The sequence below is a fragment of the Amblyomma maculatum genome, chromosome 6, assembly GCF_055883805.1.
Source record: "Amblyomma maculatum isolate TAMU_Amacu chromosome 6, ASM5588380v1, whole genome shotgun sequence".
Taxonomy (NCBI): domain Eukaryota; kingdom Metazoa; phylum Arthropoda; class Arachnida; order Ixodida; family Ixodidae; genus Amblyomma; species Amblyomma maculatum.
The window spans coordinates 42143670-42258807 of record NC_139349.1 but is presented as its reverse complement, the minus strand read 5'-3'; the positions used below and the strand labels follow the sequence as shown (position 1 = coordinate 42258807).

General features: G+C 44.3%; 1 protein-coding gene across 1 annotated transcript; it reads right to left on the bottom strand.

Annotated features, from left to right (window-relative positions):
* Nucleotides 1-19296: 19296 nt before the first annotated feature.
* LOC146185615 (RYamide neuropeptides-like) lies at nucleotides 19297-109793 on the bottom strand. The gene is made up of 4 exons (XM_084606521.1): nucleotides 109646-109793; nucleotides 68295-68460; nucleotides 38297-38387; nucleotides 19297-19645 (listed from the first exon to the last, which is right to left on the bottom strand). Exons 2-4 carry the CDS (start codon nucleotides 68428-68430, stop codon nucleotides 19606-19608), a joined length of 267 nt encoding a protein of 88 aa, XP_084462647.1. The 5' UTR covers nucleotides 68431-68460; nucleotides 109646-109793; the 3' UTR covers nucleotides 19297-19605.
* Between the last annotated feature and the right edge of the window lie 5345 nt (nucleotides 109794-115138).

Here is a 115138-nt window from a genome sequence, read left to right as displayed (position 1 = left end):
GGATGAGCACAGCACCAACGCCCACGCCACTAGCGTCGGTGTGAACCTCGATGGGGGCAGAAGGACAGAAGTGACGTAGGATAAGTCCTGATGTCAGAAGGAATTTGAGGTGGCGGAAGGCAGAGTCGCAGTCAGTAGTCCAATTGAACGGTGCATCTTTGTGCAAAAGGCACGTGAGCGGGTATGCGATGTCAGCGAATCTGGGCACAAAACGACGAAAATAGGAGCATAGTCCTAAAAAGCTCCGCAGCTGCTTCACTGATTTCGGTGCTGTAAAGCTGGTTACAGCCGCAATCTTTTGAGGATCCGGCCGAACACCATCCTTATCGACCAAGTAACCAAGAACAATTGTTTGGCGTTCGCCAGAGTGGCACTTCTTAGAGTTGAGGACGAGGCCTGCTCTCTCAATGCAATCGAGAACGATGGCGAGGCGGCTATTGTGTTCTTGAAAGGTCTTGGCGAAGATCACAACGTCGTCCAAATAGCACAAACAAATTTTCCACTTGAGTCCACGCAGAATGGTGTCCATGAATCGTTCGAACGTGGCAGGCGCATTGCACAATCCAAAGGGCATTACGTTGAACTCATAGAGACCATTGGGGGTCACAAATGCCGTCTTTTCTTTGTCACTTGGGTTCATCGGTATCTGCCAGTACCCCGATCTCAAGTCTACGGAGGAGAAGTATGGCGCCGAATGAAGACAGTCGATTGCATCGTCAATACGTGGAAGTGGATATACATCTTTTTTGGTAACGGCGTTAAGGCGACGATAGTCCACACAGAAACGTCATGTGTTGTCTTTCTTTTTAACGAGAATAACTGGAGCCGCCCAAGGACTTGAAGATTCCTGGATAACGCCACGTTGGAGCATGTCATGAACTTGATCGTCAATAAGCTGACGTTCGGCCGGAGACACACGATAGGGCTTCTGTCTGATCGGGCGAGAAATTCCAGTATCAATCGAATGATGGATGCGAGAATTTGGAATCGGTGGCTGATGATCTCTGGCGAAGTCGAAAACCGAAACATGCTTGGAGAGCAGGTCTGTCAAAATTCGGCGCTCCTGTGCTCCCAACGCTGTGTTTATCATTGCCTGGATTCGAGACTGCAAAATGAGATGCTTTCTATTCAGGAGCATGGTTACTTAGTGCCGCCACGTAATTCGACACACCTTCCTCGTAATGAGCGAGCCTTATGCCACGAGGCAAGACGGCTGGCTCGTCTGAATAGTTTACAGTCCACAGCAAGGTGTGGCCTCTGGTGACTGAAACTATGCAACGAGGCACCAAGACACTCTTCTTTGCGCAGGCCAGCGTTGTAGGTTCCACTGCGGCGTCGAAATTCTCGCTCAGATTCGTAGATGAGATAACTTGAATGAATTCTCCGGACCTCGCAGGTACAACTGTATCTTCAGACACAGAAAACGCTCCTAAATCGAGCGACGAGGTTTCTACAAGGGCCGACATCAACGCAGCATTAAGCGAGATCTGTCTACTACTGCAGTCTAACGTTGCACCACACTGTTGCAAAAAGTCTATACCTAGAATTACTTCATGCGTGGAACGAGGCAACACTGTGAATTCGGTTCGGAACGCTTGGCCACCAATCACAACTTTCGCATAGCACACACCCAAAGGCACCAATGATTCACCGCCAACACCACGGAATACCACAGCTTGATTCACGCTAAACATCACTTTATGTCCTAATCGATTCTTGAATGCTAAACTCATAACAGAGACTGTTGCGCCAGTGTCAATTAGTGCCATGGTGGGGATGCCGTCAATGGATACTTCGAGTTTGTTCTTTAATATAAACACAGGCAGAGGTATTGGGAACGTTGATTTTCCGGCGACCTCACCCCCATCGGCCGCGTCTTCTAGTTTCCCGAAGGGGAAGAACGGCGCCGAGGAGACGGAGATTGTCGCTGTCTTTGGGTTGGCGGCGTCAAGCTGCGGTTCGAAGCAGGCGATCCGTTTCGCATCTGTGCCGTGCGGTATGTATCCAGAGTCTGTGTCGGATGAAATTCAGTGTCGAAATGATTAGAAACGTTGGGCAGCGGTCTATGATCTTGTGGTAGTAGGCCCCGCCGACGGCAATACCGGGAGATGTGTCCAGTCATGCCACAGCTATAACACACGGGTTGCTGGCGCCACCGGTCCGAGTAAATGCGGGCGGAAACTGGTTCTGGTTGGCGGTAGTAATCGGGACGGTATTGCGGACGAACCACCTGGCGTGTGTAGGTGGTTCTTCGGCCCATCCGTGGCTGAGAAGTGCTTAAATAGTTCTGTTGTCTGCCCCCGCCAAAGCGTGATGCATTTAAAGCCGGAATCCAGGAAGTTGATGGGGTCGAGGGTTCTGCTTGCAGCGCGCAACCGTCATACTGGTGTTCGTCCCGGCACGCAGAGTCTTTGTCACGCAACAATTCTTCCCGCACAATCCGGCGTATCAGATCAGCCATGGACTCCGGAGCACTGACATCAACGCTCGCAACAGATGTGCCGTTGGCCAGTCGCCCAAATTTAGGAGTGATACGGCGCAACTTCAAGGTTTCGAAAGTGCGGCAGTGCCTGATGAAGTCAGCTGTAGAGTTCAAATTGTTTTTGCTGATAAGAAAATTATAGACATCTACAGCGATGCCTGTAAGCAAGTGCCCCACTTTATCTTCCTCGGACATCCGAGGGTTTACCACATTGCACAGTTTCACAATATCCTCGATATATGCGGTGCATGTCTCACCAGGTACCTGGGCCCGCTGCATCAACGTTTGTTCTGCGCGTTTCTTCTTCGCGGATCCGTCGCCAAAGCAGTCCTTTATCTCTTCTGTGAAACAATCCCAGCTGGTAAGCGAGTCTTCATGATTATCAAACCAAACTAGGGCAGTGCCTTCCAAGAAGAACACTACGTTCGCTAGTTTAACGGTCGCGTCCCAACGATTGTACCTGCTCACCCGCTCGTAGTTGGTTAGCCACTCGTCGACGTCCTCGTCAGGTTTTCCACCAAATGTGCGCGGCTCGCGGTAGTGCTGCCAGTTGCTCACCGCAGGTGTTGTTCGGTCAGCGTCGCCGTCTTGAGCCATGTTAGATGGTAGGGGTGGCAAACCGGCGAGCCGGCGGCTTCGTCGAAGACAACGGGGATCCGTGTTGATCTACCCCGCACCTCCACCACAACTGTTACGTACTCAGTACGTAACGGGGGTGTTTATTGGTAGTCTTAAGCGCTGCGAGTCACGCAAGGAGCACCAGCACACACCACTGTGTCTTCCGTTTCTTCGTCTTCTCTCTAGCCTCTTCTTCCTTTCCTGACGCCCCGAAGCACGTGACAATATATATTGTGAAGAGGAAGAAGTGCACAATGAACATGCCAGTCAGTGGCATCATGATCGCTGCGCGTGCTGGATCTGACTGTGTTCGCTGCCGCTGTATTCACCGCTGATCTGCTCAGTCCTGCTGATCAAGTCCTGTTGATCTGCTGAATAAACCCCCCATTCTTACATTTGGTGGAGCTGCCGGTCAAGATCTATCCTCTCGCCCTGGAACTCCGCAGCCGTACATTACCACCTCCTGCGATGCCTGAGGACGTCAACCACCAAGCCGTACAAGTTGGCTCGGCCATCATCTGTCCCGGCTCCCTCCGCCAGCGAGACCCCGCCATCTTCAGCGGCACTGACGACCACGATGTCGAGGACTGGCTCACATCCTATGAACGAGTGAGCGTTTACAACAAATGGGACGCGGAAACAAAGTTAAGCAACGTCATTTTCTATCTCACCGGCGTAGCAAACCTATGGTTTCGAAACCATGAAGCGGACATTCCATCATGGTCCGCGTTTAAAGCCAGCTTCTCTGAAGTTTTCGGCCGACCAGCTGTGAGGAAACTCCGCGCTGAACAGCGCTTGCGTACGCGGTCTCAGCAAGTTGGCGAAAATTTCACGAGCTATATCGAGGACGTCGTCGACTTGTGCAAGCGCGTTAACCCACACATATCAGAGGCCGAGAAGATCAAGCACATTCTGCAAGGCATCGATGACGATGCCTTTCAGATGCTGTCGGCTCGTCATATCCGCACCGTCGCGGAAGTGGTCACACTATGTCAAAGTTATGATGAACTGCGGAAACAAAGGGCCATAGCTCGCGCGAACACCATGCACTCTGAGTCCCTTGCTGACCTGACAGATGCAGGCGAACATTCTGCGCTCCTGCCACAAATTAAGACCTTCATTCGGGAAGAAGTTGCTCGACAGCTCTCCCTTATATCCTGCCATCAAGAACCTTCCTCACACCTAGCTCCCAGTTTGCGCCACATTATTCAAGAACAGGTAGCTGAATCTCTTCCTCCAGCCCCTCAACCCATGCCTGTTACAGCGCCGTTAACATATGCGGCTGTTGCGGCCCGACCGCCACCTACATATGCTCCACCACCACCAGCCTACGTTCAGCCGCCTCCTGCGCCTGCGCGAGAACCTGCGCAGTTTATGCGACCGGCTCCAAGACCACGTAATCCCTGGCGCACGACGGATAACCGGCCAATTTGTTATACTTGCGGGCTTGCTGGACACATTTCTCGTTATTGCCGCAACCGTCTCCCGGTGTCGGCACCACTTACTCATGGTTCTGCATACTGGTCTCCGACGCCTCAGTATTCCGCGCCTACTGAGCCTCCAGCCCGCCCTCAGTTCTCCCCAGACCACTCAGCCATGTCCGACCGCCGTTCACAGTCGCCGCGACGCCGCTCTATCTCTCCGATCGACAGAACGCTTCACATGAGGAAAACTAGAGGCCGCAGTTCCTGAGGCGAGAACTGCGACCCAGTCGAACTTCCAAAGTCCTCATCTGTCGCCGAAAAACCTAATTGAAGTTTTCGCCGAGGGTGTTGCTGTCATGGCCCTAATTGACACTGGTGCTGCGATTTCGGTAATGGACGCAAAACTATGTCGCACTTTAAAGAAAGTGAAGACGCCAATTGCGGGACTTTCGTTGCGAACGGCCAGCGCTCAGCATATCAAGCCTTTAGCAGCGTGCACCGCTCGAGTAGTCATCCAGAATTCCCTTTATACGATTGAGTTCGTCGTGCTGCCAAGTTGCTCGCACGCTGTAATTTTAGGCTGGGATTTCCTGTCGCGTCATGCTGCTATTATCGATTGTGCTCGAGCTGAAGTGGGGTTCTCGACTCTGCCCGATGCCTTACCAGACGCTGATCAATCAAATATATAAATTTCGAATAGCAAATTTTTATCCCATGCAAAAAAAAAAAAAAAATAAAAGCATCTTTCAAAGTTGATATACAGCTTTTACATCTGGAGAAAGGGGGCAGTAATTGAAGGAGTTTGTAGAAAATGAGCGGTGGCGATGAGTGGCTTTACAGCGTCTACGAGAGGTTAGGAAATGAGGTTTTGAAGCTGTGCAGGGCACACCACGCAAATTTTAATCTGAACTTCACTAATATTTGATTTCAGTATACACTATTTTGTGCATTGCTTGTCAGATAGAGCATATATGATAATTATGCTGTTGATCTCATTGTTTATATGTTTAATTCAGGGTCAGGTAAACTCAAGGAAGCGCACGTCCGTGTAAGAAGCCTCGCATCAATGGATTCCGCTTCTCGATGATAGTTACTTGTTGCAGATGTCAATAGCCAGTAATAATAGGCGACCTTTCACAAAGTATAGTTTACTGCAACGTCTTGACAATCTGTTTAGAGTGTTTCAGGCTAGGTTCATGAATGGGTAAATATTCTGTACAGTCTATGAATATATGACATCGTCTATTTAATAACTTGCGTGCCACCCCTTTTCTTCTTGTCAAATTATGGGCTCGGTTTATTTTGCTGCAGACTGTGCCGCTATGAAATCTACCTCTCATAGCCTGAGTCGTTTGGGACGTTAAACCCAACCAAACCAAACCAAACCAATTCTTGGTCTTCAGTGCGCAATTACCTTGTGCAGATGCTCTATGCGAAAAGTCAGTGGTGGACCTGTCGCTAACTGGTTATGCAAAGGTGCCTACCAGGAGCCTATAATCTAGGGCCCGCCTAAGACGATACGTTCTTCTAGCCTATACCCGTCTTCTCGCTTATCGGCGTTATACAGCGAATCCTTGTGCTGGTCAGCCCCTGTGCAGAGCCCCGAATCTATGGCTCGCACCCCCTGCCTACAGCCTCCACCCTCTGCTGTCTCTGGCACCTGTTGAGCCTCGAAAGAGCCGTCACACTCAGCCAAACCACCTTCTGCAAACCTGCACTGTCCTTCCCTAGCTGTGTCTTGCCACGTGCTCACGTGACCCTTGAATTAAAAATTTATTGCTTCGATCCTTTGGTTCCCTTTTTTACATGTCTGCTGGTCGCTCATATGTAAAAGGTTACACATGAAACCCCTTGCTGTGGAAGGACAAGCGCTGTAAGTCCGAATTTTTGGCCTGTCTGCATTGTGTATTGAACTACTGCAGTCTTGCTTAAAGACTGGCTTGTTACGGCCGAAAACGAACTGTAGTGTATATAGCAATAGCTGTCAAGCGGCAAACCTCCGTGAGACTCCCATCGCATGCGAGAATAATTTTTCCCCTGACCTTGCAATTGAATACCTTTTCAAAATTATAATGGGAGTGCATAAGGGATCAATTCTAGTCCGGGATGGAAAAATGGCTGACAATAGGTCTTGGAGCCAACATGGGCCTTTTTTGAAAAATTGCATAGTCACTGGACGTAGATGGCTGGACATAGGGATTGCCACGGCGCGAACATGACCCATTATTGATAGAATGAATAACCATGCGTTCAATCAGGTGAGAGCGACGGGATGTATTGATAATTATACTGGCGGGTCATAGGTGAACTATTGGCATATATGTTGGAAAAAGTTTTGGATTGTCCAAATGCCAATGAAGGACCTATATTCATGCCAACTTTTATCACTAAAACGCCATTGTAGGACCATTGATTTTGTGCTACATGGGAACACACACTTCTAATCACACGTTCAAAGGCTCGCGAAGTGGGCCGGCTTTTTTAACGCGAGTTGCTTCTATGCTTAGACTCGAGCTAAACTTTCGTAACTGCATGCTTGGCTCTCTCACAAAATATGATTTATTGAAACGTAGCAGCTGGCTAACGTTGTACAGATATACATTTAGTTTTCATTGGTTCTGGAAGGAACGCAACTACGCGTGAAGTTGTGTGAAGTGTGGCTAGTCGTGGGCATTTCTTTACTGTAGTATACTTAGTAATGCAAGGCATGCCCACAAAATAATACCCCTCATTTATTTTCTCGAACACTTTAAAATTCAGATACACAGTACAGCTTCTTAGTTATTGCACATATAATAATTTTCGAAGCAGTTGGTCCTGCGCTGGCTGGAGTGGTAAAATGGCGACCAACTGTCTCAGACTGGCTTTCGTCCCAACGCACAATCCGCACACTCCTGGCAGTGACCGTCCCCAAGGCCTGTGATCACGTAAGCCGTTCAGGCCTCTGTGCTCTAGAATGGCTAGAGGGCCCCGCTTTGCGTGTTCCTTTTTAAACGATTGTTCCTTCGATGTACACATCGTCAAGGAACGGATTGCGAACTGCGGTTTAAACTAAACAGGGGTGTTCTACAAGGCTCCGTTAATGGCCCCAGTAGTATTCAAATGCCTCATAATTCTCAGAAGCCGCAGATGGCTATCCGCGGTTGCCCGCAGACGATGTGACAGCTTTCTCGGTATTGTAGTCACAAACTAATGTTAGCCGCCTGGAGGCAGTCCTTGAGGCTGGTCCAACCAAGAATATCACTGAAATGTCCCTTTAGCTTCACACCCACCACGAAGGCAACGTTGGATAACTTTTTGGGAACTTGCCCGGGACTTCGGGATTCGTGCAAGCGATATCTGCGTGGTAATGGCTAGCTCCGGAGTCGTTCCCAAGACACACACCTGTTGCTACACGGACCCAAGCATCAAGCCCTGCTTGAACCCTTAGTGAAAACAGCCTGTACCGAAGAACAAAACTGGTCTATAAAAATGCTACAGGAATGTAAAACCTAGACACAAACATTTTTATTCGTTATTGCTGGAGCCTTTGAAATTTGCGAACCGCGCGTGCACGCCTGGGACGCTCATCCCCACTTCAAAACGGAAAAACATTAACTAGCGTGAGTGTAAAAACGAGCTCGTATGCGCATATATTTGGCTTCATGTAAGTCTTTTTATTTTTTTTTTTTACGGTAAGTTTCATGGAGGCAGTAAATACGCAACTGTTCGGAAAATTGCTACTTGAAGGACTCAGCTATTTATTTATTTATTTATTTATTTATTTATTTATTTATTTATTTATTTATTTATTTATTTATTTCCTCAAAGGTCTCGGTTGAGACATATATGCTGCACTATTCGTATCGTGCAGGGCTGGAAGCGGTAAACAAACTGAATCTCGTCAGGCTCCGAAGCGAGAAATTCGAGAGCTCTCGATTCTTCTTCTACATCCCACCAAGCGTCCGGCACGGTGAAAAGCATGCGAAAAGCATGCACACACGAGTCACTGTGTATGACGCGGATTCGTCACTTTTTCTTCACCCGGAGCTCACAGATAGAGAAGCTAGGTTGGGTGGTCTTCGCGACGCAAAGCCTGTCGGTAATCCAAGATGCGCGAGCGAAGAAAACCCAGCGCCGGCTTTAGGGACCGGATTAAGGAGCAATCTTGGCTGAGAAGCGGATTATGGGGGCGCAGCCTTTTCTGGGCAGAAAGCTTGGCGCTACGCGCAATGCGCGGACGCTCCGCTCTACGCTGCCGCAGCCACCGACCCTGAGACAGGATGTGGACACATCGCGTTTGAAAGAAAAGCTTCGCTGTTTTCGAACGTTTGCTTCATCCTGCTTGTCGTCACAAATAGATGACTGCGCGGAAACGTTTGCGTCCATGGAACACGTAGAGGTAGCGTTGTAGCACGTAATACATGTACTGCGCAAGCGTGTGTCGATAACAGGCGCCAGCGGATGGAGACAGACGGACACTCAAGCTTCGCTTTGTCACTTGTAGATTTCCTAGGTTACCGGTAAAAAAAAAAAAAGAAATAAAAACGAAAATTGATTTTTAGCAAGTCATAAGGTCAGTAATTGTCTCATCTCATGGTCGATGTCTGAGCTACGTGAGAGAGGAAGGCGGGAGTGGATGAAAAAGAGAAATAGATACAGTAGTGGAGTGATCTAGATTAATTCGACCACATGGGGGTCTTTAATGCGCGCTGACACCGCATAGCACACGGATGCATTTTGGGTTTCGCCACTGACGGATAGGTTACCGAGAATGAAAAATACTTTCATCGCGTCTCTAGAGTGTATAGCTCCCAGTCTTCCCTAAGAAATCTAGTTTGAACCCAGCGTGAGCCCATTAAGAAAAAAAAATCGAACTTGTGTCAAGGTGGGCGAGTATAAATCCAACATCTTTTGCATTACCAGTTAAAAATAAAGAAAACGAAAATGGTCCGACACGAAAAATGGTACAAAAGTAAACTCAGTGTCTCTACTTCCCCTTGTCTTGTAGCTCTGGTTTTACAGCGAGTCGTATGGAACCCTAACATGCTTGCTCATTGTTTTCACGCCCGCTGTTATCGCTCAGTTGGAGCTGCATCATACGTGACGCACGTGACATGGCTTCCTTCGCCTTCAAGTGCACACTTGTCAAGACGTGACGCGAGTCTCGCAACCTCATAGCGCAAAAAGCTCCTTCACGGTCTCTTTTTATCTCTGTTATCATTGTTACAACAACGCCTGGCCGCTAGCCGTTAACAAAGCTCAGATAAAGTACAGACAATGCGACGCCGTGATCTAGACATTGTTTGCTGTAGTGCGTGTGTGTGTGTCCGTGTACACGTCATGGAGAAAGCGTGCGCTGTGTCACGATCGAGGAAGGGTCGACTGCGCTTATCAGAATGTAATACGCGGAAGAAATAAAAGTTATCGCACTCTGTTACGTCATAACAACATTCTTCCCTCTCGTGCACAGCCCGTGTCGGTGACTCAGATGGGGAAAAACTCGGTTTCTCTTTCTCTTAAACGCATCTCGGAGCACGCGATGCCAGCGTCCGTAGAGGTTCATATGCTGACATGTACGTGAGATATCGTAGGTCCAGGCGCCGCTTTATACGTTTGATCGTCCTACAGCAAATCGCTATGACAGACGCAGCAGTGCAAAGCTATGTGAATTTCGAAATCCCAAGTTATTTAGCGAGAAGTGACGCCTTAAAGTACGCTACGCTACGCAGGGCCACGTTTGACCTTGAACAGCCGCGAAGTAAAAGAAGAAGAAGAAGAAGAAGAACGCTCAGTCAGCTCCACATTCGGTTCAGCAGCATTGAACCCTTCTCATTTATATGTGGGCTGGTAGCTTACGCTCTCGCGTCATACTCTTAAAGGATGAGCTTAAATGTCTCCAATAATGTAGCACATTACACTGATAGGGCGTGAATAATTTAGCGGGCAAAGAAGCTTCCCCTGTTGCTATCGCAATTCAACTATAGTTAACCAGAGTTAAACCATAACAATTTTTTAATTCGATTCGTTTGAAGGCTAGAGAAGGTGATCTATTATTTCACAATTCGTTTTAATAGCGCTCGTCCTTGTCTATTTTTGTTCTTCTTTCATTCTGTTATAGCGCTTTAAAGATCCTATACTTGCACCAATCAGCCTGGTCCCTCATCCTTCTGAATTATTAGAAAAATTTTAATATTCCCACAGCTCTTGTAGGGCACAGGCGGAGACGACCTCTATGCAGCCGTCTGCCAAACCCGAGAGCAGGCTTTATATTCTAATCTCCTTGAGCTGTTCCCAAGCTCAAGCACTGTGTAACGCGGCTGTGGATGATGAAGTCGAACGGCGCTCGTGGGAATGGAGTTGGGATGCGGTGTACCGTCGGGGACACAGGCAGCGCATGCGGCGGCTTCGCGACGTTATAGAGGCGATCATTTGATCGAGGCGATGGCGGAGTTGGTCGATAGGGGCATGCGTCCTTTCGGAGTGAGGCGATACTGGGGCCAGAAACGCAAGGGTGGCGGTAGACCTGACAATGCCAACCTGTAGTCTGGAACTTTCGACCTCCATGAATTTGTTGGTCAACAAGACTGTTTTTCAGAGGTCCATGGGGGCAGCGTCCATATCACCTGCTGACTGCCACCTTCCAAATAGGCTTCAGAATGACTCCACTCAGTATCCGAGAAAACGCCACCGTGGCCGCTCAGCACGGCGCAAAGAACTTAGTCGTATATTAATTGTCACAGAACCTTACACCCAGAGCGGATTTTTAAAGAAGAATGTGAGGGAGAAATTATTAAAAAAGAGGTTGAGGGGAAAAATAACACAAGGCCTGGCTTCATGGGCTTTCCGCTCATAACCTTTTTCATGAACGCTTAGAACTGCCGCATTGAGTGATGTGGCAGCGACAGCTTCAGCGCGAAGCATTCTTTTTGTTAACTTTCTCAAAGTCCAAATAAAAAGGGAGCATTACGCATGAACTTATCCTTATCTTTATAAATGAACACTCGTCACCTCCAAGCAAGTAAACGAAAAGGTAATGAACAGGTTTATTATATTCGCTTTTCCTCCCTCTTGAGAAAAAAGTCGTCGCGTGGGATTATTTCCAAACGGTTTGTCGTTTCGGAGGCTGTTTTTCTGGCTGAATTTGAAGGAGGCCGAGCAAAAGGTCCAGTATGTTTATAGTAAAGGGGAGTTCTTAGGGCACCACGTTATCTGGAATGCGTGCTAAACATAGCTTCCAGTAAAGGGTGGTTATCTTTTGTTTACTCGTCGCCATGGCGGGAGGACATCGGACCTCTCATATATGGAGCACTGCTTTCTAGCCAGAGCTTGAAGCTCTTATGCGCAACTCAGCTGTCGAAATATACATCGCTAATGCTGCGCGTATTTATTTGAGAACCAACGTCCACGAGCTTACACAATCAGTTTGCTGGGTCTCGACGCCGCCAACGGAGCACTTCTCGCTTTTCTCCCCCTGGAGCTGCTAGCTAGAATCAACACATCCGTCGGATCCAAATTCTTCGCTACCTTAAGAAAACACTCTTAACTTCAAAGCAGCACTAGTTTGCCGACGCTTTCGTAGAAACTCGCTCAAATAATGAAGCTGTTACAGCTATAAACACTATACGCGTGCATACGTGCGTGCGTGCAGGCGGGCGGGCGCGTGCCTGCACGTAAATAACCGCTGATCCAGCCTCATTTGTACCGTCATGCGCACAGTGTGATTTCTTCTGGAAGTGCTGTAGAGTTGTTTATTTATGGGCGAACGTTTGGTTCATCACGTGTACCCTCCATTTCCTCTAGCTTGCTTCTGGCAGACTCACTTTGCATGATCAAATTCTTCGGCGAAAGTTAACAAAAAAAAAAAAATGAAACTGGAACTGCTGGACCACAATTCTGTATACTAAAGTGAGTTTATTGTTCGCGTTGTATTTTGGAGGAGCGGCATTCAATCCCCGGTATATCTGGGTACCGGCCGGTCTTTCAATGGGTATATGACCTGCTTTGGACTGTTGCTCAGATATTCTTTTGTGAAATCCTTGCAAAAAATGAGTCTCTTAGCCCACCTAATCCAGAGCAGACACGTCAGCCAAAACGCTTTTTTTTTGTCAGCTGTCCCTGTGCCATTAAAATGACACCCTCATTTACTTCATCACCATCAGACTGACTACACCCACTCCAGGACAAAGGTGTCTTCCATAAACCTCCAATCAACTCGGTCTTGTGCCATTTGACGCCACTTGATCGCCACAAAATTCTTAATTTCATCCGCCGAACGAACTTTCCGCGGCCCCTTCTGCGCGTTTGGGTTCTCCTGGAATCTACTCATTACCCTTAGCGACCATCGATTATCCTCTCTTCGCATTGCATGGCCTGCACATGCCCATGTATTCCTAATTTCGAGTTGATTGTCATTAACACGAGTAATCTTTTTAACGCGCTCTTTAAGCTTCATGTTTCTTAATATTACACCTACCATTTTCTTTTGCAAAGCTCTCTACATTATGCTCAATTTAAGTTGAAGCATTTTAGTTAGCCTATGCTCTTCTGCGGCTAAGGCGGGCGCTGTTAAGATGCCACTGTTATAGTACACTTTTCTGAATAATGGTAAACTGCCATTCAAGAGCAGAAAGTCCCCACCAAACGCGCTCCACCCCAATTGTTCTTTTACATGAGTGTCACTCTCGTGGTATGGATTATGAGCTTGAAAATGAAATAGCGCTTGAAAATGCGAGTAGCCCCCCGGCAAGGACATGCCCCCCAATATGCCAGGAAAAAGAAGCAAGATATAAAAAGATAAGCGAAGCAGCATCGTGTGATAGAACAACCATTTACTGCCGAGGCCTGCTTTACGAAGTACTACATTTAAAGCGATGTTAGGAGTGTCGCGCAGCGTGTGTCATAGGCTTGTTCACGTCGGATCTCTCGCTTGTACAAGATCGACACAGCAACGCGCTCTTATTGTTTCGTTGTATTCACAGCTAGTTGGGTCGTGAGTATAATGAATAATTCTCTCTCACTTCACAGATAAAAAAAACATTACGGCTCTTTCGACATGCTGCTAACCAGAGGTGGGCATTTGACCTCAAAAAGTGCAACCTCACCTCAACCTCAATAAAAATTTCCTGACCTCACTCGACCTCAACTTCACGCTTTGAGGTTGAGGTTTGACCAGGTGACCTCACCTCAATTTTTCTGATGCCACCACCGCCCTCACTCAACCTCACCTCAAACTCAAACTGTGAGTTTGAGGTCGGTCGCTCGACCTCAAAAAAAAAAAAAAAAAGAAAGGTTTTTCACTTGAGAGCACTAACTATAAAACGTCATGGCGCAAGTCCTGTGCGGTGACACGCCAGAATGACGACATAAGTTTTAAACAACATTGAATATGATGAGGCTTACTTGTAAAGTAAAAAAATTGAAATGAACATTTGCCAGCGGGGCTACTGATTCATGACCTAATAACGGCAGTATAATTGGTCAGTTTCAACTCTTCAAATTTTATTTTTATTTGTTTTAATATGGTGACTTTTGACCTGATTCCCGCTGTAATGCTTGTGTGTCATTGGCGCTGCTGGATGCGAGCCCCCGAAGGTCTGCAGTGAAACGTCGCACATATCTGTGACCGTCAAATAGTGTTTCCTCATGACAAGCAAGTCATAATTTCTTGGTGAAGACATTTTCCTGCGATTTGAAATCGAATCGGATGACAAAATCACAAGCAATCTAATGTTTCTTCAGTGTTACGTCTCTGTTACAAAAACAAAAAGTAGATCGACCACTTACGTATATATGGAAGTTGTAGTACCATAACATTCTTTTATCAAATTGACTTCTGACGTGGGACTTGCACAAGAGGCGGACGGAACAAAATGTTGCCATATGCAGAGACGCTTAGTTACGAAAAGGTTAAGCGTGCTTGACTTTTGACATTGCGCTACTTTCGATAATCCTGACGAGTTGGTTGTGCTGTATAGAACAAACGCCGTGACAAATTATTGGAAAGATTACCCTCCCTTCTACTTATAATTAACGGTGAATTTGCAGCCCAAAACATTCCTTTTATCATTGATGTAAGTTAAAGAAATAATACGTTGGATTAGGGATAATTCGCACATTACCTTGAGATGCCGAGAGAAGCTCAAAAGCTGGTTTCCTTGTCCACAGAGTTTCTTGTCGCAGTGAATGCATTCCAAGTTTACAGTGCTTTTCGTTTCTTTTGCGTGGCTATTGTAACGGAAATGGCCTTCGATGTCTTTGTCAATTCGACAACTGCGCGCGCACACATCATCGTCGGTATATTTAGATTTTTTTCGCTATATCTGCCATAACCACACCTGCCATAACCGCAACCATGTCATGCACACTCGACGACAAACGCAACAATGCGATAGACCTCGAAGAAGAAGGGCAGACCTCAGCTGGAAAGGGCGGAAACTTCCGTCATAAATTACAGCAAGTCGCCGACCACGGCATGGCTGCGTGTCTTCGCTTGAAAAAGACGCCCACGGTAAATGGCGAAGAACACAGCATGTTGTTTAGATGCTGCCTTTTTTTTTTTTTGCCCATTTCGGGCGGCTCACCGACGCCGTTTGGGGGCGACTTCCAATCAGACGTTCCAGGAACGATTGGTGTCGATGAGAACGTGGGGCTGAGACACCAGCTTCCACTCGCGACGAGAGTGAGTGAAAAACGTTTATAGAACCACGCCCACTGGGAGAATGAAGCGCGAACACTTAACCCATGCTACGGGAGTTGTTTCGTTTTTCTTCGACTGCACAATATTCGTCGAGAGGAAGACTAGCGGGTGGTGAGCAGGGTGGCAACGCGTCTACACGGAGGAAGAGCAGAGTTTGAACACTGACTAGCGTGTCCCTCCTGCGAAACGATGAGATGCCTGCATGGTTGACAAGCGACAGAGGTCCGCGCAGCCGCCGCGGTGTTCCGAGAAGCGAGAAGGGCCTGTCTTTATATTTCTTTAGACCAACAGGAATACTCCAGTCGGAGGTATAGCGCACAACCAAAAGCTAAAAAAGGAAAAAAAAAAAAAAAAAAGAATGTTGCGAGAGGAAGAAGCAGAATCTGAGAATTGTATCTTCTGGTTTTTTTGTCTTTTTTTTTCTTAGGCGAAAGGGGGGGGGGGGGGTGACGATTGGCCGTACCGCAGAAAAGCGGCCAGTTGTGAGTAAACGCGGGTGCACAAACGCGAGAGGGGACACTGGTAAGTGATAAGTAAGAAAATAAGAAGTGAGGAAAAATAGGGGTGGTGCAAGTGTACTGAAAAGCTAAAGAGAAGAGGAGACGCAGATCTTCACTCGCGCATTCACACGCTTCAGCACCGCGCACACATCTCGCTCTCTCGCCCACACTGCCACTGTCTTTGTAACTCTCGGCCCCGTTGACAGAGACGCACTTAAAAATACCTAAAACTCACAAACTCCCAGAGGCGCGCGTATGTGCAGTGGCTTACTTTCCAAGAAATGCCGAGGGGTTCCCGGGTTCGCGCTTTGTCCGCTAGTTGAGATCAGACCGGAGATCAGGCGGAGCCGAAAGAGCAGAAGCCAGCTTACGAACAAAAGCCGCGCCCGCCACTTTGGCTGCAAGCTGTAAAACGGAGGGGAGGCCCTCAATAAACAAACATGTAAATGAAAAAGGCACAAGCTCACGTAGGGTATGAGAAAGGAATGACTGCAAGCAGTCGTCAGTCACCTGTCTGTTCTTCAATGATTCTTAGAGAAGGGCATATTAAATTTATCATTTTATGTAAGGGTTAATTTAATGTCTAGTGACTAATAATAATAATAATAATAATAATAATAATAATAATAATAATAATAATAATAATAATAATAATAATAATAATAATAATAATAATAAAAGAGTGGATTGCTCTGATACAACTACGATCTATCGTCCTATTGCTTTCTTTCGTGTTAACTCGTGCCATATACAATAGCAAAAGCAGATTTTATTTACTAAAATACAGTCTTCGTGGGGTGACTTCTCCTCAAGCCATTTATCTCTCGTCTCTTCTGCATCCTTGTTCTTTCCATATGCCTCTCTAAAACCTCCTCTCTCGTGCCATCCTCCCCAAGCAATTCTTTGGTTGCTGGATCTTGCGCTTCCCTCTTTTCTACTATTCTAGCTATTTTTTTTCGAGAAGCCGACACACCCACGTAGGTCTGGAAACCCTTCGAGTTTGCGCAGACTTTCTTTACTTCCCAAACTCGCTCGGAATGGTGGCGGGATCTTGTTCCACCTTCTTTCGAGTTTGCAGCTGTCGTCCGACCCCACTCGTTTGCCGCGCTGAACTTTACGCCCCCCCCCCCCCCCCCCCCCTCTCCTTTTTTTTTTCGTGTCGAACGCAAACGCACAGACGCAAACTGTTCGTTATGTGCGCGTTGGTAGCCAAAAGAGTGTACACGACAGGCATTATGAAAGGTGTATTGCCGGCTATTTATCGCTGTCGGAAACAATAATTTCGACCTCACAAGCCGACCTCACTAAGTTACGACCTCACTCAACCTCGAACTCACGCATGAGGTTGAGGTCTCATTTGCTGACCTCACTCAAAATTATTTCAGGTGTTGCCGACCTCACCTCAACCTCACCTCACTTCGTGAGGTTGAGGTCATTTTGAGGTTGAGGTTGACCTCATGAGGTCGAAACCTCATGAGGTTGCCCACCTCTGCTGCTAACTCTTATTCGGCGATTTCTGCATATGGCGTCTACGCGCGGCGATGTATTCGTGATTGGTTCTTGTTGTCTACGCTGTCACGTCAGAACAGAGTTAAGGTTATTGAAGGTCAGCTTTGCAAGGGACGTGCAGTAATGTAAAACCCTGTGCATTAGAGCCGAATTCAAAAGACAAACACAGGCGCGGATCTCAGAGGCCACGGTCTTTGTTTGGGCGAACCAGCGCCCTCCTCGGGAGCGAAAGGTCGACCGCAACGCCTCTTGTTCCTCCGTTTAAAGTGTGACGTTGTTCGCTATGCAGCACATGCTTAGAATGTTTGTCAGACAAATAGGTAAACAAAATCTGAGTGGCCGCTGCAACCATCACTCCATCGCTGGTTATCGGACCGTTCGATCAGCTGGGACATCTTCTCACGCTCTTACAACTTAGTGGTAACAGTTGGGATTGTTTACCTTTCACTTAACGACATGTTATCTAATAACGTCCGAAGCGATGAGGCGTAGATCGCAGCACTTTAGATCCAAGCAACTTGTTATTTTCGTATTTGGACTGCACCCCAGAAGCTCGCGACTTTTTCTCACCTTTCGAAGCCTTGTTTGTGGACGCACTCACGCAAATGGCAAGACCCCATGCCATCATGGCACGCTGAAAATAAACGTGGCCACTCCTGCTGTTCTTTCTTCTGGGAGAGACAGAATGAACAGTTGGCAGCAATGTGTATGGGTCGACTTTATTTAGTACAGAATAGCATCAAGGTTGGCCGGCATCTTTCCGGCACAAGGATACAACGATGCATCGACGTTTTGACACGAGAAGTCACTTCTTTGGGGATTGTCTCAGAGGCTTTACGCCCGTTTTGGAGGAAGGATGGAAAGAACTGTGGCACACTGGGACAGTGTAGGTTATTCTTACACTGCTTCTTAAGAGATTTAGTTGCAGATCAGAAAGAGCGGGCGCCTCCACGTTTGACGAAAGTACGAAGTCGCGTGGAAACTAATTTTCGCGAACTCTTTAGTCACCAAGAAAGCTAGTAAAACATGCAGGCATGCGCAATATTTTCTAGAGAGCTGTGGCATGTGATATCATAAAACACAATCAACGGACTGGTGTTGGGAGCGGCATATTTTTAGACTAACTGGATCAACCGCAAGATATTTCGACATCACTTCTCAGTCTCCAATATTGCACTTCCAATTTTGTTCTGGGTAAATATGGCCTTTACAGTCGGAAATTACCTTTTTATGGGGACATGGAACATGGGCGCTTCCTTGTCATATATTGTTAAGGCCATGATGATAACGTAAATTTCAAATTGGTAACGAAGTTATTAATCAGAAGCTGTGTTTGTTAACTGTCGGCGTGTAGCCCGTGGCATGGACGAGGGGGAAATTTTCCAACTAATTTGTTTTCACAAAGGTACGTGCACGTGGTCACTGCAGTTGAACAGCATTTGAAAGTACAATTGAGCTCCATCAAAGAGACGTATGGCCTTGACTTACAGACTCACCATCGCTCAAACGCTTGTCACTGGTTGTCGACATTGCAAGGTTTCCTAGGAATGCACCTTTTAAACTTCTTCCTGATCGTTTCATATTGCCATGGCGCTGCCATACTTCATGAAGTGGTTGGAATCAAGCTAAAACTATCCGCCAGAACGACGATAAGACATGCTGATAATTGCAGTTCTTGAAGCGCGCATTTTAGAAGAGAATTGCAAAGCGCACTCGTGATGAACGATCAACGCGTCCTGATACCATACGAAACATCTTTCCTAAGCCAGGCAGCGATATTTTCAGCACTATGCCACATTCGTATTATTCAGCTCACAAAGGTCTTAAAGTCTTCTCGAGGTGCACCGCTGCTCAACGAGACCTGTCCTGCGCTCCTGCAATGCTCCTCCTTTCGGAGCGTGTTTCATTGAATTCAAGAGGCTGATGTGATATAAAAATAATAAATAAATAAAGCGTCAAACGTGAATGCGCTCGCTTATTGCACTGTTGATGTTAAATGAAAAGGAGAATATTAAGGGCTCTTAAGGAATATTTTCTTCTTAATTCTTAAGGAATGTTTTGAGGGTTAAACCCTACATGCTTTAAGATAACGGTTTGTTTTGTTATTGTTACAGCTCCTACAGGAACCGATTAATCGCAGTTAGCAGTAATCGAGGACCGTGCTTTTTATCAACTCAGGCATGAAAGAACTTGTATCGTTCCTTAAAGCAGGTATTATTGTACAGAACGTCGCCATTTAGTAGGCTCTTTATGTTAAAGCAGCCGGGGAGTAGCCGGAGGTTTGAATACGAAGTTATTCCTTTCCTTCAGTCGTCGTACGTTCTCACAGCAGTAGCAAGATTGTGGAGAAGGTGGTTGTCGCCGCCGTAGTTGGGGGTCGACCGACGGTCGGCTTCATTCAAAAGACGTGTCCTTGTAGTCCTCGGATGCTTTCCTGAAGGAAAAAAAAAGGACCACGTGATCAGCAAAAATTCACGCTACAACCGATAATCTAATGCGACAGCGATGTGAAAGCAGTTGGATTTAGTCTCGATGACCGCTTTTACATTTTTACCGCGACAAATGATTTTAATCCGAGTCGGTCGCTTCACAGACGCAACAGATCGCCCCTGGAGGGTGATGTGCGGGTGCAGGTGGCTATTGGGAAGGGAGAGGAGTTTTTTATCGCGTCTTTGAATTCGAGTTTGCCGCTGCTGTGTCGCTGGGTTGGGGACGGCGCTTTTGGAGGGCGGAGGTTGGTTGGGGTGCTAAGTGCCCTAGGTAGCCTTTGCTCTCTCAACTAGGAGGTGTCGTGGAGAAGTGGGTGATACTTCTGGAGGATTAGAGACTTCGTTTTTTGAAGCTACATACAGATGGAAGCCGAAATTTTCGTATTGTGGCACTAGCAGTGCTTTCGAAGTAAGTCAACAGCAGTGATAACGTACACGGCATTAGAGAGTGCCAGCTCATTACAACGAACACGCCATGCTATGCTGAAGGCCTTTTAGTACCAACAAAACGCACCATTGCTCGTGCCTAAGTAGCACATAATAAAAGCGGTTCGCATGTAAAATTAACTTTTGTTACTTTAGCATGTTTCCGGTGTTTTAGGGCGCAGCTCTTAGGCACCCTCCCCGGATTGCACGTCGTATTTGGTGCAGTTTTTGGTGTAGCCAGCCACCTACCAGTTGCGGCAGATAGTAGCAGAGCGAAACGCCACCTGCTAGGTGGCGTTTCGCATCATTTCGCCGCATTTTGGGGGAAGTGATAGAGGGGGCGGTTGGGATGAAACTAGTGTCTTAGTGGCTTTGGCTGTATGGAACAAAGGATTTCGTAGCCGGAATGGGGCAGCATGGGAAGAACACAGAGGGTTGCTACCACGAGACGAGGAGGTATGACGAAAGCTGAGAAATGCGCAGCGTGAGAGTGGTGTTACGAGGAGAAATCGAAGTGAGAGTACTGTGGACGCTCAAGGTTATGGCGGAAGCAACGGAATGCACCACACAGGAGGGTGATAATGAAAGGCGGAGGAGGTGGATGCGGCTGGAGGGTGCAGAGGGCAGCGCCGGAAGAAGGTAAGGCGGGAAGAGGGCCCATGCTCAGTTAGCGCCGGCTGAAACGTTACGTTAATGCGAGAGAGTAAACTCTTCTATTCAGGGGAAAGCCCGACGTGGTTGTTGTAGTCAGCGTTATGAACGAAAAATCGCGGATATGCCGCTGACATGCGGGAAGTTGGCTGGCCACATGGATTGTAGGCTTAAAGATGGCATAGGCTGCTATCCGAAATGACAGTTGCCAACTTTTGAGGTAAGATAAGCTGCAAGGTGGAAAGATGAAACGAGAACCAAACCCACAGGAGATCCAGAGTCAGATTTGCAGCCCTTTGGCCATTCAGGAGTGTTCGGATGGCTTGGTTAAAGTGGCGCTTTATATCTACGTCGAATGGTATTTTAGATAATAAGGTTGTTTTCGAAAGCAAGGTAATGCGAATGTATGAAATAATAAAGGCACGAATAAAGATATAAATGGTTAAGTGAGTAGTAAAGCGCATGTACACGAACGAAGATGCGCAAGGGGAGCCTCAGATGGAAGTCATTAACACTGTCTCGTCATATCCTTAAATGTTCCCTAAGGTTTAATGAGATAGCGTTAGAAGCGCAGTAAACAAGAAGGTTGTCCGATGCCTGGTGTAAGTGACTGTGTGAAGCATTTATCTGCCAAAATCTGTACATCTACGTGCGTAAGCTGGTGTTAGAGAGAGGCTACCTGCGTCAGTTGGCAGGCAACAGGTGGGGAGATGTTCATCCTCCTCTACACTTGCAAGGGAGAGGTCGAAGACTCAGATATAATTTAGCGAAAATGAGTAAACAAGCGATTACGAATAACAATGCAATTAGCATAGAATTAAACCCGTAATAGAATGGAATTGGAATGGAATGAGAACAGGGACAGAATCAGAATTAGATCTCGAATATTTTTGCGAGTGCAGGACGATAAAAGACAATATGAAGGACAAGACGTTTCAAAGAAATCCAGCCTGGGTTTGCTTCACGTATAGGGTGAATATTGACAGACAGTCTTTATTAAAAAAAAAAAGTCTCAGGAAACGGAAAGAGTACTAAAATTATAAATCATATTGAAGCATGACGGCTGTCAACTTCTAGACAAAATACGAAAACTTGCAGGAGCAATCAAAGTGTTATCCGACAGTGTGAACAATAAATACACTAGAAGAACAAGAACTAAAGGCAGACGATGCGAAAGCTAAGCTATAGACAGGGTGATGGAAACAAGTAGAACAGTCGAGGTATTTAATATTCTTGCAAGCAGAAGGCATGATAATGAGAGAAGTAATGAGAGTTTGACAAAAATGGTTAACGCGCTTGTTTAGGTCAAATCAGTAGCAAAAGCGAGCGGCTTTCAGTTTGTGCGGCTCAGGCGGGTTAAGGGTTTGGTCAGAAAATAACCTGGAGCTAATTTTTTTCAAGTGGAGCCCGATAGTGGACTCGAATGTTAATGCGAGGAATTTTTCTGTCCTTTTTTTATCGATTAACGATAGCATATGTTCGCGACGCATTAAAGGACAGCAGAAACCAAGTGTCTGATATGAGTGTTATTCAGATCAATACAAGAAGCGTGAATAAATATTGTAACTAGCTCTGTTCATATTAATCACAGGTAACTGTGACTTCTAATTTTAGTGCTGCGTGATACCAACCTGTAGCTTTCCATATAATATGGCACTACGCCTTGCACGGCTGTATATACATTTGTAGGAGGAAACGCTAGCACGGCGGAGTCGTATAGTGCTAGGTTTGTACACAGGTCGGCAGTCATGGGGTTGAATCTATATTCTGTTGAAGCTGTCGTGGTACTGAATGGTACCAATGCGGCTAAATACAAGATAGGTGCCACTTGAGGTCCTCCCGACAACAGTGGAGGATGTTTTGCATGATACTTGTGAATGGTTAAAGCCAACAGAGAAAACAACAAATTGTCGGCGGCATGTTTGAGAAATTCTCAAGAGATGAATGACTAGGAACTAATTTCCCACACACACCTACAGACCATATTGCCCTCTAAACGAAGAGACAATTAGTTTTTGGAGCAATCAACAAAGAGTAACCGACCACATTTATAACTTTAGCCTGCTTATAAGCAGGTTCCTATCTACTTATAAGCAGATGTCCTATTATAATAGGACATTTTCAATTGAAAATACATGCAACTTCTAACGCACATAAACAATATGATCGTGGACTGTAAAATTAAAAATATTACTGAAATGCACTGATCTACCATGGCTATACGAATATATGAGATATTAGCAGCTGTCGAATATTTGTCCTAAATCTTCTGAATAATGTCATAAGGGGAAAAAATGAAAACAACAAATGATTGATCAGAAAATATGACAAATCAGCAGTCAAAAAGTGGATATTCAATGTTTTCCAAAGCACCAGTGACAAAAAGTTTAGTCTTTCTCCTTGTAACAGAGCTGCGGAATACATTCCTGATGATGTTCTCTCCCCATGAACTGAAATATCGTTGGCTACATATAAAGTTTCCAATTTACGAATTATGTTTCAAACTTACAGCTAAAAATTGGGAACGTATAGAAAACAAATTCTAGGGGGCAGTTTGGACTACTATTCTGCGATGAGGCGAAAGCCGCTGTTGCGTGGGTTGTCCGAAGCTCTTCACTACGCACCTTTCCCCTTTTTTTGCACTTCCACTTTCCTCCTTTTTCTTACGGCTCGGTTAAGGTGTCCGCGGAGAATTGTGATAGATACTGCATCTTTTCTTTTCTGTAAATCAATTTGAAACGCCGCTGATGCTTGCTGTACTGCGTCTGCTTCTGCACCCTGTGTGGTGCGAAGTTCGAGGCCGCTTTTCGATGGAGGCGAAAAGCAAGGCGCCCGTGTGCTGTGCTATGTCAGTGCCCGTTAAAGAACCCCAGGTGGTCGAAATTTCCAGAGTCCTCCACTACGGCGCCTCTCATAGCCTGAGTCGCTTTGGGACGTTAAACCTCACAAACAAACGAACGAACGAACGAACGAACGAACGAACGAACGAACGAACGAACAAACAAACAAACAAACAAACAAACAAACAAACAAACAAACAAACAAACAAACAAACAAACAAACAAACAAACAAACAAACAAACAAACAAACAAACAAACAAACAAACAAACAAACAAACAAACAAACAAACAAACAAGCAAGCAAGCAAACAAACAAACAAACAAACAAACAAGCAAGCAAACAAACAAACAAACAAACAAACCACTTCTTTCCAATGAACCATGTCCTGTGCTAACTGTGACGCCCTTACTCCCGCAGTCTTCCTTATCTCGTCCACACCACATATACATGCCTCATGCTTCGCTTGCTCTTCCTTGAAATTCAGTGCATTGCCGTTAATGATCCTTCGTCAGATTGTTGTCGCCTTACATGTTCCGCCCATGCCCATCTCCTGTTCTTGACTTCGGCTAGAATATCATTAACTCGAGTTTGATTCATTCCGCCATCTCCCTGTTTCTTCAACATACACCGACCATTTTCCATTCCATACGTGGCTGCTCTGTCATCAATTTATGTTAAACTCCTTTCGTTAGCCTCCATGCTTCTACCCAGGTAGCGAGTGTCGGCTAGATACATTTCACACAATAAATCGGTTCCTGGTAACGTCCTCGGCCAACTACCACCTGTGCCTGAGCCATGGCCGTTATTTTCTGCTCACAATACCGACAACGTCAGATTTTCCACAAAACAGATACCATTACTACCGCGTTAATATTCGACTACTTCAACTATCATATTCATGTTGGCAATGGTATTCCCCCCATTATCATTTAGAGCGCAAATCTAGTTTTGGTGCGCGACTAATTTTCTCTTGATCACTTTTGTGCTGCCCCTCTTCATATATAGCGCCTGATAAGATGTTTCCGTATTATATATCCTTTGTTTTATTTATAATACATTTATTTAATAGCGAAAAGTACGATATGCAAATGATGCATGTGCCTTATGAATGCAGACATTAGAATGCAAGAATTCGATTAGTGCTGATGCGTCGAAGAGACGGCGGAGCTCAGGTTTCGATCTTCTGATGCGTCGAGCATATTACTGTGAAACCTTCAAAACTGTATTTGTTGTTTTTTAACAGCCGTCGGCATGCGGCCTTATCACTGTGATTCTGGCACGCGTATCAATTCTGTATCCCGTGTTTGTTCATGCTCGTTGTCGCGATACGACGCGTTATCATTTTATTTGTCGCGAACGATGCGCCGAGATCTGTCTCGAAGATTCCGATCACTTGCGTATGTTTCTACAATGTTCGAGGTTGTACTAGTAGCAGTTTGCGACGTTATCTAGATTGTTCTGAGCAGCCTTTAAATTGAGCGTTGACGAGTGTGACGGGCATTCTTTGTTCGAAGATCGACGAGCACGTTTGTTGCTATCGCCGCCGCCGAGTTGCTTAGTTCTTTTGTGGGCGCAAGTCAGCCCAATAAAGAGTTTCTTCAGTGCAACCACCGATTCTTCATTTGTGTCATCGACCCTGGTCACCACCACGTGACATCTGGTGGAGGTGCTGCCCTTGATCCTTCAAGCGAAGACCTCAGCCTTGTTCCTGTCGCCCTGGAAGACCAGCCTACAGGTCACCGAGCCAGCCGCCGACTCCAAGGCCTACAACTCGAACATGGTCTGCTGCCTGACCCCGTTCGACTCCGGAAGGCATCAACTTTAGAAATGGCCCAGTCAACAGCACCAGTCGTCTTCGTGCAGCCCTAGGAGCCCCCCATCTTCTAAGGATTGCCCAGTGAAGATGCGGAAGACTTAATGGACCTTTTCGACCGTGTGGCAGAATTCAACGGCTGGAACGACAACGCGAAACTCAGGCAAGTCTATTTTGTTCTTCAAGGATATGCCCGAGTTTGGTTCAAAAATCATGAGGCAGCTATGAAGGGTTTGGAGATTTTCAAGGAAGTGTTTTTGACTGCCTTTTCAAGTGTCGTCCGAAAGGAAAGAGCCCAGGCTCTCTTTCAGTCAAGACTTCAACTCCCTAACGAGCCTGTCCTGGTGTACGTTGAGGAGACGAAGCGCCTCTTTCGCCGCGCCGACCCTAACATGACCGAAGGTGAGAGAGTCAAATTTTTAATGCGAGGCGTTAAAGAATCGCTTTTTGCGAGTCTTGCCCGAAATCTGCCAAAAACCGTGGCGGAATTTGAAATGAAAGCGTCTGCCATCGAGAAGACGTTGGGCACCTGGATGCGTCACTACGAGCGACCACTTCAACCGGACTGCTCAAGCCGCTACCCCAGCGCATCTGCAAGCTTTGAGCATATTACCTTATGCGCTTATGCATTAACCGCATATCTACTGCATCAGGCTTCAAGATGCGGATGTCTTATTTTTTCTTTATCAAGGCGGTCCCTTGGACGTCGGCAATATTGACCTCAATCACTTACTCAAGCTGTGTACTATAGCGCTGTACGCGTGGTAAGAGGAAGATGAGGACATCTGTTACTGCAGCGCCGTACGATCGAAGGAATTTTCCAGTGAGCGCCGCATCGCAGGTAAGTAAAACGGAAACATTACTTCCCTAATTAGTTTCTTTCGAATGACGTAACTAAAAATTAGCTGACAGTCATAAGGCAATGTATAAATTAGGCCTACCTTTATTCGGACAGAAGCAATGCGGTTAAGAGCCAAAATAGAAACCTGGGCGAGTTGGTATGTATACATTCTAAAACAGCGCAAAAGAACAGGGACGAGAGAACAAAAGCAGCGCTCGTGTTGTACGTTTTGTTCTCTCGTCCCTGTTCTTTTGCGCTGTTTTAGAATGAAAGCGGTTAAGAGGTTGCCGACAGTGTTCAATTTTTATTTGTACGGTTCTCGAGGGAGTACTTGTATGAAGTGAAGAAGAAAAAGCGTTATAACAATTTGTGTGATGTGGTCTTTCCAGTCCCTTTGTACAGGTCCTTGTACGGTGGAAGACCCGGAGGTAATGTACTAAAGAGGGTTAAAAGAATGAGAGTACAGCCTGCAGCAAAGACCTTCTTTAAGCTGCACACAGGAACTTTGCAGGTTAAAACATTTTTAGAGGAACATGAATTTTTACCCCCGTAGGGTTTGCATTGTCTCATCTGTAAACTGCCTGAAACCATAGACCACGTATCTTATGCCTAATGGCATAAGATATCTGCCCACAGAAAACGAGGGTGGAGCCCCTTTTGACCAGATCCTGCTGATGGGCCTCCATTTTATATGGCGGTCAAGAATGGCTGGTTAATACTGCGACCCCGACACACGGCCTGCGCGCATGTATTTTCGGGAGTGTGCACAGATATTTTTGGAGCAAATAAAAATGCAGTCATGCACACCAGAATGGGTTTCACGGCTGGTAATTTTGACAATATTTATAGAATTTTAATGTAACAAAGGCAACCCAAAATGTCGGTATGCGGCATGTGAATGCTTTCCAGTATGTTCTTTTGAATTTGTCGAGAACTGGCAATAAGGAAAAAAAAAGTTCTGTGACGGAGTGATAGCGTGCTCGCCTCGTACTGGGAAGAAACCGTGTTCGACTCCATGGATTTCCGTAAATCTTTTATTGTTTCTTTACTTTCTTCTGATTTTCGCGTTACGACCACTACACCGACACCAGCTTTCCTGCGACACGGGGCCCTTAATGGTCTCGCGTTAGAAGAGAAGGCGCACTAGTATTAGGATAGAGAAAGTATTTGGGGAAGCTCAGCTCGAGGACAACACTTCCTGATTTTATAGTAATTACCACTGTTTGGCTTGGCAACACAACGTGCGGAATGTAATAAAGTGAAAAAAGAAAGCTGGACACGGCGTCACAGGGTAGATTAAGCCTGTTCGCTCTAAAGAAGGAAATAATGGGGGGGGGGGGGTTCATAGTACACGAACGTAGCACAAAATGCTGGCTGCAGAGAGAGGGGGCAATTTGGAGGAAAAACGAACGCAGAACGTCCTATAACGTGATTGCGTAAAGCATGACCTACGAATGCGAGCCAGAAACAGTTTTTTTTTCTTTATTGTGGGAAACGTGCAGTGCCGGACGATAGCGAACTACACATCACGACTGCCAGCCTCGCCAACGCTCCGGATGTGTTCTGATAAAAACAAACAAACAAACGAAAATAAAAAAGAGCTTGCGGGGACAGACGCTGGCCGTCGCAAAACGCGAACTAGCTCGCACGTTTGCGTTCGCAGCCCAGACACCCTTGCCGTTCTCGTGACAGAGCAGCCACTTTTCGTGCCTTACACGCGGGAGAGTCTGTCGCAGCGGGCTCTGCTTTCGCGGCATGGCTGCTCTCAGCGAAGTTGCCGGCTAACGAGAGCACAATTAGCACGCGGTACTAGCGCCTGGTGTCTGCGGGCTTGGCTACCAGAGACGCGCTGCTTTCACGCGCACCATTAGCGGAGCCTGGGCCCACTGTGTAACTGCCCACGAAGCACTACGCCGTACTCGGTACAGTATAGTCACAGTTTCGGCTCGAGGTTGATGTGGGTGGGGGCACTTGCTAAAGCCCATTAACCGTACCAATGTTGCTTTCGCATTGACTTTGCCGCTTTAACAAGTGATAATTTGAACTTATAATCGAGTAACATACAACGTTGCCTTTTTCCAGAAAATGATACAAGGTGGAGCAGCTCAGTGCTGATTCCGCGATGGTTTTTCGATCTCGCATACCCGAAGGTAGTACGAATTCCACAGACTTTGGTTGATGCTGGATAATCGAATAGAGCTTTGCGCTATCTCTAAACTGACATCCTCTGCAGAAGCTGTAATAAAGTGCAAATAGTTTGTGCTGGCTTGTATTGAATGATGGTCGTGTGGGGAGGAAATGGGTCGCATAAAATGAGTACTGCGGTGTGTTGAATGATCGCCTGCATTCCACTGACAAATCATAAGCGTTGCTAAGCTCTTCGCTGCCATCGATTCGGTACAAGCGGTTCTGGTTCTTTTGGCTACTATATACCAGATGGTACAATGACTGCCGCTGGAAAAGGCTAAACTGACATCACCCCAAAAACATATATTGCATGAACAGCTGAAATTCGACCACATGTCCTTAAGAGGCGAAAGTAGCATACTTAGGCTTCCCGGCCAGCGCAAGATTGTGCTGCAGCGGATAAGTTGGATGACATTCTACTACGCTTGACGAGATCGCTATTACGAAAATGTTGCATTTGGACTCTTTGTCTCGCTGTTATGAAGAAAAAAAGAAAATGCTTGAAGAACAGGAAGCTGAGTCGCTGCAATGTCGGTAGACTTACATTTCTAAATCTTTGCTGGACGTGGGAGCAAAATCTCGTTTGATACTAGGAGGCCACTGCCTTCCAAAGCTCAGGAAGGTCACTAACGAAAAAAAAAAAAAAACTACATAATCTGACAAAATAAACCCCGTTGTCTGTGCGTGCATTAGTTGCAAAATTTTGCCTCCCCTTTACGCTCTACAGGCCACTCTAAGCATTGCCGCACTGCCTGGTGCTGTCCTGAATTCTTGTTCCCGAATCCCTCTTCCCAAGTTCCTGTTCTCGAATTCCTGTTTCAAAATTTCTGTTCCTGAATTCTAATTATTAGCATAAATGGAATTGTCCATATACTTTATGTCCATCGTTCTTTGTTCTTCTTTTAAAACAGGGCTGGTTATGTCATTAGTGCAGCTCTTGTTGGTATGTTTAACTACAGCTTCGGATTAGATGTGCTTCTCAGCGAAAAAAGCCCTTCAATGAGAGAAAACCATATTATACAGAATAAAAATGAACCTTAAGTAATAAAATGCTGTCTAGCTGACTATGCAAATGTGCTAGGAATGCTTATATGAGGCGAAAAGTACCAGCAGACGTCATCATTATATTAGTGGCTGAAAGGATTTCGTATACCCCTTGTGGTGCTCATGGCTTCATATAGCGTGTAAAATTTCATCGATGACAGTGATAGACGCTTATGGTGCTGTGAGAAGAACGACATAGCCTGGTTAAAATGATGTTTTAAAACAAAAATATGCATTTGGCTGTTATTTTCCACACGCCACAAGAGCACACGCAAAGAGAGTTATTCCGATCGAATCTAGACGCACTGAACTCAGCAGCTCTTTCGAATGTGTGATAAGTTTGTCCAACTCAACCTGCGAAGACCATGAAAAAACTTACCGCGCTGTCTTACACGCACTGCATTCGTATCCCGTTCCCTAGCTGCCGTCATACAGGATTATGTGATGATAACGGGAAAACACGAGCACCTCTATGTTGAGCAGTGATAGAAGGCTCTTTTTCAGATGTTTTTGCCTTGGTCGTACTGCACATTGATACGTGTTGGCTAGGATGCAGACAGCCCCACCGATGGGCCCTTAACAATCGTGGTAACGAGCGTATACCTAATGGGATTATACTGCCATGTGGCATATCGGACCGATACTCTACTTTGACAACAGCTAGCCTGACAAACGAAAACAAGCATCGTCTTTATTTCTCTGTCGCTATTATGGAGCTATCACCTCGCTTTTGACTTTTGACAGGGGGAGGTGGGGGGGGGGGGGGGGGGGGGGGGACGGGGATTGTTGCGTGGAAGAAAGCTGCAACTAATGACGTGAGTTCGAAAATTAAATTTTTGGGAATTAAAATTTAAGCTCTGCCTTTAATCGTACGACGCAACAGCGTTACAGGCTCACTTGTGCGGCTTTCTTTTGGGATCCTAAATCGCGATCATGTTCGTTGCTATTCGCCTAATCATGTGCGCCTCTCAATAGCATACAGAGCTACGATGCTATGTGAAAGGTCACCCGACATATTTATAAAGCCCAGCCGTACGCATGAGCCTACGTATCCTATGCGTAGTGTAGCTAACGAGTGCCCCGAAGGTATATTCCCATCTAAATTTTGATCCGAGTTGGCTGCGTGGTCTCGTAACTCCACAGAACAAGACGTCCAGTTAGTGCTTTGTCATGTCACCTGCCAGCTTCTACCAGCCAAAGCATGCTTGTAAGTTTTTGCTCAGAATGACGATGCTAGATTTTCTGAAGAATAAAGCCTTTAACGCCACCTCATTAAAAAAAGAATGCACATTTAGTCCACGATATAGCTTCTCGCTGATGAGGGTTAGAAACACACAACTGCTCAGATGAAAAAAAAAAAAAAACAATTTTCCAGCATCGTTGATCCAAATATTTTGAAAATCAGCAGCGTAGGGCTCATTGCTTCGGTGCATTTTATCGTCTTCTTCATCATCCACGCATGCGCGCAAAGCGGGAAAGAAACAAGATGCCACATTCTCGTCTATTCTACGCCAAAGGTAATTACAGCAATGGCATAGCGTGAACCGATAAAGGGCAGCAGCGGGCCCATGCCCTTACTAAAGGTGGCAGCAGGGGGTGGGTGCTCCTCAATCATCATAAGCGTCTGTATACGGCTGCCATCGGCATTCTTTGGTGCTGAAGCCGCTGGGCGTGCCGCCTTTCAGCCAACAGAGTCCCACGTGGGTGAGTCCTGCCAGTTATGGTCGTTCCCGTTCGCGAGGCCGCACAACAGCGTTATCTTCGATACACGCGCGCTGCGCATGGGAAGTAGAAAACACAAAGATTCTTTCTTGCCGTCTTCCCGGATGCGATTCCGCCAGGCATAGACTAATCAACAAAGAAAGAATGTTGGTACATGTCTGCATTTCTTTCTGCACGTCGACTGCTCGCATTTGATTATCGGTTGTGTGCTTGTGTTTTGTTCCGTCGGTTACGCGTTGTTACTTTCAGTACGAACAAGTGCTTGTCAACTTAACGGCGGGCGAGAAAGCTATATACGTACATTACATTAGCGGCAGCAGTTCAAAACTAGCACACAGGCAGCGAGCTGCAGCCAGGCGTAGCACTGTGGGTAAGACGCATACATAAGTTAACAAGTTAAAAGAATGGTGTTCAATGCTACAGCAAACATCGCATGCTATAGTCGCTAGCGTGGTCGGTGTGCAGAAAATCCTTATATACAGCACTCATGCTCCTGTTTTTGTAACACAGTAGGTGCAGAAAAATTTGTACGAAGCTGCTGCTGTTGTAAAACATTGTGTTCCACGTGTGCTCTTCTCCTGACCTATTTCAGAACAAGAAATAATGGCGGCTTTCTATTGACTTTCTGCATGCAACGTTATTCGTTATGAAATAAAAGCTGGCATAAGCGACTGAAAGGGGAGGGTTGTCATCGCATACCCAGCCCATAGATGCAAATTCGCTACAGGCGCTTATGCCTACCACCTACCTCAAGGTACCCTTCTTTATACTGAACTCCTCGCGATTTGGGGAGTCTTGGCAGGAGTGCCTTGCACAGGAACTGATTCAATGCGTATTCTCACTGATTCCTATGAAGCCTACAAGGAAATCGCTACTCCCGGTTAGCAAGATGCAATTGCTACGGCCATACAGCGCCTCCTTAAACGCCACCAACACGCGACTAGAACTGTCGTTATTCAGTGGACACCAGGCCACTCGGACGAATCACGGGCAATGCGGCGGCACACGTCGGGGCTGCCTTGGCAGGTGGGATGTCCACATTTACTTCCCCACCCCCCTTGCTCCATACATACTCGATCTTGGGCGGGCAACACAGCCCTTCTTTTGCCCTTATGCGCTATACACGGACCAGTCTTCGTATCCTCAGTCAGCATCGCATGCAGTTGGCCACACCGGACCCACCTTTTACGCGAAAAACCAATCTCACCCGAAGTCAAGAAGTCTTCTTGAATAAGCTCATCGCCCATGCGGCTTACTCGTCACGTATTATGGCCTGCTGGTGTCAGTATACAGAGGAAAGCATTACGTGCCCCCACTGTACGACTCTAACGCGCGGTGGCATATCTCATCTTCTCTGGGATTGCCCTGCTTTTTCTACTGGACGCTCCGAGATTGAACCCTACCGCCTGAACTACCGTCTCCTTCTAGGAACTGACGCTAACACACAAATGATATTTGCCAAGTATGGCTCCCTTAGTGGCCTGGTCAGAGCAATGTGATTTGAGTGACGACTTGTGCAAACAATGAAGATTCAGTCTACTGCCCTTTACCCCCATCCATGGCCATAAACCTTCCCCTTCAATAAAGGACGTTCAAATCAAAATAAAAGCTCCGATAAGCCACGTGAAAAAAAAAAAAAGAACCAACGTGAATTCACTCAAACACCTTCATCGTTGCGTGATGAGCCCTGAATGTTCACGTAGGCTACTACGTGCGCTTGAGAAGCAATGTGTAAGAAACAAAGTATGAGCTGCTGTTGCAACTCAGAACAAGTTCACAATTAATGGTATGACAGTATGTTGAACACATTTCTCGCTTTTTTCTTTTCTAGTGGTTACGGGAAACCCAAACGTAGTTTTGTGAATCAGCACCATGTGACTGTGTCAGCAAAAATGCGTGCACCCAAAAGACATATCGTGAAAACAAACGAGTCTTGTACTTTTTACTCTTTACAACCCTTTGTTATTTATTTTCAAATGTTTCGCGCCTCATCTGAAATGCACTGAGATTCTCATGGACGTTTCAACAGCTGCATTTTTGTTGAAACCAGACTCTGAAACCACTACCGACAGTTGTGACTCACTGACTATGGAGATTAGCTGCTGAGCCGAAGGATGCTGAATAGAATCTCGGCTGCGGCGACCGTATTTCGAAGAAGACGAAACGCATACAACACCCGAGTGCCGCGAATGTCAGCGCTCGTTTGCCATTGCTGCTGCTTTTTTCAGGGAATATTGAGGCACACCCTGGGCCAAAGGGCTTAAGTTTTAGTGCAGAGAGGCAGCACAGCAAGGAACAAATTCCTATGAAGTTCGTTTACTATTTTTGCGCTAAAAACCAAGGATGGCAATTCACCAACTAGCCTGTAACAAAAAGAAAGAAAGAAAGGAAGAAAGGAAGGTCCTGGGCTAAAGATTTACGATGTTTTGGCACTTCTGCGAGGATGCCATAGTGAAACCACAGCTGCCCTAGTGGCCATTAAAGAACACGTAATAAGCATAAAAGCCCGAACCAACAACAATGAACCAAGCATCGGGAGGTCAGGGGGGTCGAAGCCAGCGCCACCGGTTGCTATAAAAGCGGGTACTCGCCGTCGACACCTCGGGATTCATGGCCACATGGTTAATTTGTTATCGTGTTGCTGCTTTCTTTGAGCCCTCTTCCTCCCCTCTCCTTCTCTTCTATAATGCCCAGTTCCGGGCGTTTAGGTTAAAAATATAAAAGGACCCGATGTGGTCCGAAATAATTCTGAACCTTACATTGCGACGCCTCTCCCAGCGCGTGTATTTTGGACCGATAAATCCTCCACGCTATACCGTACCATACCCTAAAATATCGTAGCGTAGCGTGCCGTACCCAGCGTGATTCAGCACATCGGTCACTGTACCGCTAGTACACTGTCCCTGTTCCTCGAGTCTATGGCCGACCGTGTTGTATTTCTCGCTATCCATCGCCTCGAACCGTCTTCCGGGGCCAGTTTACCTATACCACCTCTCCTTATGTGAACCCAGACGAAGTCAAGTCCACTTGCCAGAAAGTTTGCTCGACCTGCGAACTGAGCCCCCCCTCCATACCCTTATTCAGTGCTTCTTCACACCGTGTAGCCATCTTCTTCCTCTCGTTCTACTTGAAACCTCTCTTCTTAAAGAGGACAGGCGTATTCCCTTTTATTCAGTCTGCCTTCTGACAACTGGGGTTTCACAAGCGAACTCCATCGCCGGACGTTTTTGCGATAAAACAATTGTGTAGGTGATCATGAGATGTGATGTGACAAATCTGCGTTAGAAGCAGCGGCCATGTTCCTGATCTGCAGAGGTGTCTTAATCCATTCTGTGTTGCGCCATACAAGGGACTGTCCTTGGGGTCAGTGTATGTTGAATCGGACTGTTTTATTTTATATTCGCAATAAACTCGCGCCGTGTTTGTCGATGGAAGCAACTACGGGTACCTCGCCCAGGGAGCGCAGGCACTCAGGGAGCTGGTGGAGGAGCTGGATCTGGTAGATGTCTGGAGGGGGATTCGCGCGGACAGTCAAGGGTGACTTGAACCTGGAGGCGCCTTCAGAGCAGGCTAAACCGTTTCTACGTCTCTCCGACATTAGTTTACAGCAAGCATTCTATGTTGTCCTTCACTTTTGCGTTCAGCGGCCACAATTGTACCACCCTCCGCTTCGCTGCTCGAACTCTGGTCACCCGCAGGAAGGGTGCTTGGCACCTCAACTCGTTACATCTAGATGACCAAGGAGTTGTTAAGGAATTCTTTGATATCCTTCGAAATTCTCTTAATTCCGATCTAAACGTAGACGGCACTGGAAGTGCGTGACTGTTTTAAGGCGGCAAAAGTGAGGCGGGAGAGCGAGGAGCGCAAAGAGATTTCTATTCTCTCTAACGTTAAACTCCCGCTCTTCAAGCCTCTCTCTGCCGACTGGGGAGTCACTGAAGCACTGGTCTCGCAACGCATCCGGTTCTGGAAGCTGCTGGAACGCAGCTGGCATAGTCTCCGCGTTATGGCGCGCGCTGATCAGTGGGATAGAGAACACTGGTGTAGCAGGTACCTCCTCCGACGCCTCTTAGCGGGCGTCGGAGACTTTTCTCACTGATTTGGAAGACCTAATTACGGGCTCCATCACAAACACGCCGGACGCTGGTTTAGAAACAATACGGCAGTTAAATTCAAGCCTTCATTAGGCTCGTCCTCCGGCAATAACTTCAGTTCCATTCGAGAATCCCCCAAAGCGGGTTTACTTCTTAGATGCCCTATTACATGAGGTCGAATTCCAGGCGGCAGTTAATACATTCAATTGGAATTATAGTCCAGGCTCGTACAGCCTGGTTGCTTAGGTCTACGTCATGCTTTTGGGGCTACTCCGTAACCCTTTCACAGCTTTTTGACGGGCGTCTAGGCTAGGGCACGCTTTCACACACTCAAAGGGAAGCACTCATCACTCTCCTTTTCAAGCATGAGTCGAGGTGACCTGCGAGCTTGGCGTCCCATAGCGCTCCTGAACGTCGACTCCATATTTATTCCAAGTTCTGGAGGAAGCTGGTATAGGCTATGATTTCCAGCGCATGGTCAGATCGCTATATTCCAGGCCAGTTGCCTCAGTCAACGTGTCAGGTCGTGCTTCACAGGCCTTAAAGGTGGGCCGTAGAGTCCGGCAGGGGTGTCCCCTATTCCCTTCCTCTTATGTGCTCGCACTCGAGCCTCTTTGGCAGCAGCTTTCCCGGCATAGTAAGATTGGCCGATTCCCTGTTGCCAGCAGGCGGCCAGCTCCTATTTTTGCCTATGCAGACGACCTGATAATAGTCTTTCTGGATGAGACATCGATCTTTTCCGTTCTGGACATCACGGGGTCTACGTAGGGTCAGTGGGGCTAAGGTCAAAAGGTCTAATAGTGCCATCTTGTACTTTAGGTGCGCACCATCCAGTCCACAGCCTGCTTACGGTCTCCATTTGAAGCCTGAAATCCGCCTCCTAGGTTTCTATTTCAACTCGGTAAGTTTGTCAGGGAAAAGTTGGTCCATGGCTCAAGAAAAGATCGAAACTAGGTCATGGGATTACAAGAAGCTCTGATTGGAACGAATGCTGTTTTCTTTTTTTTTTTTGTGGGATGAGGTTCCGAGCAAGGTCAGAGGGCCTGTGGTGAAACTTTTTAGGAATAGGGGAGGCCTCGGCATCCACGACCGGGCCATCAGCCTTGCACCTCAGGTGGGCCAAAATAGCAATGAGCTCGGACATGCTTTTTACTCGCAGTCTGACTTCGTATTTTCTGAGCACTCGACTCCGCCTCTTCACCCAGAGCACGTACTTTAATTGCATGCCACGGTCGGGGTCTCCGTCGCCATTTTATGAACAGGCAGCCAGCTGGCTTCCTCCCTGAGGCATAGGTGGACATTAATGCCGGTGCGGTCCCTCTCCTACATTGTCATCCATCGTGATCCTCTTTCTCTCACGGCACTTTCGGGTGCCAAGTACAAACGGTAGCAAGTGCGAGTGAATTATAAGCCCTCTTTTCTAGAAGGCGTACAGGAATAAACAAGAAAAAACGATGTCGCTGTGTAGAGTTTGAAAACGGACGTATTGGAGGAAGGGTGGTAGAGGTTCTACAAATGCTTGTGGAGATGAAGAATTTTGAGAAAACAGGTGGACGACAAAACTGGGTGATCAGGTAGTTAGCACGTTACGATTTTTATTTAACATGCTGCTTCACACAAAATAACCTACAATGTTTTGCAGTTACTGTCACTTAGTGTTTAATTTGAGTCCATTCGTGGTTCTCAAGTAGCAAATAAATTTTGACTATGTGGTAAATTAGACAAGAGAACGGCGCAATATGACCTATAGTACGGAAGCAGTCTCGGACGGAGCCCTGGGCGCTTAAGATGTGCTCGCTAGTCGGGCGCATTCGGCGACTTTTTTTTTGAAAATTCTTTCATGTGAGTGCTTAAGTGCACCAAGAAAGCTCTTTGCTCGTATGTTCTGTCTGCGTTGCTGGCGCCTAGAGTTTTCCGCAGTAATCTGCAGCGGCTCTTGTACGTGTATAGATCACAAACATCCATTTTACAGAGTAACAAATATTTTTACGACGAAACTGGCAACAGCGTCTGGATGTAAACATTCGGGCCACGAACCAAACCCCGCCGTTTCGTGAACCGATCCTTATTTACTCTAGTCCGCAGCGTCGCTTCAACGCGGCTTCTATTCGTAAAAACCTCCGATTGGTTGCACATTTAGGTTTTGCACTTATCCCCCTCCCATTGCGTTTGCCAGTTGGATTTTTTCATAGCTCTTTACCTCAGTATAGCGTGTGGTTCTGGTGAGTCGAGGGTTTTGAACGGTGGAGGCGGGTGGAAGGATGCTTTCTGAAAGTGAAAGTGAAGGTGACAAGTGGGGGGCACAAGCCTTCTAGAGGGTGAATGTGGATGATTGGTGTATTTGGTGGTCTTAAATGGGGATGTTTGTGCAGGGCGAAAGAGAGTGAGTGGGTGGAGCTCTGAAGCATGAAGGTGGGAAGAGAGTGGAGGTGGTTGATTCGTGGCTAGGTGAAGGCTTCCATGTTGGAGGTGCATTTTGCCGTGGGAGCTTCTGGAGGGTGGGGCTTTGTACACACATGCACGCTAACACACGCAATGCATGAACGGCTCTCTTTTGAAGGAAGGAAATACTTGAGAAAGGATGTTTTCCCAGTCCTTCCGCACTCAGAGATCATGTTCTTTCTTTTTTTGCGGCAAACAATTTATACAGCAAAAGAAAAGTGACTGCCAGGTCAATAACCGTCTCCTGTTTTCAAAGACGTACCGCAGATAGACCAGCTTGGCTTAATGTCCCTGGCCAAAGGTACAGGTTACCTTGGCCTAAGATTAATCTTGCGTCGGAATAAATGTTTATCTCTTTTTTGACCTCCTTAAAAAGCCACGGCAGACTAAATCTGAGAGGCACGGAAGTGTGTCCTGCATAGGGTCACGTTTTGCATAAACGTCCGCAGGCGTGGTCTAATCTCGCATTGTGGCACGTTGGCTGTCTGCCTACGTTATTGATGTGAAACAGGAGAAGGAAAATTGGCGCCTCACCTGGAACACCTGTAGATGTCTGCGAACCCCGTGTAGGCGCAGGATATGCTTGAGTCACCGAAGAAGTTCACTGTCAGGTCTCTGGACACGCCTGAGTCAGACAAGATAAGGCGAGAGAGAGGGGGTCGGGAAGAAGCAGGGAATAAAATATTTATTGAAAAGAGGCGCACTCCTGGGAGGCTTTACAGCGGAATTCCTTGTCACTGAAAATACTCTGTGGCCGATATTTTTGTTTGCTCCCATAAAGACAACAAGTTCTGTCGCTCTGTGACTAAATCGGAAACTAGGCAGTATTAAAAAGAAAACACAAAACAGACCAACAAAAGCGACCAGCTGTGCTCTCTAGTTTTGGTTAGACTATATAGGCGACAGTTACCTCAAGTCCTATGTTATATTTATTATCTATTCAACAGACCGTACGTGAAGAACGCAGCTCACTTCCTAAATGTATTGTTGTAGAGTGCCATTTTTCTAAACTTCGATGTCTCAGTATTTGCTGCATTCGGCTCAATACAGGAGAACTGAGGAAATCCTATGGTCGCCTTATTAAACACGCGCAGTTGAAAATTATCAGGGGATCCTTGATCTTCAGCATTTGGGCCGAAGATCGTGGTGGCAGCAAAATATATTTTGTAAAGAAGTTTAGCGATAGCTAGCGCCCTGTTCTACTCTCTGACATTTCAAGGTTGTTTGGAATAGGCCAAATATTTTTTCAAAAATGCCGTATTCAATGACCACATATGTATACCTAAACCTTGGATCAATGAAAAAATCTACTCTTTTAACTACTTTCATGTTTTTCAAGTTTATCGTTGCATCAGAAATTATAAATAGACTGCAGCCCGTTATGGTGATGGTGCTCCCGTCACTACCAGTTTTTTAAAAAAAAATTTTTCTTCACCGTGGTCTCAAAATGCACGACGAATACTCTTGGACTGAAACTAACCTAACAGGCGTAAACAATAAGCATCCTCGTCGGCCTATGCTATTTAAAACGGTCTCTTGACGTTGACGCATTACAACAGATTGTGGCACCTCATGACTACAGTTTGATCCAAGACTTTCATCATATCTTTTACGCTGAAGACATACACCGATGCTTTTTTTTTTGCGCTGTATACAATCATGCGATTACTATGGTGTCCGCTTTCCGCGAATCAGGCATTCACATAGGTGCTAGAAGGCGTTTCCCGCCTCACATTCTGGAGGACAAAAGCAGAAGTGCACGCGTGCTTGGGATAGTGACCCCTGTATACAGAATCCTACGTGGTACAGTATGCCATACTGTCCTGTACAGGATCCATGTTCTGCCGATAAGTGAGCACGCTTAAGCTGTATGCAACCCACTCCGCCGCGCTTCTTCTAGGGCCGTCGAAAATGAACAGAAACCGTTTGTAAGGAGTACGTGGGTTGTGCATTCTGCTCATCTGCTCCACCTGAGGCGATTATTTCTATACAGGATCATCCCACGCAATCTGAGATTAACCGACACCGAGAATAGGTGTAATCTCATGACTTTGGTTTTCTATACGGGGACACTTTGGCTGCACGCAGCTAACATTTGTGGTCAAGATTCGAATCTTGACCACAAATGTTAGGTATGTTGTATGTTGCAGCAACACGAAAACCTTACTTGATATTTGATGCAAATTTCTTTCTTTTCTTCCTTTTTTTTTGTATGGTGCTGGCTGTGGCTGTATCAATGCGGTATATCGCATAGCTTTTTATATGGAGTCTGTTCTTCTGAGGCATTATAACGGCCCTGCTGTTGTGCATTTTTTGATGCTATCTAATCACCTTTCCTCCTTGTTCTGTTATGTTCTGCAGCTCTAAATCTCTGAATGAATGAAAGGCTAGTATAGACGGTGAGTGTTCTGGCCTAAATCTGTAATTATTTGAAGATGAGTAAAGAAGGACAGGAGGAGAAATGGCTTTTAGACAGATCATTTCACGTTTCTTTCATGCTTTGTGTATTATGCCTCCGTCAAAGTCTGCTCATTGAAAATGAAAAGTCCTTTGTTATGGACAGATAAAAGGTAGTGCCTTATGACAAAAAGTTGTGTAAGCATTCTCGATACACAACCTCTGAGCACGTCAGAGAGAGAAAGCGAATTATGACACTGCACGCGTAGGACGTACACGGGGCGATGGGATGGGGTAACTTTGTACTTTCGTCGTTTGCAGGCTACTATAGGAGCACTATGTAGCGCATCAAAATTCTAATACGAACGTCATGTCATGTCGTGTCATATAACTCAGCTGGCGTTATTTCCCGCTTTCACGAGTGCTTGAATGCCTCCATTTGGCTAGGTTCATCGTATGGAGCACTTAACGAGTGCACCCTTGTTTCTCGCGTGGGTCACTACCATTCAACTATTCCACTAACGCGTACTGCCTGTGTGCGTTGCATTATCCTCCCTTGTTGCTTCGCGCTGACAAAGGCTCGTGGTCGTGGTATTATATGCCACGCTATTTCGGCTGATACACGACCTCGAAAAGGTACAATAGACTGAGTGCTCAAAAAGTGGCCGAGGAACTCCACCCCTGACGAGGCCGCATTAGGATACTGAACAGATTGAAACGCAGTGAAAGGCGAGAGAAACAAAACCTTTTGCTGAGACACTGATTGGAAAGTTTTTAATACCAACCTTCTACTGTCCGTAATGCACTGCAATATTGACGGCTACCATGCCGTGGTGTCTCAGTGCTTAGGACGCTAGACTGATCCAGAGGTGGCGGGTTCGATCCCGACTGCGGCGGTAGCGGTTCGATGGAGGCGAAATTCAAGGCGCCCGTGTGCTGTGTGATGTCAATGCACGAAGCCGAGGTGCCCTCCCTTACAATGTCTCCCATAGCCAATGCCACTTTGAGACATTGAACACCAACTGTCAGCTTGACTGCAATGATGTCTTCACACTAGAGTGTCGAAGGGGAACCGTAACAAACTCGAAAACAACACTAGAAACAGTACTTTTTCCCGTAATGGGAACCGATCTGAGCTCACATACTTTACACATTTTGGGACCCAACTCTGAGTCCAAGCAGTCGAGGAAACCGTTCCAAAAATGATTCCGAGCACGTGAGCCCTACTTTTGCTGTGCCACAGCACAATTTTCTTTTTTTTTTTTCCTTCTTTACATAGCAGTTTGTGCCCGAGGACATTCGTCGATGTATTACAAATACTTATAAAAAAAGGAAGGCGTGAGATGAAAAAAAAAAAAAAGAAGAATCAACTTCAGTTATATGACTATCATGATCAGTTCATGAATCTATATTCTAAAACTCGCACGTCAATGAATAAATATGAGATGCTACCCAAGGAGAAATTGTGGAAGTAATCTTTTACAAAGCCACGGATTTTCCTCGGAGAGTAAGGCCAAATGAGTGCTGTTGTAAAGTGGCTGTAGCTTGGAAGTCATGACCTAGGCGGCAGCTCTTAATTATGCAAATTTTAAGGTGTTAATTGAGAGGTTCCAGACCCTGAGTCGTTTTGGAAAACACTACTGTTCCCAAGGACGCGGGATCGAATCCCGGCCTCGGCGGCAGCTTTTCGATGGAGGCGAAAAGCAAGGCGCCCGTGTGCTGTGCGATGTCAGTGCACATTAAAGAACCCCAGGTGGTCGAAATTTCCGGAGTCCTCCACTACGGCGTCTCTCATAGCCTTAGTTGCTTTGGGACGTTAAACCCCACAAACCAACCAACCAACCAACCAATATGACATGCTTGGAACGAGATACCGTCTACGTATATACTTTTACCACGTAAAAAAAAAAAAAAAAGCCTGCGAGATGCAAAAAATGTGGCGTAATAATGTTGTTCGCTGATAGTGTCCAGATTGAAACGTCCTTACGCCTCCGCAAGCGGTGTCTGGGAACGCCCTTTCACCCTTATTGACGTATACAGCATAGCAAATGAAGTTCAGGGGTGAGGGTCATACGAATGGGGAGGGGTAGCGCGACATTAGCAGGCCAGATCGGCGTCACATTCTCAATGGCGCCCTGTGCGACCGCACTGGTCGCCCGCAGGTTCCGGCAAAAACGTTCCCGGAAAAAATGTGCCTATTTGCGAAGTATGAAAAATGGTCCCCGAACGAGGACTGTAGTCTTTGCGCTGTAGGACGTGAACTGTGTTTCCCCGTGGCGAGCTGCAATGATGAATGATGTATGCTACAGCGCTTCCACCTGTCGCCTGGGAAATTACCGAACATAGTACTGATGCAGGCGTTCATACAAAAAAAGCGCCTTGTCCTCGCTTTGTTTGCGGGGGAAAGGCCAGCTGGCCACCAGCTTTACCGGACCAGAATTTTGGAGAGATGCTTTAGGGTGTCTATGGTGCACGACCGAATAAGCCTCGTCCTGCTCTCCCCAATACAGTATCTCCATCACCACCGGAACGGCAGCGAGGATTCTACGCCATCATCAAAGGAACGGTTGAACCTCGCCATGAGAAGGTTTGGAAGAGGGTAATATTACCAAGCTAGTCAGACCTGTCTTAATGATGGCTTAACGAGCTGCGGAGCTCGGGGCCACGCAACATATAAAGAGCAAGATGGCTGTTTCATCATGCTTTTCCGCTGTGTTTGTAAACATCTCGGGCGCCCAGAGGACACATGTTCCAAATGATGATTATATTTACCTCAAAACCAAGAAAGAATGGTAAATAGTGTGTACTTTTTTTTCCATTTGAGTTCCGGTAGAAATGATTATTAGGGCCAATTTTTGCCACGGGGCCGTTTTTTCCTAATTGACACTTCTTCAGGAGCCGTTTTTTCGGGGGCAGTTTCTACCGGGGACCTTTTTTCCGGGGATGTTTTTACCTGCACCCGGCCGCCCACCCCTAAGGCCGGCACTGCTCTCCGCATGTGCCGCTCGCATGGTTTGACACCAATGGGGATCCCAGTGGTGTTATTATTTCGTCGGTTATTTCGTCGTTGACGACGAATTAACAAAATAAGCCTGAAAAAAGCGCGAGAACATGTTATACCGTTCAGTCGATAGGAGGGTCCAACGTCGAGGGAATGTATAGGGCAGGAGGCGGTTGACACTCTTCAATGGTGGTCGTTGCTGTTAGTTGCTTGAAAGGCTTCGGGCGTACTTCACTTGCTTCGTTGCTGAAGGCGTGGCAGAACGCAGCATTACGTGAATGTTCATGAGATATTATTTCATTTATAGTGTATGGAAGCATGACTCGGTGTATTATGACAGGCTGGCTAGATCCAAAGAACTCATAGTGAGTGCTCCGCAGGCCAGCACGCAGTCAGGTGGCATATCGATTGTCACGAAGGAGATTGTCACTAGGGCGGGTATTGACAGCCTACGGTGTGAATTTGACGGGGAGGGTTGCATATAACAAACTCCGTTGTAATACTTTATCATAGTGCAGTCTTCACCAGAAAGCTCCGTTTTCTGCACCTTAGCCCACTCGACCGTCTGAGCAGCCCCCCGTGCCAGGTGCTCTAAACGGTAGGCTTTCGCTTTATGTTTTCTGAGTCTTCGCCACCTTCGACTTTTATGAGCTAGCTTCCCGACGTGAATGTTTGCTGAAGTTAGCAAAGTGGGAACCAACGCTATAGCGAGTGAAAAGCGAGAGCAGCCAGGGACGCTGACCGTGCTGCTAAACGCATATTTGAAAAACAAAACTTTTAGAAGAAGCGGCACCCAAAGCACCAAAGATGGCGGAGCAAGCCGGGAGTGCCGCTGTTTAGGCAAAAAATTACGTGGAAGCTCCGGATGTCGTGAGAACAGCCAGAGCGCGAAGCTCAGTTTCTCGAACCGAAGCGGGCAGAAAAAGGTTGTGTTTGCAGGCCAAGGATAACACACGTGAACGGATTCTAGGGTTTATGAGGCGCTGTACACACGCTACGTCATTAAACACACAAGATAAACAAGCAGCACCGCGCACAAACAAACAAGGACCAGAAGGGTACACAACAAGTCCCGACTGGAGACTCATTTTATGCAGAAGAAGACGCATAGTTTACAGTCTCAAACCATAATATCGAAGACTAAAGGGTGTTGAAAAATCTGCCTTCGTTTTGATACGGTGGGATTGATGGATGACCTAAACAATCATTTCCTTCCTACCGGTCTTATAAACAATGCCCCGACAAGCTCACGTGCCCCGTGATGTTCTCATAGAAAACCACGGTTAAAAAAGGAGTTGGCTAGATAGATAGACAGATAGAAATGAGGATGGAAGGCAGGGATGCTAACCAGAAAGGCCTCCGGTTGGCTACCCAAAACTGGGGAAAAGGAATAATGGGATTAAAGCGTACGTGATAAATCGAAGGGCCCAGAGAGGTTGCGATCCTGAGCTAGAATCCCGTTCAAGGACGAATTTTCGTTTAACTTCATTGTTTCTGCGAAAGCTCTATGTATATGTGTGTGTATATATATATATATATATATATATATATATATATATATATATATATATATATATATACATAGAGCTTTCGCTATGTATATATATGTATATATATATATATATATATATATATATATATATATATATACACATAGCGAAAGCTCATATATATATATATATATATATATATATATATATATATATTGTAGCTGTATGGGTGCATTTGTGTGAAAGAATGTAATTGCTCACTTGTTGCTGTATAATGCGCAAATTATGATTTCATCACTTTGGTATCACCTGAATGATGATGCGTATATAATCTGTTGTTGAGTATCCTTTAAAAAAAAATTCGCATGTTAAAAGGAAGGGGACCTGGAATCAAGGAAGATTGTGTTGATCGGTCAGTAATGTAAGTCATTAACGGCAACATTCTAAATGCTATAGTTTAAGTTCTTGTTCTTACGGTGCGCTTGAGAACAAGAAGTGCTTCATATAAAGTGTGGCTGTTGATGTCTATATGTCGGCACCGTCCCTCTTTCTAATATGATTACAAATCCCTCTGTGTATTTGTGGTGTCTTGTCGAGAACACGGATGCATTTTAAACCTTTCGAAATTCCTCTTTTTTTTTTCTATTTTGCGGTGTATCACCCTACAGTTAAATATTTATCATTGTTTAGCAAAGTATGTTAAATAGCATTAATAATATACGTGCTTTATTGGGAGTCAATAGAGCCCATTTGAAACGGTTTAGACCGGAAAAGAATTTTACTCCGGAGTCAAACCCAGAGCCGAACCCGAAAAGTGTGAACAGAACCGAATAAAAAAAAATAGCTTCCGTGTACTGCTTTGTACTTGATTTAAATAATATAATTGGTTCACAGGAAATGAAAGTCGCAGTATCTGCCACATATGTTCTGTGGACACCTGAACCGCACCGTAAAGGAAGGGAGGAAGGTGGGAGTGAAAGCGGAAAGATAAAGGGGATCGTAGTGGAGGGCTCGGGAGTAATTTCGACCACCTGGAGATCTTTAACGTGCACTGACATCGCACAGCACACGGACGCCACTTCGTTTCGATTCGTTTCGATGGAAGCGAAACGAAGTGGCGTCCGTGTGCTGTGCGATGTCAGTGCACGTTTCCATGACAATTTTTTGTGTGAACTATTTTGTTTTTAGCTTCCCACATGGAAACCACTCAGAAACTGAAATGTACTCCACTTGCCTGTCTGGACACAAGACACAAATACAGACAACATAATTTGCTGAAGCGCGCGGTGAACTCTGCCCACGATAATTTGCTACAAAGGTGTTCTGGCGCAAATAAAGCTAGATCTGCGTAAGCTTCAAGCCAACCGAAAGGCGCGGAAACTGAAAATACCCCTTGTCTCCTCCATCTGTCAAACTTGGTTCCATGTGGTAAGTTCTATGAAAGTCCTTGTGAGACCTTCCGAAGCATTCAGTCATCTCGTTTAACGTCGTCTGCTTAAAACTGGTTCGTGGGGCTAGTTGGTGATACATATTGTCAAATTGAAAAGCACGAAACGGAGCGTAAGAAACACTAAAGGAAGGCGCTCTTCTCATCAACTTTTATACCTGCGTTCCCTATGCTCCATCTGCAATTTATAAGTATGAAATAAAACCTTAACTCAGACTGCTTGTTAATCGCCTTTGAGAACCTTTTTAGGCCTCCCGCGTGATACGTCTTCATGCTTTAGAAAGGATTCAGCTTCGGCGAATGTACACCTTTCTGCTATTTGCGATGTATAGAACTGCTGGTTCGGAGAAACTGTCACAAACTTGTTTTGCCGCTAACCGCACTTCGAAAAACGAACATCATCAGTAAAGGCAGCATTAAACCACTTGTATTCACGTCTCCAAAGGAAGATTCTTGGCCGGTGACACGAATCTTTGTTAGCTGGGAACAGTCCCAAGGCGCTCCTCAAATATTTAGGAGCCACAGTTTTATCTATAAACTGCAGGCAGTCTGTGCGAGTCCTTTCTTTCTATAGACCACAGGACCGATAGACTAGCTGTAGATAGCTAGCTAAACTGAAGTTTCGTTTTGACTATTTAAACTCACATCCCATTCCTCACGTGTGTAGCATAGCCAGAGTCCTTTAGTATACGTATAGGATCCTGGTACATATAATCGGGGAATATCTGGTTAATATTGCAGCCTATGCGTTCTTATCTCACTCTCGTCTAGGTTAAATTTATCGTTCCTCATAGCGGTAATTGGAAAATGCGTGAAACGCGCAGAGAAAACATTCTTAAGTTGCTAAGCGTTGTGCGAGTATAGACTATTGCATTCAACGAGGAAGATGTCGCAACACCTTCGCTTTGGAGTGTGGCAAAGCGGTTTCGCCACCGCTTCCATAATACTAGCGCCGAATGCATACCCCAGTCCAATTAGAACTTCGGCGATTCCTGAGAAACTTTAATTAAAACGACCTTTAAAAGCACCTCCTTAATTATAGTATCACGCCATGCCCAATAACTTCTTTAGTGGTGGTGGTAGGCTTCTATAGGCCAGCGGGAGGCAACATTTATTTCCCAAATGATTTGTTCCTTATATTAAAAGGTCAGTGGGATTACAAAGTCTTCTCTAACTATGCGTACTCTTGGAAATACAGCTTTGGTTGCATTTATGAACAAATGATTTTGAGTGTCTAGAATAATTGTTGGAAGAAAAGTAGATATATGCACAAAACAACGGAAGACTGCGGCATGGAAGCGCGCTTTCTTTCGGGAAAAAAAAGAAAAAGGAGTGAAAAATGGCAGCGATGAACAGACTTTGTGGCTGGTCCCCTTGTCGTTCCGCAGGACAGCTGCAGCACTTCGGTGAATCCCTTTCATTTTTCTGCACCAGGCCTAAGCTTTCCATCTCTCTTACCTTTCGTCTTGTTTCTATCCCTCTCACCGCATACGACAGACAACGGGCGTTGCCTCGTTAACCTGCGGGGCTTTCTTTTCTTATGTAAAGAAGCAAAGAGGAGGCATCGAACAGCGATGCTTGGCGAGGAGCGCGACCATGGTATTTACGGCTACAACATTACATCGTGCTTTCATATCGACATGGTCCTCTAGCCCTGTAATCGCCGTCTCTGATCTCCGCAGTTGCATGCTCTGCGCTGTTGCATGCCCTTGCTGGAATGATGCCAGTGTCGCGATAATGTAGTTTCAGTGTTCTTTCATTGTTTATACATGAGTGTTGCGGGACAGGACGACTCTTTCTTTCTGGCCTCACCGTGCTCTCTTTCGTGATCTGCAGACTCCACCAACAGACGACAAAGTGGTGACGAACCATGCAAAAATACTGTTAAGATAAATTTGCTCTACTTATCAGATGGGATCCGTGGTCAGCCTGGTCTGAGAATCATGCTTCGGTGCAGATGGTGGCAAACGTGTGTCGTTGCTATAGCAGTTACAGGAGAATCCAATGACTACGTGCGCTCATTAAAGCGCCCTTCGTAATGTGTTCGGGAGGCTTGTCTCTAATATTCTTCCCCATTGCCTGATTGAGACTACAAGCGCTTTGAAGGGTAGAAAAGCACGCAATGTTAGCGGGAACAAACCTGCACGCGCGACATGCCCTTCACAGCAATCAGCCCCATTATTGTAGCCGTTTGTACAATAGGTCTCGCCTAGCGGCGATAGCTTCATAAAACGCGATGTGAAGCGGTGTGCAGAATATTATATATATGACATTAATCAGTAACACTTGAACACGTATTTCTGCGGTTCATGCAGCTGGTGCTCGGTTACTGCGTCTGGGTTCCGGTAAAAATTATCGGTGGCTTAGCTCAGCTAGGCCAGGACATACGTAGCGAGAGCTGCATTTAGCTTGGCTGAGCTTTGTTCAGCTTTGGTTTGGCTGTACCGGTTAAGAAATTAAAGGTATAATTGCGTATATTATGTGTGTAAAGCACAAATTTGTTCTTAGAATTCCTCGAGGTTCATAGGTTTGATGAAGATGAAGTGTGATTGGTGGTCTGTAAAATAGTTTGCCTCCGTTTCGACCTTTGACACCCAGAATGTAAACTTGAATGTTTCTCGTTGGTCGACCGAGTCAATCGCATTTCTTCAATGAGTAGTCTAAATGTGCGGTCCGAGACTAAGTCAAACTTTCGTTATATCCTCTCGCTTCCTCTTCGCTCCTTCGAGCTTCACGCTTTTACGCTGACAGGCCTTTTCACGCCAAGCCGCGAGTTCGGAGTCATCCGAAGCAGCTCTTCGCATCCGGCGAAGACGCTGCGTGCAGTATACGCGCTCAACGTCAACTTTTGCGCATGCATGGAGCACCTCATTAGGAAAGCGCGTACCTTCAGGGCTTTTCTTTTTTTTTTTTTTTACATCAAGCTCCGTAGCCAAGTGCAGCTGCGAAACACCTGTGCAAGGGCTCAGCTGGTTGCCATGGTAACAGCGCATGCTCGGCGGTAAGGTGTGACGTCAAGCCTCGGCGTAGTGGAGATCGGCGCGGGAAGCGTTGAAACACCAGCGCAGCGGCGCAGCTGGTTGCCATTGTAACGGCGCATGCGCAGTTCTTGCTCCGGCTGTCCATGCAAAACTCAACTTTTACTAGCGTAGTGTATCTCTCGCTTCCGGAGTAAATGTTCCCGGAGCAATCGTCACTGACAAAAAAAAAAAAAAGTCCTCAAAAATGGTCCCCGAACCTACCACAACGTCTAACATGCTCCTCGCCTTCTGCTCCGCTTATAATTAGGGGTCAATCGTTTTAGTTCCGCCGACGTTTACTGATTTTAAGTTACATTTTATATGATTATAACTAGAACTTTGTATGTATTTCTGATTCCCGCCGTTGTTTTTGTTCTTTTCACATAGTTTAGTTATTTCTACTATTAGAAACTCACTGGGCTTCTCCGTGGGAGGCTACAATAACCTATGCTATACAGAGCATATTGATATGGAAGTGACCAAACATCGAACTGTCGCGGGAATCTTATAAAAGAAAGTGATGTCGGCAGAAACAGTGACAGCACCTCGGCTTCACTTTGCGAGGGGGGAGGGGGAGGGGAAGGGCGCGCGGACCACCGACTTGGTAAATCAGACGCTTGAAATGGTGCTTTAGGGTGACCATGATCAACGACCGGTTAACGCTGGGCCTGCTGTCCTTTTTACAGCATCTCCATGATCACTGGAAGTGCAGAAAGAATTCTACACCACTGTCACATGAAGAGATGAGCTTTGTCACTGTAAGTTCAGGGAGGGTTTTCTAGTGACGCCTTTTGTTGTCGGCGGGTTTTCCAATAATACCCCGCGCCCAGTCGGTGGTACCTTTCTCAGCGAGTAATATTCTTAATGAATACTTAATAAGCTGTACAAAACGCATTGTATAAAACTAGCCAGATCGCATGTTCTTTTTCAGAATGCCTTCTGATCAGTCCTTGTAGGCGCGTCCCAAATGATGGCTAGATCTACTATTAGAGTCAATAAAAAATGCAATAAAATGTGCAGTTATTTGCGAAATCAGTTCTGGAAGAAATTATTATTCGGGTTCATTTTGACCTTGGGGACGTTTTTTCATAGTTGGCGCTTTCTAGGGACCTTTTCTTCCGGGTACATTTTATCCCGAGACCGTATCTTCCGGGGACGTTTTTCAGGGGATGTTTTTACCTACGCAAACCCTGTAAAAGCCTCCCGTTATATATGTCCCCGGAATCAACAGACCGCGTAATAGCCTGTAATAATACTGTCTTTTCGAGGCGAAGGCAGCTGGAGCAACCTGAACCGCACGAACAGGTGCTTAGAGGCAGCTAAATCCCTTTTTCGGGGTACCACAGTATTCAATAAATAAATCTATATAGGCTGCTGGTAAAACATGCAAAGTTTTCTCTTTTTTTTTTTTTTTGTACTGGCAATCATTTCTTTCTTTTTTTTTTTTTTTTTGCGCTAACATCCTCTGCCGTCCTTGGCGCTTCTTCCACGCGTCCTCTATAGCGGCAACACCTGGTCGCTATGTGTGATTTTTTTTTCAAGAAACGTGTGCGTTTTTGGGGAAAATATGAATTCCTTAGGCAATGTGAAAGGTTTAACCGCTGAAGTTTGGTTCGAAGTCTCTCTCAGTATCTACCCGAGCGCGACATGCTGACGCACGATCTTTGTGAGTGAATTCCAGCGTGTGAGTGCTTGCATAAGCACGAGAGGGGCGGTCGTGCATGCGCTTTATGCCTAAATGGGAAGAGGTTATTTTTGTCTTTGCGGCCTTGTTAATTTCGTGTTTCGAGATATGTCTACGTTGCATTCATCATCCGCTGCAGCCGAATAAATTGTGTGTACTCTACGATCTATGCCATTAGTGAGGAGTTTAATGCCTCTTTGTGAACATGTATAATTTCGTCATCGCTTGCACTGTTGCACGCAGAAAGATGACCCGTTTATGAGTTGTGTAAAGTACCAATCTAACAGTTTCGATCGATCTGCGCTACGAATGTATCTTGCTGCAACCTGCGCAGTGATCGCAGTAGCGAGTGACTGCAAGCCAAGCACGCGCAGCGATCGTATAGTGGCGAATGATATCAATCTCCGGACACACGGCCGATCTGCATCTACTTTAACGTCAAAAAGGTTACCGCCTTGGCGGCAGTATCCGCCATAATTACTTGAATTTAATTATTACTAGCAAAATCAACGAGATAGCGACAGACCAGCCTGAAACCTTATTTTTGCGGTTCTTTTAGTTTAGAACTGCTGCAATACAGGTTTGCCCCACCCGGCACCTTCTAAATCTGATAGTGAATGAGGTCTGTAACATGACTTATGGGGTGTCACTCTACTTTAAATGAGTAAAAATGCTGTAGCCTAGTCGAAAAAAACTACATAACCGTGTCAACATTACTGCAAAATATTATATAGCTCCGTGGAAAACGTCAGATTTTTCTGTAGTTCTGGGGCACTGTTCTGCAGTAGTTTTTTGTTATCTATAGTTCTGCAACGTTTTTATTGTAACTACAAAAATGTTGATGTTATTGTAGAAAGTTCTGTCGTCATAACAGGTTTTTGTTTTGTTTTTGTCAAAAACCGAAAAGAAATTCTGTCGTAACAAAAAACTTTTCGTCAGATTTTCACGACTGGGAGGTGTGACAAACAGCATTTGACAACATCGAGCATTTCGGCAATAAAACGCATCACGCGTAGATAGCGCTTTCGTAGCACGTTAGACGTGCTGTAGTCGGTAGAAAATGGCACTCTTTTGTAATCCATACCCAAATTTACAATTTCACATTAGCCCGCCATCAGCCGCAGTTTTGCGTTCAATGATATTCGCGCCTTATCGGAGATTTTCGGTGTATACATTCCTAACGACGTTTCCACGAAATGTAGCTGTAGCAAAAGCAAAGAATCTGTCAATATTGTTATAGCTTAGTGAAAACATACAATTCGAAATACAGTTTCGCTCGCGGGCATTCACGTTTCCGATTTGCCCGATTAATCTGCTCGCCAGTATTTTACTTCCTTGCGTAAATAGTACCTCCGCCCAAAATAAATGCGCTCGCGTCCGACGTAATGGAACAGCATCCTTCATTGCAAAGTATAATAAAAAAAGAAGGGGCAGTTCAGTCCTAGCGTTTGTAACGAACCAGCTAATTGCGTGTCGCTGGCTCTGGTAGTGGTAAAAGTGGGCGCCCGGGACAGTCTAGAGGGGCGCCTTTTGGCGGTACTCGTTAAGGCATCGTCGCGTCCGGCGCAATTAAGCAGGATCCCGAGACGAATCCGCCCGAGGCGACTCGTCGCCTGCGCAAAGGCCGGTGCACTGGCCACCTGAGTACAAACAGAGTACGCGGCTAGTGCGGATAAAGGACAAGGCCGACTGCATCCGCTGTAAATACACGTTTTGTGATGAACCGTATGTTGTTCTCGGCTAAATCTTAAAAATCAAAGTGCAAAACTTTTCACTTACGCGCCAAAAGGTCACAAATGTTTAAAGAGAGACACGTGCACAAGAAGCAGGTCTCCAAGTTGAACATCGTCGATGGGGGACCTTAAAACAAAACATCGCGGGAAAAACTGGGGAGGGACACTTAGCTCTGCTTGCAAGCGTATGACGCGACACCGTTTATGGCCTCGTTGGCCGGCTCCCCTTCGCGGTTCGTCTTTCGCGTATATGCCCTTTGCTACGCACTTAATCAGTAATCGTTTAACTAGCGCCTCTGTTATCTCAAACATGCTTATTAGCGTACAGTCGCAAGATACCGTATTATTTGAAATGCCATCCAGCATGTGGATATAAAACACCACCGTAACCAAGCAGCAACGTGTCTAACTCCCAATCCAAGGGTCATAGAGGGCTTGATTTTCATCTCACGTTCCCATCTCACGTAAGTAGGCAGCACCTGCCAACACAAGCATGCCATTTGGTCTTGTGACGCCATGAAACTCGGCGACTAGTCAGCGAACAGCCATCTCACCTATCAGTTAACAACTCGCGTTGTGAGCAAAAAATCACAAGCATGTAGCTGGCAGCTGACATGGCCGAGCACTAACTGAACGTAGGGCTTCCTGATATTACGTTTGGCAGGAGCTGACAACTCGGGGCTCCCCTATCATAGGAGAGGATGATACCAGAATCAGCTTGCCAGGATCTTTGCATTCTCGTTAGCCCTAGGCCATGCAGGCACTTTTGTATAACTTGGTTAAAGCGGGGCTTTATATTTGGGTTGGCAGCTTACGCTATTACGTCATACTCTAAAAGGAATAGCCTAAGTGTCCCTCATAATTTTTTCTCTCATGACGTTGATGACGCCGAAGTTGGATTTTTAATCCCCCCCCCCCTTTTTTTTTTTTTTTTTTTGAGCAAGCAGAATTTAATGCTATTGCGTTGGTAAAAGACGGCAGAGTTAACAAGAAGCTGGCTCGAACTGGCAGATCTGTTCTGGGAGCTAGAGGGAAAAAGAGTGGACGAGCAGTAGGAGGAACAAAGAGAAGGATCAAACCAGAATCAGCAGCGTCACTGAGGATGTTTCTGTGACCTAGTCAGCTCTCATGCAAGCGCCACGCCTTCGAGGAGAGGAACAATGCCTGACAGGGTTTGAGGACTAACGATCACTGTGGGTCTCGTCCGATGCGAGAGTTACTAGGAACGTATTCAGACCTATAGAGCTTCTTTATAGACTAGCAATAAAAATGGCTTGAAGCAGCTGGCTTCGTAATTTGCCTTGCTATAGCTTCAATTTGCTCGGCATATCATTTCTGCGGTTGCGCTGCGCTCACTGTGAGGACGTTGCCGTCTTCAGTGGAGCTGAGAAGAAAGCACTTTGGTGAGATGGCGCCGTTTTGTGCCTGTTAGAAGTATTTTAACCGAGTCTGAAGGATGCTCTTTTTCTGCATGGCAACCTTTGTGTGATTTCAAGCGCTCAGGAAGGCATGGCCTTCACTGTTAGAGAAGGAAATCAGCGAACACGTGGCGGCGGCATTACAGGAAGGACAATATCGTCGCCACTAAAAAAAAAAAAAAAAAAAAAAAAAAAAAAAAAAATGCTAAAAGAACAGCGTAATATAAGAACGTTGAACCGGTACTAAATGCTCGATAGCTGCAGGGAATGTCAGCAAGCCATGCATGGGCACATTCAAAAGTATAAAAACTATAGTGCTTTGACAAACCTCACGTTTGTCATGTGTACGTTGGTTGTGCTGCTTCCCCGTGTGTCTCTTTCATACTGTAGCGTGCAATTTCTCAAAACCTCACACCTTGAGCCATGAGCACAAGGGCACATTCGTGCTGAATGCTGCAAAGAAATGCAGGTTATACTTGACACAAGCATCATTAAGCGCGTTTTTTGCACCGTTGCTGGCGACATCACCCCATTTACAAAAAAATAAAAAGGAAAGTGCGAGTCGTGATGTGATTTTTTTTTTAGGGCAATCCACCGGTAAAACTGCAGGGGCCCCAATATCAAGGCTTTTGTTTCGGTGAGTCATATCTCGATGTAAATAATCCCAGTCAACGATTTCTGTTTTAAAGATCGCCAGTTACCAACGAAGGTAGTTATGCCGCTCGTCCAAATGTCAGGTTGACTGCCAGAGGAAAATTGTTACAATTTAATTAATGCTTCCATGTCAGGAATTTTCGTTCGGAGAAAAAGTATTGTTACTTCTTAGGTGTAGTACAGATCAGCAACTCTGCGAAAAGTTTTCGGGGAACTGAAAGAACAGCGCCCAAGGAAATGGTTGGAGGTCATGTATAATATAGTATCATAATCGTCATATCGTATCCTATTGTACATATATAGTATTATATTATATCATATCATATTGTACCCCATCATATCATTGAGAATAATATAAATAACATATGATGTGTATTATCACGTCATGACACAATTGCTTGCATGCTGTCAATAAAAATGAAAACTTCAGATTGATACAGTCTAAAGCGCGGATCAGGAAATCAAGTGATTTTTTCCCTATTGGAAATATATCCTTGTAGATATAAACTCTTTCCTGTTTCCTAAAAATATAAACGCATTTGCTGAAAAATGTCTCATGATGTGCGTAATGTGCTGTTATTATATAAACGAAAAGAAAATGGCAAGGCTTGAAAGCAGGACGCTCGAAAGCTTTTGCGCATGGATGGAATTTGACGGAGACAACGACGTTCGATACTCAGTGCGAGAGTGTGTTGCAGTTTATAACACGCGGTGTGGTCGGCTGCGGCGATAGCTACGACCTTCCGTACTTGCTTTGCACGAGGAATTTCTGGGGAAGAATCTGCGTCGCTTTGACGTTGATTTTTCTCCGAGTTCAGTAGAGGCTTCAAACAAGGTTCGTGGCTGTGTTTGAGCGTCCTCTTAGAAATAGTGAGCCACCTTTAACTGTTCGGCAAGGTGTCGTAATTAACCAGAGAACAATTAAATCAAAAGCATCTCTACGTTTCATTTCTGTGTACCTGAAAAGTCTGTGGGGAGCGTCTGCGGTATAGGATGTATGAACAAGACCTCTACTGCCTTCCCTGCAGCAAATATTTGACGACAGCATTAAAACACAACCATAAACTCTTTTTTTTTTTTGAGACCGCATGGGCTTATACTTGCTGTTTGTACACCTAAATCGGACATTAACAGCACAGGAAATAAAACGAGGCCTGCAGCTGAAGTGGCTTCTCACACGAGTTATGCACAGCACAGTTACCACTTTCTCAATTCTGCGGAGTTCTGTATTATGCCAAGCCACAATGACATGGAACGGTGGAGAAGAAAGAGGATGACGCGCTCTTTATAACACACTGGTGACGTTTGCCAGATAAGCGACTCCTGATAATGCAACTGGAAGATATTGAAGTTCAAAAACAGGCCCAGCCAGCATCACCTGGCCCAGTACGGAGGGGTTATTTACTGGGGCCGTGAACTTAGAAGAAGGGTATCTCAAAATAACGGCTTGAGGGGCAAGTTGGTGCATTACACGAAGTCGCGATATACGCCGCTTAATGTGCGCGGAAATTGTCTAGGCGTCAAGTGTTTTTTGTCCTCTTTGTAGTGCAAAGAAGAGGCAAGGTTAAAAGGCATATAGTTTAAAAGATATTGGGAAACGGGCAGGACGAGCGCGAACGATGAGACGGAACGAACAAAGGGCCCCGCTCATGTAAGACGCGATCATGTGTCTGCAGTGCTTATAAATCTGCTTGCGTGCGACGGTTTCAGCAGAAACGCACCATCGCGGTGCAGCGAAACTTCGATTTGGTGTTTTTCTTTCGGAGCAGTATGGTCGGCGAGATTGCGAATGCAGTTTCAGATGAACAGCTGCGCTGCTTCTTTTGCACTTGGTTTGCATACCTTCGAAGGAAGAAACTCTTGGGAAAAGCCGTTTGCCCAGACTGCGGCAGACGGCCAGGTAGTCGAGCTTACTAGTGTAATCCTTTCGTCTGCCCCTGATTAACGGTGCCTGTCTGTTATTTTACCATCGGCTCAGCGCACGAAGGGAAATAATAACTAAAAAAAAAAACTTTACCTCGAACTTTCGCCACTGATTCAACATTCACCTGCAGTGAGCTAATAACACCGCCTTCTGATTTGTTAATCGTGCTTCACGAATATATGCGGGAGCAGCATATCAGGGCTTAATCTGTGGCGCAACGCGTTACAGTGTGCTCGGAAAAGCTGAGAGGTCCACAGTTGCCGTTTCGCCTGTCTGTACTAATTCAGACGGACGGCCGTCGTTGCCCGGATAAGCAGCACTGTAGAGGCCAAGAATGACAGACATTAATGTTCTCAGGGTTGGAACAATATATACCAGCGCAGTAAGCAATCCCTGTGGATCGCGGAAGGGGTAATCTGATGTTCAGTGATGCCACATTGCTGGAGTTTAGTCATGACACATAGTATCCGTGGTTCGGATAAGTGCTTACTGTTTCAATTTTAGCGAGATAAGTAATTTACCCACATAACTTTGTTTAGGGCGAGCTGTAAGGAGCAGACATCGCCCAAAAGTGGCCATTACACCTTGGAGAAACTCAGATGTACAGAATGACAAACAGGGCGATGTCGTGACTAAGATGGTTCAAGATAAGGTAGCTAAATTGATTGAGGAATTGGCTAAGGTTCGCTCAGTAAACAAATTTTATCATGACGCTATACACAGATATAGCGGTACTGGGGAACGTAATATCTCATAGATAACCTTTGTGCTGCAAAGGGCGTAGTCAGGACGATGTTGATGATAATGGTGAATATTTAATCCCAGCTCGAAAAACGGTCTCCGAGATGAGATGACAAACGAGGCGCTGCCCTGCAACTGAAAATTTGATCCCCAACAGAAGGACATTTACAATCTCGAAGCCTGGGCATATAGAGAGGAGGCGCGTAAATAATAATAATAATAATAATAATAATAATAATAATAATAATAATAATAATAATAATAATAATAATAATAATAATAATAATAATAATAATAATAATAATAATAATAATAATAATAATAATAATAATAATAATAATAATAATAATCAATCAATCAATCAATCTTTATTTAATGTGCGCAGGAACAACCATGTGGTCTTTGTGCTGCAGCACAAATAAAAAAAAAACAAAAATGAAAAAGCACAAATATGTTTACACACACAGAGAGAACACAAAAAAAGAAATAAATAATACATGAAATGAAACAGACGAAAAGTATCACGGAAAGTAAGCGAACAATGAGTAGCATCACTTATATACACAGTGAGAGAATTTTTTAGCACACCAGGAAATAAAGAGAAAAAAAAAAAACGGTAGATAGAAGAGAATAAAAAAACAACAACAAATAACTGACATTGATTATAGTAATATAGAAATATACATAAAATAAACAACACTTCCAGGCGCAACAGGTGCATGGTACTTAAAACACAGGCTAGAAATACAGAATAATACAATAAAGAAGTAAAATTGAACAAGGGGCAGTAAGATTCGAATATAAAGTTTAAAGTTGAAATATAAGTAAGAAACGGATAAAAAGTAGTTCACGATACAGACAGCATTGAACAGGAGAAAAAGCAAAAAGTGAAGTAAATACAATTTAAGGCTAGAAAGTGGGAGCTTTAAGTGATAAAGTACTATTTAGAATACAACGCTACGAACATCCAATGTAAATGAACAGAGCGAGTTTTGGAAGATGTCAAGGTGAGGACAAAAAGAGTTAAATAACCACTGCATCCTGTCCAGAGGGGAGTGGGAATGAAGAGGAGAAACCTGAAATGGTCTGAACTCCCTCATGCTCTTTCGTGGAACGCGCAGTAGGATATACTCTAAGAGCTGAGGGCACATAATGTGGCCATGAAGGAGTTTGTACAGAATTATGATATCAAGTCTGATACGACGGCAGTGAAGGGAAGGAAGATTCAGTTGGGCACTCCTGGTGGAGCGAGAGGGGGAAGTTGCGCAAGGAAAGCGATAATGAAATATCCGTAAAAATTTTTTTTGTACTCTGTCAACCTTGTCCAAGTTCGATTTGCAAGTGCCATTCCAAACAACCGACGCATACTCCAAGACCGGCAGGCATATGGACAGGTACAGTTTTAGGAACGGAAGTGGAGTATGGAACTCTCTCGAAAGTCTGCAAACGAATCCGAGTGTGCGCATAGCCCGCTGAGCAATGCGGTTAGTGTGAGAGGAGAAGCTGAGGGTGCGGTCAAAAAGTACACCAAGGTCATTAATTTCATCAACCCTATCCAACAGCACAGAATTCACAGAATAATGATAGAGAAAGCTATGTGTTTTACGAGTAAAGAACACAACCCTAGTTTTGGAAGAATTGAGGGTAAGTCGATTCATCGCACACCAATCAGAAAAAGCTGATATGTCCGATTGCAACAACACGCAATCTTGAAAAGAATGTATTACCTTGAATATTTTTATATCATCAGCATAAAGAAGAAAGGAGGAGTTCTTTATCGCCGCGGAAACATCATTAATAAAAACGGAGAAGAGAAGCGGGCCTAGTACTGAACCTTGAGGAACTCCACTCGTTGCAGGGTAAACGAAAGAAGTCTGTCCATTGACACTGACAAAGCAGAAGCGATCAAGGAGATAGTTGCGTAGGAGGGCTACGAGTGAGACTTCAACGCCAGAGAGTAGAAGTTTTTCAAGAAGTAGTGAGTGAGTAACAACGTCGAAAGCTTTGCTCATATCACAGTACACAGTGTCAACCTGACCCCTCTGAAGGACTGCTGCAGAGGCATACGTCATAAACGTGACAAGGTTGGTAGAAGTAGAGCGGCCCGACATGAAGCCATGTTGATTCGGTACTATGATATGTTTGAGATGGAAGGAAAGTACGCTGTGCAAAGCTAATTCGAAAAGCTTAGAGGTTGCACATAGAAGAGAAATCGGACGATAATTGGAGACATCAGATTTGTTTCCAGACTTGAAGACAGGAAACACGCGTGCCATTTTCCACACGCGAGGAAAGGCAGCATTTTTTAAACAGTTATTAAATATGGCAGTCAGTACTGGTACGAAGATATAACTGAAGGCTTTTATTATGGCAGCTGGAATGCCATCAGGTCCAGGAGACAAAGATGGTCTCAGACGCTTAAGACTCTCAGTTATCAACTCCTCGTCAAAGAGAATGGAATTAGATAGTGCACCAGATGGGAGGCAAACGGAATCACAATGTGGATGTTTGTAAACGGAGGAAAAATTTTGTGCAAAACTGTCGGCAACATCCCGAATTTCCGAACCCTGAGTGTCAACTAAGCTGATACTTAAATCTGATTTAATGGAACGCTTGCGAACGTAACGCCAGAACTGACTAGGACGATTTGAGGCATTCCTCTCTAAAGACTCAAGATAGGAGTCGTAGTCCCGCTTGTATAAGCGTTTGCAAAGAGAACGCACACGGCGAAACTCATCTGCCCAATTGTGAAACCCAGGGCGTTTCGCTTTACGATGGGCCCGTTCCTTGAGCTTTAACGCCGTTATTAGTTCCCTTGAAAACCAGGAAGGGAACTTCCTACGCGCAGGAGTATGCAAAGGTATGTGCCGACGCATACCATCAAGAACTATTTCTGTAAAGCGACTGACTTGTCTATCTGAATCATTAATGTCATTTAAAAGGGACCAGTCGACGGAAGAGAAGAATTTGAAAAGACCGACATAATCACCACGTGCATACGCGAAACGGGGCGAATTCCCCACCCGATCTGAATTAATAGAAGGTGAGGCAGAGAGAGCAGTAGTAACTAGAAGCGGAGGGTGAAATTTGTCACAGCGAGTCAGCGGTATGTCTGAACTCGAGACTCGAACACTTTCAAAATTCGATAGACAAATGTCAAGAATAATACCGCAACAGTTTGCAATGAAATTGTGTTGCTGCAAAGAGTTAAAGGCTATAAAATCAAGTAGAGCGTTACACTTACTTAATATGTAATGATTGTTGTGAGAAGAAATAAGTGAGTTCCAGTTGATACCAGGAGTATTAAAATCACCTAAAATAAGAAGTTTGTGTTTGCTATGACGGGTTATAACATGTTCGATTGAGAGCAGAACATCATCATAGGCTGAAGGAGGTAGATTCGGAGGAATGTAGAAAGCTGCAAGTAAAAGTTTTTCATATCGATTTAAAGTGAGCTCGAGCCACACACATTCTTCAACAGTTTCCAGATCGGAACGTCGAACACACTTCACAAAACTGTCAATAGCAATGAGCACTCCACCTCCTCTTGATTTGGGACCTGTTTCAGGGCGGTCGCTACGAAAAACAGAGTAATTATTTGGAAAGAATAATAATAATAATAATAATAATAATAATGATAATATAATAATAATAGTGATAATAATAATAATAATAATAATAATAATAATAATAATAATAATAATAATAATAATAATAATAATAATAATAATAATAATAATAATAATAATAATAATAATAATAATAATAATAATAATAATAATAATAATAATAATAATAATATTAATAATAATAATAATAATAATAATAATAATAATAATAATAATAATAATAATAATAATAATAATAATAATAATAATAATAATAATAAAACGCAGATGGTCAAGTGCCTACCGATAATGCCAAGGGAAGAATGCAGATTCCCTATCGTATACAGCTGAACAAAGGGACGGTAGACGTATTCACCTCCGCCTTTCCATATATGAAAGGCTTCAAAAACTTCACTGATGGCGATACCAATAAAACAGAGTGTCATGAAACAAAACCTCAAACTCTGTTTTTAATTATTTTTCTTTTTATTATATCTCATTCCCTCCGTCCGCATGCGGCGCAGTGTGCTGATAGATGTGAGCTTGCCGCGTCATCAAAATATAAAAACTGCTGTCCCGGTTATACACTGACACGACGGTCTCTTTGATGGATACAGTAGCGATTGCACAATGGAACATTATAAAAAAGTTCTTCCAACAAGGCCAGTTTGCTGTACTAATAGATCACGACGACGATGACGATGATTATGATGAAGAGGAGCATGAAGCGCGACACGCCGTGTTGTCAAAACTCGCCCTTTAGACTCGCTTGTTACATGCCATGCGTTCGCCTACTTTGAGTACAACAACCTCTCCACACTTCCCTCTTTAATTAGTGAAATATACCTATTAAGCAAAAAAGTGAACTCGGCTGCCGGACGGTCAGAGAGACGTATTTTCAGTGGTGGCCGGATTCGAACACTGTGCCTGCTGTTTTTACAGTCATTTCTTGTTTCTCTTCGCTTTAGAGAACGCTGTTGTTGTTTGTATTTCGCCCGAGTCGAGGCTGAATTTCGTTTTTCCACTGTTATGCCGCGAACATTGAAAGGCTGTGGGGCTTCGACGAGCAGGCAGAATGACACGCCGCACAGCATGTCATCTCTCTATGTCCACGGAGTGACAGCTTTTCTTTATTCATTCGCGCATATATTTTCTCAGGGTGACCGCTCCTGCAATGATTCAGCAAACTTAGCGAGTGTATGGGTGAGTAGACGCAAGAAATGCAATTGCCTGAAAGCGTCAGCGCATTCGTATTACTTTTAATAGTCACTGTTTCTGGCGTAGGATGCACGCGAAAAGAAAACGTTGTTACACATTAGTACTTCTCCCGCGGCGGTGTCTCGGTACCCGAGCCGTTTGATTGTCATACCCGGTATTGTATGCGAACGAGTCATTATTGCGGCAATCGCATTTCGATGAAGACAAAAATTAAAAAAAAGAAAAAAAAAAACGGCGTTCTTTCGTGTCCGCGCTGGTGACCCAGGCTGTTTTCAGGAACGATCAATCATTCAAACGATCGGGGAGAATCGCAAGTTAGACTGATTTGTTTGATACTGCCGTTGCAATCAGCGCGAAAAAAAAAAAATGTAGAGAGTGAGAGGAGGCGGGGGAGTGGCACGTAGGATTCACTTAAGTTCCGTAGCGTTAATGGCTCCCGCTTGTCGTCTTCCTCTTGCGGATCATTGTTCGCGTATTGGCACTTCGCTACTCGCCTATTTTATTTTATTTTTATTAGTTTCTCACTCACAACACCTTTGTAAGGGCATTGCAGCGAGGGGCGAAGAATAAAAATGTGAACATTTAACAAATTGCAGGTACATTGTACAGCATGGATCAATAGCGAGTAAACTATGCCTTTATAATGCCACAAATACTCGTTAGCATATAGTCACAAGATACTGCATTACATGAAAGATTATCCGACATAATAGATCACTGGTTTAGTCAAGCCGTACGAGCGTGCCTGCGTGGTAAAAGTGCATCGTGTCTAACCAAGGGTCCAGGAGGGCTGGATTCCGAACTCTCTCTTCCATTTTAAAGGCGGTGCCCGGGTTGGGAGACCCTGCCAACTCGGCCATGTCACGTGGGCTCGTGACGTCACAAAACCTGGCGGCCAGTTAGTGCGCGGTGCAAGCTATTACCCAGAGCTATCGTGCCCGTAATACTTCGCTCACAACGCCTACGCCGACAACGATGGCATCAGGTTTTCGCGAGAAGGGGACGTTTAAAAAATGTCTATGATGTGCTGTCTTTCTTTATTCTCCATGATTTGCTTCACGCTGTTTACTTCGAGAAGAAAGTTCGGGCGAATCAGTCGGACAAGACGATGCGGGCAGTAACACCCATGTCTGTTGATGATTTCGAAGGAGGTTTAAACGAGGTGACCGAAAAAGCGGGGAATGGAAACTAGAAACAGAACACGTATAGCAAAACGTCATCGTGTGGGCGAGGTTTGCGGGCACTCACGAGGAGAAAATGTGAAAACACAAAAACAAAAAACGGGACAGAAATAACCCAAGAAGAATTGAAAAGCACTCCACCCTGTATCCATTGTTTCATGTTTTAGAACTCTTTCGCACTTACGGATAATGAAAGTGCGTTGGTTCATGTGTATTCCCAAGCCATCGTGACGACTCGCAAAACATCTCTTTCGCTCGCACATGTGCGCTGCCACTCACGTTTTTCCCAATACAGCGTAATGTTATGCGAGCACAAATATTGATGGCAGTAAGTAATAAGCTGTCCAGGTAATCTTAATGTGCACCATTCCTGTTGCCTTTGTACACATTTGTTGGCGTAACACATATTGTTACGGGAAAGGGAGCAATATGGAAATGAAAAGATGAAAGCGACCACGAAGGCCCCATGAAACCCATGCGTCAGATCCCCTTCAACAACTCTAAGTACAAGCTCAAAATACTTCGAATGCCTGAAAGGAAGAATTTTGCGTGCACGTTTTTTAAAAATAATTTTTGATCCTACTTTTCTTACGTCAGCAAATGTACGTCTACGTAATCAGCGAGATGACGTTTTAAATTTGTTTTGTGAGTTTTACTCCACCTGCCGCCTTGACTGGATTTTCCGCTCCTCATATTGAGGCCTCGGCGGAAAATATGAATTAATCTAATTCGCGCTTCGTCTTGTTTTTGTCATTCATCTCAGATTCCGTGGGCTTGTTCGTATTGCGCCCGCGAGCAACACGGTTTTGCTGTGGCGCCAGGCAATGACATCGGCACTATTGAGAACTTTGTGGAAGCAATTTTTTGTTGTTCAGTTCAGTTCAGTTTTTATTCCGCAAAGGCCCCCACTTCAGGATGTGTTACATAAGAAGGGGGGGGGGGGGGGGTGGAGAGCTTTCCGGTGCACGAGATTAGCAATACGAGGCGGAAAGCATCGAGCGACAAGGCCTTCCCAGTGTTTTGAAATAAACTAATCTCCACATACTTCCACTCTCACAGAAGATTTCGTTTCCTAGTCCTCGTTATAGTAAGCGGCGAGGTCAGTAATGACACTGCCGTCCACATTTTTCAGGACTCTGTACTGAATACCATCCGCACCAGACGCCGATCTCCTCATTACCTTAACAAGGGCCGCTCTAACTTTGGCTTCCGTTATGTCTTTATTGAGAAATTTACAAACATGGCTTGTATGAGGATGGTCGTGGTACTGTGGTGGAGGCCCTGTGATGATGTGGCACTCATTCCGTTTGGCTAAGAGAGTGGCTTCGTGTACCTGTTTTTGTGCACAAGTAATAGTGCAGCATTGTTCTTCTCGATTACACCTTCTTTTTCGGTTCCATCAGGATCCTGAGCAGCGCCAATATTGTTATCGTTCCTAGTTTCCTTGAAGTCGGTCACAGACCGTTCCAACTAAGGGTTTTCAGCTCCTCTGCATATCGCTCCTCATCCGTGGTGATTTGTGTGACGCGCTTCCTGAGTCTTCGATCGTACTTTTGTCTTTTGTATCTTATAATGATACCCTCCCAGAGTCTCCCAAAGTGACGCAGGTGCGTGTCGACTTCAGAAGCAATTTTAGCGCCGGAAATCGTTTTAGTCGAGTGGTGTTGTGGGACACGTTTTGTTTTATTTGTTTATTCTGCTTGGACAGGTTCGGCCGTGATGCACGACTTCCTTTTTTTCTGTTCAGCCGATATCGCTCTGTGTATTAGTCGCGTTGTCTGATTGACTACTTTCTTGAAAGACATAGCGTTTTTAAGTCTGAATTTGTGTCCAGAAGCCTAGATTTTCGGTTCTTCTATTTACGTTTCTAATATATGTAGTGGTCGCTCCCCTTCTAGTTTTGCTCATATGCGTGGGAAGTTGATTCCGGGATCTTATAATTGTGAGGACCAGTAACGTGTTCTGGTGACGCTATTGCGCAAGCGCGAGGGTTCTTCTAGCTCTGTGATCAGGGGTTTTCGTATATTATTGTAATCACCTACATCGCCAATTGGCATTACAGCGGGGAACTGTATACAAAACGAGAAAAACTGGGGGATAGTTAGGCTCGGATGTCAAGGATTTGACGCGAGAGCGTTTTCTCGTTTCAGTACATGCACTAGGAATCCAAGAGAACTCACTGGATGGTGAGTTTTCGCCTTAAATGAGTGCCCCGTGTTGGTAGCACATCCCAACTTTATAATATCACGTGGTCTCGTTGAATCGTATGAACTACTGAAAAATCAGTGCTTGGCCAGACGTTGGCAGGTAGTAACCTGCCAACGTCTGAAGAATTATAAATCGAAATCTAGTAAAAGAAGATGGAACTCAGCCTTCAAAGTTAAGCACATTGTTAGCCACAAGTTTGGGGAGCCCAAGGCACAAGCTAAGCGCCTCCCGCTCCAAAAGAACGAGCGAGCGAATTTTGTTAGCAGGCGAATAAGAAAACAACACAGATCCGAATTTTAAAATTGGACAGACATAAATAATTAAAGGCGTATATTTGCGCATTACAGGCCTGGTATTACTTAATGTACATAACACGTCCACGGCACGAGCCCCTTTCTCAGTGACATGGGCATAGTTAGACCGCATGTGAGTTTATCGTCATAAATGACGCGAAGATATTTTAAAGGCTTAACTTGACGAATCGTTTCAAATTCAGGCGCAGTCGTAAAAAAGAAGAAAGAAATGTAACGTCATCCGCATAGACACACGTGCGAACTTGGTGATGGCTGGGAGTTGAGCTCAGTACAATGTTAAAGAGCACGGACGAGAGGACTGCTCCTTGACTTGAGGAACATCTTCAGTTTCTTGATATATTTCAAAGTGGGCACAAAGTAATGCGCAAAAAACCTGTATTTTCGAGGAATGCAGATATCCCTGCAACTAAATAATGTGAAAACTGCAGCGTCTGTAATTTTAGCCATACAATGCTGTGTTGCGCACTGTCATAAGATTTGGCTATATCTGATTTTACTAAAGCAGCATTCATTTTCCGGCACCTCACAAGGAGAATCCGACTGTCAAGGTCCGGATGCGCATTCCATATATGGAAGACATATTGGACGGAAACCAATTTCACAGGGGATGAGAAGATTCCCGCAATCCACAAGGTCTGAAACGCGAAGGGGTATGAACCTTTTAATTAATTTTACCTTGCTGGATTTATAGATATTGGCCTAATATTACCCAAAGTATAACTGCCACCGTTATGTTCAAATAAATGAATCAGCTTTCAGCTGCACTTCGAATACATCGGCTTCTTCGTCGTCTTCATTTCTTCTGACGAATGCGCACTAAAGATAGAAACAGGTGGGAATCATTTTGAATGTCTAACTGTATTTGAGTGCCTGGCCTCCATGTGGGGCACGAAGAGGAGGACTCTGATGTCGCCAGCGCAAGTTTCCTGTACGAATGCTCGCCTTTCCTGCACCATTGATAGAATTTTTGGACAAATTCGCGTGTCACTAACTATTGGTGTCAGCATGTTGTGCCTATTTTCTCGGCTTGAATCCTAACACTGGCTCGTTCACATTGCCTGACGCAGAGTATCGCTCTGCTCAATGACGAGAACAGCAGCGGGTAGACGACGGGGAGAGTGGCGAGTTAGTGATCGTAAAGTCGCGACTAAAGCGACCAAAGCAATGCTAAACCAGGACAAGTGGTTCTACTATAGGTTATTCTGCGTTCTAAACGGTCTGTCAGTTTTTTTTAGCATGACTTTGCTATTTGAATGAGGGAACGGTGTGATTGAGTCATTAAATTTTTTGTTTAGTGAAATGAAATGATAAAATACGAGTAATAGTAAGGAGTGGGTTCTCTCCCGTAGCATAAAACGTTTTTTGATTATTGGGCAACCCAAACGCAACCCGAATAACACTCAACAGAGCCCAAAACGTTTCTATGTTGCCTATAAATTCGGACCTTGAGACACCAGTACACTTTAGAAATCGCCTTCCGCCGGTGTCGAATGTAATGCAGTTGATACAGGAACACAAAGAAGTTACTCGCGAAGAGGGAAGCGAATATATCTAAGTAACCTAGGAAGGAACTTTCGCTATTAGCGAGAAGTTGTTTACCACAAATAATGTTTTATGGATAGGCATGGTGTTGCATTCGAATTAAATTGCAATGGAAGACAACGATGATATTGCGCAGCTCTAGCTTGTTAAAGAGGAATAAACTGAAAAGAGTAAGAAATTAGACGAAAAGAGATAAAGAAAGAAATAAAGATATATATAAAGAAACAAATAAAAAGTACTGTAACGAAAGTACTAGAGTAGGAAAGAGGTTCTCGCTCGTGATACGTCCTTTTTAATGTGCTCTATTTATAGTGGTGTTCTAGGATGGCATTTGGCAGGAAACATTTTACTTCAATTCTACTCACCTTTACACTGCTTCGCATAATAACCACCGAACAAAATGCTGTTTTGTGCTAAGAATCGATTATTCGAACCTCACCATTTACTGAAACGGTAACACTCAGGGCCCTAAGACTGTGTTACCAAAGATCGTACTATTGGTTTGAAGGAAAGGAAAACCTCTTCAAGTATTCTCCTTCTCGTTGCACGTGTTTAACAGCTCCGTGAAGGCAGGAATTAAGGAGATAAATAATGAAGAATGGTATAGAAAGGTACTATAGCGGAAGGCTCCATAGTAATTCGCTTCTCTGTAGAGTGCTGCGCGGAGCTCATATATTCCTGCTGGCCTTACGGTTATGGGGACTGTAATAGAAGGAGGCTACCTAACTTATGCGGTCTTCGCTGCTCAGGGCCACTTAGATAACGTTTTGTTTCAACCACGTTGCTTTAGGTTATGACATAACAAGCGTTCATGATAATAAGTATCGCTTTAAAATTTACGGTCAAGTAAATTGCGCCGACATTCACGCGGATGCGTGCAAGCACAAATTGCAGGCACGTAGTCAAGAACATGGACACGCGCATCCAACGAAGCAAAGAGAAGGTGGTTCACCTGCGAGCGGCGGCGTGACGCTCCGACGGCCGTACCGTCCGTTGGGCACGAACTGGGGCGTGCCCTTGGCGTCCGAGGTGGCGCTCAGCACGAGCAGGGCGAGCAGGGCTACAGCCCACGCGCGGCAACTCAGCATGGCTGGCTTTGGCTGGCTATGGGGGACAGTCTGCGTCGTGAAAGGAAGAAATAACTCGATCAAGCGCTGTTTAGGAAAGGCGGAGGGGGGGGGGGGGGTCTACTCCTGCCCTTCCCAACACAAACAGGGTGTCACAGAAAGAATGCAAATATGTATATTATTGGACGAAAATAAAAGTGTGGCTTCGCTAAAATATATAATTTTTGCATTGACTCTCAACGCACCCAGCTAGTAACCTTTCCAGCCGATGGTGCATGCGTGCGGTTTCATGATCCCAGTACTATGTCTCACTTGTCTATCTAATCCGCGGAAACTATCGTTTATTTGTGACCCTACATCTCATAAACTTTTGTTCATCCCTTATCGTCCTGTGTATTGACCTTCTGGTTGCGTTGTAAAGCCGGCACCAAATATTCACGTGGTGTGGCTGTGCAACAAATTGTCTACAGCTGTGTGGTGCTGTAAGTTATCTGCTGGAATATATCACAGGCTACTAGTTCAGACATTGCAAGAGTAAATTTGTTTCCGAGCTCAAGCATGCTGTAAAGTTTAGGTTGATAATGTACGGTGTAAAGCATGGAGCGCAAAAAATGTCTCGTATGTTCGACACTTAACACAGATGTAGCATTATAGCTACCTGTTCTAAATTGTGCAGGAATGAACACATAACGCTTAAGGGCATTCGGATCGCTGCCTTAGGGATGGAGGTCTTTCTTGGGGAAGGCGGGGAATTAAAAAGCCCTGTTTTGGTTTCAGCATGAAAAAAGCCTGAACTGGTACACATGCTCTCTCTGCAGCACATTATGCCAGGTGGCGGCCTTCAAACGCAAAAAATAAAAACTAAGCAACAGAGTTTTGTTGCAAATATACCTTGGCAAATGTACTTCCACATAGAAGGAGATTACGCTTGCGTAGTGAGATCACAGTAATCACCTTAGAAGTCGGGATTAAAGGAAAGGGTGTGTTACAGCTTGAAAATAGTACGAGGTTAGGGAAAAGGAGAGGACAAGCTTTTTTTTTCCCCCGTTTACTTTACAACAAATTTCCGGCAGTTATTTTTGTTCCAATGTGTTTTTTTTTTACTCTAGTTCGTATTGCAGTGATTAAACGCAATTTTCTTTAAACTTATACGCATGAATTTATGAGTATCATAGTATAAAATTTATGAGCATCAGCTGTGGCATGCTGCCTGAAACTTCAATTGTATAAGATGTTTTTCAAGACTTCACTGCCCTCCAATAAAATTTTTCGATCACAAATAGTTTGGCAGGCATATTCTTTCTCTGCTGACAACAATACCAAAAACAAACTTTCTATCAAGAAGGTCCCAATTTCCCTCTCCCTATGGTGGGGGGAGAAAAAATAATTTCCACAAATTCTTTCGCCCGAGCGAAGAAAATCGTCCGGAAGAACGTCAATCAATCAATCGGCATTCGTTGTTTCCAAACAAAGTTTTAAAAATACATTGTGCAATCTTTTCTTATTCCGCTTTCCTGTTTCCCCGTCTTTTCCCTTTCCAATCACTCCCAAAATCCCAAGTATTCACTTAAAAATTCTGTTATGGGCGAACGTGGCATGTTGTAGTATACGGCACTGAAAATGAAGGGTGTTGCGGAAAACGCTCCTCAGCTTTGTTTTTTATTTTAATTTATCGTCATCAAACACCCACTGGCTGAACTCTGAGCAAAGTTTGCGTGACCGTACTTTTTAAGGCATTGTTTTGGATACCGTTTCCCAAACAACCCAGGCCTGAGCAAACAAACCAATATAAACACTCGAGCGGCAGCCAGCACAATAGACAGCTCAAACTTTGCGTAAATCCTTGGGAAAATACCGATATCCTCAAATCTTCTTTGTTGGGTTGCAAAAGCTTCTTTCTGTGTACACCACTGGAATATTATATTGCTCTTATTATGTGCTGTAGCCTTCAGCCAGGCTTTGTTCGCTACTGTGATGGTGAGTCGCCGCAGATGCTCTAAAGCAACACACAACTACTGAAATAAGCAATTAAATAAATGACAGGAGCAGACAGGAAATGTTCCTATGCAAGAACAAGTAGAGCCAACCTGACGCTGATTCTGGGCGGTGTACGTTGCTTGGTAACACAAAGCTCCTTCCCCTATCTCTTCCCCTCGATTTCTCTCTGTCAATGGCGTCCTCCCTCTCTCAGCGGTATCTCGGTGAGCGTATTTCGATAGCGTGCCATCCGATGCCTCTAACACTCCCTCATGACCGTACGCCGTTAATCTACGACAGTGGGGCGCCTTATGTAGGCAGCCGTTTTCCTAAGCTAGCTTTCTTGAGACAGCGAAATTGAACCATACGTCTCTTGTGTCGCGGAAGTTTGTTGAGGGAACGATTGCTTCAAGAGGCGATCGCGTTGCTCTGAAGCTCTCGAGAAGCCCGTGATATGCGCAGTACGCTTGACCACGAAGCTTTCAGGGGGATATCGCTGAAACGGCTTTGTGGATGGCGTCTTCTATTATTGCCACGCTTTACGCGTTGCTTCATGGGTGCGACCGTTAACTATGCTTGTGTGGTACAATCGAAAGAGCCAATAGGTATTTAAACAGCGCCTTTTGTTATAGGCCAGAGTTGAGTGCAGAAACAATGCCACGAATTGCGTAGAATTGTGAAGCCAAATATTTGCATCCACAAGATTATGTTATATATTAAAACTCGCCTGTATTCTCGCTGGAACTAATGTCGCTACCGCCAACCCATGGTGCTAACCTAATAAGCTGGTGAAATTGTGCCGAATTCAAGCAAGATGCTTCCATAATTAAACCAGAACGTCATTTTCAACAAAATATGCATGTCTCCACGCCTAAATGAAGTCTGCGAGTAGTTTGCGACGTGAGGTCACCGATCGCAGCGCGCTTCTTCACAGGTCAGGACTCAACTGTTGCATAGGTAATGATCGCAGGTCAGTTCTGGTGGGAAAACTGCTTTAAGAAAATACGATAAAGGAAAGTATATATAGGACGAGTGCACCGACACTCAGTCTGCGAGCTGATGTCAACAGGCGCAAGACCACTTCTCCTTTGTCCAGTTTTTCGGATCACAGGTCATCGACTCGAAGACACGGTCGTCATGAGGACTGAATTTTTGCTTCAACAACTACTTGTAATCTTAATTTTCCAGTCAGTGTTAGGAGAAGATAATCCTGGTATGTTATCTCTTGGTAGCCGTTCCTGCAAAAATAATAGAATAGGTCTCAGCATCTGGTATAATAGACACTCATCGGCTTTTCTTAAAGTTCCTGCTAAAATGAGCGCTCAATTTTCTGTGTAGCGTGAGACCGGTACATTATCTTCACAATCCTGCCCCGCTTCTCACTTTTCATTACGTGCTGACAATGTGAAATGAGACTTTTTTTGTTTGTACCAACTTTTGCTGCGCCTTCCCATGTTAGTTAATTACGATAAAAAGAAATGTGTCGTTATAATAATGAGACATTGAAGAGAAACTTTATTCTTTAATACGCTGCCTGCATTTCGCATTTTTTTACCTTCATGGCGCAGAAAATGCTTCTGTTCTGAACCAGAGCGAACTAACAACGCATTCAAATATGTTGGGCAGTATTTTGCTCATCGTTTCTTACAGATCTCCACGGAAAAAGAAAGGTCAGGGGGCATTACGTGCGACCATGTATGAGTCAGTGCAGCTAAACATATTCATTTGTGTACAGAAATGACTTTTCTTCCTTGGCCATCCCATCAGTGCATGTGGATCGCGGACAAGTGACAGACATCTCTGTGTATACCAGTTGCGAAGGTTACACAAAAATCACACAATAAAATGTGGCGCTCTGCTTGGGCCTAAACTAGGATGATAGAAGGTTATGGCGCAACAAGCGGTTAAAAATGAGCTTCTCTGCATAAAGCATGAATGCAGTGGAGAAATAAAAGTGGCAGGGGGCGACTGACCTGCCCGTGGTTGGTGCCGAATTCTGTTTATATGCCGAAAATGGCCGCTGCAAATAGCTGGATATATAAGAAAAGGAGTTAGTTGAACGAATTTAGGTGCGTTGAAAAATATCAGGTGCCAAGAAAGGCATCATTCAGGCGGACAGACTCATGTGTTCACGTGCAGGGCAAGACATTAATGTTCCTCGCTAACCAAGTCTCTAACGGTGACCTTCTCTAAAGTTATCGTCGTTTGAAACTTTCACAACTAACAAAAATAAAAAATGTACTGAAGTTAAATCACACAAATCTGATTTTTTTTTTTTTTTTTCAGTTGTATTCGTGATATTTCAGCATTTTTATTCACTATGCGCCGTGGTCGCCCTTCTGGGTATTTTGTTCATAGCTGTTAAGCTGGCTTTCTTGCGTGATGAGTATAATTGCAAAAAAGCACGCTTTACAGAGCGCCAAAGAAAGGGCAGCGATAAGGAGCTCGTATTCCGGAGGCGTCTGTCGCGGATGTTAAAATAGGGTGAAAACTGTCGGCCACTCACAAAATTTTTAACTAAATAAAAGACGCCCGTTTCGGCTTTTTGACATTTTAATTTAGACTTTGATCATTTGTGATTGTGATTTAGCAGAGCAATTATCTTATAATAGTCGAGCTCGCTTAAAACGAACAAAACTGTCGTGTGTATTACGCGCGTTCTATCCGTAGTTCATAATAAGTGCATGCATAATTTTGGAGCAAAAGTGGACTTTGTTCTTTTTTTCTTTTTTTGAAAAGTTTGTCGTGAACATCGGCTTCTTCAAAGGAGACCGTATCATGGCGTTTTTCAAGCTCTCGAAAGCACTCGCGCGTACATTCAACCGTAAAAATTTACGGGACGCGAGTAGGGAGGGAAGAGTTTTTTAACGCGATTGTGTTTAAAGCCTCATTATCCAGAAAATCCGACAGCAGTGTCCGCGTTAGTGTCAGAGTCGACGTTGTGTGCAAAAAATTACGGACATAGTGCTGGCAGGGCTTAGCTAGCACCTGACATGGCCGAGCACTGGTTCTTTCACGGTTTGTGCGAATTAATGAGACCGCATTGCATCAGAAAGTTAGGAGAAGCTGCAAAACTTGAGTTGCTCATTTTAGATGGCAAAGTGGAATAAGAACCATACTTGCAGTGACTTTGGATGCCGAGCCAGATATTCTACTCCTAGACCACGCAGGAAAGAGCCATACGGCTTCATTAAAACGGGGTTATCTGGAGATGTCTCCTACGACCGATAGCTTGATAAAGTGATAGCATAATATTGTGTGCTAATTAGAATGCGTGATATATTAGAGGCACAAGTAAAGAATTAGTGAATAAGCCAAATATGACTACACCTAAGGTTTAACGCTATCACGTCACATTCTTAAAGGGGAGCTTGAGTGCCACCATAACATTTTTTTTTGCTATATTTTAGGAGAGTCACCTGAGTGTATGAATATGGGAGAGAATTCGCATCAGGCACGTCTGGTAATTATTCTAAGCCACTAGATTGCCGCGCAACTCTAATAAATGATGATCTAAGAACATACGTCCCTCTAAACTTTGTTGCCTATGCTATTAGATATTTATGTATTCAAATGCTTTTGTGAAATCGATAGATATTCCCAAGACAAGTTTCCCACCTTCCAGTGCGTTGAGAATGAATTCTTTTTGTGCTAACAGAGCAAGTTCAGTACCAAGCCCTTTTCGAAATCCGAATTGTGCCTTGGACAAAATATTATTCTTATGTTCGAAGTCTACAAATCGTATTAAAATTATCTTTTCTAAGACTTTGGAAAATATTGGCAGTATAAAAACTGGTCAATAATTGCACATATCGTTTTTATTGCCTTTGTTATGGAGGACTCTGATTCACGGAACCTGCATTTTAGAAGGAAAACAGCCCTGGACAAGACGAAGGTTAAAAATGTAAACTATGGATGGTGCAATAAGGTCGGATACATATTTAATAGGCTTTATTTGGATGTCGTCAATATCTTTAGCATTACTGTTCTTAATATTTCTAATTACAGACTTTATTTAATTTGCATTTGTAGGTTTAACAAACATCGAACTTTCATTGCGCTGAATAGAGTCGACGTTTGCAACCGCAGCTGCTCCAACCGTCATGGTGCTAAAATGTGAATTAAAGGCATCTGCTAGTTCCTTATCCAATATTTCCCTGTCATTTAATTTTAATTTATCAATATTATCGGTAGAGCTGTGATTCATCACAGATTTCAATCCTTTCCATAGCATATCAGAACAACCAGCCGCCAAGCTGAATACGTTTGTAAAGTAGTCATGTCGTGCACTCTAAGTCTTTATTAAGTCAATTCCGATATTTTTTGAATTACCAAAAATATGAAACACTCAAGGAAGCCCATATGATCTTCGAGCCTGTATATCTACGTACTTCAGCAATGCCGTCACTAGGGGGGGGGGGGGGGGGTGAGGGGGTGCGAACTGTACCGTGTGCAGAGCTGATGACGGTGCCACTGAGATGGGTGTGCGGGGACCAATTACCCTGCGGAAATTGGTAAAACTGCGTGGATGCCTGCAGTTAAGACGAAGAGTAGCAAGTTTCCGATTATTAAGAACTGACTACAGAAAGCGGAAAACACGAAGGGAAATAACAAGCCGTGGACCTTTACCAAAGTCAAGGTGGTTTAGGACAAGTAGTGAAGAGAAACTATACGTGATACGATTCACGTGCTGCACTATGTTGGTCTCTACCGTTTCTCTTTCAACAAGTGAAAGTACGCCTGCGGACACCGAGCTTCAAATGAACGTTTCGCTTCTAAATGTTTTGTTGCGAAAGCAAAACTACGCCAGCCAGCTCGGCTCGCCGCGTATGCTCGTATACCGTAGCCGCAAATAACAGGAGCTGCCAACTTAGGTCTCTCGTTTCACATGGGACGGTTATGTCAGAATCAGCCTGCCAAGACCCTGGTATTCACATTACCCCCATAGGTCACTAAGGTACGTTCATACGGCTTATTTAAAGCGGGGCTTTATATTTGGGCTGGTAGCCTACGCTATCGCGTCATACCCTTAAAGGCGGAGCTTAAGTGTCCCCCATATTCAGATGCAATAAATGCCTTTACCACACCATCTAAAACGCCGGTGAAATTTGATGCGTTCAATGGAAGGCTGGTCGTGTTCGATGCAACGCTCGGTCGTCAGCAGGCAAATCTTTCGCTCCACACTCCTATGCCGTAGCCACAAATGATAGGCACAACAAAACCCAAATGAGACGGCGTGCGTAAGAAACGGATGAAGAGCGCGCTGCACGTCTCGAGAAAAGTAGGAAGATGATTTTGGCTGGTTTAATCGTTGAGCCTGGAGAGGTCGAAGGTTGTCGGCGCGTAGACTTTGCACAAACAGTGGGCGAGCACGAGTTGGCCGCGCGAGAATTTCACCACCGCTTCACGAACAACCCCTTAGGTAGCGTGTGTTCTGTGTGTGATCGGCTGTGGCATGAAAATGATCTAACACCAGTGAATGAACTTGTGATTCCGACTCTTCATTTGGCCACAAGCGTAGCCATGCAGCCGTTCCTTTCGCAACTCAACTAGGGTTAACCAGAGCTAGACCACAGTCAGCTTTTGTGTTGATATGGCATCAGCACGCGTTAACAACTTTTACGTCTTATGTAGTGTACAGCTTGTATCATGTTGGCGGAGTGGAGATGTCGGGTGTGAAATGTAGAGAATGCGAAGTAAAATAATTTCAATTGTGTATGTATGTCACAGTTTGTCGACGGGGAATAACTCTGCTTGGTACCGACTGATTGAAAGCACTGAAGCCTGTAGGGACTTTTCTCTGTCAACTCCCTATATGAGACCGCGTTTATCCCGGCCGCCTTCTTGATACCACATTATGCAGCTGCAATATGACGCTGACTTCTGGTTGCGATATGTGAGATGCACGTTCAGTTTTGACCATTATGAATCTTGCCAAGAAACGAGTAGCGGCTTTTAACAAGGAACTGATGGCCTGACCGCGCCACCGCACCGGATGCCGCTGGCCCTAGTGACACTGCTGCACTTTAAATGTGTGGGTATTTCTTTGTAATACTTTTAAGCTTACAGTTGTGATGGTGAGATGGAATTTCCCTCAAGGCGATGCATTGCAGAGTTTGCAGAATCTTTGTACGAAACCTTGCCCGTTTCACGACATTAAGCATCCGCACGAGTACACAGTATAAGCACACGTGCAAAGCATATGCAAAGAGCAGGTGAACAGAAGTGCCTTATTGAATGCAGATTGATGAACCGACAAGATTATAGGAAACTGTGCCATCACACAGAAGTAAGTACAATCATAACCGTGGCATCACCATCACCACCACCACCACCACCACCACCACCACCACCACCACCACCACCACCACCACCACCACCACCACCACCACCACCACCACCACCATCATCATCATCATCATCATCATCATCATCATCATCATCATCATCATCATCATCATCATCATCATCAGCTGGACTATACATACTCCAGGGCAAAGCCTCTCCATATTCTTCCAATTAACCTGGTCCTGTGCAAGCGGCATCCACTTGAACCCTGTGAACTTCATAACCTCACCCGCCCACCTAACTTTCTGCCGCCACCTGCTACGCTTCCCTTTCCTTGAAATCCAGTTTGTTGCCCTAAGCGACCATCTGTTATCTTCTGTTCGCAATACATGTGCTGTAGTGTAACGGTGTAATGCACTCCATTTATAAAAGCGCTGATTTGTCCAGAAATTCAGAACTTAAGTCTATAAATTTCCAGTTATATACGCTAGTTGTACCTTCAGAATTTCTTTAAATGTTAGTGCCGAAAAGTTATATGCTGCCGAAAGGCGAGAAGGAATCGCTTAATGATGAATGAAATATGCACGACGTATGTTTTAATGGACAGCCAAATCGTTTTGCAAGAACATTTCAAAATAAAAATGACCCTTCGTTAGAGGAATTTTTTTTTCTTGAGGCAAAAAAAATATATATATAGAAAGATAGAATGCGTCAACTTCTCTGTGTATATTTCTCCACTTGCTCAAGAGTATCACTGATGCTGCTTGGCTTATAAAAAAAAATGAGACTGGCTTCCAGGTAAGGCTTTTGCGTGGCCACAAATCTCCAAGTATAGCAAACAAAAATTGCACAGCGAGCGACACGCGCACGATTCTTTCACTTCGAGTTTTCTCACGGTCGGTTTCCTGCTGTCCCAAGGTTTCTTAATCTGTAAGGTGAATTGCACTCCGGTCGCGTTTTAATTCTCGGGCGCGGTTGTTCAACCAAGCTCTTATTGAAAACGACAGGAATTCACACCGGCAATTTGCCCTCTTGCTTCGCTCCCAATTCTGTTGAAGCATAGCTTGGAAGTGAAAAAAAAAGAAATACGGGAGGCTGTGAAAAGAGAATGTTACAGAAAAAAAAAAAGCAGTTTATAATGTTCACCGTTCCATTTAAGAGTTCAGGCTGCGAATTGTGCGCGCTTTCGTCTTCTGTAATGCGGTTTGCGCCGAGTTGATGGCGGGGCAAAGGTTTACTTGTACTTGTAAGGTTTACTTGTTTTCTCGCACGCTAGGCGGGTTTTACTTAATGGACTGCTTGTCTTTGTATCTGATTTATGGTGCAGAAAGAATTCTATTCATTTAAAGGTGTTTAACTGAATAGATTAAGCCAAGTTAATGCCAGCAATGCCCCTAAATAGATTAAGCCAAGCTAATGCCAGCGATACCCCTAAATAGAAGTCCACTGAACGATAACTAAACAGATAAATGAAGTTAGATCGTGCACTTGTCGTACATTAGCTTTAAGTGTTTAACTAAATAGATTAAGCCAAGTTAATGCCAGCAATACCCCTAAATAGATTAAGCCAAGTTAATGCCAGCGATACCCCTAAATAGAAGTCCACTGAACGATAACTAAACAGATAAATAAAGTTAGTTCGTGCACTTGTCGTACATTAGCTTGAGCTCTGGAAAAATGCATTATGATGCATCAAGACGAAATGATTTAAGGTGAAGTCAGAAAATATTTTGGATAGAAAACGGTTAAACGTGAAATTTAAACAAACGCACCTAAAAACAAACAACATGAGAGAGGTAACATCACATTCTGGACGCACGAAAATGGCCGCGTGCTTTTTACAAACATAATGAGAGCGCAGGTGTAAAGACGCGTCGTTGAATTAACTTGAGAATTTAATTTCACAAGAAAACATCCTGATAACAAAACACTTCATAACGTGTGTATTTAATGCATTTGATTGTCTAGACCTAATCAATTATCTTTTCCATCCCTTTGTGTTTAACTCATTGTGTGGCATGTACTGGATTGGTACCTGAAGTAATTATGTATCTAATACAATAATAAAACTGGCAACCTTTTATTTCTGGTTCTCTTTACGGTAGTTTTACAGTAGTGTTGAAATTGCTTAATTTCTTACGACGCCTGTCCAGTATAGGTAAGTTCACACTCAATATTGTCGCTACCGACCACAAAGCCAATACAAATGCCTCGGCATTAACTATAGAGTTTATGTTTAAAGGGCCACGTGCTTCAGCACTTACTCTAAAGCACGAACGGAAGAAAAGCAAATGCAAGATATTCTGAGGATCGTGCGAAGTTGTCAACAAAACGGTACAAGCCGTGCCACGAGCGGATGTTCCGGAAAGCTTGTAGCCGATGAAGGGCTCTCTCCCTGAAAGCCCTCACAAGTTGAGCAAATGTTGCGAGTGCTCTAATCTGTGGATGACAACCGCGACAGGTTCTTAAGACGGCTAGTAGCCTTGATGGTATGTTCGCGTCCTCACCAACCTTGCTGTACGCTGGAAAATATAAGCTTTAAAAAAGTCTTTTGCATACTCTAGCTGTGCGATTTGATTCTGTCCTTGGTTTTGAATTGAGTACATTCTTTGTTGCGATTTTTTTTATAGGACTTTTTATTTGGGCTCTTTTCTTGCGTTTATCGATATATACTGAGAGGATGCTCTTTGCAACGGAAATAAAAGTTTTAAGTCAGAGAATTAAAAAAGGTAGGCGCATGAGAGCTGCGCTTCTCTACTCTTTTGTGCAGTTTTAATAATTTCAACATATGAGCGGGTAAATAAAGACGACGCTGTCAGTTAAAAAAAAAATTAACCATTTAGTTTTCCCAACACTCGAGAAACGTTCTTGAATGTCCATGCATGAGTCCTTTTGATATAGGATGGTGTTTTTAGTTTACAGATAAATATTGCAGAGACGGCGCCTGGGAATCGGCAACCACCATTCACTTTATAGAAGTTCCAGAGTTGAATTACGAATTACATAAGAAAGTATAGATAATATTTTAGGATGAAGTCAGTACGCCCCGTAACCTCTCATGAAGAACATGAAGAGAAATGTTGCGCTTCTAATGACGTAAAATTTTACTTAAATTTTAAAATGTTTTAGGCTTCGGCTAGTTTTTTGCTTTCCTTGCAACACAGTAACTCGCATTTATATGAAGCTTTGGCAGGAATGAGTACACATTTTTCAATTCCTCGGAAAACTTATTTCCCAATGAATGTGCGAATCTATGGCACTAGTTATTAAAGATAATAATTAACAGAACGCTGTAAATCAAAAGAAAACACGAACAAATGAGCTTTATATATTGTGTAGAAGAAAACATTGTGTGTGTGTGTGTCAGGGGGGGGGAGGGGGATAAGGAGTTGTCGGGAACTTCGGCGCTGTCACCACAGATTTCCTGATCAAGCCTTCGCATCTGAAACTGCTTACTATAAACAGCGTCACGCCTCCCTGTTTCCCAATATTTTTGCGAGTTGAAGAGACAGCGCTTTATGCCCGATCACGGCAAGCTTTCCAGCGAATGCCTCTAAATGAAGCGAAGTTTCTTGCTGACCAAATAAAGTAATCTCATGCTCAAAGTACACCGAGAATCGCTCCATCAGTGGCTCGCTTGCTCTGCTGCTTTCCAAACATCCGAGCTACAGCAAACGGTCGCGAGTTATGCGTCGATATTTTACATCTGTTTACGCTTCTGCATTTCTTTTGCATTTCTTTTGCATTTCTTTTGAATTTCTTTTGCATTTCTTTTGCATTGCTTTTGCTGTTCTTCTGGAGTCACTGCTGCTACTCACTGGCTGCGTGCTGTTTCGTCTTCCTGTTCCGCGTAACGAGCTGGCAAATTATGCGAGCGCGGGATTTGCGCGCGGGGTGTTTGTCGGTGGTCCGGTTCTGGAGGGAGGAGAAGCGTGCGCATCGAAGGGTCTCGCAGGAGCTGCACGCGTGTCCCTGTTCGGCGCTAAACGGGCTCTCGATGTGTGCACGCCGCCGGTACGACTCGGCCGCAAGCGCCCTTTTAGAGGAACGCCGAAGGCGCTTGTACGGCCACCAAGTGGAAACTGCTATGTAAATATTGACAATGTGAGGCCGTTGGAGAGATGGAATGGGCGGGATGAGCGTCGCGGTCCGGTTGGTTTACCTCGCTACATTTGCGGGGCCGCGCGCGTTTGTGGGCCGGTGCAACAGCACCTGGCCATTGCTTGATGGAACTGGTGTAAGCTGCAGATGATATTTTGAAGAGTGAAGGTAACAGAAATAGAGGAAGCGTGGGAGGGAGATGAGTAAAGGGCACATCATTTTGCATGCATTGCGACGGTGAGACAGGTGACCTGTCTTGTCAGTATATTTTTTTTTAGTTGAATCGCTCCTATTTCTCGCAGCCTGTGCAAAACAGGTAGGCAATGTAGGACGCAGAAGCATCCTCCCTCGCGGACGTGAGAGATGACACTGAAACCAATCAGAGGTGTACAAGAAAACGACTTGCTATGCACACATAAGGAGATGGGCTCTTTTTCTATTTAGGAGGAATTGTTAAAGTTTCCTGTTGTGAGCAAGAACAAATAGAAAAAACCAAAGAAGCTGTTAAAAAAAAGAAGAGATGATAGGTTCAGTATAAGGAAGCCTTAGTTGTCATCATGTAAAATTTGGTGATTGGAAGAAATTTGTGCATGCGGATATTTATCTGTGTGTGGATGGGCAAATAAAAAGATGGTTGCTAATGTTGTTTGTTTTGGCATCATATTTAGCGGGCTTTCGGCCAGTCAAATGCTCTTTTGAGAAGATGACATTGTTTACGGTCACAACTGCAGCTTTACTGTCATCCTGTACATCAGTAATCTTCCTGTACTGCGCTTAACCATGCTTCACGTTCCGGGGTTTATCCGGATTTTTTTTTTATTCGAGATGTTGTCATTATGAATAGTGGGAATGAGATATGATATATGGGAGAAAGTTAGAAGGAGGGGTGTATGCTGGTCTGGCTTAAAGATTCGCAACAGCTCCCGACAAAGCCATTATCCATTGCCCACTTTTGAACCAAACAACTGCCTGTTCAGTGCAGGCCATGCCAGCTGAATGTGTGGAAATTTAAAAATGTGAATTGCTTAGTTCAGGCTGGTTCACATGCAAGCGATTGAGCTTACTCAGCGGCGAGCAGCAGCGACGCAGCGAAAAATTTCCAACCTGTTGAAACTGCGTCGCTCTGATCCGTCGAGTCGCCGAGACAGCTCGAGAAAGGTTTTTGCGTCGCCGCTGCAGAAATCGCTAGCGTTCTCGCTTGAACGTGAAACAGACTTCAGACGTGGCTGAATATAATCATCTTGCGGTGAACCTAAGTACTACCACAGAGTATAAGATAACCAACACGACAGCATATTCCCATAGGGCCCAAGCGGCCGATTTTGGCTCTCAGCGCACCTTGCGGAGTCGTTGAAGCACACCGCCCTTTGAGATGGCCGCCTCAATTCAGCACAAAATCTCGGAGGCGGCAATTTTACGTTGTTTTATTTTTTTCGCACACATCGCGTAGTTCCATGCAAGCATTTGCACTAAGCCACTATTCACATCTAGCAAAATTGACGGGACTGGAGAAATTCAGCAACCGCTGAAGCGGCGCCACCGCGGCCGCTTTTTCCTTTATGCTTGATGCATAGGTTGATGGATGCACAAGGCTAAACCATTCGAATCGGGTGGCGGCGGCGCATGTCTCCTAGTCGTGACCGCTAATATATTTTGTGCCTAATCTTGCCTTGATATTAGCATCCAGATGACCTTTATTTGGTTATTTCTACTTGCCAATAGTCTACTTATTTCTCCGTCTTAAACCAACACTTATCTTTTTTCTGTGTGTGCAACGCTACCTATATGCGCGAAAGGTCATTACAGTCCTCTTTAGTCAGTTGTGTACTACGGTACCGCAGCGAGCTTTTCTACAGCCAGGGGGTAAATCAAGGTCAAGAAATATGAAAAAAAAAAAATAACCCAGCTAGTTTTAAAAAATAGTTTTATAACAGGCGTTCGGAGTAAACTCTAATATTCAGCGACGAAATGCAAGGTTGATTGAGGGGGCGCGACGTCGCAATCCCACTACTTTACGCGGCTGATTTAAACGCACAGATTCCACAGTACCACAGTGACGACACATTTTACCGTCGCTCGTTTGTCTACAGCTAGGTTTATGACATCACGGTGAACTGTGACCGTAAAGCGTCATCATGACTCCCACATAATTATGAAATGTAAGAATGGGAAGCATATAATTATGGTGTAAATGAAATCGTGGTGTGATCGGAATGAAGCCAGGCATCTATGGGTAGCGAGTATGACATGCTGCGCTGACAATCCTTGCTATTTTGGGCTCGTTCATGCTTTCTTATAACAGCGACACACATATTTTGTTTCTTTTATTGCATGGAAGTACAAGACATGTTTGTTGGACTTGGTTCAAAACAGTCCATTTGTGTCTTTCGATAAATAAAAGAATGAGTTTGATTCGGTTTATGGGTCTGATGTCGCAAAGCGACTCAGGTTCTGACCGAGCCCATAGTACAAAGATCCGGAAGTTTCAACCACCTGGGGTTCTTTAGCGTGCGCTGACATCACACAGTACGCTGGCGCCTTGTTTTTCGCCTATATAGAAAAGCGGCTACAGATTCGATCCCTCGTTCTTTTATTCAGCAGTCGAGCGCCTTAACCACTGAGCATTCAGTGCGGGATTGGGAAATAAAAAATAAAAGTACATCATCAGCGTCAGTGCATGCGAGGTGTTATGCAGAGGGGACCCATGGTGGCCGAAGGTGCTATTAGCCTTATCGCTTTATACGATTAACGTGCAGCTTAAGTGTCCTACTAATTTCATTTACAGTTGTGCCACCTCCTACGCTGCACTGGAACTCAAAATATTTGCGGAACTTTCGCATTTTCTTTACATTCGTTAGATTTCCTATGGTGGTCGGAAATGGTCCTTGCGAGTGGAGGAAGTATTGTATAGTTTTGACCTTGCGGCGAGGAGGAAGTGCTATCATGTAATCACCGCGTGCTTGGATTAAACATATCCCTGTTGCAGGACTCGATGCGCGCCGCTGGCGTCCAATAGATGATGCTAGTTCCTGAAAGCCAGCGCAAATGTCAGGGAAAGCTGGGCGTGTTCCTGCGTATTCTATTTGAACGCGTGTGACCTCTGTCTTCCCTTGGCATCATCTTGAGCTGCCCGGTAATTTTGAAGCCATGACGCCACAGCTCACAAATACTTTTTCAGCCAGTGTGTCATCAAATTTCTCTGCAAACCTATTTCACGGGGAAGAATTCCCTTACACTGGCCTTTCATTTCGGAGAAGAGTAACTCAGTTAAATTTATTAGTTTATTGAACAATACTGGCAGCCTTTTACGAAGTTTATTTCTTTTTTTTTTTTTTTTTTTTTTTTTTTAAAGACGGCATTGTGAAGAACATCTTAGGTAAAAAAAATAAAGAGAACACTCAAGCTTTGCCATAAGAGCAGACATTATAGCGTCTTTAAAAATGCCTTTATAACCTGCGGTTTTGTTTTTAGTTAGTTTCATTTCCGGAGCGCGGTAGCTGTCTCCCCTTTTGTAGGTCACCTACGCTTAAAATAAATGGGATACAATTGGAAGTACACTATGTTGTCGGTTCGGATTCCTATCGCAATCTAGCCTCCAAATTGACTTGAAGATGGAAGCGAATTGGGAAGCGAAACGGTACGACTCCACCTGAACGCTGCGAAAAGGGCAGTTTCGTCACATTTTTACATGAAATCATACACAAATTTTTCTGACACCACTACGCTACCGCTTAGACGAACGAGCTGTATAAACTATTACGTAAGAACACCGCGTAATTATCAAGCGCTTATTACATCAGCATTAAACTGTATATGCGCAGAAACGGTTATCATAAAGTTCGAATTCAGACAGCTAACTTAGTTTACCAACACAAATCGGTAAAATATTGCACCTTTCAGTCGCTTGGAGGAAGAAAAAATGTCTGAAAGTATCACTTCAAGCGCTGTACAGCTGAATAACTGGATATTGATTAGAATTAAAAACTCATCTTGTATTTGCTTATTTGTGTTTTTTTCCCGATAATGATTTGGTCTTGGAGTGACTCGAGTAATAGTTCTAATCTCTATTTTTAGTTACAGAAGCAGAACATTTCCACGACTTTCTGCCCTTCGACATCGGAAGTTGTCAGAGTGTACTGAGTGCCTGTAAATTCTTCTAACTGTATTTTTTTATTGATGATAAAAGGGCCTTTATGACAATAAAAGTTTTGTACACAATTAATCCTGCCTTCACGAGGAGTATGCTTCAACTTTCTTCTCAAGAAACTTAAGATTCAGCATCCTATCAAGCTCAGTCACCTATACGTGTGCAGCAATAGAATTTTTTCGTAATTGTTATTGACAAATAAGCATTCTGCCTTGAATTTACTAAATGAAAATATATTATGAAAAGAAAAGATTGGCTGTTTTGTTGCTATATCTATGTATGTTGATTTCGAAGAATTAACACACATCCTCAATTACTTGCACTATTCTGTAAAAGTTACTCATTGTAAGGTAGCCATGTGTGTTTTCTGCTTGTGAACAGCTTTAGTTGTAATTCCGGTTTAGTGGCATTAGAGTTGTCATTAATACAAAGGCACTGAAAGGCATTTGAAAGCTCAGCGGGCGAGACAGAAACATGAAAATCCATTGTGGTTCTTCTTACAGTCGTTCAGTCGTGTCCGACTCTTCGTGGCCCTATGGACCATATCACGCCACGCTTTCCGGTCTCTCACTATCTTCCTAACATCACATAAATTCATCTGCAGCGCCTCGAGGATGCCATCTAACCATCGCGTTCACTGCCTACCCTTTCTCCGGTGACGCTCAACCTTTCCCAACATCAAATCTTTCTCCAGCGACTCCTCTCTTCTCATCAGATGACCAAAGTAGCTTAGCTTTAACTTTAGAATTTGACCCTCCAATGAGCAGTCAGGGTTTATGGTCGGCAATATCGACTGATTTGATCTTTTGGCCGTCCGAGGAACTCTCAAAAGTCTCCGCCAGCACCACAATTCAAACGCGTCAATTCTTCGGCGCGTTACCAGATTGCAATTCCATGTAAGCTTTAATGCCTCTTAGCATAGTAATATAAGTTCTGGTCCTGTGCAGTTTAATAACTTATATATTCGACATGTTATCAGACGTTATTGCGAAATCTACAGCGATTACGTCAATGAGCTTTCTTGCATCAACCGTCATTGTCAAACCATGAATTGTTTCTACTAGTTTCGCACTAGTATTGTTCCCAGTCCGCGCTGGTGTGTGACAAAAAAGAACAACACTCCGTGTATAAGTAGCGAGTGTTGTGCTTAGCAATCACGTGCTCCAAAGGATCATAAGAAATAGATTTAAGAGATATTAGGTAGTAATTACTCCCTAGCGTTCGACTGTATCCTTTCTACACGGGAATGACTACTGCTCTGTGCCAATGTTGCTGAACAGAACGCGTGTGAAGTGAGTTTTTAAATATAAGATTTAGTTTCCAAAATGCTCATTCGGCTTGTCTCCAGAAAAGGTGGGTTGATAGGCCATTTGGTCCATTTAATTTTACTTCGGAATTAAGGAGCGCTCTAAATATTCCTTTAGGGTGATTACTAGGTCATCCATCCAACGATCTGTGGTGGTACGCTGAAAGAGGTCATATTCGCTCCCGTGCCACTTTGAAGTAGAGGACCTTTTTTTTTTTTTAGTGTGTTCATTTTGCACAATGGTGATCTGCATATCCTGAATAGTGACCGTGGGGAGACGTTTTCTTCCCAAGGCCAACTTCGTCCACAAGAGATGCTCCAGCTATAGTCCTCAGACCAATGCCTCATCGAGTGTTTTCATCGTACGTTTCCAGACATGACGTACATATCTGGTAGTGACTACCATAACTTTTTGTTTGTCGTCATCTATGCTTATAATAAAACAGTTCAGCGCACCAGTGGCTACTGCCATTTCTTCTATAGTTTATTGTCATCAACCGCTTTCAAGTATTCGATGTCGCCTACTTCGTTGCTCCCGCCTCTCAGTCTATGTCTACATCACTTGGTGAAGGAATTACTACTCGCATGACCCATTCTAGCCAACTTGCCTTTCTTACATCACTTCACGGTCGCCTGCACTATGATGAAGTTCTCCCCTGGGCACCTATGCCCACCCATGGCCTGTGCGAGAAACTTCTTCTCTGTTTCAGTGGACCTTACACGGCACAGCAAAGAACATTTTCCGTGAACTACCGTGTTGTCCCCTCGAACACTGTCCCTGATCGGCGTCGCTTTCAGAAGAGTTCGTTCAGATCTTGCGCATAAAGCTTTACGTCCGCCGCCCCTCCTCCATTTAAAAAGCGGCCATGGTGACTGCCTTCTTGTCGGGGAGATTTGTGCGAGCGCTGTGCGCGGTCTGTAACCTCTTTCAACAGCATATTATCCGTCATCACCATTGCTCGTATCGGTTCTGAGGATCGCGAACAGAGTGTCTGGGTATCCTGGAATTTTAAGGCCTTTCTTGGAGAGGTGGCTCGCAATAATTCTGTTGCTTACCTGAGTGAGAAGAAGGGCGCGATCCGTGCACTGCCAGAAACACAGAAAACTAGACCAATGTTTTCAGGCACACCACTCATGTTCAGTATGTTCTATGGCGACGCGGTCATGGCGCTCATTGGAAAAGCAAGCACATGTCCTTGGGAGAAAATACTTTCTTTTTCAAATTTTGCCTTACAGCACAAGTCGATGATTCGTAGAAGGTCTAATGCTCTCAGTCTGTGATACGTTTGTTAAAATGAGCTGCAATAGAGAAAGTGCCATGTCGCCGCAACAAAGAACTAAGAATCTCTTGCTTGTTCCCGATCACCACCATGCTCGCTCAAACAAATTGAATAGCTGTAATTATACAGATTAAGTAAGTGCGAAGGACAATGGAAGGTCTGTTGACAGAATATGACACATGCAAACATATATAGTGGAAGCTGAAACAAAGTGTGTTGCTGACGCTGGCAGCAAAGAGGACAAGGAAACTAGGAAGGTTTGGACAGTCTGGCTGACATGCAAATAATGGAAAGGCCATAGCTGGGCGGAATGACGTAATAAAAGTATTTCAAAAGGCAGCTCTGAAGTAAACAAGCAAACAAAAGATTAATGAAGTAAACAAGCAAACAAAAGATTAACACAGAAAGAGCGAAAGAAAGAAACAAACAAAAAAGCAAAGAAAAACTTCACAAGACGAAAAAGTTCACCAGGAAGCGTCCAGGTAAAAGAAGTCATTTTTTTTATCGCAGAGCTCAGAAATCGACCGAAACATAAGTATCGTCGGTGGCCAGTAATGTATAGGCTAATGGGGTTTGCATATATCCCACCTAAAAATCTAGAACCTGTTCGGTATACTGCTTTTGGAAGTGCAATACTGTGATGATAAGGGCAACCGTAACCGCAGTAAATTGTGCAGCTGATTACCCCCAATGAGGGTGCCTTTATAAGTAACGCCGTTTTATATATTAGCTTTTTTTGAAGGAATAACATGATACAATTTGAACGCGCTGTCATGGGGCGAGCAGTGCACTGACAGGTGAATATGTACAGACAGCCGCAACACCTCGCGACAAGCTTAAATATGATTCATTCGCATAAGCACTCGATGCAATCTGCATATGCTTAGAGCCTCCTTCAGCCACCTTTGGTGCTGCCACTAAGTGCCTCCACTGTCGTTCCGTCTGCTCGTTTTTTTGCGGAAGTCTCTGCATTTTTACGAAGTGAGACATCTTTAAACCAAGCGATGCCTTTGGGACCCCCCAGCTTCCCTCCCCGCAGGCGAACAAGGCTCAAGAAACCATAAAATCGAGACCCAGACTTTGGGTTTTTTTTTAAACGAAGACTGCATTTATTGAAGTCTTTTACGCAATGTCCAAACAAAATCACTTTAATGATTCGCAGTTGGAGCCCTTAGAGTAGAAAAAATTTACCTTTGTACGTAGTTGCAATCAATAGGTCGGTAAAGGACGTTTTTACTTCTAGCCTAAATATGTAATTTGTAAGTGGCAGTTATACGTTTTGTTGCATCTTATTAGGTAATTATGACTAAGTGGTGACCAGATGTTTTCGAGCCTATAAATTTCAAAATGTTCGCAATTTCAACCCAGCAGTATTAAAAGCATATGCCCAAAGAAGATCGTGTTTCTGTGGCATTAATGTCTAAATATGTTTTACCACGCATTATGCAAAATATGTCGATGGCATCGATGCTTCTTGCTCGTTGGAAGTCCCAGAAGATGAGGTGCGTGCAAGGAAGCGCGCGTGAGTCTGTCCGTGCATATGTGGGAGCTTGTGTGTTTGCGTTCGTGAGTGTGCGTGTGTGCGTGCGTACACGCGTGCGTATGCTGGTGTGCGGGCGAGTGTACGTGTTACGAACCAGCTGGTTGTGCTGCCATATTTTTAATCGTGAAAAGCTGGTGGAAGTGCTAAATGATACTTTCGCTGGACAAAATAGAGAAGCGAGGCGAAGGCACAATCGATGCCGTCGAAGCAGTCCGAAGCAGTAATGCACGTGGAATTACATAGAGCGCACTGGTGGCCCCTTAACTGTTACAGGACACGACACTTTCGTATTTATATACGGAATTGACCAAAAATGCTCATATTTGACAAAGACTCATCCATAATAGTCATTGTATGGATCATTGTAGTATATTGTAGTATTCTGTCGTAACATTCGTTACCAGCCTTGACCTTTAAATAATTGTCAAAACAAATATCTTCAACAGCAGCAGCTGTTTTCTGATTTAGAAATTAACAGTATCTTGACAGTGCAACTATAACATTTTGCAAACAACTATCTTTTTAATTCGGATTACCGAGTTTGTTAATTGCGTGATGATCCCAAAAATTTTTCCGGAGACTTTTGTATATTAAGAGAGGAAACAATACAAATGTGTAAACCTTCGAGCACGTTTTGAAACTAAATCTTTTGTTTTCTTTCTTGTGTGTGATAACAGCGAATGATAAAAAAACAAAAACTGCGAAGAGTTTTCGTATGGATAATGCTGGCAATATTAATACTACTGAAGTCGACGTCTGTTGCAGCTGCTTCGTTTACGATCGCATTTTCATCTTGGTTAGTCAGACTCATTGCGACATTGTGCTATTTCATTAATTTGTGAAGGGGGCTAAAGCGTTTCCTTTTTTAAATGTTGTAACCTGGCTGAAGTTATAGGCTGACGCAGAGAATACAGCAAAACGTAGTTAGATTTTATCGTGTTTTTTTTTTCATATATACGTCTAATTTACCCTCTTAATTCATTAACAGGCACATTGGTTAATGAGAACGCAAAATATGTAGAAAACGCTGGTGATGATGCATATAAGCTCTAAGTGGTCCTAGTGAAAAAGAAAAGCTTTGTAATTTTTGCTTCAGGCAAGACCAGGATATAAACGGGGCAGGAATTGTTACGAAAAATGAAGTAGATAAGACTAGCAAGAAAACGTCGTCTACAGGTTTTGACTTATCGTCTCGACCGAGAAGCAACCGAGTGAAAATTATTACGTTAGGCATGTGTGTTTTGCACATTATAAGTGCTCGTGGTCGTCACAATTAATTCGAAACGGTGCGGAAAGACAAGTAACACAAGTGAGATAGCAAAACTTTCACGTCGCAAAGTTGATTGTCGGAATATCTCAGTCACCAAAGGAACATGCAGGCAGAAATTCCTGTCTTTATTAAACTGCGGACGAAAATTGCTGCTCTTAGATCTTTTTACTCCTTTCAAAGTGAAAGATTCGAGTAGAAATAAATACATAAAGAGAACAAGTATACCATTTCCAAACCTTAGCAACGGTGCTTCCTTTATTCGGATGTTTGACCCGAGGCAAGATTGAACTCTAGGTTTCGGAGACGTAGCGGTTGCAATGTTTGGCTGCCCGCCATCTGAATTGAAGTCACGCCGCCACGACAACGCATTTGTCATGTTTCATTCGACAACAGTCTTGTTCGAGCTCTTCGCATCCCCGTGTTCAAACGCGGACAGGCGGCTGCGGAGCTCAAAAATAATGTTGTATTTTCTCCGTTTCATTTTTTGCTTCGTCTGGCAAGCTGGTAGAGCTACTCCAGTCAGAAGACCAAGTTTGGCCTAGCCGAGTCGTGCAATGCAGCTAAGTTAATCCGGCGTTTTTCCTTCGTATAGCTGTATTGTTTTAAGCGCAATATTTCCGGCTAGCTTACATATGCAACTTTCGCGTGATTCGGCGGGTGTGTTTGCATAGTAGACGCTATTTCGAAAGTCATCGGTGGTCACGAATACGCAGTCCAGTGGTTTTATCAGAACGGAATGAGCTCGCTGAACCTGTTTTATCTTTCTGGCTGGTTATCACTGATCTACATTTGAAATTGTGGATATACTTTTAGTTTTTCTCATGCACTTAATTCGTTTTAGTATGCTTAAAATATTGACGTTCTGTGGAACTGTTTTATGGCACTCTGTTTTTATTGCAGCGATGGTGCACAACCATATGTAACAGGGGCGCTTACTTTCCGTAACTTTGTTAGAAGCAAGGAAAGAACACTTGCGTGGCCTATGTTCTTTCTGGCTTTGACTGCCTATAATTATCGAGGATAACTTCGACAGCGGATATTCTGCAGTGTATTTGCGGCCATTCCTGCAGATGTTCAGATACGTCGACTGTAGGGAGCACCGTAATTCAGCTCGAGTCCAAAACTATCGATGTTTGGTACAACCCTAGTAATTCCGAAATATTATTCCGTACCAGAGGTTCTTAGCGCTAGCAGATCACCGACAGAAAAAAGGAGAAACTATAGAGACCATGGCACAGTAATTCTCATTTGTGCTTTGTTTCAATGAAAAATTTCAACGACAGGCATTGACGTTATCTACAGAAAGTACATTCATGGGATGCAAAATGAAAACAAAATAATTCCTTTGATACCATAGAGTGGTCACACAAATTTATGAAGGCCTACAAAGCTGCAGACTACTGCAGCTTATCGTTCAGAAGAGTTAGTTTTTTTTTTTTTTTTTTCACAGAGAAGTTTAGCTCACACTAATGCACCCATGATACGAATATACCCGACTGAAAGCCGCCGATTCCCCCCCAATATTTTATGAGCTCTGACTTTAAAACGAATGAGGCCACTTTTCTGTTAAATATTCTGTCCAGATTCAGAGAAAAGTAGTTCACTTTGCTATAGAGTCGGACACTATGTATGGCTCCTATTAGCCAATACCCTTAGATCTCTTTGCTGCTTTTATGTAAAATATATAGTGCTCATACCGCCGAAGAGCCTTCACCTTAGCCAAGTTGAGAAAAAACGGCTTCATAGAAGATACATACACGAGTGCCTTCTTATAGACGGTTTTAGTGTTTGCAAACAAACCGCGCTTGACGCTGATTGGTTGCCCCCTGGAAACTTCCGGTAGGAAGGCGTCTTTACTTCCGGTTGTGCTTTTTTAAGGCGTATGCGACGTGCGACCAGTGCGTTGGTGTTTTGTGTGCAGCGTTGGGCTGATTTTGAGTCTTGAATGTAATTATGGTTATGTCGAGCGACTACTTCAAGGCGCTCAGAACTGAAGCGAAGGATCGGTATCGCTAGAAGCCTTTATTTAGAGGCGCAGAGCTGTCCGACCCGCTGGACGACGATGCGGTGCGCTTCTCGTTTTCAGCCGGCTCCGAAAACCTTCCGCCAGTCACTGCAGCAGACATTTTTGTTTATTTTGTGGAAGGTGTGTGCTTTTACAGGAAAGAACAGTTTAAGAACTACAAGATCACCAAAGCTTTTACGATGTATTTGTCAGCGAAAAAGTGAAGTGTCTTGCGTCGTTCAAGTGCGGCAAGCGTGGGCAGGCATCATTGTCGTAGTGGCAACTGTAGAAGCCAGCCAACCTTTGTGCAAAACATATCGCCCGTGGCAAATTGTTAACAACGACGGAACAGTCGTCAGCGCTCACTGTGCCTGCATTTCTGGGTAAGTAAACGATAATCACAAATGCCTCCACTGCTTGCATGTATTAATATTTGCAGAGCACTCGTTCGATTCGCTGCGAAACTAAATAATATAAATATTATAGGACCTCACCTTTTGCCCTCTCTTCCTATCGCACCCACTTTTAATTCCTTCTGCCCTCTTTCTGCCTCTGCTTTCCGTCAGCCATAGCTCGTGTGTCGCAAGCGCAGATGGCGATTACCGCTGCTGGCAGCAGTCATTTTCTTTTGTATGGGTTGTGAAAAATAAATAACCGCTAGAAAGATAAAATGATGTAGCTGCTTTCGGGGCAGTGCGCAGAACAAGCAAGTGAGTTGCGAGACTGGGAAAGGGGCAGCAAAGAAATGAACAGCCCGAAGCCACGGATGCATTTTTTTTTATTGTCGTCACATGTGAGGAAACAATTGTCAGTCCTCAAATGTTTGGAAACTTATAATGAGCGGTGATTAAAATGGCTGTTTTTGTATCTATTTATTTATAGTTAATTACAAGTGACTTAATTTAAGTTAATTACCAATGCCAGAGACCTGGCAGGATGAGTCTGACATAACCGTCCCATGTGAAACTAGAGACCCAAGTTGGCAGCTCCTGCCAGCCCGCGTGTCAGGTGGGGTGTGACGTCACAGCGTCACGTAGGTAAGGCCTAACTGTGGCCGGGTCACGCGAAGGCTTGAACGTGCGAGTAGTATTGCTTTCGCAATAAAAAAAAAAGAAAACGATTCATGCGGCGTTAGCACAGAAGTGATTCACGATACGATGCTTTCAATGTACGTTTTTGCAGGCGTTCGCGTACGCGTGCAGGCACAACCTAATCACGCGCTCCTGAAGATTTCGTCTCGGCTGCATTGCCGTGGCTGTTACATGCGCAACGAAAAGTCATTCGAACGCCGCACACACTTGGCTGTCTCGCTCAAGCAGCGAATGTTTTAGTATTACGTTTTACGACATCGTATGTCCAAAAAGATGCTTGCCTTGAACGAGGTGTGCTGAACAGACCTGCGAGCTTTTTCTAGCCCGCCATTTGTCTCCTTCTAACCGCAGTGACCCACGCCATTTTACGTTCGTCTTCGACAGGGAACCTGTATGTTCGTATTTCTGAAAAAAAAGATTTGTTCCGGAACGTAGAGTACAGCCGGACACAGTACAGCCGGACACAGCACAGCAGCTTCCACGTCGAGTCCGTTTCAAGGGAGATAATTTGCTGGCAGAAAACATGCTGGCAGACCGGAAGTTTTCAAAGGGAGCATCCGGTTTGAAGCGCGCTGGCGCACTCTGGTCGCATGGGGTCGTCAAAACCGTCTATAAGAACTAAGAAGCAGCCATTTGTAGTGCAGCATTCAAGATGGTGTCAGACTATTCCGCTTCCCATTTCTGACCTATCTTCTAGTCAACTTGGAGGCTAGTTTGTGATTATGATTCAAACCGACCACATAGGCATCTCTGACAAGCGTAGGTGTCCAATGAGAAATGAGATACTGCTGCTTACTGTGCCGAATTAAATATTTAAACAAAAAATCATAGAAGCATTCACGGAATCAAAAGGCGGTGTTATAAACGCGCCGAGACTGATACTGCACCTTAATTTCCCCAAAGACAACATAAAAATATAGAAAAATGTCGGAATGAAAAGGTGGTGTTAAAGACGATTCGCGTCTACTCTTAAGGTGAAGCTTGCCCTTAATGTTTTCACTCCCCGCTGCTCAGGCCCGGCTCCTAGCCACTCTCGTAAATAACCTTGTCATTGGTTCCGTTCACTGCATTCGAAATGTTCGTAAATTTAATATACAGTGGACTCTCGTTGAACGGAATCTTAAGGCACGGGAAAATATGTTCAGTTTATCAGGCGTTTCATTTGCAGAAAGAATGATTTCAGCATTCGGTGACCCACTTTCAGGTCGCGGTCGCGACATGACAAGCGACAGCGGAGTTGGCCTTCCGTGGGAGCAAATTTCGACACTTGAAATACAGGCAATAAAAAGACGGTACACAGTGAATAAAAAAAAAATTATTTCACACAAGTAAGCATTGATCATTCTGCCTGTAAGATATAGTGAAACGTTCAATTTACTGACTAGGGAAAATCTACTTTTTACTTGCTTGTTTTAGCTCTCTCAGCTGCTTTTATTGAGTGGTGCCAGCCATGCTCGATAGCGTCGTCGTTAGGACAGCGTATTTCGTCTAAAGCGCCATTTTAGTGAAGCGACCACTCTCGAAGTAATTCATGGTATATATTCGTCGTCCTTTTCAATGTAAGCGCATTGTGCGGTCGTTTTTCCGCTGCCATCTGATCCTTACTTCACTTTGAAATGTCGCACCTTACACTGAACAATGGTTCTGAGGCTTAAGCCTGGATGAACACCAAGCGCAGGGCGGCTGGAAGAAAGAGATGCGGGCATGCGGGTGGTGCAACACCGTGTGCGAGAAAACCCGGTAACCACCGGAAACGAAAAGCGATGGCGATATTGGCGGTCTTGGTTTAAGGGGCAACATCAGAGGTTTTTCGGCATTGGAGTTCTGCTAAACTTATTACCAATAACTTATTACTTACTGTGTTGTGTGGCTTTCCTCTGCACCCTGACTCATTTTACTAAATTTGAGCACCGTGCGATAATTAAATTGTGGAAAACTTACTCTTAAAACCTCCAGCTTTCGTGGCCTTCGTTCAGATGGTTTCTGCGGGAAATTCTTCTCTGTATTGCAACTGATAGCGTTGTGTTGGGCCCGCCACCACTGCTGCAATGTCAGAGTACAGTGCTTTGAGTAGTTCCACTTATGCTCCTGAGAGCCCATTTATTTTAGGATGTTCCACAACAGCTGCCTTTCAGCACAGTCGTAGGCTTTTAAGATGTCGAGTAAGGTTGTGTAGGTCAGTCTGGAGCGGATTTCTAGCCTGTTAGGCGACCTCTGTAAACTGCAGCACGAAAAGGTTGTACTCAGATTCCCGTCTGCATGAAGATCCTCTAGAATTCCCTTTTTCTCAGTCTATCGCTGCAGCCGGTCTTGAATCATTTGGACAGCCATCCGGTAGAGTATCAGTGATACTGAAATCAGGCAGTAATTGCACAAATCGCACCGGTCTTCGATTTTCTTGTATAGCTGTGCCGCTATGCTCATCTTTCACTGCTGTGAAATCTTGAGCGCTACTGTCAACTTGCTGAAGCATGCCCCTATGAGGATGACATCGCCTCCTTGTGCTGTTTCAGTTTCCATCCGAGATGTCGCTCAGTTCAGCTCGGGATCGGTTAGCCAGCTTCGCAGTTCAACCTTCACAATCTCCAATGCACTGTCAAGGACTTGCTTGTGGTCTTCTTTAGGTAAAGCGCTGAGGTCATAGGTTCCCTGAGAACCATGTAGCCATTCTTCTAGGAGCGGCACATAAGCTGGCCCTTTTTTAGGTTGAACATGGGTCGATGCGCGGTAAAGGCAGTGATGTGCACTATGATGGCGGTGCGCTTGCCGAACTAGTTGCGGTTTCGAGACGCAATGGTTGGAGAATTTCAGTTCTAATGAACGATACTCTTTTTACGCTGCCTTTCGAGGAGTTTGTTGCGTTTATGTGGTATTTTCATTTATCGAAATGCTTCTGTATTGAATAAACTTGTGGGCACTGTATGACGTGAACTCAAAACCCACGAGCATGCGAGATGAACTGGTACTCTTGTCAGCCTTTCGGTCGCTATCATTCCGTGGCCCGGGTAGATCCCTTGAATGCTGCTTTAAATGGCACACAACTGCAATATACGGTGTCCGATGAAAGATGACACTGATAGCAACAGGGAGCTTTCATCACATGTCCTTTCGTAAAAATGTGTATGGCACAAGAAAATTTACACAAACTTAAAACGCTGCTGCCCATCGAGCATTTTTTTTAATCACTAACAGGCTAACAGCCTGGCTTCACACTGCCTGTCATTTGCAGACAGACCGAAACAACCGGCAGCAAGTTGCCTGCAGAGTGCTCGAAGCGGCATCCATGTTTGGCGCTCAGAGGACAAGAAGTAAATGAGACAAAGTGCCTGCTAATTATGATGGAGGCCAGGCCCTGGAATGATATATGTGGCACAGGGTAAATGGCAGTTGTACGGTATCTACTCGTCCTGTTAAGTCTTTACGTTCATCCATTTTGCTTTCAAACCCAAAGTGCTATTATTGTTTCACAAGACTGCCCTTTGTTTGAACTTTAGAAGCATACACAAAACGAGATAATGCGAAAAAAATGTTTCTTAATCAGCCATTCAAGAACAGGCAAAAACATGTCTCAGCGCCTGAGGTGGAGACAACAGTTAGAGGGTCGAACTGTTTGTTTTCATGGTGTTTTTCATGCAGGCCTTGAAATAACTTTGAGGGCCAAATTTGCAGCACTGGCCCATAGTTTACTTAAAACACGCTTGAGATACACAAGAAAAAAAAAAAAAGTATATGCCGAGAAAGGCGTGTACGTTTCCGTTATCTTTTGTGACTAATTATTTTTCTATCTGTACTTTTTGCATCCTTCATTTATGTACCGCGAGGAAGGGTGCATCTCCGCCGCAGGCAGATAACTACGTGGATTCTAGTTTCTTTCATTCATACGGCTCCTACACAGCCATCCTATACCTGAGGAGTTTGCCTTATTTCACGGGTGGCTTGGAGCTCACGCACACGCACCTCTGCGTTCGCACGCGCCTTACTTTAGGTCTCGGTCCATTGATCCGGGCGCGAGTGCTAATGCGACCACGACGGCGCTTAATGCGCGCTTGCGCCTCTTCCTGCTCGCCGGCCTTCGCCGTTCATATGGGCGCCGCATCCTTCGCCAAGGCTCCTAACTGCACGGCATTGCTACTTTCGCCTGTACGGGAGCGGCAGCGAGACACGCTTCGCGGCGGTTGGTTCGCTCCAGAACAATTGCCACCGACGGGAGAAATTCGGAGCAGCCTCGGAGCGGGGCTGCGACGCCAGCAGACACAAGCGTTCGTCCTCTGCGAAAGTTGCGTAAAATCACCAAACGCAGAGAAGGATGTTTAAGTGACAGGTAAATCGTCTGTGCGAAACAAAGAGAAGGCGCCTTAGTGGTCCCACACTTGGAGAACCATTAAGCATTGCCTTGAAAGTTGCCTTGAAATGGGAGGCTCAGTAACTGTCTCATTTCCCGACGCTCACATGACGTAGGCTGTTGCTCTGAGTTACTCAGCCTCTCGCCGCGCACAACACTTTCTCGTCGCGCCATGCTGAAGCTGGAAGCAATATAGTTCAGTCCCGGTGGCGGCTGCGGCTGCGTTTTGATCGTGGTGAAGCGGTTTGCGACGTCAGCGTATTCTGAAGAGCTTCAGACGATATAGATATACGCATAACCCTAATATACGGAGCGTATTGTTTCTTGTTTCTTTCATTCTCTTTTTCGTTAGTTTCCTTGCTTGCGATTGAGGCGTACACCAAAAGCTTAGTTTAGACAGCCCAGACTTCTAATAATGGGCTGGGAAACTTTGTTTTAGGAGCTAGCACTCTGAAGATGAATTCTTTCCAAGGCGAATGTTGGCCACTGAAGTAGTGCGTACCGAAACTCACCTGTCAGACATCTGCATAGAAGATGAGAGTGTTATTTCGTCTTTTTCATACTATCTAGAACTTCAGTGTACGTTCACCGGATAATAAGTCGAATTCGTATATTTTGTTGAAGCGCGTCAACTCTCAAAAGGGAGCATGGATATGAGTAAATTAATGGAAAAGTAAACGAAGAGCTTTATTAGAATGTACCATTTTAAACATTTTTCACGCCTTTTCGAGCTTTGACGGGCAGCTGCGGTACGATTAATCTGGTATCAGACTCCAGTACCGCTCTCCTAAGACGAAACATTTTCCTTTGTGCACAATAGGGAAGGAGTGACTACAATTAGCACGGAACAGCGTGCTCCCTTTACTTATGTTTGCACCTGCATAGGAAGCGATGAACGACACCAGCGCACGCGGCAAGTTAAGGTTGATTAAAACCTTAACTACAAGTTGGAGCTTGTGGTGTTCGTTTTCCCTGGTCCCCTTATCTACATGCACGGTTGTCATAAAACATGTAACACCAGATATGTTATCCACCGCAGTGCTAGGAATTGCCTAGTGTTTCTAGTTTGAAACGAAGGCATGGGGGAGAGGTCTCACGAAAGTCTCGAGCAAGGATGATGCGATAGTTTGAGCCATAATGAATGGGATATGGGTAGAAGGTAAGAGGCTTTAATTAGCCTCTTTAATTAGCGTGGGAACAGCTCAAGGCACCGTCGAAGCGCTGTGGGAGCTGTTGTAGGGTGCATGTATAAGCCACTAAACTATTTAAAGTTAGCGAGGTACAAAATTAGTGCAACGCAGCTGCCGGAAATATTATGTGTAAGTATAAACGCAACAAACATAACGATAAGCATACAGATAAAAAAAGATCCAGTGATTGCCTACGCCGTAATTCCTTTCCATTCCAACACTTGGGGCTGTAGCACGTAAGGAGTTTATTGAAGTAGACCAAAGCGGTTTTTTTTTTTTGAAAGTTTTTAAGAATGCACGAAACACGGAAGCGTGCACGTCGAGAAATATTTCCGCAATTTTTAAACAAAATTTCTGAGTTTAACCTGGGTGTAATATATCATAAACGCTACTGAACATAGTCCCCTTTGCTAGTATGTTGAAAGCGTCTCGTCTCATTGTGATTCAGATTTCAGCGGCTCAGGTTCCAGGTCTTGCATATTAAGACGAATTTGTGGCAGCAATCCGTAATGAAGGCGTGTAGAGTGAAATGTGCGGCTGTCTCGAAAACTCGTGTAGTAAGCATGTGCAGTTTGGAATGGGACTAGTGCAGGTCGCTTCAAATCGCCTAGTCGTCGTAATCTTACCTTAAAGGTGGCACCTGTTTAGCGTTGTAAATGAGAGGAAACTGGGATGATACCGAATAATTCTCGTTACTTTTTTATGTTGTAGCTTGAAGTAAATAAACCCAAAGAAAAAAATTGGTGCCGAAACATTTAAAATGTCTCCGATTTAAATTTTCTCCAAACAAGAAAAACAAATGGTCGTACCTAGCCTGCATGACTTCAAGATTGCATTGCAATCGATTATCGGCTTCTTGAAGATTGACTCGTGGTCGACTCTTGCTTGAGAAATCAGGAACACATAAGCGCAGGGGAGAAAAACCGTGTTGTAAAACGAACCCTAAGGCAGCTAGATATCAATGCGAAAATATTACATATCCCGTCAACACAAAAGGCAGAGGCTTCAATGGGCCAAAAATATCGAGTAGCTGCTAGTAGAGGTATTTTGCAGGTGACATGGTCGAGCACTGATCGGTCAGTGGACTGTGTGACGTCACAAGACCTCGTGTCATGGTCTCGCGGAGATGAATCGCAGACACACTCGTTGTCGGGTCTGCAAAAATATATTTTACAGGACCCGCTGAGCCAGGCGGGAGCGGAACAGCGAACCGCCGACATTTTGTCCTGCAGCCACGAAGAACAATCTTCGCGCGCTTGGCAGGCGTGCTCAGGCTGTCGTCGTCTTCTGCGGCCGAACTACGATGGCATGCTATAGCCTGATTTCCCGAAGCTGCCAACCTGGACGGCTTTTTTTAAGATGAAAATCAAATTCACCGCGATATTTGGAACATAAGTCAGACACGCTACTCGTAGGCCACGTAGGCACGTTCGAACGGCTTGCGTAAGGCGGGGCTTCATATCTATGTCACTCCCGTCAATTTGGGCGGCATACATTATGGTATACCACAAGAGCACGCATATTGTAAGTGGTAGCTTCCAGGTTATATGGCTAGTCTCTGTATTTTCGGCCGTGGCTTGACTCAGCACTTTACATGATAACGTTATAAAAATTGAAGTGATCTTTTCGCATTCTCAGATGTGAGCAGAGTTAAGTGATTCGCCGAAGTGATAGCTTTATTTTCTTAACGAAATAGCGTTAAAGGTGCCGGTCACCGAAAATTCGGTGTCGGCATTGGCGTTTTGAGCGAAAAATTATGAGCACGGCTATGGCAGGTAGTAGCTGGTGGCTGACATGGCCGAGCACTAATCAGATGTAGGGTTGGCTGACATTACGTTTGACAGAAGCTGCCAACTCGTACCTCTCCTTTCATATGGGAGGGTGATATAGTACTCAGCCTGCCAGGACACTTGCATTCACGCTACCCCTAGGGCACGCAGGCACGTTCATACGGCTTGGTCAAAGGGGACTTCATATGTGGGCTGCTAGCCTACACTGTCACGTCATAGCCTTTACGGAGAAGCTTGTGTCCTCCGAATTTTATTCATACAAGCAATAATTAATAAGCAGCGCAACTATTCGTGTTCTGAAAAGTGGCTGACAGAGTTTATATTTTTCCTTATAAACAAAAGTTTGCGTTGTTATCCCGACGGCTTCACTTTTAATTCAAAGGCAAATAAATTACGATGACGAGTATCTGAACTTCGTGTTCGCGTTGTTTATCTCTCAACAATTAATGATTTGATAATATGACTCGAACGTTGAGAGGTAGGAAACTAGCAGTACGAACGAGGGACAAAGCGCTAAGTCGAAATCGAGAAGCGGTTCACTGTACTTTGACTTTCTGCCAATTACAGCGCTCTTAGCTGCGCACATCTATATGCTTCAGAAACAATAGGAAGGGTGACATATATTTTGTATCGCATGAACAAGGTAACGCGTCGCACTGTCTAGCGATTAAATAGCAGTTCTGTTTCAACCAGGTCTGTGCATTTGCTTCTAGAGTGTTGTAAGCGGGTGGGGAGCGGGGGTTGCTAATGATTTGATGGAAGCCAACTGCGCAAGCGTACTCAATACGACTGCTTTTATTCGGCTTCCCTAATCGGCCGATATGAAGGATATATTAATACGCCTCGTAAATATAATTCCTGTCATGTATAACATCTCGCTCGAAACAGAGCCGCCTGAAATCCTGCTAAATGAATTCATTTCCTTAAAGGTTTTTACTTGAATGAGTTCGTGATAGCATCTTTTTCTCAGTTCAGTTCAGTCGTGTCCGACTCTTCGTGACCCTATGGACCATGTCACGCCACGCTTTACGGTCTGTCGCTATCTTCCTAACATCACATAACTTCATCTGCAGTGCCTCGAGGATGCCATCTAACCATCGCGTTCGCTGCCTACTCCTTCTCCGGCGACCCTCAACTTTTCCCAACATCAAATCTTTCTCCAGCGACTCCTCTCTTCTCATCAGATGACCTATCGCAGAGCAATTCTAAATCCGATGCTGATTTGAAGCCCACTCTGTTCCAAAGTGGCTCTGGCTGCACGCATAGTTTCGGGAGAGGGTAACAAGCTGATGACACCGACGGATCCCCGCGTCATTACAAGGATATAGCTCAGTGCCCCGTGAGCATATCGGGAACTCTTAGAGTGTGCCTATCGGTCCTAAGAGGCGGGAGCAGTATGAGGGCCCAGAAAAAAAAAATGTCGGCCAACTTTGATGTTCGGCTGAGCAATGCAATTTCGGAACGAAGGCTTCCTAGATAAACCGTGGAACTATACATTCGAAAGGAGATTGGATTTTGAAGCGGCAGACGTGTCATCTCTGAGCTCTGCGACTTTAGGGTCGCAAATTAAGTGGCCTGAGTTTGCGTCTGCTTTGCAATCGCAGGGTGCACCGTACTGCGGACTTGGAGGGAGCGACACGAGGATGCTTTGAGTTCAAAGGAGGCGCCGCTGGTTGTTAATTTGTTTCTCAATTGGCATCATAAACCTTTCTCGGCTATAGTTATATGCATAATAAGCACGTAGTTAATTTCGCATAAATGAACGCAAGGCAAACCACGTGTAAACATTGGGTTATGGTTTATAGTTTAGCTTCCGAAAACAACTCTGACAATAATGGTCGCCCTTGTAGAGGGCTATGAAAATTTCGACCACCTGATGTTCTGTAACGTGCACTGATATGGCACTGTACACGGGTCTTTTGCTTTTTGCGTCCATCGAAAATCGGCTGCAGAGGCGGGATTGAACTTGCGTCCTTAAGTTCAGCACTCGAGGTCCCTAACCCGAGTTACTCGACGAGGCCAAGTGGGAAGGAAGAAACTTGCTTCTTTTGCATATTTTTCTAAAACATTTATCTCGCTTTAAGAAAACAATTAAAGCTATTTACGGCATCGAGGTAAATTTTTAGTGTTTCATCAGTACCATGAATTTATAACAAATGAATATCATCATCAGCCTGACTATGTAGTTGGTGCCAATCGGCAGTTCGAAGCCGCGGGCAAGTCATTGTATGATTTTCTGAAACGAAGTATAACTTTTTTTCCAAAGCACTGCAGCGCATGGTAATAAGGCTCTATTTTGCGCAAAAAAAATAACTACAATAACGGAGAATACCATACTAGACACGCAGGAAGCTCAGTGGAAACTGCACGTCCGCTGAAGGTGTGGCACAATGGCTATGGCTCCAAATTCGAACTTTGTGCCCAATGCTGAGCGTCACGCACTTTCTTTAGTTTCGTTGCTTTAAAAAATAGCGGCCGCACAGCTGATAATGACTTCGCTTTTCTTCGCACCAAGCGGGGAGGCAAGATGTTGTTCATTGCGTGTCACAACAGCGCGCCAAGTTTGGATTTGGGGCCACAGTAACTGGAACCTGACATTGGACGCAGCCTTTCTGCCGAGCCTTTTGTCAGTCTCATACATTTAGTTTTGCATTGGTGGGGAAAAAAGCGCCGATATTTTGTTTCTCTGCAGTGCTTTAGAAAATCAGTTTCTCTTCGCTTGAAAGACCGATGTTGCAATGCCTTGTCCACGGCTTTGAAATCTGTTTGGCACTAACCACCCAAACGTGGTAATTGGAAAGTTAATTTAGTTATGTTTAGCTAATAATTCATGCAATTAGGAGAGTATTGTAATGTATTTCATCAACCGCAGTTATCGATTAGTTTTAAAAATGTATACTTTGAAATCTCTGTTCCTTGGAATATTTGAAGTGTTCACTGAAACACCAAATATACTCTTTTCTTCGGAGATACTGGTCAAATAGCAAAAACGATTTGAGAATACCTCACAAATGCGCTGTGCCCTATTCTGATTCTCCTCATTTTGGCAATTTCTTGGTCAGGATGAACAGTCACTACCTGCGTTGAGTTGATCATTCCTTGTCCACTTCCAACGCCTAATTCCTATTGTAAAGTGCTGTTTTCTTCCGAGACTTTGAAAATCTCTCCAGTTTTCTGCATATTAGTTTGTAGACCCACTGTTCATCTTTGCCTGTCTAAGTTGTTGATCATGCTTTGCAATTCATACCCTGAGTTAAAAGTGTCTCAAATAAGCAATTTACTTATAGTAAGCTATCCTTCAGCGACTCTTATCGCTAGCTCCGATTTTTGACTACTTCATGGAAACACGTGGTGAAGAGCAATGATTTGATTGCGTCTCCCTGCTTCATGCCCTTCCTTATTGTTTATTTTATAGTGTCTTTCTGGAGTTTCATGAGGTCCGTGTAGCCGCTATACCCATCTACTACTATCATTGCATACGGATTCTTCTTAGTTCTGAGTAAACAGTGCCTGCATGGATGATGAAATTTAGACCAAATCAGATACGTTCTCGTAATCTGTTACGACAATATTGTAGTACGTACAAGGCAGCGGTAATAACCCAGGGACCAATGCACCAACCAGGAAGCGCTACATCTCCATGTGCTTCATCCTTTTCTCCTCTGGTCGCTGGGAGGCACGCGGCAATACTGGTAATTAGCACGAAGCCGGAGCCGCGCTGCTGCGATGCCACGAACTAGTCTTAGAAGCATTGACTGCACGCAAAACCGTTTGTTTGCTTCCGTGCAAGGGCTTCGTCGACGCGTTCGAACGATGTTTTCATAGTGTTCTTACGAAGAGGTTAGCAATTTGCTTGAGATTGAAGTCACACAGCGGTCGTACTGCGATTAGAACAACGTAGTGCTTGGTCGCCATGTTCGCTCTGCGCGCCAGTGGAAGCGTCGCTGCAGAAAGTAGGCTTCGCTGCCCTTCTGCATGCTTTTTGATATGTGAACGATATAGAAAGACATCAGATATCGTTGCATAGCTTTCCTAATGACAGACGTCTGCAGAGATAACTTCGCGTATACAGATAGTGTGCGTGGGCAAGGCAGTTACAGCGCCGATGGTCGAGTGTTCGTGTTTTTTTTTTCCTGAGGCGATCTCTTTCTTTCAAGTACGAATTCGGCGTTGCTGTAGCTTTGTCTGCTTTTATTTTATCGACTAGGGTGATAATTGTCGCTGGGTGTTCTAAATGCGACCACGGTGTAACCGCAATGACTGCAAAAATGTACCTCGTCTTTACCCAAGCAGCGCCGGCATTTTATTTGTTAAATCTGTATTTTATATGTATGCGTAGAGGCTTGTTCATTATAAATAAGCAATTTTCACGGTTTGCAGAATAAAACGTCAAAGCGAACCGAACAGACCTGCGTGAAGAAAGACAAGCACGTTGGAGGAAAAAATAGCAGCTGACGAGCAGCCAGAAAGTTATCTGAGGAAGTAGGTCGACTCAATTCGGTTTACAGGCTAGACTTTATCCTTAAATGGCGCTCTACCTGTTTTACGTATGGGAATTGGATTATATGCTGGTGAAAACCTGTTTTACGTATGGGAATTGAATTATATGCTAGTTAAAGTGGGAATAGACGCTCGCGTTTACTAATCGCGCCGTCACGCCTCTGACGTAGCGCTTCGACTGGATCGTATAAAGTTCACCACGTAATGTAGACATGTGCAAGCTTGTCGCGAAGCGCTCGAGCTGTCCTTTGCAGAACAAAGAAAGAAAAAATGTTACAGAAGGCACTGGGTTATACGTTTAATGCCTGTGCAGAAGAGAAGAACAAACATGTATATTGGTTTGGTTGGCTTGTTTGGTTGGGTTACGGGGCTCAAGGTCCCAAAGCAATTCAGGCTATGAGAGAAGCTGTAGTAGAGTGCTCCGGAGATTTCGACCACCTGAAGTTCTTTAACGTGCCCTGACATTGCACAGCACAGGGGCGCATTGCTTTTCGGCTCCATCAAAACGCAGGCGCTGTGGTCGGGATTCGATCCAGTGTCCATGGAAACCGCAGATAATTTCCTTTCGTGATTCGGATCTGTGACTGTTACTTATTCTAATTAGACGCATTCGCTTACTACTTCCAGCTCTTCGCTGCATGTCGCGAACTGCGGTTTACTTTCGAGGCTGCTCAACATCACTTTAGTTTTATGCATATTTTAGACCTACGGTTTTATTTTGCCCATCCAGGTTATTTATCATCCTTTGCACTTAATTTCCTCTCCTGAGTTACTCAACGAGGCTATTACCAACAGACAAGGACCATATTATCAACGCAACGCCACAGAACCGTTTTGCATGAACCCAAAAACCGGATAGAGTTCTGCTCAGTGTTTCCTTTGTTTGTGGCCGACTGCTGACTGGCGCGAGGAACATGGGAAAGAGTGTGTTGCCACTGAGCACAGCTTGATTGATACGTAGTGTCTGTTGTGGCTATAAGGCTCAAATGAATCAAATATAGAAAGTATGGGTCACTTTATTGCCTTTTTTATAACTAAACCTTCAGAGACAAGTGCAGGAAGCTGCCAGCACAGTCAAAATTGCAAAAAAAAAGAAGAAAACAAAACTGACAGGGCACTTAAACTTATCCTTAAAATGTATTAAAAGACAACATTAATGGCTCCAGTTTGCCAGTGTCCCTTGTGGATCGCGTGTATGCATTTTCCCACTCGCTTAATTATTAATATTTAAATGTGTTTGTTTATTAATTAACCAATACACACTGATTAGCATACAGTAGTGGTCTATACCACATTTTACTGAGCCCCAAGTCAACCACGCAGTACAAAGGGCAGCGTGTCTAGGCCTAGACCTGTAAGGGCCCTTGGAAGGCTGGATTGCGATCTCACCCTCCCATTTCAGAGGTGAAGCCCGAGGTGACAGTGTTAGCCAAGCCACCCATGTTATGTAATTTCCTGACGTCACACAACTTAATGATCAGTCAGTGTACGGCCTTGTCCCCTTACAACCGTCACCTGGCACGGGCCTGAGATTTTTTGCTCAGAATGTCGATGTCGGATTTTGTAAAGAACGCGGCATTGACATTGACAAACGCAGATGGCATTCAGGGAGTCCACAGAGAGTTCAACTTTATTCGAACGGATAAACTGTTAGCGAAGTATAATGAAATCAGTTTATTTACAAGCCTGGAGTAATAAGCCACAAATATTTCATTTCATATCTCTAGTTATGGCTTGCGTGATAAGGTGGCGACATGGGTAGCTTGTTCTTCTCAGACAGCTAAGCCTTGTGTCAGCAATATGTTGTTTCGAACAAAGGTTGTTCTCACCATGAAAAACCTAAATGCTGCTCATTAACATCCGTTTTCATTAGTATTCCTTTCATTATAATCATCGCTCCCTGTTTAAAGCATTCCGTGTAGGAGTAGATCAATATATATTTTAGTTATAGGAGCGAGAGCAAACTTGATTACCTTACGCTCCGAATCACCTTATAAATGACATTTACTACTGAGCAAAACTTCTTTCAGGCACTCCTTATCATCTTTCCTCCGGCTATGGCACTTAAGTTTCTGATTTAACCGCGAGAAAAATTCAGAAAACACTGACGCCGATACTTATTCAGCGTCAATTCGCAAGCAAAGCCCGTGCATTTAAAAATGTTTTGTTGACTACTAGCGCTAGCTCTCACAGTGCGCGACAAAATATTTGCCTATCGCCTGGCTAAGCCTTTTGTGCAGAGCCGCAAGGAAGCTCGAACGGAGGTTTAAAAAAGGGCTGCAAAGCACACCTGAGAATGTTTCGGAACCGTTGAATGAATTTCGTTCTTTGAGAACTGGCCTAAACCCGCCCCAGTGCGATATTTAGTGGATCTGCGCCTGCCATTTTAGTTGGCTGCGGGTTGTAGGATATTAACAGCCGCCAGATATGAGTCGTTGACTTCAATGGCACAACGTAGCCATCGAGGGCTCTGGGCCAAACACATACTTATATACAACGAAAATTTTTTTTATTGCAGCATGGAGAATACACTAACTGCTTTACTTAAATCAATCTGATTGCGCATTTTTGTTTCGGCTGAAATAAAGATGATTAATTACAATTAAAAATTCAGCTAAACTGCGACACACTTTAATCTGCTCCTTCAATTGCATCACCAACGTTTGATTACAGAAAATAAATAAATAAACTATCTTATTGAACAGGAAACCTTTTTTGTCTGATATTTAATTCTTTCTATTTATTCCAAGTTTAATTAGCTCGCTTTTTGTAATTAGCGAAAGCACTCTGGTAACTTGTACGATGTATGCGGCCTCTCGAAGGAAAGCGACGATGTTTTTATTGATAGTTAGGCGATAATTCCGTGTCGGAAGTTATGCAAATTATCGGTTTTGATTTAGTGCTAGCAGCTAGTAAATTATTCCGCGGCGGTTCGTAATGAAGCACTACGAATATTTTCAAGCTCTTACCCACTTCCTAAATTATATTTTACTTCTGTTAAGACATCGCAATGTACCCTATAGCTCAGTTTGCCATAATGTTCATATCGTGTTGTCAGCTGCAATCTGTCAAAGTACATGAATCGTATATATAATGGTTCACTATCTCACAATACCTCAAAGCGTTCTCAACAATGTTTTTAGTCCACATTGAAGCAATGTAGACGAAATAATAATCCAAATAAATATAGCGAGAGCTGCGTACCTTGCAACAAACTTTTTAAAGTTTCCTTTGATATCTATAGGTGAATCACATAAAATTAAGTCATTTTTATTTCGCACACTGAGGTTAAACAAGAAATGGTAATGCAATTAATATTAAAGTAGAATATCTACAGCGCCATGGTTGTCGTATTGTTTAAAAGAAAGGAGATATTACACGCGAAAAAAAAGATTCAGGAAAGTATGCTGTTTTTCTTCATCGTGTTTCTTGATAACGCCCATTCCAAGCTCATCCACTCATAATAATAGCGGTTTTGTGGGGTCTTTTTCATCTCAGAGAGTTCATCAGAAAAGAAGCGACGCAAACATATTTTGCTTTTTCTTTGGCTGCTGAATTAGTTTTCGTCTTTTGTCACTTAATACCTCAGATATCAACTTACTTGTGTAAGGAGCGTGTCAACCTTTGGGTTGCCTATTGCAGTAAATATAGTGTGCACATGCTTTACCTGAAAATTAAATAGAGATTTCCGCAAGGAGGGCAGTACTGCGCTCGTATCTGTGACACATTCTTTCCATCTTGAAAGGGGCCCTGTGCCTTGAAGCATTTTTCTAGCTGAGAACGCAAACCTTCAAACCTTATTTACGGCTGCGTAAAGGCCATTGACGTAAGTGCCCCAACGCCGACAATAAGAGAGAGCGGAAACTTTCATTTTTTTTTTCTTTTGTTGGAGACCACATAATTTAGGTGGCGCGGAACGTTATCCGAATAGTCTGAAACCGCAGTAACGGGGAAAAGAAAACTGTTTACGTGAGACCAGACGCGCTTCTAGCTGAGAGTAAGGTGAACCTGTGCTCAACGCAGAGCCTGCCACCAAACTCTTCTTATTTGATCAGATGCGTTCGAAAGCCCACATAACAAAGTCAGCGATAAACAGTTCATTACGAGAACATCTGAATGCTGAGATACGTTTTAAGCGTCATCTACTCTAAGTTTAGGTGGCTTTGAACAATGCGTGACGTTGTTTGCTGAACGCAGTCCTAATTTGGCGAGTTACTTCATTACTCGAGGCGAACTGTTGCGTTTAATGACCCTGTATCTTACTTTATAAACACACTTTATGGAGCTAAGAAGACTAAACGAACTTTATGACTCTTGCCTTATGAATATTTTCGCATTCAGCATCAGCGTCTGGACATTCGACCACTATTTAATCACAGTCGCATATAAACGAAACTTTCACTCACTGCTTCTCGAGGTGACGTGTAGGTTTCAAGCAGGGCGGCCCGAAATGGAATAAAACACTCCGCAGCTATGTCTGTCTCCGAGAGATGGCGCCGCGTTTCCTCTTCTCCGATGTGGCGGTGTCTCTCGCCCCCGCTTGGCACTGCTCGCGCCGGGTGCCGTCCAAGTTTTGCACGAGCTATCGGAACTCGCTTTATACCAACACAGGCGACGTCCGATCGTCTCGCTAAGGGCTACGTCATCACGGCACGTGACCGCGCTTGGTACCGGCTATTGGCGCGCGACTGCGAGGGCGTCGTCCAATCGCGAAGCTGTCTGCGCTTGTCTTGGCGAATTTTGCCTCCTCTTATTGGAGGTTTATTTTTCTCCGCCGCGCCGGAGTTCGCGCTGGCGAAGTACCCGTGCGTGAACTACTGCGTCGCTCGTTTTGTTTATGCAACCCGAGATTTTCCTTGCCCCTTTTCTCCGTTACTTGGACGTGTGATGCGCAGAAGTAAAGGATGATGAAGTCCTTTTTATTTTTTGTAAGGAGCTCACGAGTCTGACTTGGCTGGTTTAAATTGTAGAGAAAAGAGAAAATATATTCCATTGCGAGTGGGAAGTTTCTCATCACGTCAGAGTTGAGAAATGCAATCCGCAAATTAATCTGAAAGTCGTGGTATGAACAACGCCACGCAACTCAAAGGAGGCGTAGAAGTACGCACAACAGTGCAGATCATTAACTGCTCTTGAATACCGTGAACAGATTCGGACTCCCCCGTCGTCGGTTTTGGCTGTGCTTCGGTATAAACGTGAAAAAAAAAAAAAATCTACAATTGCGTGGTAAAGAGATTGCGGTTTGTGGCGCGCAAATGTGATTTTGCCCACCACTGCTTTTATGCTTAGCACCACCTAACCTGAGCGGACGCGCAGAAAAACCGGCAGGTAAAAACGGTAAACCTTTAGTCTAGGAACTGTGAGGCTAAAAGCAAACATATGAAGATGCGAGAAGGGATTAACGAAACTGCTGTTATTGCGAAAAAGAAAGGAGTGGAGGTATTTTTTCTAGTATTCAAATATGCATGACAAACAAGGTTTGACTGGCGTTTCTGATATATTCTGGATTGCATTGGCGTGTTAACTCGGCTTTGTTAAACCAAGGCTTCAGAGTGTTTTCAGAAGTATTCACACACATACGAATCATACTGCCGTCAATTTTAGGAGCGTTGGTGTGCTCGCTCCTTGTATATAAACCAATAATTTTGGGCTGTAAGTGCGCTAAATACCGTACAGTGCACACATTCCGTGAAATACACTCCTAAATTATTTCGCCGAAGCAGGTGCTTCGTATGAAGAAGACACGCTGGGAAGAAAGCTATGGTGCTCGTATTTTTGTGCTCAACATTACCCTTATGTTGAAGCCTGGAAACAGTGTAATAATTCCGACGGTATTGTCAAAACTGTAATTAAAGCATTTACTAGTACCAATGACCCGCTTGAGTTGACTACATAATTGAAGGTCACGGGAAAGTGATTCGCCAGTGCGAAACCACTTCTTACTTGAGAATATCTTTCAGGCTTTTCGTGACATCCCTTTCTGTTTCTAACTCTTTACCACATTCTCTGGCAGAAGAAAATAAGTGAAAATACCCTATTAGTATAACTAGTAGCTAAAGTAAACAAATGACTGAATAACAAGCGATAAGTTTCAGGGCAAGAGTTGAGAATTCAAAGGAGAAGATATTGTCGAAATCGCTGCGAATGCAGTCAATATATTTGTGATTTAAACGACTTGAATTTGAAGAAGCGGAAATATTTAATAAGTCGAGGTCACGTATAGCGGCTGCCATTGTGACGAACGTTTGCTTAATACGAACGAGGTTCTGCCACCACCAATGCGTGTATCAGGGCTATTACACTTCGTTTCGGATACAAACTTGCCGCATGTTTCAGAGTTAACTACTCACCATTATTCTATCATTTTTCGCGTTATAAAGCAGTACACAAACGACAAGCAAAACGAGCTACCGTAGTCGTCCAGCTGCATGAATCCAGCGTTGCCACCTGTGTTTTTTTGTTTGCTTGTTTGTTTGTACGGCAATGCTAGAATAGAGTATAAAGCAACTTTTTTTATCATAACTCTAGCATTTGTAGACGCTCGAGACGCCTTCAGTTTCGCGATAATTTAGTCGCCCTTCTGTGCCTATATAGCTGCGGTAGCCGCAGGAATCCTACTAAGAGAGTGGCGCGACGGACACTAGCCGGCGTTAGCTGTGCGCGCAAAACTCCAGCGCACATTACCTGCATTGTGACGTGGCGCCGATATAGCAAAGCGATACCTGGGTGAAGCCATTGCTTTTGATATAGGAACATTGCCCACCGATTAAGGATTTGACGAAGGCAATAAGACGGCCAAATTATCACCAACTGCAATTAGGGCTTCAGACACGGTTGGTTATATTTTATACCCAAAGCAGCATTTTAGTATCGATGAAGAGCACATGACCGCGCTAGCATATTGTTAGGCTCTACCGTGAACAAACAAACACGTATAGCGCACGTTTAAAGAATATATGGGCGACTGCCGCCTGATTTTATGTTCTTGGAAGCAGTATCAGAAGTCACTTGCGACGAAAACAAAAATCCGCCTGAACGTCAAGTTGTTATAATTGGGCTCAACTTAGATCGCCCATTAAACGTCCCGCGACCTGGACTTGGTTGGTGTATCGTGTCTCAACCTTGTGCCTATCTTAAGTATGTGTGGAGACTATTAACGCCATAAGGCTTAACCGGAATATTAGGAGGACGCTTGAGCCTCGCTTTAAGAGTGGACACTATTAAACCTCTGACATTTTCTCTTCATTCCGTGTTCTTTTTCAATTTTTCTCGTTTAAAATATTAAATTTGTAAAATAATATATGACTGTAACACCCCTACACATCCAAAAAACACAAGTTAGTAAGTCATACGCACCATAACGCGTTCACTAGGAGCCGTTCTTAAAAGCTTGGCACCAACGGTCATTTTCGTATTATGGGCAACTAACTGTAGGTATAGTACTTGCTGTACAGATTACATCTCGATTTTCTGCCCTATACTCAGAACCCCAAGTCGATTAGGTTATTCGTTTAATAGACGGTTTTGGTTCGTATAACGCACCCGTATCAATTGTTCTAAAGTTTGTGGTCTTTAGTCATTTATGTGGGCCTCGACGCCTGCTGAATATGCTGGTGTCACATGGACTTGTAGGCCACTCGAGTATTGAAGTCACTTGGAAGGTCTAAAAGCAGGGTGCACATTAATAGAAAAACCACGTACCAACACTTCATTTATGTCCACCAAAATATTTCTCTACTTGGTAGCGAGACCGCCTGCACTCTGTTTTTTAAGACAAAAAATTTGTTATGCAATTTTCGATCCACAAGTGGTCAAAACTACTCCCCTCCGCCACGGCACCCTTTTCGCTTTTTCCGCTTTCATTCCCATCTTCCTCCCTTCCCTTATGGCGCGAATCAGGTACCCACAAAGCAAGTGTGATAAATTCTGCGCCATTCCTTTCCTGTGGACTAATTATTATTATTATTATTATTATTATTATTATTATTATTATTATTATTATTATTATTATTATTATTATTATTATTATTATTATTATTATTATTATTATTATTATTATTATTATTATTATTATTATTGTTGTTATTATATTATTATTATTATTATTATTCCAGCTTTTTATTTATTGTACAAGGCTTTACATTTAGTGTATTCATAGAGTGTTCGCTAAGTTTGCTTAGAATTCGTATTTCGAATCTATGAAAAGTGATGTTTTTCGGCCTGTAAGCTTTGCTTTAGTTCAATTTAGTTAGATAATTTCATCTTCCGTGGCAATTCCCACCAGCTAGTACATGCATTCTAGCATGCCAATTTGATGTATGTTTTAAAGACCCTCTTTGCTGTGTTTCCTCGTGCTTCTGATAGTTGTGTTTATTGGGTGTAACGCACGAGGCGTAGTTGGCTGTTCGTTTCCTACTTGTTCCTTTCTCCCCGTAGTTCCTGTTTTTACTGCGAAAGAAACAATTGTAAATCAATTTAGTTTTTATGCTTTTCTGTCCTCGAAAGTACCGCTGTATATATTTTGGTTTATCGCCGCATAAAATACCCCTATGAGTGTTGAAATGCGTCACTCTTTGACGCTGCCTATCAAAACACATATAGACAGGAAGGACACTTTTACGTCTGCGGTAAATTGCCGCCTTGGTGTTTTTGCAGAAAAAAAGTGCGCATTTCTTCATTATTACAAGGCGTGATATACTACTCTGTTATATCCTGCAAAGAGCATTGAAAAAGGGGCTTAATTTCACACCATGTTCTATAAGATATCTCGTTGCATTGCTATATGCTCACTATCCTTTATACACGTTCCTTTTAATTAGCCTACACAGTATTTGAAAACGCGCATGATGGGCCGAAATTGCGAATCTGCTTTATCTGCAAAAGACCATTTCAGTAGGATGACTATTGAGTTAAAAGAAGCATATGTCCAGACTGAGTTCGATTGAGTTCGAACTCGAATGGAACTCGCTCTTAGAGATGTGCTCCGTTTCTGTTCAAGTGTGTTGCTGTTTACTTGTGTCATGTTTATTTATTTATTTATTTATTTATTTATTTATTTATTTATTTATTTATTTATAATACCCTCAGGGTACAGTTGTACGTTACAGAGGGGAGGGGCGCATACAGGATATATATATATAAAACAGAAGTTTAACAAAAACGTACAAATCTGAAAAACAAAGCAAATAAAAAAGAACAAGGTACATGTGCAATTTAGGAAATTTAGGAAAACGGCATAGGTGTTAAAAACAACAATATAAAAATATAATAATATAATAAGCAACAGTATACAATGATGTTATGCAAATAACCATACAGTATGTTGATTTCATATTTTCGTTCGCGTAGTTTGTACAATGGTAATGCATGTAGAACATTGTTTCATTGTGATAAATATCACGTTGAAAAAAAAGGGAAAAGATTTCGTAGCCTATGCGCTGCATGTCAGTGTCCTGGTTTGAACTCTAATAGAGATAAAATTATTTTGTTCAATTACTTCTGCCTTCGTGAATCCATCAAAATGTAGGAACCTCCTCGCCAATTTTCGCTTCATTGGTGCCCTCCCACAACTCTTTAGCTTTATTTGAATGTGGCCTGTTTGAAATTTCCGCGCGAGATCATGTGGCAGTGACGTCATAACCCTGTCGACCAATCAGGATTTTCTCTGAATTTCTTGTACTGTGGTGGCGGCTTTTCGGTGGAGCGAGTAGAAGCTAGGCGACGTATTAGAAGTAATGCATAATAGCCTGTTTGGATGCTATTGCGATTGCACGGTATCTGCTGCTACGTGAATCTTCGAATTTTATTGCTATCAGTCTCTTGAATTATTATAATCATTTTAATGCGATTTTTTATTTACTACAGAACATCGTCATGCCATAGTTTTGACTCTGGTGTTG

Bases quoted from the DNA above. Each gene is read 5' to 3' on its own strand.
- LOC146185615 (XM_084606521.1), bottom strand. From the start codon at position 68,430: ATGCTGAGTTGCCGCGCGTGGGCTGTAGCCCTGCTCGCCCTGCTCGTG. The intron at 38,388-68,294 runs GTGAACCACCTT...TGTCTGACTCAG, and splicing joins CGTCACGCCGCCGCTCGCAG to GCGTGTCCAGAGACCTGACA. The intron at 19,646-38,296 runs GTGAGGCGCCAA...TTTTTCCTTCAG, and splicing joins GACATCTACAGGTGTTCCAG to GAAAGCATCCGAGGACTACA.